A 144,179-nucleotide genomic window follows, 5' to 3' on the forward strand; every position below is an offset into this window, starting at 1 on the left:
CCCTGTCTCGCATACCGTTCCGTTTATTCAATTTATTTTATTGTAAACTATTAACAATACCCGAAAGCACGCGAAAAAGAAAACGTAAACACCACAACGCCCTTAAAAGATGTTACCATGAAAAATAAAAATAATCGAAAGTAGATATACAAGTTGTTTGCTCTTACGTCTAAGGCAGAGCTTTAAATATTATTGTAGTCTAAGCACGAGCGAATGGCACGAAGTTCCTCTAGCGACTCTAGTAAGAGAAAGTGACGTATATGCGACAACAAAAAATGAAGGTCAAGTTTTAAACGCCCATTCTTCTATCGACTTTATATGGGAATCGATAATTAGAGGTCGGGGATGGTTAACTTTTATTCAATAGATAAAGCTCTCAAAATTATTCGTAAAACTTTTTGATCAAGTAATTTATATTTCTGTATTATCCGATTAATGTTTTGATAAATTTGTAAAAATAATCGGAAAAAGACGTTTTTTTCGATAAAAAGCTCAAATTTTACGAATAATACATGTTTTTTAATCATTTTCCGAAATATTATCCGGTAAATTTCTTTGTTTACATTTTTCCCCGAAAAAAAATCAGTTTAAACATTGATAATGATTAACCGTTCCCGACCTCTATCGATAATAGAAAACCAATTATATAATTTGATTATTTTTCCCTGGAACTGTACTAGAAATCTATAAATAATATGTCAAACGTATAGTTAAGGGAAGATGCCCCAAACGTGCAAAGAAGTCTTAGGTAGATACGTTATCGCGACATAGTTTTGGTAAATATGTGCTTGAAGAAATACAGAGAGTGTCATACATATGGATAATAAAGTATAGGCTTACGTTAATGTCAAGAATCTTATTAAAATAATATAAATTTAGGTTCATTTTATAGCTTGAAAGTCAAAGCAACATTTGGGATTTTAGAATTCATGTTTCTTAACCCTCGGCAACTCCTCCTGGTAACTGTAGACGACCTCGACGCACAAAATGATCGAGATGTCTTTGAACCAAATGATATTAATGATTTAAATCTAGTAGGATTAACCGAATTGGAGACTGAATATGCAAAGTACGTTAGCGATTGCGAACTACAGAAAATTTTAATTGGCATTTCAGAAACCAATAGAAAACGTATTTTATATTATTGTCTCTAGTCGGTTAAAGACGTAGCGTATGTCTCCAAAAAGTTGAACGACTGGTTAAAACAATTCAATATTGCTTAACTATTGAAACGAATTAGTCTATTCAGAGAAAATTACACCAGTTTTAGAAATAAATAGATATTCTTCCAAATGGAATCCCAGTACTCGTTCCTAAACCCAAATTAAAAAGCCGAACGGCAGTCCTATACACTCTTTTTAGAAGCGTTTACTGGGCGCCGCCATTATCGTACCATGGAGGAAGAGAGAGAGTAGGCTTTATGATTAACCCTTTTAAGTCGGGAGCTTGATGCCAACTCCCACAGGGTACGAGAGTGGGGGCTGACAAAAAAGGGGATCAGCACCCGTCAGTTTTCGTGTCGTCTCACGCGTTCCCTATTTGGCGCCCTCTTTTAGTGTTTAGGCGTACTCGGTGTAATTTCACAATGGCCAACAATTTCAACAAAAATAGAGGGAGCCAACTAGAGAACACGCATCCAGGTCGTGAGAGTTGACGGGTGCTGATCCCCTTTTTTGTCAGCCCCTACTCTCCTACCCTGTGGGAGTTGGCATCAAGCTCCTGGGGTAAAAAGGTTATTCATAAAGCCGCCTCTCTCTTCCTCCATTATCGCATTATCGTACAGACAAGTTGAGACAACCAACGAGCAAGCCCTCTACCGCAGTAATTTCATCCCCCCAATACCGTTTTTTTCCATCACCCTCTCCGTAGACTGTAAGGTAATGGCGGTCGATTGGGAAGGCGCGTTTAAGAGACTATAAACATTTTAGCTTTTCTTTAGTATCATACAATCACATTTTCTTCTTCGTTTTTCGAAACCCTACATTAGTGCTCACACGTTGTTGGAATAATTGTTTGGAATAATTTTAATATAAAATAAAAAAAATATATTCGAGGTTGTAACTTTTTTATTGATATTGTTTGTGACATAACAATAAAGTTTATGAATGCTATCAAAAGTAAATTTTATAGACCGTGTGGCTTTAGCGAGAAGCGTGCAAACTTAAAGAATCATTTTATGACTAGTGCAGATTTGCTCTGTATGGCGTTCAAACTTCTGAGACTATTTTATAATCGGTGTATAGCTTCGGTCAAAAGCCTCGCCAATTTCGTACGATTTCTTATTTTTTTTTTCAGATGTGTGGGCCCAACTTTGGTCAGTAACGCACAAGCTTCGCGTTGCCAATGATCTGTTATTATATGATCAGTATAGCGTGAAAACTAAGTATACTAGGCGAATTTATAATCGAGTTAGCTTCTATCAAAAGCTTACAAAAACTTGGTAGGACCTTTTTCAACAGAAGTGGGAAAACTAAGCAGGTCAATTCATTATTTGCACCATTTTTCAAGGGCGCGAATGCGATGTTGGACTGCTCTACATTCTTTTCCACGCCAGGAAGTTCTCATTGAAAACGGGGTCCTGTTTAACAATTTCGAAGAAGTTGTATTTGTTTTTGACAAATTAAATTAAATATCTTTTAGAGGATAAATAAGTGGGGGAGGAGCTGTGAGCTGTCAAGTCTCAAATATTGAAAATGTTTTAGATCAAAAGATATACTTTCAGGGTAATTTTAAGAATTAAAGTTTATTTTTACTATATTTATTTCCAGTTAATAAAACTATTTCCTTAAATTTGTCCCTTGAAATAATAAACTGAGAAAATATTAAATTGCAAAGGAGAAAGCCTATAGGTTCAGGTTTTACATTCTTGGAAAACTATTTTGAACTGATACTATTTTCAAGAATTTGTATTTCTTATTTGTAAGAGAGGGTTGTAGCACGGCCAACTTTGCTCACGCGCTGTTCGAGGTACAGCGGTCAACACATCAACACATTCGTCGAAATTCTTCGAGCAAGGATTTTCCCCCTAAAAACTGTACTCGGTTTTTATATTGTCTTCAATGTAAAAACTATTCTAAAAATAATAATCCGCTAGGGGCGCTGACATCATACATATCTTTTGCTCATAGGTTAACGCAGAAACGTCAACGAATAGGATGGCCGCTGTAGCGCGAGAGATCAAAGTTATCCGTGGTTGTAGCTACGCCATAGGAAAGGCTCCTTTAAACGAAATATCTCACTATTCAAATTTAAACTTATTATTTCTAAATCAACCGTTCCTACGATTGAACTAGCTCCAAATCGACTGAATAAATTTAAATTCCAATCAGTATCAATGAAATATGCCTCGCAACTGGTATTATCTCTTCTTTTTAATAAAATATTGTTGAAGATATTGTAGTGGTTTTATTTAAAACATTGCCAAACTATAATAATCAGCCAAGCTAATACCCCAAGTACCACCCTAAGCGTACGTCATCTATCGATTTTCATGCCTTTAATTCAGGTGGTTAAATTGCGTAGGACGGTGGTTGCAAGCCCACAGCTCCCTACACTTACCATAAACCTCTGCAAGTTTTAACGAGAAGGGGAATTGGAAGAACTTGGGAAAAAACCTTTTAACCAGTAGAGAGAGAACTTTCAAACTCAACGCAGAAGGCGTTATTCAAAGTTTCTACCCAGTGCCACAAGCTGAGATCGAACCCGGCTCCTGTTGCTGCGAGATGAAAGTGATAAATACTTCACCACCCCAGAGCCGTACCTAGCCCAAATGGCACCCTGGGCAAAAAAAACAAAACGGCGCCCCCAGAACCTTAGGTAGAAATTTTTAATTTTTCAATATCCAATTTAAATGAAAATCTTTGATTTTGCGCCCCTAAAACTTTGGCGCCCTGGGCCACTGCGCCCTACTCAAGGGACGGTTCTGCGCCACCCCACCTAGTAGGCTGAATGTTGCGTCAAGAAACCAGAGGATTGACATTTTAGGGTGAGGTATGTGTGGACTCGAAAACTGGTGATCTGTGTCTTTCTTAGGTGCCAGCGTTTAACTAGTTACAGCTATCTTAAGGCCCTTCCTTAGCAAAAACCTGATTTCACGCTTTTCCAAAATCGTTATAACGTTTTGTTCATATAGTTTAGCAGTGGCGTCGCTAGGGTGTTTTAGGCGGCGCTTGAGCCACCTGTCAAATTTCTGAAGCGCCACCTAAAATTCCCAATTTCTCCAATTCACTTGTCGAAAAGTTTCCGGCCCAGGCTAATGGAGAGGGGCCGGGCGAACTGGCCGCCTCGGCGGATTGAGTAGCCTGCTGTGGGGCTGCGGGCCTCCGTATGAGGGCACGGCGGACCCATCTCCCGGCCTTTTGGGCTCCCACCGGGATCTCCGGTGCCAGCTGTGCCGGGTTATGCGGGCTGCTGTGTGCCCGCCGTTCCCCTTTAGGAGCTCTCTCCAAAGGGCTTGGCTCCCTGCCTTTGTAGGTGGGGTGTCGGCCGGAGTTGCTAGAGCATCCGTTCTCTATCCCACTGCTGTGTGCGAAGTGGCGGGCTGGTCGTCCCATTGTTGCACCTTCTGCTGGGTTGAGCGGCTTGCGTCGAGGGTGCGACCATCAGTAGTGGGGTTCTGCTACCCATGCTGGTTTTGTCACCTGTCCGGGCTTGTGGACGCTGGCGTAGGGCATTCTGATGATAGGCCTCCGGTGGTGTGGTTCTCTTTACCGGTACACCGGGCTATAAATTCTGACAACATGTCGAAAAGTTTCTTCGAACTTAAAAATGGGCATCAAAAATTTAATTTTTCATAGTCGGCCTCAATATTTCAACTTTAAAAACCTTTTTGGGAGCTCCCCCCTCCCCCATATCACTCACTATAGGACGCCCCTGACCAGTGCTAATGGCTTAAGCGCCACCAGTTTTGAAATCCTGGTGACGCCACTGTAGTTTAGCGAAATAGTTTTCAAATATATTAGAAACAAATGTTCGCTCTATAGGAATATGCTATGTGGTTAATCTAAAACAAGGCCTTACAGATAGAATTACCGCAAAGGAGGGCCGTTAGAATGAAGAGGCCGGGAGTTTGGTAAAATTTCTGTGATCTGTGACTCATTACTTCGGTGGTGGTAGTTTGTGAGTTTCCCTTAAGGCTTTGCACCTAGCATTTACCACAGGATGTTTGTAGCCGGGTTTTCGTCGTGTTTGCAAATCGATGGACTTTCTCTGAACAATCTTAAATATTATAATAAAGAAGCAAACAATGAAATGACTACTCCTTGAAGCTCTGCTACTGTTTCACAACTGTTAAAATGTTGAATACGAATTTACAGGAAAAGGTTGCGACTTAAATGAATGTACATAGAATGTTCTATTCGCAGTCAAAGTCAATAAATAAATTTCGATAATGCTGACCGAAAAATTTACGTTTCTACTCGTCCAATATTTCATTGGTCTTATTTTTTTATCGCATTTATTATGAAAATTAACCCTTACTTAGTTTTTAAGTGAATTTTCATGTTTTCCATCATCACTATTTCTTCAATAACTTTACAACCACTTATCCGATTTGAAAAATGAAACCAGATGTGGTATCCGAATATTCTGACGCTTGGAACAAGTGTAGACACGACAAATTATATTTATATTTTCATGACGTCATTTTAGAGGGGTTTGGCTATTTCCGGCTTTGCTCGTGTCCTAATTGTGGTAGGGCATTTATTTTCACTGTATAATATTTTCGTAGGAGTATTCTTTCATAGAAGCCCTCATTCGGCTCTCTACCTAAAATAGAAATAAAATGGCTGCCAAGAGAATACGACCAGAAACGTTTGATCGGAACTGTACCTTAAATCGAAACATTTAAATTTATATTTAAAATCTTTTTTTAAAAGTGGTTTTATTTAAAAATTATTTAAAATTCTCGAGGGCTTTCGGACCGTGATCCTTTAAACATTTTAAATATTTATTAACCATGGTAACAAAAGAAAACATTTAAGATTTAAATTTATTTTTATGAATCATCACGGGTTTCAAACGACTTACACGAAAACAATAAACTCACAATTTTTATACCTGTAAATAACAATAAAAAAGTGACTATTAGACCGACTAAAACTCGACAATAGCTAATAATGCTCTACCAAAATTGCTTTACTGAATTTGGGCATTGAGCGAAGGTGAAACCTGATAAAGAACAACGGTCAAACTAAAAGTGAGGGTCAAGATGGAAATGGCCGAACGAATGTCCACCACCGTTAAGTCCCACGAGTTCATTTTAGTCCTCGCTTTGCTGAAAAACGTGTCGTATTTGTGTAATAACTTCAAGCACGGGAAATTGGTTCCCTTCTTACTAATCATTGCAGAGAGACAATCACGAATGTCGTGTTGAATGTTGGCCGCCCTTTGAGAGGCACTAGCGAACAACCAGAACAGAATGGAACAGAAAATCATGTGGACCACGTATGGCGCACCGTAGAACGACAACTGCTTCTGCGACGCGAAGAAAAGCGCGGGAATGGTAATGCCGCTGCTGAAGGTCACTTGGAACAGAAAGACGTGCAGCGAGAAGCGCCTGTTAAAATCGTTGAAGTTACGCGCGCAACGTAAGAGGGGCAGTTTCAACGAAGATGATATTGCCCTTAATTTCAGCGTTTGACGCAAAGACAGTCGGACGATGACGGACTTCAGTTCGCTAATAAACATCGTGGTTCTATTGTACTTGTGCAAAAACCAAATAAAATTTACGAAGAAAGCCAATACCGATGATGGTAAGCAGGATATCAACGTGAGATGACACACTTTCATGAAGTTGACGACTTTCCGTTGCTCGCTGGACATATATGTCATATTCTGTCCATACACCGTAGAATCTGTCTTCATTATCCGCTGATAGACAACTAACGCCGTCGCGATGAAGAAGAAGATCAAACTAAATACACACATCCAGATATTCAGTCCAAGATTTTCCCGTTTTGGCCTTACTCGTGGTAGAAGTGGTTGATTTCGGGACTTTGTTTTTCTCACCCTAAACGACAAACAGCAGGTGAGCAACAAAAGAACAGAGAAAAACGCGAAGAAACAACGGTTCAGAAAGTAATGAAAAGTAGACTTGTAATTAATGGCTGTTATTAACAAAATTATCTGAATTGCTAAATTCAAGATAGTACAAACGATTGAGTAATATTCCAGCACTCTAATGACGATGCGATACCGAAAGGCCATTACGGGCAGTTCAAATAACGATCTTCCATTGCCAGGTAGTTAAAGGGCGAGTTATCGACCAATTCGAGTTTGCCCGATCAATGTGTGTATCCGCTCTTCAATCAAAAAGGTGTTTCCGCAATACAGATATAAACAAAGACCTTATGCCGCTTGTACATAACCGATATTTTAATAAAGCGAAAAGCCATGTCATGTATATGTAGTGGAACAATATAGTTTAATGGAGATCGGGAAACAGAAACATCCGGTTGCCGTCTGTCGCTTTGGTTAAAAGTATTTTTTTCTTTTTATAAAAAGGGGAAAGCGATTGATATAGATTCTAAATTTTTTAATTTTAATACAAAAGTAAGTAATATAATTTAAATTGAAATATTAATTATTTTTTCAGTAGTAGGTATTATAATAAAATACAAAAGAGGCTGAGTTAAGCTCTCCTATAAAATGTGCATACTACTCGTAAAAACTACTCATTTACGATTTAGAATGAAATATCTTTTAAGTTATGATTAATTTAAAACTATGTGTAATACAGATATCACTGTAGTAGTACAGCGATGCGGCTGCCCAACTCTCCAAATGAAAATTCCGTCATTTTGAAGGTCAAGATCACCATTCTCAAATAGTCCAAGTAACTTTAGTCAACATTTTGGCCAAACTTCGAAAAAATGATTACCGGGCTGAATTTTTGCAGGCATCTCCAATTCCTTTTAATATATAAAATGTCAAAAGTCCCCACCATTTGTTTGTTAACACAATTATTTATGGCGGAAATTAGGCGCACAGAAATGGGTTTTAACTAATATCTCCGCTTTTCCGTTTTTATTGTATTTACTGCTATAAACCCAATTCCAAAAAGTAGGGACATACGTTTTTTCTACAAACTATAGTTTCATGGAATATTTCCGTACGAGTGAATTTTTTGGCGCAATCGCAGTTTGAACGTTGTACCCGAACCGCGTTTTACAATTGGGCGCCATCCTTGACTTAACACATGGCCACGAATTTACCTAGCGTTTTTAAAAATGTAGCCGCGTTTAAAATGGATATTTCCGCTAGCTATTGTTGTTTCTGTAATAAAACGCTTGCAAATGAAGCAACTGTAACGGTTTAGCGTTGATTAAATACTCTGATAGAAGCTAGTATTGAGAATAGCGATGTGAAATTCGAATTAATGCGCAGTGTGTAACTTCAATTAAAGTCCATATATAGTGCCGTAATGATTACATCCGCAAAACCAGTATTAATGCTTTCAAAACCAAACTCCATATTGCCCAAAACCGGGGCCAACCGACTCCAGTGCTTGGTAAAACACGTGAGCAGACAATAACCACGTGATAATTTTTCACGTCCAAAATCGGGCTCTCCCATTGGTCCGCGACTTTGGTATAAAAATTCGAAAAAATAACAGCGTCGCCGATGAACAGAAATCGCTAAGACGTCTCTGCACCACAATAGCGATTGCGAGAAGGGCAAAATAAACAGCTCGCTAAATCTGAATCGCAAAATAGCGATCCTGTTAAAAGTAACAGGAGTCGCAAAACGTCTCTGCACCGGGTCCTTAGATGTTAAACCGCAGGTAAAACAGCTATATGGGCACCAACAGAAAGAATGGCAGCCTGGACAGATGCATCTTTGTGCTCTGTCATGGCGTCAAAAATTAGCAATACTTTTTGTCAAAAAAATACACTTTTTCGGGCCGGGTAACACTTTATTACGGCCACCCTTTTTTGTTGCACATAACAATAATACTAGTTGGAAGACTTTCTCGCAGCATCGTAACCCTTTTAAAAATCACCATAGGTTTTAACTTATCTCCGCTAGCAGTACACGACAACACTACCGTAAGAAATGTTCTTTCATGACCCGTGGTCGTGACTGCATGTGTTTTTTCACCTTTTTTCGTATTTGATCTCGTAGCCGGTACGTAAGTATAAGTGGTTGTGCACTCTCTTCACTAGAGTACAATTATTCTCGTCTCGATGGGAAGTACAGCCTCTTGGTGTTTGACACACGATAGTTAATAGTAGGGGACAACCAAAGTCTTCGACGTTAGTAGCGTCGGTATCCAAAAACTTTAATAAAATCGCAGATTTTTCTAAACCTTTGGTGAGTAAAATGGTAGCTTTTTGTCGGATGACGAAAGCAATTTCAGGTGCAGTTTCAAATGGATGATCCTCTTCGTCCCAGCGAAAGTCGCAACTGGTTCTCGTTAACCATCGACACTGATTTTTATCATCGTACGATATCCGAAAATGGGCAGGATGCTTTCAAATCCCGACATTATACTCGCCCTTCTCCTTCAAGAATATTTCTTTCAGAATCAATTCCCTCGATGATCACCAGGGCCACCAAGAGTGGGCCCGGGCCCTCGGGAAAAAATAAATTCCAGGCCCCAAGAAAGTCGTTACTGCTGGAGAAAACTATACTTTTTCGAAGAGAAACCCGGGATAAGTATACACCTCGTTTGTTCAAACACGGGCCCTTAGACTGCACGGACCCCAGTAATTTGTCGGGCCTGAAGATCGCGCTCACTTTTATATAAACACGGCAGCTTGTTCTCTTGGTAATATACCGGTCCGTCTTATATCTTCCGGGGCTGAGGCTTTGAGGTCGACGAAAAAGTACACCAAGATGATAGCTGTAGCTTGTCTGAAAGCGTCGACAACGTATTAACTGGTGATATCCGCTTCGCCAAATTAAGAATCACAGACTGGTCTCTTGGCGTTTTAAAGATAATCAAATAGTGAGCGTTGAGGTTCAATGTTCGAATTTCCTTTCTTGGATAATAGAGGTTTTGCATCAACACCGACGTATTAAATCCGGTGATGAGATCCTCTAATGAACAGGTTCGTAACGTCTTTATTATTAGCGATTCTGCACAACAAGTCGTCTAATATTACCAAGTTCCTCCAAGATAAGTTCGTTAAAATTTATAAAGATAAAACATTTTATATGATATTTTGCAATATAAACAAAACACGAAATCACGAAAACTAAATAATAATGAATAACACATCCTTAGAAGAAGTTTCTATATGTATAAAAATATTTCGGCTTAAATTATGATCCGCGCCTTAAATGGTCTACACATATAGAAAAAATTGCTAAAACAATTGCATACGGAGACGTTGAGGATAGTCAAAACTGCGGCTAAAATATTAAGAGAGGATATTAGACTAATGGCATGTGACATCATTGTTACCCTTCGACTGAGAATATTCTAAGGGGAGGTGAAAAAGATTTACCTGTAACATTAAAATCATTTCTAAATCATTTGCTGGGGACTGATAAGATCGATTTAAATGGAGAATTTAAAGCCCTTTCCTTAGCGAATTCCATAATGTCATTGGTACGACCAAGGTCATTTATTTCACCAATATTTTGCGCACTAGCCTTACACTTGCGTCGAAAATACGGGTCTAAACATTTGTTGGACATTCTCTCTAAACTGGGATTGTGTTGTTCTTACAACGAATCCGTTAGATTCGAGTCGGCCGCGGTTTTGAATTCTGAGATTAATTATGAAAGTGAAGCATTTGCTCATTTCGTGTTCGACAACGCTGATTATAACATACGAACTCTAGATGGTCACAATACCTTCCATTCCATGGGGGGTATTTGTTGCGTGAGCCCAGAAAGTTCGGTAAAGATAGCTTCCAATACCCCAAGACCTAAAACCAACATTAAATCGAGTGATATCGGAGAAATTGGAAGTATTCCTGCGCTTCAATACACTACACCTACCACTTATGGTTTATCTAAACTGAAGGTCAAAAGGTTCACCGCCGAAACTTACGAAATGTCTTTAACGCTAAAGAAAATAAACCACCTTAACACACTTTGGCTTGTTAGAGATTTCATAGAGAACAATTCGAGAGTAGGGAGCTGTTGGCTCGATCTCGTGGCATGCAGGGCTTGCCACCACCCTCCTACGCATTGTAACCCGGCCACCTGAATTAATGGCTTCAAAAGTCGCTTGATGACTTAGGCCTAAGGTGGTGCCTTGGGTATTAGCCTAGCTGATTATTATTATTATTAATCCTTCGTGGAGTGGGTATTTGGCAGAAGCAAATATATGGTAACAATATAAAACGTCAGTTATACCTGTACCCTTCATAAATATAGACCCAAGAATTTTTTAGTACAATTTTTACCGCTCTCATGTACGCCAAAAAGAGTTGCGAAAAACTTAATCAAGATCATTGTCTCTTGACTTTCGACCAGCGACAATGGTAGAATCCGCGAGTTCCGAAAGCCCATTATCTAAGATTATAGTTCGACTTGGAGGTTTTCACACATTAATGTCGTTCTTGGGTTCTATTGGATACGTAATGGCCTCGAGTGGATTTGAAGAGGCTCTACAAACCGTTTACGCCAAAAATACGGTTTCGCATTTATTGGATGGGCACGCGTATTCAAAATCTTTGAGGGTAAATTTCCTAATTCAAGAAGGAATTTCGAACTTAATTTTCAGAAAAGTGTTAGAAAACTATGACCTAGGGACATTGAAAATAATATACAATAATCCAGCAAAAGATCAAGTTCTTAACAATGAAACGCTAATCAAAATCGATTATGATTTTAGAAATGAAATGCTTAGATTTGAGAATGCCTGGAAAAATATGGATAATGTACTGGGAAATGGTCGAAATTGTAAAGTTCTTTATTTATGCAGAAAGAACTGGAAATTGGGACCTTCATGACTTCGCTACTAAACAGATACTACCATATTTTAAAAGAGTTGCGAAAAACTTAATCAAGATCATTGTCTCTTGACTTTCGACCAGCGACAATGGTAGAATCCGCGAGTTCCGAAAGCCCATTATCTAAGATTATAGTTCGACTTGGAGGTTTTCACACATTAATGTCGTTCTTGGGTTCTATTGGATACGTAATGGCCTCGAGTGGATTTGAAGAGGCTCTACAAACCGTTTACGCCAAAAATACGGTTTCGCATTTATTGGATGGGCACGCGTATTCAAAATCTTTGAGGGTAAATTTCCTAATTCAAGAAGGAATTTCGAACTTAATTTTCAGAAAAGTGTTAGAAAACTATGACCTAGGGACATTGAAAATAATATACAATAATCCAGCAAAAGATCAAGTTCTTAACAATGAAACGCTAATCAAAATCGATTATGATTTTAGAAATGAAATGCTTAGATTTGAGAATGCCTGGAAAAATATGGATAATGTACTGGGAAATGGTCGAAATTGTAAAGTTCTTTATTTATGCAGAAAGAACTGGAAATTGGGACCTTCATGACTTCGCTACTAAACAGATACTACCATATTTTTTTGCTACTGGACATCTTCATTATGCAAAATCAACACTTTTATATTTACATCAGATAGAAAAGATAAAATCAACATTCACTGCAGAATACTACGAGCACTTTTCAAACAAAGGAATGTTTACGATTCGGCGCGCAGTTAAAAGTTTGGAATGGAACGTGGACCGCCGATATGGTCAATGAACAAAATTTGATGCGACCAATGAAAATTATGGGAGGTTTAATCCATCGAAGAGGCTTTGGCGATGGGGCTGTAACGAAATGGATCGCAGCTATGCCACAGTGCCAGGGGCGTACCGAAGAGAGTACGTTTGGAGAGGGAGGTGAGTGAAATTTGCCAAGTAAAAAACAAAGTTTGTCAAGTCGTCTAACGAGGAGACGACCCGAGGTGGTTCTCACCGATTGGTTCAAAGCTGGGGGATTGTTAGACCTAGATGTAACATGAAACCCGTTAAAGGGAAAAGTTACGCTGGGCTTCCGTTTTGCCATGGCAACCAAAAATGTTTTTGATAACATAATATAAGAAAACGTCTATGTAAAATAACATGCGAAAATGACAAATTCTAAGGGTCCCCCCTGTGGAAAACTTCAATAAATCAAAAATAAAATTATTTAAAAAAAAAATATGTTTTTTTTGTAAATTTAACATTTTTGGATTACTTTGGACAAATAGGGGGGAATAAAAACCATTTGGGGTGAACTCGAGCTAATTTGAATAAATAGGTCGAAATTTTAGGTACAATTCAAAATATTTGTAAAACTTATGCCGTGAAAAACGACGCCATTTTATAAAATGGCGGATACAAATATAAATCATGGTGCAATAAGTTAGGTAATTTGTATCCGATTAAACTAATATTTTCTACGTTACCTTATCTGCGCGAATGAATTCGTACTATAGATTTTTATAGAAATTCGACACCATTTTGGAAAATGGCGGATATCAATAAAACTCATCGTGCCATAAGTTCCGTAAATTTTCGTCGATTAATCAGAAATTTTCTACGTTTCATTATCTGCCCGAGTTAATTAGACTTATGGGTTTTCCAATAATAATCCGACGCCATTTTGAAAAATGGTGGATATAAATATAACTTATGATGCGATAACTGCCGAAATTATTTGTCGATTTACGTGAAATTTTCTACATTACATTATCTGACCGAATAAATAAGCCCCTTACACTGTGATAGAAATATGACGCCATTTTACAAAATGGCAGATATCAATATCTCATAATGCGATAACTGCCGAAATTATTTGTCCAATTACTTGAAATTTTCTACTTTACATTACCTATTAAAGATAATAAATCCTATTAATTTTAATAAGATTCAAGGCCATTTTGGAAAATGGCGCATGTCTGAGAAGTTCCGTAATTATTCGTCAACTATTCTGAAATTGGCTATTTCTGACCGAGTAAATTAGTCCTATTTCTTTTGAGAGAAATACGCCGTTTTTTAAAATAACGCACATCAATGTATCCCTTGGTGCGATAAATTCTGTATTGTTATTATTAAAAAAAATTATAGGAAACTTCATATAAAATGGGTAAATTTTAATACATTTCGGCAAAATCCAATAATATTGGGTAAATTCTTATATCATTGGATTAATAGAAAATAATTATGGTTAAATTTATCATTTAGGCATAATTTGGGAAATTGAAATATTATTAAATTAGTTCAATTGGCATTGCAGAATTATTGGTAATTTGGGAAATTATTGGTAATTCAGAAAATGGTTGTAATTCAGGAAATTTTGAGTAATTTGGAAAATTATTAGTAATTTGGGAAATAATTGGTAATTTGGGAAATAATTTGTTATTCTTGAAACTAATGGTAATTCTTGAAACTAATGGTAATTCTTGATACTAATGGTAATTATTGCAATTATTGGTTACTCGGGAAATTATTGGTAACTCGGTAAATTATTGGTAACTCGGGAAATAATTGATAACTCGGGAAATTATTGATAACTCGGGAAATTATTGATAACTCGGGAAGTTATTGATAATCGTAAATTATTCTAATAACAATCAAGAGATATATTGTTATGCGCTATTTCGCATACGGTAGATTTCAAATTAATGGACAAATAATTTCGGCAGTTATCGCATTATGAGATATTGATATCTGCCATTTTGTAAAATGGCGTCATATTTCTATCACAGTGTAAGGGGCTTATTTATTCGGTCAAATAATGTAATGTAGAAAATTTCACGAAAATCGACAAATAATTTCAGCAGTTATCGCATCATAAGGTATATTTATATCCACCATATTTCAAAATGGCGTCGGATTATTATTGGAAAACCCATAGGTCTAATTAACTCGGGCAGATAATGAAACGTAGAAAATTTCTGATTAATCGACGAATATTTACGGAACTTATCGCACGATGAGTTTTATTGATATCCGCCATTTTCCAAATTTCTATAAAAATCTATAGTACGAATTCATTCGCGCAGATAATGTAACGTAGAAAATATTAGGTTAATCGGATACAAATTACCTAACTTATTGCACCATGATTTATATTTGTATCCGCCATTTTATAAAATGGCGTCGTTTGTCTATCGAAATCTAAAAATCTGTTTACATCGTTCAGATAATGTAATGTAGAAATTTTAAGATTTATTGGCAAAAATATATGACAGTTATCACGGCATAAGTTTTACAAATATTTTGTATTATACCTAAAATTTCGACCTATTTATTCAAATTAGCTCGAGTTCAACCCAAATGGTTTTTATTCCCCCCTATTTGTCCAAAGTAATCCAAAAATGTTAAATTTACAAAAAAAACATATTTTTTTTTAAATAATTTTATTTTTGATTTATTGAAGTTTTCCACAGAATTTGTCATTTTCGCATGTTATTTTACATAGACTTTTTCTTTCATTATGTTGTCAAAAACATTTTTGGTTGCCATGGCAAAACGGAGCCCAGCGTAACTTTTCCCTTTAACGGGTTTCATGTTACATCTAGGTCTAACAATCCCCCAACTTTGAACAAAATCGGTGAGAACCACCTCGGGTCGTCTCCTCGTAAGTTTGGATTGTTACGGCAGATTTAAATTTAAATGTTTCATTAAAATTATAATCGGTGGCTGTTAGCGGCGGGAACTATATACTATACAATTGATTTAATAGTACTAATGTACCTTGAAAGTTTTAGATGGCGCCACCCGTATAGTGATAGAGTTGACGGCTGAGTGCGCCGACTGGAAATTTCAGAATTTGTTTCGCGAAACCACGACTACCGAACGCGCCTATGTCATTCTAGCGGTACTATTCCCAATTCAATGGCGAAAACGGCTCGGCGTCTAGTTATAGTTAGTGAAGCATTTGCGTACTCTCTTTATACATAAAGCGAGATACACGAAGAAGAAAAAAGAGATTGAACGATGCTACAGCAATTTAAAAATCCCATCAAACCCGCTTTCTATTTTCTCGTCGTGTATCCTGCTGTAGTAAAAAATAGATACATTTCATCCTGACGAATACTAGTTGTTGTTTAACAGGAATTATTCATACCCAAATATAACATAAACAATTCAAACACTTATTACTGAAATATTAACGTAAGAGCAACCGACACTGTATCACACCATATGATCACACGTTATCTTTAGACAACGCAACTTTAGGAATATTGGCTAGTGAAATTTTCAATTTCCTGAAGAATATCAATATAATATTCACGACTTACCTAATTTACCCTAAGTAAAAAAAACTGTAACATATCCTATAGAAATTAAAACTATTTTTATACATTTTATACAGATTGCCAAATTTAACGTAGAAAATGAACACTGAAATAATAACGAACAACCGATAGTCTCTATCACGCGTCTGTCTGCCTTTCAATTTTTTAAGGTGCTGTAGGAAAAATGACTATTTAAAAAGCTTTTACCACAAGGCTGAACTAAAGTTCCGATACACTAGCTGCCTAGCATAGAAATCAGGTCTTGTAAGTTATACATAAGGAGAAGCAACTACATAGAAATCTCAAACATAATTAATGATTTTAGGGAAGTAAATTGCTGGGAAATTCTAAATGATTTGTTGCAATATCGTTTACCATCAATTTAGGAGTTTTTTAAAATTAACTAACATGTTTCATAATTTATATTTTGCCAAGTCCACCTCGATTTGCCAACTCTACAAAGCTTTGGGGGGGCGCGTCCCCCTGTCCCCCCCAAAGGTACGTCCCTGCACAGTGCACTTCTATAAGTAACGCGATCGAAGAGTTCGCTGCATGTATTTCCGTAACCAGTGAGCACCACGTGGAACTTAGAGATTCCCGAAAAGTACGAGATAAACAAGATCTTTCAAAAATCATTGCTTGGCTTGAAGATCACTCTCCATTTTCACCAACAATTGGCTCTGATCTTGTATATTTAGCAAACGGATTGGTAGAGGACGCCACTATCAATTGTAAAAAAGCTAAGGAAATAGGCGACTCCTTGTTGAAAAATTGTGAAGAAAAAACATTCGAAGCACTGACTCTTAAACGTAATGACCGGGTAAGAACACTAGCTCTAACCAATTGCAAAACGGTGAAGATTAAGGACAATATTGTAACGATAAATCCCGTTCAACTTTTCAACCGGATCGTTTGCGTGAATACAACTCCTCAAGAATTAGAAGATTGTTTCGCTTTCAAATTAGCGTGATACCCACAATCAATATTTGAAAATGGTTGGCCAAGAAAAACCATTAAATCAACTCTCTTAAAAGAGTTTGATAAAATAGAGATGCCTATCAGCGTGGTACCTACGAACTTGGGTAACCACTTTGTTATTGATGGCGGTCATTTGTTGCATAAAGTTGTATGGCAACGCCCATCGACATATTCAAATATTTGTCAGCAATACATTAAATACTTAAATTACCACTACGGTAATAATACCACGATAGTTTTCGATGGTTAAGAGTTGTGTCATTTGAGCACTAAAGCTACTGAGCAAAGGAGAAGAGCCAAAACTTCACCTACTGTTTTGATTAAACCGAGATTAATTTGTTCCTTGCCCAAAACCAACTTTTAAAATAAAATGTACGTTTAATACAGGAACTTTCAAAGCATCTGTTGGAATATGGTTTTAAGGTGGTAAACGCAGCAAGCGACACTGACACTGCCTTAAATATTAGCCAAGATAATCACATTTTTGTTGTGACCGATGATACTGACATAATGGTCATATTGTTATATCACTGTAATTTTGATAACGTTTTTATGATTCGTCCCGGAAAGGCTTCAAAAAGTGATAAAATAACAAACATCTATAGTTTGAAAGAAAAACTTGGCCAACTCTCAACATTAATGCCTTTCATTCACGCGTTATCGGGATGTGACACTACTTCGGCTTTCTGTAAGAAAGGCAAATCGACAACCCTGAAGTTCTTTAAAAACAACGACGAGCTAATTACGGAAGCGTTAATGTTCAACGGCGCAGATTCCGATGCTGAAAAACTACACGAAGTTGGTGAGAAAATCATTTTCCGATTGTACGGAACCACCATATAAATCGTGTTTATTACCAAACACAAGAATGGATTGGAAATAAACTCAATCAAGAGAATTGGGGTTGGAAAAAAGTTAGTCAGATTTTAAAATCAATTCGTTGATATTTTGTGGATGTAAATCCAGTAATTCCGGAAAAGCGTGCTCCTGTAGTAAATATGGAATGAACTGCTCCGCTATGTGCGGGAAATGTCATGGAATCTCTTGTCAAAACGCTTTTCAGGAAGATATTAATCCCTTAAATAGTGCCTTAGAATTGGATGACCCCTAAACCACCCATGTAACATTTTTTTTAAATATACATTGGTAACTCAAATATTAAAAACTTAACATAGCTTACATATAAGCATAAACTGTCGTCGAATATATTGCATGAATATTATATAGGTATTGCCAACTACCGGATACCTGTTGCATACTATTACACAGCCAAATTAACCGGGGAACAATTACATAAGCTAGTCTTAGACGTCATTAAAGCAGTAGAAGAAAGTGGGTTTATAGTGGTCAGGCTGGTCTGCAACAATGCGAAGACCAATACAGCCACATATAGAAAATTAGGACATGGCATTCTTAAACATTAAAAATCGCACCCAATAGACTGTAATCGAAAACTGTTCTTGGCTTTTGACCAGAGTCATCTTATTAAAAACATTAGAAATCAATTTTTAGCAAGGTTTTTTGTTTTGATAAGTGCTGATTTGGTGAAGAAATTGTACTAGATCCAAAAAGGCAATTTAGTCAAAGCTGTCAGATTTCTGACACGCAAACATTTATACCCCACAAGTTTTGAAAAAATGAATGTTCTTCGTGCAATTCAGTTATTTTCTCATCCTGTGACTGCCGCTTTGAAAACCATTCTACAATTAAAAATTTGTGACAAAAATCCATCAAGATTATTAAAATGCTTACTAAGCATTGTAATCGACTTTGTTCAATCATCGTTAAACTTATTCCCAAGGTTTAATGTTTTACAAAACTACGTTCAAATAATTTTCCCTTATTTTTCGAAACCTTTAAAATGCCATTGTGATTGCCAAATGATTTTTTTATTAAAATTTTGCTTGAGAAGTATTTAAGACCACTTCTTAACAACCATGCAAAGGATGCTACTGACAGAGAAAAAAATTTTGAAAATTAAACTCAAAACCTCTCTCTCGAAAAGTTCAAAAAGTTTAAAATTTAAACTTTACATAATTTTTAAAGCCATGATTAAATTTTTTACATTAAACTTCTTCAAAAATATGTATGGAAACAGCTGGTGATTAAAATGATAAATTGAATAGCTTAGAACTTGAAATAAGTTTAGTACTTATTTTTTTGTACTAAAAATTACTTAATTTAAATTTTGTAGAACAGGCTTTGAATTTTAAATTATCTGAAAACGACTGCCACCTCTCGGAGAAAAAGTGCAAACCTATATATCTATTGTGCCCCTCTTACGGGGTAGCATGCACGGGCCTTGATAAATATAGGATGCAGTGGTATGAGGAAAAGTCGATTTACGCGGGAAAATTCCGCTTGGCGCGCTGAAAGCCGGAACAACCCTTCTAATGTGATCCTACGGGGAATTTGTTTCGAAAGAGTCCCATTTTTAGGAACCTTTTTCGTTATCTTTGCGATTTTTGTCAACGCTGAGATTTTAATATGATTTGAAGTATAAGGATTAAGCTTTTTTTAAGCCCATGTCTGTAATTTTCCGATATTTGGTTCGATTATAATCTTCTTTTAAAATCGACAAAAATGTTAGGAAGAGGAATTGACTACGTATCGAAAATAAGCCTCGGCATCATCTTGCGCGCCTAATTGAAAACTTGCAACCTTTTTAGGAATTTCGTCGTATGATGATTGACGGAAATATTCCTAGCCCTTTCTCAAATATATTAATTCACCGAGGCGGGGGAAATTGGTGATCAAATTCGAGTTGTTGCCTTTCGTAGCGTGAATTAAGTCTAAGAGAGGGGGGTTACATACAGGGGAAAGAAAAAATAAAAAAGGGGGGGGGGGAGATTCGAATTCAGAATGGAAACCCTTTGTCGTTAATCAATCACAAAATCTTTATTTAACACTCAATTTTATAAAACCACTAAAATACAAAAATTGAGGGAATAGTTCTGACTTGACTATGGTTCTTTTAGCTTTTTCAACATATAAGGGGGAACTTAAACCTAAAAATACACTCTTTGACCTTAAATTTAGTAATGAAACTATCTCTTACGGTTTTCCATGGGATCGGTTCCTATATCCCTACTCTCAGGCATCTTGGGCTCAAAGGATGGAGGGGACTGAAATTAATATACACTTACATTAAATAATCATAAACATTACAATTAAAATACTACAATTAAAGATTCTACAATTAAATAATGACAAAAAATAACTCAAAAAAATAATGAAAACGGCGAGGTTACAACGCGAACGGAAAAGTTCATCTGAACTGTATAAATACAAGAAGCAGAATGAACTCCCAATCTCGAGGGGACCTGCTTTTAACCCCTTCCTCAAACAATAGCGAGGTATTAAGCTTTCTTTCGAAGACCTTTCTCTACTTTCACTGGCTACTTCGTATTTCGACCCTGGGTACTCTACAAGGGGGGGGGGGGTTATGATGGAAATTCTACTCATCACTTGGTTTCGGTGTCCTCGCCCTCCGCTACGTTGTCGTCTCTCCGTTTACGGGTTTTCTCTTTCCTCGGTTTACGTAAGATGCCCGACACACGCACTTCACAGAACGCGACGTCTTTGGGGCTGCTTGTTTACTTGTTTATTTATTCACACTTTCTCTTTATTTCTCTTTATTTACTCGTCTTCGGTTTGGCGGCCGGATTGCGGGTTTCTTCCTATATTCTCTTACTTCACAAGCTGACGGGGGCGTAGGTACTTCGGGTTTCGGTCTGAAATGACTGGCTAGGTCATCTGGTTTTCTTCCCTCGGAATGGCTAGATATTGGGTGATCAACAGGTGATTCGAGGGTATTGAGGGCATTACGCTTCCCAGACTTATTACTGCTTGGATTATGCTCTTCTGGTCGGAATGTCCTGGCTGTGGGTCATCAAGGCAATCAGTGAGGGTTGTTCCGATCATGAGGGTTGCATTGAGGGTTAATTAATATCTAAGCGTGACTTCATCGCACATTATTTTCTATTTATTTCGACATGGTTCTTCTCTTGTCCGAGAAGCAGAGTTCTGTCTCCGGGTGGTGAAAGCGGACTTCTCTCCTGATTGCAGAAGCAGAGTTCTGTCCAGTTCTTACAAAAGCAGACTTCTCTCCAGTTCTTTTTCTTTGGGGCCCTGTCTCTTGGTTTGTTCCGGGGATTTTAGGGCGGAGTTGAAAACAAAAAGTAATTGGTGACTTCCCATTACGGGGGTCATTGGTGTACCTAAGACTCGTGTCCTGTCATGGGACGTATGACGCTAGAGGCCCGCGAATATGATAATGATTCTATAGGATCGTTGTGAGCTGAGGGGTCTAGTTTGGAAAGTTTTTGGGAAAACCTGGGTTGGGACGGCTCGGAATGTCTGGCACCATGGTCTTGTGACCGAAAAAAAAAAACACTTTCATTAGCGATTGATTAATTTTAGCCTTGCTGAAGGCAGGGATTTAGTTTATAATTTATATTGAGAGAATGGTTTAATTAATTATCTTAATTTTATATTTTATCGTGGGGTGACAAACTGTAAACATAAATTCCACGAGTAAGTATTTCAAACTCTTTATTATATTTTAATAACTTGTCTTATATTAAATTTCATAGTTTTACATATTGAATCTAATTTCTTGTAACAAATTTAACATGAAATATATAAGTGTTTAACATAATATTTAAAGTTTCAAAACTTTTAGACTAACTGGTTTGTATTGTAGGTGTTTAACTAATTTCTACATTATTTTTAGCAATATTGTGCATCAAATTGTGCAGAAGAGGAAGAACTAAGCGATGGTTTCTACCAATTTCTCAATGTGTTGTTGATTGTTACAATCACAAATTAATACAGGACACTATTAGCTTAGGTATTGCAACCAATTGTCTGCTTGGAGTACTGATTCGATAGAAACTGCACATCTTTTTCACAGTAACGGAGATTCGGAGAATCACACGGTATGACTTTTGAAGATTCGTACTCTTCTTCGGGGAAGATATCTTCGTCTGTGAATACTTTCTCTATTTAAGGTAATCCTAAGATTGGTGTGAGGCTATCTGGATGAACGTTCGGTTCTGACAATGGCTTTAAGCCATTCATTGCATAAAATAGGATCACTTGGAAACTCGTGGACCGGCCAGCAACGTTTTTCCCATTCGTCGACTTCCAAATCGTTACACAGCAAACTTTAACCATTTTAAATAATGTTTTGAACAGTTTAATAATACTTAAACGTAATAATTAAAGTAATAACATAATAACTAAAGTAAAAAATAGAGGCAAAGATGTATTTACAGATATTTTATTTTGTGTTCTTAGTTTTACATTTTTAAATCTCGCACCGCGCAAGATGACATTATACATGATACATTTTCGTTTCATTGTGTTCTTCTAAGTGGATCAGTGTCACCCAATAACAATAGCTTTTTTCTACATTAAATTAATTCTATTTAATATTTTGCTAAAATATATTTATAAAGGTAATAGTTACCAAAGGTCTTCTTTTAGGTGGCATACTAATGAACTATAACCTGAACTTTTAGCAGACTACGGAAAGCATTTCCGTCGGAAACGCTTAACACGTGACGAAAACAGCCAATAATGAAGCTGCCCCGTTTTTCCTGCGCACCGCCAATCGAGCGAAAGAGTAACCAAGTGGTCGTATCGAAGTTCGTAGCGTAGAATCGTAGACGTGAGCCGTCCCGAATTTATTCGTCTAAGATGGGAGGAACATTAAGCTGGGGGGCCTTCTAGTGCGAGTAGCGGTGGATCTAAGTTGGCCGCGGTCAGGGCCAATATACTGACAACACAGTTTGTATATTGTCCCATTGAAAATAACATGGGAATCTGAGCATTTCTAAAAAATAATAATAATAATTCTCAAATTGAAACAATTAAATTCTATTTTATTAATTTTGAAAAAATTCATTTATTACCGTCGATTTTGCGATTAGTTTTTAAATACAACCAAGAATGTATTTATTTATATTTAGGAAGAATGAATATGTTGCGACAATCGCCGGGCACTTTGAACGCCATTCCCCCGTCTCGCGCGGGGGAAAGACAAAACGTCACCGGCGTTTGATTTCCATCGCGTTAGGTGACGTAAATTTTAAGCAGCCAATGAAATACCGGGACTATTCGTTTTTAGTGGGACTATTGCTATGGACGTGTTGTGTGTTTGTTTGTTTGGTGTGGAAAGCAACGACACGGCAGATGGCGCTGCGAAAATAATTTGAAGTTTTGGCGAAACCGGGATTCGAACTCACAGTCAAAAACTCCGAACAATGACGCCTTTACGCTCTCGGCCACTGGAAGCTTCCCAAATTTTGTTCGGAACTTCTACTGTATTCTCGTTAGTTTTAGCGGCGCGGGGGGGAGTTGTCTAGTTAAGTTGTCGAAATTCTCGTCCGTTTTTACGCCTTATTTTACGTATATTTTCCGAAATTTAAGGTCAAGTGAACCTCAAACTTCGCGTCGGGTGGTGGGTGGTGGTTGGTGGGCGGTGGGTGGTGGGCACACTCGCTTAAGATGCCTCGCTCGAAAGTGAGTACTCGAATAAACGAGCTCGAAAATTTTAAATGTTCGGGTGGTGAGCAGTGGTAGGTGGGCACACTCGCTTAAGATGCCTCGCTCGAAAGTGAGTACTCGAATAAACGAGCTCGAAAATTTTAAATGTTCGGGTGGTGAGCAGTGGTAGGTGGGCATACTCGCTTAAGATGCCTCGCTCGAAAGTGAGTACTCGAATAAACGAGCTCGAAAATTTTAAATGCCCTCTTCCCCATATGTACTTATAAATGCTCTAAAAGCCCCACAATGATATACTTATTTTCTTATTTAAATAAATCAACAAGAGACATTAAAAAACTTCATCACTCGTTACACCAAACAAAAGGTTCAAGACAAACTACGAGTTCAATCCACACTGACGAACTTCCTTTTGGGTAATAAAAGCAATAGAACCATAGAGAAACAATTATAAATTGAAGTCACTATCGGGAGAAGGTATTATATTATTAAGAACACGCGTACGCTTAAAAAGTTAAAGCATTGAAGACTCTATTTCCCTTCACACACTTACGTACCGCCATTATTAATTATTGGACTCCCATACTCATCCAAAAACTAGGGGCATTCGGGCATATGTAGTTTTATATCTATTAAGGTAAATTTTTATTACGATAATCTTTGCCGTATACCATTCGCAAAACTTAGGTATATTAACTTACAAGTTCACGTAAAGACTACCCGTTTATAGCTCTACCACAAATAGATCGAAATTTAAAATATAGCTTTTTGTCAAATTACCTTGCAAGTTAAGTCAATAAATGACCTCAACAGCTTATGAATTGGTTTGCCCACCCGTGTATCCTGAGGGTGGGCGGTGGCCTCTCTTTAACATAGGATGGTAAATAGTATATCCATGAATATATCTAGCTATGAATATACAATAGCAATAGCCTCTCTAACCTCCCGCTAAAATTTGGGTTGGGCTTATCTAGTCACGTGATCAATCACATCTGCTCCGACCGAGTGAGGAGCATGCCGTCATTTCCTTCAGTCTCCTGATTGGCTGAAAACGCGTCACTGGTCTCGAAAGTTGCCACCCAAATCAAATCGACATGATAGAAGGGCTATATCGTAGGGTTGGATATTCATAGCTAGATATATTCATGGTATATCTAACTATAGGAAATCACATGGGCTCAGCAGTTTTTATATTAGTTTGCCCACCCGGGTCTCCTGATGGTGGGCGGCATCCACCCTTTCACTTAGGGTGGAAATTTATATATCCAACGATAAGAAATCACAAAGCCTCAAAAGCTTTGTATTAGTTTGCCTACCTGTGTCTACTAAGGGTGTATAGCTTTGCCCATTCGAATACACTGATGTGGAACTAATATTACGGCCTGGGCCGACTTGTATTTTAAGTGGAGGAGCTTACTGGGGGGACCAACGGGTGGATTGAGAGAAAGGCTAAAAACCGTCTCGACATAGACATTCTCCCTAGGTATAAATAAATACATTCTTGATACAACTTTTTATTTTTATATTTAGCTTTTCTCCATTTTTACCGATTCTGATCAATTTTTACATATTTTGATCAAATTGACCAAAATTCATCAAAATATCATAAAATTAATTTCATTTGTCAATTTTGATCTATTTTTTTTGGTTTTCAAAATATTCACATTCGTTATTTCTATTTTCATACCCCCGTACCGTAAGTTATATACATTCACATACACTAAAGATTTTTATACCCCCGTACCGTAAATAAATACATACCGGGGGTTTGGAAGAGGATAAGGCGGAGAAGAAGACCCAGCCGAGCCCGACCCAGCCAGCCCCACGAAGAGACAGGAGAGGCTTCACACGAGCGGAAAGAGACCCGAGGCAGCCGGTGAAGTTTATTAATGAAATTAATATCACACAATGACAAAATACATAGCTAATCAGTTTTTTTGTGTTTTTTTTGTTGTAGTAATAGATAATTGAAACAGAGAGTTATATGTTATTTTTAAATGGCGAAATGCTCAATATGGTGACGATGAAGTAGAAGACTCGAAGACGAATATGTTGTTTTCATGTTTGATGATGTGGATGACAGAATATGTGCGACTTGAAGAAGCGATGATAATTTAGACGATATGGATTAAAAATATTCACAGGGGGGACCCTTAGAAGCGCTCAGATTCCCATGTTATTTTCAAAGGGATAATATACATACTGTGTTGTCAAAAACATTTTCGGTTGCCATGGCAAAACTAATGCCCATTGCAACTTTTCCCAAGGTGAAATATCATGTTACCATAAGGTCTACATATCCACCTAATTTCAACAAAATCGGTGATTATCACCTCGGGTAGTCTAATCGTGAGTGAAATACATCTCTGCCCTGAGAAAAAGTAGCCACGGGGCTGGCACGCCCCTGCACCCGGACGCACCCACCCGGTTGCGATTTCATGAAATTTTCTACCTGGAACGTAATTATTTTCAGATCTTTCATTGGCAAGGCTCAGAAAAAATTTTAAACTCTTTCAAGATGAAAACAAACGCTTACTTCGAGAAAATAATGAAGAGCTTTAAAATACAAACACTCTTCGCCATTAGAGGTAATATTTTATGAATTTCGGAAGTAAAATCAATTTGTGTACATCAAATTGGTTGATTTGAAATTTGGGCGAAATATAGGAAATAAAAGCGGGATAAGAAGACTAACTTTCCGAATGATGGAATTAACGATTTATCTGTACTAATTTGCCTGTGACAAACAAAGGAAGAAGTAAGGAAAAATAGATATATGTAGATTACATATTTATTTTTGTTTAACTTATCCTATTTACTATGTAACTATGTAAAATCATAAGCCTATCACCCCTAAGTTTGAAACGCGCATAGCGCCCTTTGTACCACCACTGGACGGGCGAAAAAGAAGAAATCAGGCGATGGTATCGGCACCTGGTAGAGATAAATTGAAGCTTCTTCCTTCCCTCTTTCTCTCTCTACGCACCTCTCTCTTACTAAAACAGCTGGCATCATGCATTGCGAGACGCGTTACGTTTCTCTTTTCCGCCACCGGGTGGATTTCGACAGTCGTTAGCTTGAACCAACACTGCCTTTCGATTCAAACTTAGGGGTGATAGGCTTATGGTAAATATACTTTCACAATAATAGACAAAACTTTTCTATCGATATTTCTATTGAATATTGGAAATTTTAAAAAGGCGTTTTGGGAAAGAGGAAGGAGCGTCAAATGTTGATCATTCATTCTCAAGCGATAAAAGAATGGCGTTTCTCTCTATGCTGTGCTTTTGTATATTTCAAGCTTTTGACGTCTTATCCGCCTCTATTATTCAAGCTACGAAAGATCCAACTGAATTTAATTCCACGGTGAGGGGTTCAAACTAGCCCTTTCTTATTTCGGTAACCAGAGGTTTAACAAGTTATCCTGTTTTTAGCAAAATGAAAACATTTTTCATAAAGACTCTCCAAGCACATTTGGTATTATCAGTTATTTTTATCGTTTATTATTTACTAGCCTTTTTTTCCGTGTTAGTTGTGTCCGTTGGAACATTTCGCAAATACTACGCACAATTCGCCGTTTGTTTCGTATGCCACTTAACCATTTTCTGCTTTTCGGTTTGCAAGAAGCAACAAATACGCGTGCTTTTTCAAGATCTTGTTCGAAGGGTTCATGTCACCAAACCAGGTGCCATAGACAAATTGAAAAGAAAGTTTAAATACTGCTTAATCGGGATGGTGTTTCATTACTTTCTGCTTAGTGTATTAGGACTAAGTGTAATTAGAGACTACTTTGACTTTAAGAGTCCAGGAGTTATGTTGGATCATTCTTCCGCGAAAAGAATGTGTTTCCAATTGTGCAACACTTCCTACATTCCAGCCTCAGGAAGATTGGCGTTGCTCGTGATTGAAAGTTGCTTTTCGACTCCGTCGTATTTCACTCTGTGCATGTGGACGTCGACCACTTATGTTATTTTCGCTGTCCTGTTGGCGGAATTGGTTTGCGACCTCAAGATCCAAATTGAAACGATACGACACCGACATTATGACGCACAATCTTTCGCCCTGGTGCGCTCTGGAGTGAGAGCGGTTTACGACGTTGTCGAATCAACGAATAGCGTTTTCCAAAATTTAATTTTCATGTGGTTCGCTTGTACACTCGTGAGTGTGTGCGAAACCGTTGTGTCTTTTATAGATGGCTATGGCACCCATACTTATAACTGGGCGACCTGGTTGTTGCTGGTTTCGAGCAGCCTGCAAGATATGTTTGCCTTAACTGTGGTGATATTCCTGGCTTCTCGAGTGCACCATCACTACGACGCGTGTCTTGCGTTGTTACCGAAATTGTCGGACGGCGCCATTTTTCACGGACGTGAATGCGAAATCGAGCTGCTGTACATTAATTTCCACGTCAGGAAGTTATCACTGAAAGCGGGGCCCTGTTTTCCGATTTCCAAGAAGTTGTATTTGTCATTTGTCGGAGTGGGTTGCACCTATGCCATAGTGTACTTGCAAATGGGCTCTTTGAAGCAATAATGGATAGGGAAATATTATTTCAATGAGATCTAATAATAATAATAATAATAATAATAATTATTATAAAGGCACCACACTAGGTCCAATTCCTCAAGCGATTTTTATTTCCTTTTATTTAGGTGGCCTGGTTTAATTGCGTAGGAGGCAAGTGGTAAGCCCTTCATGCTACTCACTTTTATCTCAACAAGTTTTTATGTAATTAATGGTACTAAATCTAATTAATTCTAAATTAACTATGAAATAACGCCAATTATAACATACGCATGCCGCTGTAAAAATTTCAGTGAGGTCTTGTACAAGGAACAGAAAATTAGTGGACCCGCAAAGGTAAAAAGTCTTATTTCGTTGTGCTTTTGAAAGTGATTCCATGGAATTTATGAAAGTTCTGTCAAAGCCAGAAAGGTGTGACGAATTCTGCGCGTTTTCGAAATCCACATCCTATATTCCGTTTTGCATCTATAAAGCTGAGGTCCTGAGGACGCTGTTTTCAGAGCTGGAAGTGACGTAATTGCCGTTATATCCCACAAACAAAGTTTCACTAAAGAAAATACCTAAATGACTTACTTCTGTAGAGGTCGGCGGAACAAATAAATTAACCGCAAAAATTTCAATTAATCATTTAAAATAGTATTATTTGTTTTATACGAATAAATTATACGATTAAACAACGATTTAACATGCAAAATTAATCATTTTTTCGAATAATTCTCGGTTATGGATAAATATAAACAATTTAATAATTTCTTATTCAAACGCCGACCTCTACTTCTGAGTGATTCAATTACATATGCCAAATATGGTAATAAAAATTTAAAATAAATATCAGTATCAACAGAATATCAATGTTTCTCGGTATCCCTCGCAACTGCATGCGGTATGTCCAATTTTTTTTAAAATATGATTGTAGATTTTAATTTATTTTGCAACAAAACACGAAAGTACTAGCTTTGTGGCTCGCGGGTAAAACGTTTGACTGTTTGGGCGGATGTAAGTGTTTCATTACTGGAGGCGTTAAGTATATAGTGACTGCCTTCTTAACACGGTAAATCTAAAACGAACTAATTGCACTTATGAAGACCGTTAGACCATAGATACTTTTGTCAAATCCTCTCATCTGTGACTCATTTCTTCGGAGGCAGTGGTCTGTGAGACTCCTTTGGTATCTTGTGCACCTAGAATTTACTATTTCGTAGCAAGCTTTTCGCGGTGTCCATAAAACAACTCTAATTTCCATAAAAATAAGATGAGCAAAACTGGTTAAGTGATGAGTTGGAAATCACAGAAAAATTGCAATTTTAATGAATTTACATAGTTTGTACTATTCTCACCCAAATCCAATTACATGATTTGGTGACTGAAATTTAAAAGTATTTTATATTTACTGGCCTAATGTAAATTGTTTTGGACGAATTTTATTTTGACGCACAAGCTAATTCATTTGTTTGGTTTCATTAAAACTAACTAATTTGAAGCGGGTTTCTTACTATTCAAGATCTCCACGTAATGTACATATTCAGTGTATTACGGATAAGAATGTCAAAAATCCAGGTGCGTGTTCTATGGGTCCCAATGAGTAAAACATTTCTGACGATCATAAGTCCTAAAGTGCTTCGTTTAAAAGTTATCGGCTTCCAAAATCAACGGGTACACGGTCTTAAAACTAACAAACTTTATTCTTCCCTGAAGCAAATTATTTTCATAAAAGAATCAGTTGTTTTTTTTAAAGTGAAGCCCCTGTATTTTTGACGTACTTATCCGTGGCACCCTGTTTAAAGGCCGACTACATAAATCTTCGGTTTACTCGGTCTTTCACTGGAAGTAGGCTGACTGCATGGAACACGTGTATTGCAGTAAGCCTACTTCCAGTGAAAGACAGAGTAAACCGAAGATTTATGTAGTCGGCCTTTAATGCATTTTTACCTTATATTACGTATAATTTGGCATTTAAATCTAAAACCATTTACACCTGGACTACAATGCCAACGTTATAACTCCGATTTCAGAGTGTCCGCTACAAAACACCACCAAGTGGAGAAAATCCGCGAAAGTAATCCACAAACGTGTAGCAACCCCCCCTTTTTTTATCCCCCTTCTTTAGGAGGCGAACGCTTCGCGCTCACTTCCGCTGTTTTCTCGGACTCGGGGCTCCTCTTCATTTCTTGTGGGTGGACGAGTATCTAACACCATGATAACAATGATTAAAAACATTTCCTTAAAAAATTAGAAAATTCATAATTAAACATACCTTCAACAAGTTCCCAAAACGTTTTAGGGGGAATTTCAATAAACTTTGACATGTGGTTCCACTTAAGCCTTGAAGCCGTAAATAACGGGCGACCGAGTAAAATGTCGGGAGAGGAGGACGACGCTATGAACGAAAGGAGCGCGAAGTGAACGTGTTTTCTCAACCCGAATTCCCTTGTGGACGAGAGTTGCCTCTAAATAACGATGGTGGCGTTGGGGTAGCGGCAAAACTAGCCTAACAACAACGCCTACCTTCATTGCAGTCCAGGTGTAAATGGTCTTAGTTTAAATCTACAGTAGAAGAATATCTTGCTAGAAATTATTGATGGCTAATTTTGTTAATTTACAATTTCTGATCTTTTATGAAATTAAATTAAATAGTATTATTAATATTACTATTGTTAATATTCTATTATATTCTATAATTGTTGTAGTAACATTTCAATTTGCTAAATTGTTTTCGTTAAATGTTATTTATATATTTACTAAAATTGGAAAGTATTAAGTATTTTACAAAGAAAATTTAACTAATTTACTGCAAAATAATTCAGTAAATTAAAAAATAGTAGTAATTTAGGAGCTTGCAATAAAAGCTATTCAATAATTTACGGAAAAATGTGCAATTTGAACAATTATTAAGTTAATAATTAATGCAATTTAAGATATTAGTTCCTAATAATTTGTGTAATTTGCCAAATTAGTAGGCTTGTAGTTTGCAAAACTGATTTACAAACATAATCATTTAGATTTTGCAAAATAATTTGCTAATTTGTCTAATTTAAAATGTAGTTAGTATTTTATGTGATTCGAAAGTTAGTTATTTTTCAGAAAGAGTATTTTAATAATTTACAAATTAAGTAGCTTACAAAACATTTTAATTTGCCAAAACCAGATTAATTATTATTAATCAATCTGTCTTTATAAGCCTTTTTTAAGCAACTAGCGCCGTCGTGATGAAGAAGGTCAAACTAAATACAGACTCCCAGATATTCAGTTCCAGGTTTTCCTTTTTTTTGCGTTCCTTTTTGCCGAAATATTTAATTAAGTTTCTTCTGTCCCAAATGACCAACAACAGGCCAACAACACGCGAACCAAGTAAAACGTGAAGAAAGTAAACGAGATGTGGACTTGCAATTAATGTCCGCAATGAGTAATGTGATCTAAATTGCTAAATTCGATATTGTACAAACGATGGAGTGATATTTCAGCACTAATGAGGATGCGATAGCAAAGGGACATTCTGAGAAGTTCAATGTCAAATTTCAAACAACGCTCTTTCAATGCCAAGTAGTTAAAGGTTGCGTTATCGACCAATTCGAGGTTGGCCGATCAATGTGTGTATACGCTATTCAATCAATAAGGTGTTTTTTCAATACAGATATAAACAAAGACTTTCTGTCACTGACACGTACTTTACCGTTAACTTAGAAGATAAACCATGTCATAAATACCAATTAAAATATCTCTTTTAATAAGTGAACTGTAAATGGCGGTCAGGAACAGAAGCGCATTGGATTTTAGTGCTTAAAGTGCCACTTTGGTCAAAGTTCATTTTTGTGTTATTTTTGTATGAAAGCTGTTATTCCGAAAAACTATAGCATTCTACAACTTGACTCAGACACTAGCAACATTTTCAAAGAGCAGTGGCGGTTTAAGAAAGGTTGGTCCCCGGGGGGGCAATGTTTTGTGACAAACCCCAGGCCCGTGCACGGGTCCTTCGTTTTTGCACCCCCCCTCGAGCCCAAAAACATTCTTCAAGTATAATAGTTCTGATTTGCACACCCCCCCTTGAGCTTCTCCGATGGCACCCCTGGCTACCCTGGTCCCCGGGGCGGACCACCCCCCTCGCCCCCCCCCTTACGCCGCCACTGTCAAAGAGCCTCCCAGATTTTGCTTGTCACGGTAATAACATACATTGGCGAGACTCAGCAATCTCTCCAACAAAAAAACACGTAACCCATCATTTCACTCATGTTCACCACATCAATGATGTCTCCGTCCACGTCATGAAGACCACCAACTTTGCAACGAAATTCCACCGAACAGAAGAAAACAGATTGATCTACAATCTCGGCCCTGAGTTTCCGGCGGCCTTAAATAAAAATTAGTTTTTAGCTAGTGCAGTCATCCTGACTTGGTGTTTTTCCCGCCCCAGGCCCGTAGCCAGGATTTTTCAGTTGAGGGGGCCTGAAAAATTCCTAAGTGGGGCCCGCTCAGTGGCGTACCGAGGGTTTGTGGCGCCCGGTTCAAAATGTGTATATGGCGCCCCCAATTAAAGTAAATTGTGTATTCTTTACACACTACTTTAAAGCAAGTGTCGGCTCTAGTTAAGTTTCGTTCTGGCTCAACAGTTGTCGCTACCGTGCAAATTTAAACAAGTTGATTAGGCACATTACCCAACATGATTTACCTATATGGCGTGGCCCAAAAGTATGCTTTTAGGTCATTGGGTATTCTTACTCACGTATCAGAAAATACTATTTGTAATCACGTGCTCAGTCGACCTCGCTTGGATCGGCTTTTCGGCAAACACGTAATTGTCGACTATAAAATAAACGATAAATCGTTTTTGAAAGTCGTTACTAGGTGGAAGCACCTTCCCGGCGATCTGAGCAACCATAGCCATCTTCGATACATCATGGATTAAAAAAACTAAGGATATTCAGCAGAGCTAGATATCTCTACTAAAAGAAGTGTAGCTATGTGTCACGAACTGGTATATGCCATCCCCTTCCCACCCCCCTTTTACTGCGGCAAACGGAAAAAGAATTCTAAATGCGGCGCCACCTTTCGTTTATTCACAGCACCATAAGTGGATCATTCTCTCTAAGTAGACAAAACGCTATGCTACCTATGACTAGAGTCTTTGTCGGGGTCGGTCTCAACTGCCCTATACTGTGTATCACCTCAACTTAACTCTGAATTTATACTGCCGAATCTAAAATTTCTTATGGGGGTTGACTCTTCGAATTTTTCCCCCCAAAAAACCTATACCATATTTGTTCAAGGTCAGTTTTAGATCCAAGGGTAGAGTTTTGTTCAATAAACGCCCCTTTAGTTGCTGTCTTGACCACTCGGTGGCGCCTCCGCCGAAATATTTTCAAAAAATTTATCTCTGGCGTTTGCTCTCTATACAAGCTCTGACGTCACGAAACCCAGACTAAGATACCCAACCGAGACCCGGAATTTGTATACTTAGAGGGAATGATCCACTTATGACAGCACCAAATATACGCAGTCACGTCGTGCTCTCGTAGCGTGTTCAAAATATAACGGTATAAATTTTATAACTACAGGTGAGCCAACTCAGCCAATGCTTAATTTAATTTCTAAATTAAATGCAAATTTCGTAATTGAGAGGCTTACGCGATGATAAATCTGAATAGGAAATTTCTTTGGCATCATTTGATATAGACAAACCTAATGTTTCATAAGTATAATTCGAAAAAAACATAATAAATTTGAATCATCTCCGTGGTAACTGTTGTTCAACATTCGTCTGCTCCTCCGCTCTAGCCTAGGTCACGTGTGACGCGTAAAAAAATATTACATCCGTATTGACAATATCGCCGCAAGATAGCGTTCGGGACAGGTATTTTTAAGGTTTCTGAACATCCTTAGTTTTTTTAATCCATGGATACATGTACATAGACCCAATCCAAAATAACGTAGGTAATGATAGAGCCGACACTTGCTTTAATTATATTGAAATATAAATGATTTAAACACGATGAATTTACTGGATTTAGAAGCCTATACATCGGCATCTCTTTTCTTTTTCCGATAATAATCGCCATTCGCTTTACGTTAAGACATTTTCTACTAAAACACTTTTATTTAAAGTTAGGAACTGTGTCAATAATAGTCCTGTTTTTAAAAATTGTAACTTTTTTTATAAATAGGACTATTACTGACACTTCGTTTCTGGAAGTAATATTTTTTCAAGTAAGCTGCTCATGTTATTAGATTTTTTTACCCAAGTAGTTCCAGGGAGGATAAGGGAGTCGTAATTTACGCGCTAAATGTGTCCAAGCAGGGGAACCGAGACTCCAGGGGGCTGACAAGGGGGGTAAAATCAAGGAGGACCCAATACGGAACAAGTACGATTTTAGCGCCATCTACACAAATAAAGATTTTAAATAGCTGAATGCAGAGAGTAGGCTGAGAGCAGCACGGATAGATTGCGCTTAAATCGTACTAGTTCCGTATTGGGTCCTCCCTGATTTTACCCCCTTTGTCAGCCCAATTGAACATATTGGGCGCGTAATTTGCAACTCCCTTATCCTCCCTGGTAGTTCACCTTACTAATTTGGATTCCACTAAGGTCACCTTAGTGGAATCCAAATTTGGGAGACCAATAAGTTTCGAGCTTAGCAAATGTAGCGCCATCTGCCTTAATAACCGACAACTAAATATGTGAAGAAAAAAGAGGCCGACATTTGAATTTCTAGGTTTTTCGGTTGAACTTTTAGTCGTCGCACAGAAAGAATTTTGAACGAGCAGACAGCTTTCATATATTCAATTTAAAACTCGGTCGGTAGGTGGCGATACTTAGACCAAAGTTTAAACTACGCACGAAGCCTATAGGAGAGAGAAGCACGCACAGATGATGGATATTCATTTCCTTCTACTGATTGGCAGTGAAAACATAAACAAATATATACATACATGATATTTTTCTATCGATTTTTCTAAAGAATATTGGAAATTTTTAAAAGGGTGTTTCTGGGCATGTGTAAAACGAGCGTCTTTTGGTTTTTCTCATTTTCAAACTAAGGTGGATCCGACTGAAATATCTTCAGCAGCTAGGGTTTCCAACTAGTTATTTCATATACAAGTAACAAAAGGTTTAACAAGTTCCAAGTATTTGGGCAAAATGAATAACTTTTTCATAAAGGCTCTCAAAGCTCATTGGGTATTATCTGCTATTTATGTCGCTTACTATTTATTAGGCCTTTACTCCTTGTTAGTCGTGTCCGTCGGAACATTTCGCAAATACTACGCCCAATTCGCCGTATGTTTCACGTGCCACTTAACAATTTTCTGCGTTTCGGTTTGCAAGAGGCAACAAATACGCGTGCTTTTCGAAGAACTTGTTCGAAGAGTGAGTGACGCCAAACCAGGGACCATAGGCAGGCTGCGAAGGAGGCTTAAATATTGCTTAACTGGAATGCTGTTTCATTACATTCTGCTTAGTGTATTAGGTATAATTGTACTTACCGTATACCCCGACTTTTTGAATCCAGGAGTTCTGTTGGATCGTACTTCCGCGAGAAGAATGTGTTTCCAATTGTGCAACACTTCCTACATTCCAGCCTCAGGAAGATTTGCGTTGCTCGTCATTGAAATTTGCTTTTCGACTTCATCGTATTTCACTCTGTGCATGTGGACGTCGACTATTTACACTATATTCGCGGTCCTGTTGACGGAATTGGTTCGCGACCTCAAGATCCAAACCGAAAAGATACGACACCGGTTTTATGACCCACAATCTTTCACCCTAGTGCGATCTGGGCTGAAATCGGTTTACGACGTTGTAGAATCTACGAACAGCTTTTTCCAAAATTTAATTTTCTTTTGGTTCGCTTGTACACTCGTGAGTTTGTGCGAAACAGTTGTGTCTTGGATAGATGGTTATGATGGCTTTGCGTATAATTGGGCGACCTTGGCTTTGCTGGTTATATGCAGCCTGCAAGATATCTTTGCGTTTTCTGTTGTTATATTCCTGGCATCTCGAGTGCGTCATCAGTATGACGCGTGTCTTGCGTTGTTACCGAAATTGACGGACGGCGCCATTTATTACGGACGAGAATTCGATATCGAGCTGCTGTACATTCATTTCCACGTCAGGAAGTTATCACTGAAAGCGGGGCCCTGTTTTCCGATTTCCAAGAAGTTGTATTTGTCATTTCTCGGAGTGGGCTGCACCTACGCCATAGTGTACTTGCAAATGGGTGCGCTCAAGTAATGCCATTTACAGCAGACATTTCTCTATTGGTACCAAAACGTAACAATTTTAAATTTAATTTATCATTAGAAAAATTGGGCAATTAGACGAAATCTAACTAAAAACCCACTTATTCGAAGCTACATTTAAGAGTGATACTAGTGTAACAGTCCATTAATTATTATTATCTTACTTACAGTATTAAAAATGTAATAAATAATCATTAAAGTTAAAAAAAACATTAGAATAATATCTAGTGAAATGCTTCTTATTACAACATAAAAGGGATTTGGAACTACACTCTAACTTTATCGTAATTCTGTGTTACGCTGTAACTTTATCGTAATTCTGTGGTACTTTGTAACTTCATCGTAATTCTGTGCGACGCTGTAACTTTATCGTAATTCTGTGATTCCTTTACTAAAGTAAAACTCGTATACTAAAGTCGATGATCACCGTCACCCTAGGTAGTGAAAACTCGCCGTTATTCTAAAACTTCTCTAACTTCCCACTTTTGTAATTTCCTTAAAGTGATAAAAAGTTACATGTTCTTGAAAAATTAAATGCCTACAGTCTAGAGATGAGTCGGGCCCCCGATTGAATCGGGCTCGGGTCGGGCCGGGTCGGAATAATTTTCAATTCGGTTTTTTATTTTAAAATTAACCGACCCGACCCTTACCCGCGACTGCGTACTGCGTAGGGCGTGTGAAATGTTTCGGGCCTTCGGGTGTTGTACGAAGAGAGATAGAGGAAGAGAGAGGGTGTTGGTGACGTAATGAGTACTGAGAGGAGCGCGACTAGCGTCTATTGTCTATCATTTCAAGGTCGTCTCAGTCGACAGATTCGCCTAAGCTTCTATTACCTTTAGTTTTGGTTTTACATCCGATTGCCCGGCGTTAAATTGCGAATTTTCAAGTCGCGTGTCTCGGCGTACTTTGAAAAGATATAGCTAGAAGAATTCTAGGTATTCCCGCGTATCTACATCTACACTGTATAATAAAATAAAAAAAGTATCATGCTATGGGTTGCGGCGACGGGTCAGACATTTACAAAAATCCCGTACACTTGGTCTAAAATCGCAAAATATTTTATCTCTCTCTAAGGTAAATTAACATTGAAATCCCAAAATCACTTCAAAATGTAATGATAAAATCGCCAAAATCTCTACGAAATCCCGAAATCCCGTACAAAATAATAGCAAGTGTCCGACCCCTCGGGTTGCGGTTGTTCTTCGGGTCTTTTCGGATTTCCGGGTCGGGTCGGGTTTTCGGGAATAATATGATTTTCGGGTCGGGTCGGGTTTCGGGAATAATCTGATTTTCGGGTCTTGTCGGGTTTCCGGGCCGGGCAGAATCGATTTTTTAATTTATCGGGTCGGGTCGGGCAAAAATTATTTTCATTTTTTACGGGTCGGGTCGGGTCGGGTCGGGCAAATTTTTTTTTACGTTTTTCGGGTCGGGTCAGGCCGAAAAAAAGTGGACCCGACTCGGCTCTAGGCCCTACACCAACGTTTGAAAACACTGGGTCAAAATCGAATACCATCTCCTATTCCGGACATGATGATAGCGGATCTAACCAATCATATTAAATTAATTTTTGATTTTACATTTGATCGATCGAATCTGTTGAACATTCAGGGTCATTCAAAAGCGACAACGATAATGATATCCATCATCTTATACTGGGTAGGAGCATAAGTAAGATTATAACAATAAGTATGGCACTTCCTAATTTCCTATTGTTTTAATTCTAATTTCCTGACTGAATCTCACTGACATTCTCGCCAAGCTCCGACTTGGACTAACACTCGAACTGAGTAGCGTGTTATCGTCATTGGTATTAGTATGTTTCCCCAATACACAAGGGGGCTCTATGCTGAAAACTAAACCTAGATTGCGCAATAGCTCTGAAAATCAGTTCGTTGATAATTTTTCCTGATTGCAATACTTATTGATATTAGGTTACTTATGGTTGTAGGAATCCTGACTTAAATTTATCCCAATTGTATGGAATTACTAGTACGCTAACTACAGAACCTATGCCAACTAATTTGCATTGGATGCTGTGCTAGGGAACATATCCAATATCTAATCAGTAGGCAATATTGACAAATATCTAGGGTCCTCAATCCTCGAAGACCAATAGTAATAATAATAATAATCAGCTAGGCTAATACCCTTGGCACGACCTTAAGCCTAAGTCATCATGCGACTTTTTTAAGGCCATTAATTCAGGTGGCCGGGTTACACTGCGTAGGAGGGTGGTGGCAAGCCCTGCATGCCACGAGATCGAGCCAACAGCTCCCTACACTAACTATTACCGTTAACCTAGACAAGTTTTTATGGAAGGGGAAACCGAAGAACTTGTGGGAAAACCCCTTAAACTAGTGGGGAGAGAACTTGCAAACTCAACGCAGAAGGAGTTGAGTCTTAGTCGATAATTCCAAATAACGGTCAAAAATGCCGCCGATCAGTTTAGTAAAATATTTTCGGCGGCGTAATCGTCGGCCATTTTCGGTATGGAGATACAGGCCGGAAGGCAGGCAAGGCTGCCCGATTTCGATAGACCGAAAACGGCCAACTCTCTCAAATGTTTTCGTTTTCAAAACGAAGATTTTGCGGCGTAGCTATCGACTAAGACTATTGAAGTTTTATCAAGAACCGATCGACGCGACTGAGAACGACCAAACGGGTATTTTACGTTTCCAAGACGTACTCTTTCTCAAATTTTGTAGGCGGAGCTAATTTTACAGAGAAGCCTTAGTCGCCATCTGTGGGTCATTATCGTAACGATTTTTAAAAAAAGTCATAGGTCGTTTCGTCTGTTGCCTTTCTATAAGCCGAGAAATTGTCACCTGGGGATAAAACTACTAAATCACGAGATAAAATAAAGTTAAATGTGAAATATTTGAACGGAATTAGTAAAGATGTCGTAATTAGTCGTGTGACTGAAATTTTAGACGATAAAATATATTTAATGAACGGATTTAATAGTGTTTTACTGAAATCCTGGAAAGAAACGACAAGGCTTAATGACCCATCTGCTAAAACCGGTAGTTGTTCCTATTTTAAAAACCTTACATTATTCCTATTAATATTTGAGAAATCTTTCAATATTAAAAAAGAATCTGAAGTAAATAACTTTAACCTTCGCCGTTCAGATCGAGAATTTGTTATGGGCGCAATAGAATAACGCGTATTTTAGAATTATTTACCCGCAGAATCAGTTGACAACTTCTTGGGTGATTAGACAATTGGAAAATAATATTCCTCTGCCCTTGTAATTATTAATGAATAACTACCAGTTTTTCTCGCGTTATACACTAACTTTACACTCAGACCTGTTAATCCTGCATTAATAATTGCGCTCCTAATAATCATTTCTACTAAATTTGGAGCCAAGCTGAAGTTACCAAAATCTGTAATTCCTTCTACACCCGCCATTTTGATGTAAAACCACGTGATAAATAGTCCCGATATCAGCCAATAGAGGTCGACACAAAAGTTGAAGTAAGCGAGGTTTTCAAAATAAGTAGTCGATCTCGATACTAAGGCCCAAAGCTATGTTTGGTCGTTCTCGAGTCAATCGGTTCTTGGTTTTATTGTTTTTAAACTTAATCGGAAATATGTTTTCTAACACACGTTAATCATGACTTATTTTAACGTAACTAGCGCCAATCACCCGTAGCTTCTGTTAAATGTCAATACACCCTTTAAGAAGTGTTCTATATAAGTAGCACTATAATGATTAACAGTTGTTCAAAGTTTCGTGCGAAGGTAAATCTTAATCTTTCAAAATCTATGTTAACTTAGTAAAAGCAATTTATATTCAATTTCGATTTAGTTGTAAATTAACGTATTTAAAAAATTGTACGCGTATACGGCAAAAATTTCAACGCATCCAATAAAATTCGCCATAAAAAGAAATGTAAATTAAAATGGGAAAAAATTATCTTGAATTTTGAGTAAGAAGGATACTACAGTACTACTACATTTTTGAGGAAGCTTTTGGGAAAGTGTATAGCGACCTAGCAACGACTCCGGAAAATCAACTAATAGTTTTTAAATTTTTCATTGAAAGAATGTAATTTTTTTCTAATTGGCAACCATAAATTGCTAGCAGTCACTTTAACTCTTACATCTTATTTATGCAAAGAAGAACATTTTTCATAATCATTTAATAGCCTTATCGTACGTTAGACAATAGCCGAAGAAACTTGAGAGTACAAAGCACTTCTAACGAAACACTATCCGAGTGTAGTGGGTGGGCCTCTCTCAAGTGCTTGGGTTCATTGTCTGTAGCTTTCACTTGGGATTTTATCAAGAATAAACTTGTAGTACGCCTATACATGTAAGATGAGTCTTTAGCCGCGTTCACACTAGGCACTTTGGAACCATTTTGAAACGGTTTCGAAACATCAAATTGTTACATTTTGCAGTCGAATGTATTTATCGTATGACTATTAATACAGTTGACACCGTAAATGTTAAATATTATCTTTTAAAACCGTTTAAAAACGGTTCCAAAGTGTCTTGTGTTAACGCGGCTTAAGAATGTTTCAAGTTTTCAACTCGTATTGGTTAGAGAATTGCGACCAACGTGAGCTTAGCCCGTCAGCTTGGTACTTATTACAAACGATACAAACGCAACCTCATTTTTTTTGGTCGCTGAAAACGAAAACTTTCTCTCTTGTGACGTCTATCTCTTCGAATATGATAATTATACAATATAATATCTTCGCGAAGTACGGGAGGGTACGTTTTAAGGAAAATCGGAATGTTTTTAAAGCCATGGAACCTGTTTAGGTCTTTTTAGAATAAATACGCGCAACTTTCGGCATTTTCAAGGTAGAGTAATAACACGTAAACCTACATTCGGCGCCGTTCGCTGTGGTTATCGCGTCCACGCTTGAATTCTTCCAACGGGAAATCTGTACTTATTGGAACTTTTGTTCGGTTCGCTTGCGCAAAGAACTTCCGAATAGCGTTTACGACATCGAAAATTATTCATATTTACGGATAAATAAGTAAACCGGTCTTCGCGAGCGACTTTTATTTCGAAATTAATTAATTAATTAAGTGTTAAAATACATACATACAAATACATCGGTATGTGTGTTTGAAAATTTTTCAAAGTGTAGTTTGAGATTTTATTTCGAAGTTTCTGTAACTCCGTGTACCGCCATAAGTGATGTCTCTACCGTTTCCAAGACTGTTTGGCGGCTCATCAGGAGGTCAAAGAGATGGACTTGTTTGCGACACGGTTTTTAATTGTCTCACAAAGGTAATGATTTGTCCAGTCTGTAGTAGGAGTTGTAGGCACCGCTATGGATCTAATTCTGACAACTCCGTAGAAAGATTTTGTTGACGGTTGAAATTTACATTTTGATTCATTTCATTTGGAATTACAGTTTCTTTAATTTTCTATGTTTAATTTTCCAATAATTAAGTTTCATATTGCAATTTGAATGGTTATGAATTTATGAAAGTTCGATAGTTTTCAGTGCAGGGTAGTATTTTTTAGGATAATTCTGTAATATTTTAACTTAAAAATCTGCCATAAACAATGAGCTATGCAGGTTTCGCCACACAAGGCACCACAGATCAATTATTAAAAACAATCTTTTGTATTCTAATTTTTAATTTCCAAAATTTATATTTATATAATTTATATCATCTGAATAGCATAAATAATCCAATTTTATAACCTACATCAAGTATTTCGCTGCGTTAAAGTTCTCAAAGTAAATTTTTAATTATCTGATTGAAGAAATATTATTCAAATTCAATTCAAATTCAAATATTTTTTTATTGCCTGCAAAATAACACGCCTATAGGCGCTTTTTACAAAATTACATGGTCTTATATTATTTGTATCTTGTTTGTTACTAACTTTCTATCCATCTTTTTCCAGTTTGGTTAGTTTGCCTAGGCTTTAAAACACTCAAGAGTTTTATAAGAATCTACATCACTTTTTCTTTCTTTTTTTTTAACAATAGTTAGGTCCAACATGGTAAAATATGATAAAATTAATGAAGATCTTAAAGATTAAAAGGACCTTTCTTACATGTTTACATACAATTTTTTTTAAACTCTTTACATAATATCTCTACATATATTTATTTACTACAATTTTTATTTCTATCTCTTCTATCTTTAAGCGCTCCCTAAATCTATCCATATCAATCTCCATAAATTAAAGAAAATTTCACAGTTTAACAGGTGCATTGCATATAATTAATGCCGGTAATAAGGTTCGTTTAAATAACCGTAATTAATTTCATACCTATTCTTGAACCAATAAAAATAATATAATACAATATATTATAATATAATATTACTGCACAGGAATGTATTTTGTAATCTGATTAATATCAAATTATTTAAAATAATAAATTACTTAATTTTTATTTAATAATAATAATAATCAGCTAGGCTTATACCCTTGGCACCACCTTAGGCCTAAGTCATCAAGTGACAGATAAAGCCATTAATTCAGGTGGCCGGGTTACAATGCGTAGGAGGGTGGTGGCAAGCCCTTCAAGCCAAAAGCTCCCTACACTAACTATTAACGTTGTATAGTCCAAATATATCAAAGATATTATCTACCAAAGTTATAGACACTGCCGCCATTTTTTATTGTCTCTCTCCTAGCAGTGATACCTATATCCTCCTGAACTGCTTGTTTCTTTTTTAGTATGAATGTTGAGGGGATGGTTTGGCCAGATTTTAAGTTTGAGGGACATTCTTTATACAAACTTTTGTATTCAATGAAATACCGACAATCCCTTTATAATACTGGTATATTTGGAAAATTATCTATTAACGTAGATAACCTTACCTATATCCAAAACCCAAAGATATTCTAGCTGGTCATTTAGAAAATGTTAAATTAATTGGTACTTTCTTGCTGTACTTACAAGGAGACTACCCGAGGTGGTTATCACAGATTTTGTTGAAACTCGAGGGTTAGGTAGACCTTATGGTAGTATGAAAATTGCCAAAGGGAAAAGTTGCAATGGGCTTTAGTTTTCCTATGGCAACCGAAAATATTTTTGATCTCTCCATTTAAAAAAGCATGGGATTTTCTTGGTTACACAAATTTTGTAAAATTTTAACCAAAATTGATCAATTATACCCAAAATCCTTGATCAATTATACCCAAAATAGGTCAAATTTATCTTTTTGGGTAAGTTTTGAAAATATAATTTTTTCAAGTAAGTAAGTACCCTGTAAAACCGAGAAAATCCCATGCTTTTTTAAACAACCAGAACAGTCATGGTTCTTACAAAATGGTGTCTCAAACATTATTCCACGAATCATACGTGTAAGAAAAGTAAAATGACTTTGAAAAGGTCCTATATTATTAAAGTTTAAAGAAGTGTTCCTTAAAACTTATTCAAGGTCAAGGCTAATATGTAAAAGTTTTCTAAGAAAGTTTAAAAAAACGAAAAAAGAAAATTATAATTTTTATAGCAATGGTCGAACTGGTTGTCCTATCTCTGATATGAAAGTTGATAGCTCTAAATTTTAAACCTCCTCCCGAATTCACTAAAATCTTTGACAGTTAACTTTTAAATTCCTTAAAAGTCAACTGAAATATTTTAGAGCTAGCATAAAAATTTTACTTTTTCAGTGTGGATCACCATACTTTGATAGCTTTACGAAAATAATAATGGACTCCAAATTCTTCTAAGGGGCCCAAAATAAAATATATGGAGCTCCACGATTTTGTCCTATTTTCCCCATTATTTCTGACCTTGGGTACACTTTTTTCTCTCATAAATTAAGTCTATTAGATCTTAGTAAATATGAAAATATTGAATTTTCGTTGAAATTTGTCTTCCCTTCTACGTAATATTTTCGAATTGAAAATATTTTCGGCCCGGAACAGAAATATGTTTTACTGTGTGAAACTTTTTCGAAAAAAAAGTTATAAATTTCCCGCTCTTGTGGTAATGACAGTTTCTCGTGATTAGACCGGTTCAAATCAAAGGCTGAGAGTTATTTATTCGTGCAAATATTGTTCCGAAAGCGTTTTTATATAAGCCGTTAAATCAGCCAAGCGGAAAAAATAAACCAAACTTTAATAGGCAGCATCTTAAAACCTAGAAATACTCAATTCGTTTTTTAAGCAATGCTTCCTCATAACTAGATTTAAAAAACTTGCGTTCCTAATTTTAATCTTATTATGTTAGTCTGTTATCAGCTTTTAGTATTTCAGACAGATAAACAAAAACATTCTGTTAAAAGAACTAATAAATATTTAATAATTAACTTTATTTCTATTAGTTGGCGCTTAGCTATAGCTTTGCTATACGCTACCTGAGAGCAAAAGTCAAGTAAGTCGAGATACGTGACTTTTGAAAGAAATTCAAAATAAGAATCCTTAAGGGTTTTTAAATTAAGGAGACTCAGTACAAAATTTTCCATGTATATTTTCACTCTATTTTTATAAATTTTCATTATTAGATTATCATTGTTATTATGCTAGATTTCGAACTTAAAACTGGTTTTTCTCAAATAGGGGTTTTCAGACTTGCTTGACTCTTGCTATAAGGAATGTATTTATTTAAAATATATGTTGATACGATCTAATTAACCCATGATTTAATTTAATTTCTATACCGGTTAACGTTATTTGTCTGTGTAAACAGTTAATCTGTTGCGCGTAGCAGATAACAAGTTTGTGAAGATGATTTATAGTCATATGGAAATATTATAATTAGTATTTTCTGTCTTTGAATTTCATTAGGCGTTAAAGTTGTGTCGATTGGAAAATTCAAGGTCAAGGTTTTACTCTATGATTCGTGAATGATGAATAAAAATGTATGTATGGTAGCGGAAATCTCCTTCGGCTACCGAAATAACAGAATGATAGTATAAGCTAGGAGCAACAAACATAAGAAGAACGCAGCTAGCCTTTAAACACGCTAAGGCAGTGTTGTTAACAAATTTCATTGGACCAACCTTTATGCTGAACGTTTTACGGGGGGGGGGAGATAATTTCCGGATTTGTCGTTTTCCGACGACAGCAGGCGCTAAAGCAAGAAAATGCACGACTTTTGACGGGTTGCGTTCACCGTGTGTGGTGTGCTGTGTTTGTTGCTCCTAGGTATAAGTGACGAAAGTACTGCTCATAGGCACTTCAATAAATGCTGCTACCTTTTTCTTTCTTCCCTACGCTCATGCGCGAGACACTGAATAAAATATTCGTGGTGTTTATGTTAATTTTATATATAAGGAGTCGCGTACGAAATTGAACGAGCTCTTCTATTTTGAAATATTAAGAAGCGCGCGCTTAAAAATAAAGCGCTTTTACACGTATGTCTTGGCTCTCTGTATTACTACTTAATAATCAACTATAGGCCTAAGTTATCAAGTGACTTTTATTGCCTTTAAACAGTTGGCCGGGTAACAATGCGAAGGAGGGTGGTGGCAAGCCCTTCATGCCACGAGAGCCAACAGCTCCCTACACTTACTCTTACCGTTTACCTCTTTTTCTCCTCACCATGACATCCATCTCAAAATTTATCATGAAAAGAGCAGATATCAACTATTTTCTTCGGCTTTACTTTGCTTTCAAACATTGTTGTCAATCTGAAACCTATACTCATATAGAAACACTATTTATGTCAAGTTTTTTTTAAATTTCGATTTGTTATAAATAATAGAAATTAATAAAAAGAAAAAAGTGGTCATAATGCGCGACGGAGTAAGGTGACAATCGAATTCCGTTCTGCCACAGGTATTTTCCAGTTTGACGCTGACCTCAATGGACTTTATCGAAAGTACCTTTTTAAATAGCCGGCTAACCAAGTGTTACAATTAGCGAAAAAAATCAAAAAAGCTTTTCGCGTTTAATGATTCATAACGGGCAGGTTCAGAATTCTAGAAAAAACTGTTCATAATGTACGATCCAAATAACGTTTCATTAAATGCGTATCATTTTCAACGGATAAGTTAGTATCGTTCTCATTAAATTTAAACTCTCCTCGGTACAATACGAAATCGAAGTTTCCCGCCGGACGACAATAAGTAGGATGACAACGGCTCGTTATGTCGTGACTTACAGACACTCGTCTGCCCCCGAATCAATGGAAATTTACGGAAATTCGGTAAGTTAAATGTATAGAAATCTTACGTATTTGACATTTGCAAACGGGAATTTGATTTTACTCAATTCTTATGGCCTTATTTCCGTATCAAAGATTAAGAAGACGTTCAATATACTAACACGTACCTTATTTTGTCTTGAAAAAATAGCTTTTGGCCTAAAAGGTTGAAACGAAAAATAACCCCAGGTGTTTGGGTTTGAATTTTCGCCGCCATCTTAGGGGCTGCCGCAAGCGCCCCTAACCCCGGATGAGCGATTTGCGAACTATCCTAACTTTTAAAATCGTGCAATTTAGGCTTAGGTCTCTTATAACTGGAACGCGTCGCGCGTCCAAAACATTTTTTTGCGTCTTCAGCAGTGCGCGCTTTTACGTTGTTTTTCTGTCTCGCGCGCTTTCCGATTTCCCGAAATGTCTTAATTTTATTAAAAAATAACCACTCAATATTTTTTGATGCGGTTTTCGCCATAAATTTTAGTTTTTAATGGGCTATAGGGCTATCTAACTGGTTACAGTTTGACCGTTCCCCTTTAACGGGTTTCGCGAAGGTAATAATTCGCTATATCAAACTGTCGTTTGCTAACGAATAACCGAATTTGATTCTGCGCAATTTAAACACGATCTCGTACTGAGTCATCCTTACTAACGTCACATAATTATGACCAATTTTGTAGAATACAGCGGGAAAAGAAGCATTTGGATGAATAATTGCGTTACGTAATAGATCAATTTTCCTTATCTCGTTAAAATTCGCTTTCCCTACGTCATATAACGTCCTGTTTCCTAAAGGATCATTTTCACTATGGCCAAAACGTCACGATGGTTAGCGTCGACGCAAAAATCCTAGTAACTGAATATTTTTGTGTCGACGCTCGCTGTTGTGGCATTTTCGTCTCAGTAAAACCTTGGATTAATTAAACACCGGGGTCGGGAGTAGTGACGTACTCCTGTAGTCCCAAGCGTCTGGGAGGCAGAGTTTGTGGATGGCCGTGTGAGGACGACTACCAATCTCCCAACGGGTGGTCGTAATACTTCCGCCATGGGTGTCCCCACCCCTGTCCCCACGTATCACGCCGTTGGCGTGGCCGTTACACTTATCTCACCCTGATTAATCAGATATTGTGTGCTGGTGTCTAAGGCCTTGGGTCGACAAAAAATTGTGTCTGTCAAAAAAAAACCACCGGAATATACCACTCCCTCTTAAAACTCCTGAATTAATGGCTTTAAAAGTCGTTGGAGGACTTGGGCGTAAGGTGGTGCCTTGGGTATTAGCCTAGCTGATTATTATTAATATTATTTCCATTATGTAGCGGAAAAGATTGTTAAAAACCCTCTATCAGAAGAAATCGGCGAATAAATGGATGAATTCTTCCCGTAATAGTGAGAATTCTCACTTCTCAATTTTTTCTCTTCTCGGCAGTTCTCTTGAGAAGCTTGAGAATACCTCCGAGCATTCTCACTTGGTCCAAAAGGGGATATTATTAATAAAAATGGCAGCTAATATTCTAATCAGTTTACTTGATGCTGAAGAAAATAAAAATTATGATATTTTTGTGGACGAAAATGAATTTCAGAGAAAACCGAATGTTAAGTTAATTTATAATGAAATACTTCCTTTTAAACTATAAAAAAAATTCTTCCTTTATATGTTTTCCTGAAATCGTGTAAAAATAATATTTATTGACAATGGCTTAGGTTACTGCGTTCGTATCATCATGGACACTGTATCTCTAACCGGACGGGGAAAGCGGCCTAAAAGAGGTACCCCCTCACTGTCCGTTTGCGTCCTACTTCGTATTAGCTGAAATAGTCGGCCGTACTCGATTCGCTGGGCCGTCAAGGTCATTCGAAAGAATGTAAACCCCCATTTCAAACGGAACGTTTTGTCGACCACGTGACTAATTATATGGCCTTGACAGCCCGAAACTTTTAAAATTCTTGAACCTCCCCCTTTACAGAGTGACGGTGGCGGCGGCAGCTGATTTTGTATGTTGGAAGCTACAGCTTTTCCCGTCCGGTTAGAGATACAGTGTCCATGGTATCATTCTCGTACGCCGTCAGCTTTAGAATAATTGGACGCTTTTTTAGAGAGTTACATGTATCACGGGATGAAAATTCTCACAACTAAGAACTTTGAAGCGCCCAAGCCTACGTTTACCTCTCTCTCCCTTGATCCACTTATCGCGCATGCGCTTTAGTCATTTCCGTTTGGGGCCAGTTTTACCAATAGAGGTTTCGTAACAATCGTTTTCACGTTTAGCTTCTGGGGGATATGCCTGTGTTTAATTAATCCATGGTTAAACTAGCCTTGAAGCTGGAGAGACTGGTTGAGAAGTCAACAGAATAAACGACGTTATGACGTAGGGCAGCGGTTCCCAAAAGGTGTTCCACGGAACCCTGGGTATCCGTGGAAGGTTGACGAGGATTCCGAGAATTCGCAGCGCGGGTATCTTTGTTTGTGTCAAGAGTCTTTTAAGATAAGTAAAAAAATGAGTTGGGGTTCCGCCAGAAGTAGGTGGATAATTTAGGATTCCATATAAAAAATAAAATTGGGAACCGCTGACGTAGGGGTTATAGGGAAGTGAGTCTTCACAAATAGGGGGAAGGAAATCTCCCTGACTTTCGGAGTAGACTTCTAGGACCGTTCTGAAAGCCGAGTGGCCACAAGGGATAACATTTCCTCAATGAAAACATTTTTGACGAGTGATAACTTTCGGATTTATTATTCGGTCGTCTAAACTTGTCTTCAGGCAATAACGACATTAAGAAGACATTTCCAATTTCTCTATTTAAATTGCTGCGTGAATAATCCACCCCATCTTCAACGTCGACCTATAGCTATATAGTACTTTATATTTAAAAAAATTTCGTTTTAAACCGAACCGCCGTTTAATGTCGTATCACAATCTTTGTTGCACTAACACGACGGGATACCACGAACGTTTTTTCATAGCTATAGTCATCTAATTTGTTACTCGTACTCGAAAACCGGTTAGTTTAAATTATGTTTTTAAAGCTTATAGGGAATATTCATCTTAGCAAAATTGAAATTTTTCTGGGATTTAAAACTTGATGTACAGTAATTATGGAAATTTTTTATGGAATTTCTAACTTCTAGTTAGAGTAATATTGGTAAATTTTATGGGATTTAAATCTTGTAGTACAGTAATATTCGAAATTTTTTATGGGAATTAATTCTTATAGTAATATTGGAATTTTTTATGGGATTTAAAACTTGTAGTAATATTGTAATTTTATGGTATTGATACTAATAGTAATATTGGAATTTTTATAGAATTTAAAATATTTAGTAATAGTAATATTGGAGCTTTTATGGGATTTAAAATTGGTATTAATAGTAATAGTATAATTTTTTATTAGATTAAAAATTTGTATTAATAGTAATATTGGAATTTTTTATGGGATTTAAAATTTGTATTAATAGTGATATTGGAATTTTTTATGGGATTTAAAATTTGTATTAATAGTAATAGTGGAATTTTATGGGATTTAAAATTTGTATTAATAGTAATAGTGGAATTTTATGGGATTTAAAATTTGTATTAATAGTAATAATGGATTTTTTATGGGATTTAAAACTTGTATTAATAGTAATATTGGAATTTTTATGGGATTTAAAATTTGTATTAATAGTAATAATGGATTTTTTATGGGATTTAAAATTTTTATTAATAGTAATATTGTAACTTTTATAGGATTTTAAATTTGTATTATTAGTAATATTGGAATTTTTATGGGATTTAAAACTTGTATTAATAGTATTATTGGAATTTTTTATGGGATTTAAAATTTGTATTAATAGTAATATTGGAATTCTTTATGGGATTTTAAATTTGTATTAATAGTAATAATGGATTTTTTTATGGGATTTAAAATTTTTATTAATAGTAATATTGGAACTTTTATGGGATTTAAAATTTGTATTAATAGTAATAATGGATTTCTTTATGGGATTTAAATTTTTTATTAATATTTAATAAAATTGGAACTTTTATAGGATTTTAAATTTGTATTATTAGTAATATTGGAAAATTTTAAGGATTTAAAATTTTTATTAATAGTATTATTGGAATTTTTTATGGGATTTAAAATTTGTATTAATAGTAATATTGGAATTGTTTATGGGATTTTAAATTTGTATTAAATGTAATATTGGAATTGTTAATGGGATTTAAAACTTGTAGTAATAGTAATATGGGATTTTTACGGGATTAATACTAACAGTAATATTGGAATTTTTATAGGACTTAAAATTTGTATTAATAGTAATATTGGAATTTTTATGGGATTTAAAACTTGTAGTAATAGTAATATTGTAAGTTTTTATAGTATTTAAAATTTTTATTAATTAGTAATATTGGAATTCTTTATTCAATCATGTGCTGCTGTAATTTTTAAAATAAAACTTACATATGTTAATGGTCATAAATACTTCTCAACAGTGAGCCTTTTCGGTTGCCCCAAAACCACCTAAACGGAGGCTTACAGAAGGACTTTGGACTCACGACGAATTGATTTCGTTAAATTCAATTTGCCAGTTGAATATATTTATTTGGTTGGAGTCTTTCCTCATCCCCATAAAAACAGACGATGCTTCGAAATATTTATATTAAATTAGACAGATAAGTCGTTTACTGACTTTACAAACGATATTTCGTGTGTGTTCATTATCTATTGGTGCTTCTTATCAACACTTTTAATTTATGTTTCTTATTTATCGGATAGATTTAAATGTACTACGTTTTCCAATTTCCAAAAATCAGAAATCTGATAATATCAGACAAAGAAACTCTTTCAGTATTTTCAATGTAGCCTAACACGTAATAAAGGAAAACTGGATTACAGAATAGAAAAGATATGCAGATTAGTAGCCCTTAACAGCGCTCTCATTAAATTACTAAATTGTAAATTTAACTACCTTTACTTACTCGTTGAAACCTGATGCGTGCTCGACACAGAATTTCTTCTATCCAAGTGATGGAATGTTATTTGGTTAGATAATGCAAGGAAAAAATTAACTATAATTTTGAAATAATGTCTTCGGTGATCTTTGCCCTTTAACTGAGTGAAAATATCTTTGTCAATACACAATAGAAAGAAATTATTGGTCATTATTATATTATTTCCTTGCCTTAAAAATGTGCTCAGTTTGTGCTGGTGTGGTTGAATGAAAGCTAAGTACAAATACCCTCAAACAGCGAGGTTGGCCGATTCGACTTTTTAGAGTCGAAATGGATATAGAGTTCGGCGTTCGGATAAAAATTAACCACTCATTTTATTTTTATCCATAACCTACAATTATCCGAAAGTATAAATTATTTTTTGCATGTTAAATCGTTGTTTATCCATGGATAATATCCATAAATAAACGGTTAACCAAAATATTTACGATTAATCTAAATTTTGTCAGTTAATTTATCTGTTACGCAGAGCTCTAAATGGATAGGGGAAACTGGTCGATCGACCTTGAATGTTTTACCCTGATCCGACTACCAAATGGCGCTAAACCGACTGCCTATCGGCGTCGGGCCGACTTCCTTTTCGATATTTTGCTGACTGAAAAATGACCACATAAAGTCGTAAATATAGCTATATATAATTGGTGTAGCTCCATAAACGGGAGTGAAACAATGAAATCGGAAAGTTCTATATTTTCTTGGCGTTTAGAAAAAGTAACCCACAAATCTTCATTAATAATATCTCACCCTAACATTTTTAATTACCTCTCCGAGGGGACTTTCTACCCTAGGAGGGGTTATACAACCACCGTGTCTGTCTGTCTGAGCTGCGAACGCGTTCACATTTTCGGAGCAAAGTGTAATCGCTGCGTACGCAGTTTCTTAGAATCAGGGAAAAGGTTTTTCCAAAAACGCCCTCTTTTTGCCATTGGGTGTAGTATAATATTTTTATTAGGCTGAGATTCGAACCCGAGCCCTCCTGTACGACAGGTGAGCGTTCTACCGCAGAACCACGGATACAGTTACGCTTCATTGAAAATTAAAAACTCCTCCGAGGAGAGGTATATTTTGGCTTGCCAACTTGTTATACGAATGTAACCTACTCGAGTTGATAGATATTTAAAAAAACAAACATTTTCAGATTGAATATATGATCTTTTTCGAAAAGTAGAGTACAGAAAAGATGTTATAAAAAGATATTTATATTTGTTTTATTAAATCGCAAAGTTTTACAGTTTTGCGCGATTAATTGGCAAATAAAAGGTCGGATATTAGTCGGCCGTTGGTCGGACTATAAATGTCTTTTTCAAGTCACGACATCTATTACAATTTGAGGTCGGCGTTCGGACTCTAGATAATTCCAAAGATAAGACTTATTGAGTCGACTTTCAAAGCTAACAAAAACGTACTTACGCGAAATGATCTCAAAAACATTTAGGACTTTTAGAATCGGTATTTGGACCAGGACCCAACAGAGACTTTTCGATCAAAGCTCGACCCTAAATCGACTCTTTGTGCTACAGGGGTAATATCCAAATGATTTACTCTTGGGGGCTGAAACAGGCAATGACGTTTTAAACGCTTGTTGCTAGGTAGTCTAAAAGTGCAAATCATAGATTTCTTTCTGTGACATGTGATATTTGAGTCAAAGTCACTGTGTTAAGTCTATATGTGAAACTAGTTTACTGAAATTACTCGTGTCATGTAGATCTACCCTTGATATATTTTGGGAGAGGAATACATACTTAAAGATTCAGGTATTTTTTTAAGTACAGATTTTAAAACAAATAGAGAAAATTAACATATTAATTTTTAACCTAATAATTGACAAGGAACGTTACACAAGAAACGTTCATCTCACATCGCCTCTGTGTCCAAACGTGATCTCGCATCCAACTGACTGTCTGGCTGGCAGTCGAACAAACTGGATTTGTCAGGTTCTTTAATGAAATTATCTTTTTATCTCATGAGACTGTAACCTCGGAGTTTTAAGCTATTCTCAGGAAAAATTTGTTTGGAACCAGCTACAAAATGGGTTGCTTTTTACTGCCTAGTAATAGTTTAACACCTTTCGTGTCCCATTTGTACGCTCATGCTCCTTAATTTGTAAAGAAGTTATACATGGTCTACTGATAAAAATCATGTAAAAAAAATATAATAATTCATAAGTTAAAATGCAAAATAAATCCCTGTTTTTGTGTGCAGGTAAAATCTCCAGCTCAGATTAACACACGTCTCGTTCTGCTAGATTCACGAAAAAGCTAAGCCAATTTTGAAAGGTGAAAGAGTAATCAAATATTAATCAGAATCAACATTACAAACATCTTATCTGGTTAAAATTATTTTCTTTCTGTCGTTATAATTATAATATGGCCAGCAGCTTCAGACCATCAGTGTTGGTACATGTACAGTGTCTCACACGCAAACAAATATAAGCAAAAACCTTTACCCTAAATGTTTCATGTCATCTGATCCTGCTCATGCCCTCGGTCTGCTTTCCTATGAGTAACTCATTTCGTCATTTTAATTTTGTTATTGCCTATCAAATTTCTACTCCTTTTCCAAGAAATTCAAGGTTAAATCAATCTCGTATAATTTGAGACCTTTGTGAACAGAACGTCTTTCGAACTCAGTCAAGAATAAAAAACATATTATTTTTCTATTTCCTTTTCTCGGTATTTTACCATTACGCTCTTTTGTGTAGACGCCTTCAGGAGTTTTAAAATGTCTTAGAGTTTTCACTCGAGTTAACTTCACTTAACATTGGCCGCATTTGAAAATTTTAATTTAACAAAATTTTAATAGTTTAAAATGATAAAAAGCGTGTTTTGAGAATATAATAGTTTGATATAAATAGGCACGATGTCTCTCATTAATCTTCCGTTTGTCAGATTTTTGAATGGAGTGAGTAAGGTTGTAAGGACGGATTTGTGTGACTCTGTCGTCGGTTGTTTGGTTAAGGTAAGCTCCCGATTATTACGAAAATTTTGTTTTACCACAAATATATGTGAGGGTGGGTTGTAAGCAGTTAGAGGTGTTTTGAAAATGGCGAGTAGTTATTTATTTTCAAATTCCCATTTCATATTCAAGCAAATTTGCATTCATATGTAGCCAGATAGTTCTTTCCCGAAAGTGTAGGCCGTGCAATGTTCTTCTTGGAACGAAATGCGCTCGCGTCTGACGTTTGAATATAACAGGGTTATAAAAGAAGCTCCTACAGACTTTGCACCCTAAAAGTTCATCAAAGGCGCTCCTACCATCAAAAATATGCAATGCATTGCTCAACTATCGAACCTGTTACGGTAATAGTAAGTGTTGGGAGCTGTTGGTTCCTCTGGCTTGAAGGGCTGTCCACCGAGCCCACCCTCCAATGCAGAATAACTCAGCCACCTAAGTTAATGCCATTAAAAATCGCTCGATGACCTGCGCCTAAGGTGGTGCCTTGGAGTTAGAGCCTAGCTGATTATTATTTTATTGTTAAATATATAAAACGACATATGGTTAATAAATTAAAAACATGTTGAAGTAGATTTACTGACCTAATTGTTGGATTTTTTCAGAGTCTAGACGGTCTAACAACTCAAATTGAGGGAATTGAACTTGGTCTAACGAAGCTGTTTTACATTTTCTGCGTCATCGGAATATTGAACGTAGTGTTCATAGTCATCTTCTTTTGCATAGTGTGTCTCGCTCTGCGAACGTGGAGAAGAGAACAAGACATAGTGTCGAGGCAGCAGCGACACCAGCTGAAGATAATGGATCAGAAGGGCATGGCCAGTAATGGCTGAACTTAATTAACGGACTAAAACGATAACGAGTAAAACCCATATACGCGACACAACGACCTATAATGGATTTATCTTGTAACTATAATACTACCCTATTCACATATAGCCCTTACAGATAGTAAACCTTTTTTACAAATTGTGTTTTAACCATGAATTACTTATAAAGTGAATTATAGCCATATGGTTTTAGTTTATTTTACATTTATACAAAATTATTATGTATTCTTTAAAATTTAATGACCTTAAAATCGATGGCTGTAGTTAAAAAAATCGAAGATTGTAACTAACAGTTGGTTTTCGTCTGGTGTTAAAAAACAATACTCTTCCTATACTTTCTTTCTCACGTGTACAACCGACGAAAATTTACCGAGAAGAGAAGCTTGCAATGAGTGTATCGAATCGAATATTAGATAATGGTTTTCTAGCCACGTCAAATACCAAGGCGAATATTTGAAACGCCGAATAGTTTGGTCGAATGAATTTAATGAAAAACAAGGCCAGTTAACTGATCAAATACCAAATAGTATTTCGAATACCAAATAAATTGACGAATTGATTTTAACAGTTTTACTTTGATAATTTTTAAAATTTAAAAACAGGCCACGGCTCAATAATCTAGACAATTAAAGACCTGACAAACTTCATGTGATTAGACCGGTTTTTAAAATTATTTGAAATTGGACTATCGGATAAGGAAAAACTAATATTCGCGAACATTTTCAATGTCTATTCGACTTGGTGTTTGATTTGGTGTAAAAAAATATCTTGGATACCGCGTAAAAACATCCATTTTCGAGTTAAGGATTTCATTTATATATTTAAAAAATTTGAACCGTATATCCTCGTGTTATCTTAATCCAAGGACCAAGAATGTATTAGACTCGGGTACCATCTTCTCATACTTCGTAGCGTAAGCTCGAATGCTTTATAATTACAAAACGTAAAGATATATAGGCTTAGAATCTGTACCTTTCCTTATTCTTGGTAGATCAATGAATTGTAAACTACGAAACATTATTTAATTGGTGAGACTGTGTTTACTAGTGAAGTCACTGTCCGACGTATTTGAATTGTATCCGATTAATGATTCGTTATAAAGACGGTAGCGCCATATCAAGATAGTTTCAAGAAACGTTATTTAAAATTACCTAAATACTGCAACGGTATGACAGCTGACAGCATGCCCTAATGCTGTATGACAACACTTTTGTCCAGATAATCCTTATTGAAAATGTGTATTTCGATTTGAATAATAAAAGCTCAAATATCACAAAATGTTTAACAACTGAACGATTTTTTCCAGGATCACCTACAGGACCAACTTTTAAGTGAAGCTTTTGATTTACGCTCACGATAGGTATTTCTCATCACCTGCTCATACTACTGAATACTAAAGCATACATTTAATGTTGTGCATTGTTTTTAAGTTAGAGATAATCAGGTTTTTTGTTTTATTCTACTTCTTATGGTAATGCCAGTTGTACTTAAGTTACTGGTATATCTCATCGCATTTATATTTGGCGTTGACTAGGTTTTGTCTTTAGACAGCCGAGCCATCTCGTAGGATAAATTCGCCAATTAGACCCTTTAACAAAGCCTCTACATGTTAATTTCCTGAATCAATTCAATCTTTTTTTGGATTTTAATCCTGTATCCAATCGTGGTTAATGCAACGATTGAGGGGAAATAATGTTTAAGTCTCGATTTATGTCATTTTCGATTCGGTGTCCCGGCCTTTTAGTCACCTCTTGTTACAATTTAATTGAGCGTTACACTAACAATACATCGCGACGCTGAAACCTTGGAGCAACAAACACAACACCCCACAAAAGAGAACGCAACCCGTCAAAAGTCGTGCATTTTCTTGCGTAAATTTTTCATTAGTTAGACGCTTTAGTGCCTGCTGCCGACGGAAGAGGAAAATTCCGAAATTGTCTTTTCCCTTTCCGTAAAACGTTCAGCGTAAAGGTTCGTCCAATGAAATTTGTACACAACACTGCCTTAGCGTGTATAAAGGCTAGCGGCGTTCTCCGAGTCTTTGTTGCTCCTAGCTGAAACAGACCTTACCTCATCTGGTGGCAGAAAACGTTACTGAACATTCACAGGGTTTCTCCTTAAAGAATTCCACCAGCGCCATTTCCAGTTGGTGGGTAATACCGAAACTAGCATCCAGATTGTCAGAGCGGGGACGCGTGTTGCTCCCAGTGTTTCCACAAACATGTAAGAAATTTATCCCTTTGTAGGAAATTTTCTTTTCAATTGTTTTCGAAAAAGGTGAAAGGGGAAAAAAAGGGAATTTTAGTATGTTAGTGATCTGCATTGAATGAAATCAACATATTTTTCATAGTTGTTCATCGACAAATAAATAGTTTTTTTTTGTTATAGATACGGTACAGTTGCATTATAAGATAAGTTGTAATTGCAACGTCACAGAATTATAGTAGACTTCTAAGCACATTATGTTAAGATTCAATTTTGGGCAATTTTTAACATTTAAGAGAGGAAAAAAGGGAATTTTTGGGGTTAGCTGTTACAGAAACAAATAATTTAAAATTTTCCGAATTGCTGATCGCAAACTAAATAAAGTTATTTGAGATAACATTCCAAATATTGTGAAATTAAGTTTTAAAAATTAAAAGCTTAATATCTCTAATGTCAATTTATGGAAATTTTGGGGAATTTTTATCATTTAAAATTGGAAAAGGGAATTTTTGAGGGAATTTTTAACATTTTATTTTCATAACAACCATAAAGTGGGCACATTTTTGCGCAGTTTTTCGCGCCAAAAGGTCATTTCTCATAGCCATTCAAGCTATTCTCCTTCACCTAACAGTGATTGAAAGTGGTGATTCTGGAACTTTCCTACCAGGTTCTACTTTAAAAGTTTAATGACGCGACTAAATCTTAACCAGGAGGGTAAATATGTAAAATTAAGGAAAACGTTTCTTGGTTAAATAATGTATAAGCTCCTATAGCATTCTAAAGGCTAACGCTGAAATGTTTTCCACTTTTTGACTATGAAGGGTCGAATTTACCCCTAGATTTAAAATAAGTAGTGAGAAACCCTACTCATCAAAAAGATATTTAATTAAGAAAATATTTCATTTAAAATTAAACTGTTTTGAAAGACACTCTCTTCAAGTAGAGCAAGACAACCTTTTGGCTGGTTGCTTAGAAAATAACTTATAAGGAAGAAAATTTAATTTTTCGTGTAGTAACTAGGCGCAAAGACGATTTACTGGCTACTTCAAACCATGATGGTAATGTTTTTCGGTCATAATTGTTTCGAAATAGCGGCGCTCACATTTTGACGCGAAGTTATCTGAGATTACTTAAATCAGACTTCCTTTCCCTAAATTCCCACTCTTTGGTCATTACTACACGTGACCGCCTTGTAGGTAACCTATTTATTAACTTTGTTAAGTTAATTGAGTAAAGAAAGCCATAATTTTAAATAAATCTGCATTGAAAATACGAGCTTCTATTTATCTGCAATAGAGGACGCTACTGGAAAACCAATATAAAATCCCCTTCCATCACCCAGGCTGGAGGAAGAAATTTTGACCTTGTGATACACGCTTTTCTATTACTGGTATAGCCTCGTAGTTCAACCTTCTAAAAGTTGAATAACCCAGATAAGACGCAGGACCGTGCAAAGACAAAATCAAGAGTTTTTAGTCCAATCGATAATCATTTAAATATTCTTTGAATAGCTGGTTGCCACGTAGAAGCGGATTTTTAAAGTTTGCAGTAAATTTTTTATCAGACAATATATTTAATACATGCATTTGTCAACATTATATTACAGAATCCCATATTATAATTTCAAATTTTGGACCCGAAATTCACGCGACCCTTCTTCGTGATAACAGATCCGTCCAATCAAATAGTTCTTTTTATAAAATAACCTTGGCCACCTTGTTGAAATGTTGCCTACCCGCTTCAGCTGTGGATCCGTTTTCTCTCCCACTGAAGAATTTATGAACTCATTCTTAGGCATTGGCTTAACTATTCCAGGGCAACATTTCAACAAGTTGGGCAAGCGTAAAGACATTTTATAAAATCAACTATTCTGGAGATAGCAGGTGAAAACATGAATGTATTAATTTCGACTGTGAATATCGAACTGCAAAAGGAAGACCTATGAATTGTGAGACCCTAAATTGGACCTAACAAGATTTTTCAACACGATTTGAAATTAATAAAATTCGTTTGGTGCCACGTTAGACGCGCGTGTTTTGAAATTCATGTTACCAAACGCGACATAAGACCCAATATTGTGTGAATTCTACCTTCGCGCCTGCTAAAATATCTAGCGAGAGCTAGTCTCACTATAGACTATAGAGTATTCTTTAGGGTAATGGATTAGAAATTGCTTATTGGTAAATGGGATTGGCGCGAGTATGTTTTCTCATTGGTTGACTTAAATTATTATGTACCCAATCGAAGTTTTCAGAATAAATTAAATCAGTTTTCCAAACTTCGAGAGCTCATGTTTTGATATTCGTGTTTATGGCTTATAATCACAAATCTACCCAGTGTAATTTGTAATGAAACAGTGTCAAGAAAAGAAACATCAGTACTCAAACGTTCGAAAAGGGAAAAAATGTTTGTACACAAACAACCAAGCAGAGAACTTTAATAATAATAATAATAATCAGCTAGGCTAATACCCAAGGCACCACCACTCAAAATATGATGTGGTGATATTAAGCCTTGAACCTAGGCTTCGCGATTTACTTGTGCAAAAAACTAATGTAGAGAATAGACAAGTGTGTGTGCAAACGAATATACAAAATAGACTTAATAATAGAGTAAATGCATTAGTTTTATTCTCAAATATTTTTAAATACCATTTGAAATGTTTCCCAAATATTTATAAAAAGGTTTTTGCTAAATTGCTACAAAGAACATCATGCAGCCTTGGTAATTTACTGTTATCTCCAACAAGCTTGGCTGCCTTCATTGATTCGTCTGTTTGAACTACAGTTATCTTCCATAGCTCTATTTAGAATAAATTATTACTTAAGATATTATTGTATAAATAAACGGAAGTGATTGTAATGTACCTTAAAATTTAAGACCAATTCCAATTTTCAGGCTATTTGGAAAACAACCCACGACCACGATTTTACCACGACAAATGTAACTCTCCCTAAAGCCGTCTGCTACCTCAATATCGGTTAAAAGAGTCGTTTATGCTTTTATTAACTGAAAAAATTTAGTAGCCAAGCTAAACTTTATCGAAATTAAAAATTTTATCCTACCGAATTTCAATCAAACTTAACGACTTCGACCTTTATATTATCAGGAAACTATACAGGATGTCCACTAAAAAATGAACCAGGGCGAATATCTCAAAATATGTTTTAGGTACGATGTGGAAATTTTCAAGTCGTATACAAGATATAGGGGGAAACCTACTGCGAAAATGTCGATGACTTTGAACCATGTCTTCAAGGTCATCCAAAAACTAACTCGAGAACCGTAATGGTTAGAAATTTGGTTCCAATTAGACAAGTGTTCCACGTGACGTTTTAAGTACAAATAGCTTTGACATGATCGGATTTGACCAATAGGAAGCCGAGAAATGCTAGATGAAAAACAAGAAGGTCGTTAAGTTGATAACGTGTCGAAAGCGAGGTTCGGGAGCAGATAACTCTAAAGATACTCGTGTTAGAGTATTGAAATTTGCTACACATCCTCATCAGGATTGAGGGTCGTTAGTTTAGAAATTTCAATGACCTTGAACCATGTCTTCAAGGTCATCCAAAAACTAATGCGAGAACCGTAAGTGTTAGAAAAATTGCCGCTGCTAAGCGCGCATTTCTCCCATTTTCATAAAATAACCGCCCTTTTCTCGAATAGTATACATAACTTTATTATTTCTAAAGAAACAACTAACTTTGTACTTACAAAAATTAACTTCGAATGAATATTAGGCTTAGCGTAAAATAAAATGACATATGAAAATATTTTTAAATGTTGTTGTCATGACGACCACCATAATGAGTTTGTCTAGCAAATTTCGATGTAACACGAATTGGTTTCGAGTTATGTGCGTTTTCTTTCAATTTTCATTTTAACGACCTTTGTGATTTTGAAAAACAGTTCCTCAACTTGCTATTGGTCAAATTCAATCGAATCAAAACTAATTAGACCCACAATGTGACGTGGAACACTTTTCTAATTGGAATAAGCTTTCTAACACTTACGGTTCTCCCGTTAGTTTTTGGATTACCTTGAAGACATGGTTCAAGGTCATTGAAATTTCTAAACTAATGACCCTCCATCCTGATGAGGATGTGTAGCAAATTTCAGTACTCTAACACGAGTATCTTTAGAGTTATCAGCTCCCGAACCTCGCTTTCGACACGTTATCAACTTAACGACCTTCTTGTTTTTCATCTAGCATTTCTCAGCTTCCTATTGGTCAAATCCGATCAGGTCATCGACATTTTCGCAGTAGATTTCCCTCTACATCTTGTATAAGACTTGAAAATTTCAAAATCGTACACAAAACAGATTTTTAAATATTCGCCCTTGTTCATTTTTTAGTGGACACCCTGTATAGGTATACACTTGGAATGCCTAACTAAGATTTTTACGGCCGTGATGAAGCTCGTAGAAACGGGCGTGTCTTAAAGCGGGAAAACTCACGAAAAAAACTCTCGCGCCTCGGTACCCTAATTCGACAAAAACTCGTCATTAAGCCTAGTTATGGTTATTATATTATTAGCTTACCTGATTATCTCTTTAATAACCATACAAATACCTGAAATTAGGTATCACTAGACTTCTTTCGCGAAGAACATTGTAATTACTTTAAAATATTAAGTACGATAACAAATTGAGGTTTTCAAATCCATTGTTTTATAAGCCTTTTTAGCGCGGGAAGATCGCCTATTTGTTACCATGACGACGCATTCTTTTCGCGTCAAACGTCGAGCCAATGAATTTGAAATGTTGTGTTACGTCTTACACTTGACGTAGTTAAGCCCCGCCTTTTTCTCGACGCGCTTTCGTATCACCGTCCCAATGGAACCTTAGACATTCCAAGTGTATACCTCTATAGTTTCCTGATAATATGGTGTTTTGATACTGTTCAGATGAAGCTAAAATTGGTGTCATTTTTCTCGCGGATTATATTTCCGATTAGTTCTTAAGCGTCACACACGGTAGCGCTGCGGTCGCGAAATTTTACCGAATTTGGTGACGTAGCTCGTACGTCACTCTTACCCCCCGATCCCAGTTCATTCCCCTCAGTGCAACAAGCTCCCACTTATTCCTTTCTGACACACTTTCGGGTTTTTCACTTTTGATGTTACTGTGTTGGCACCACAGTCGCTAGCCGCTTCCGGCAGCCTTATTTGAAGGGTGGTATAGCCCTATTGCGCCCTCTTAAAAGCGTTTGTTTCATCTCCGAATAAATGAAAACTGAATTACGGAACATCATATACTTTTCACTATCTATGACCAAAGCTACAATTGTTTTTTTGCGTCATTACCATTAAAATTATTAAGATCCACCCAATTTTTGTGAAATTTCTTACCAAAAGATAACAATAATTCGAAAACTATTTGGATACAATCCTATTTTTAGTAGCGTAAAGGCTCTCAGACAAAGTCCTTCAGGTTTTTTGTTCAAAACTCACAAGGTGGTGTCGGTCCCAGACCTTAGACACCAACACAACAATAAAACAAAATAAATACAAACTAAAAAGAGCCAATATTATATTAAAACAATAAAACAAGGGAGAAACCTTAAAAGCGCTTGAGTGTACGCAAAAACGCAGACAACAGCTTCCGATACCCCGTACGGAAGTGCGGAAAATTCCAACATTGAGGGCAAGGTTGGACCAAAAGACGAAGGTAAACCCACCCCCCGGAGAGTCCGGTGAAACTCAGACCGGTATACCGCAAAACCCGGACAGGATAGGGGAAAATGAGCCAGATCACACAACGCGCAGAGGGATGCAGACCAAACTGGTACAACACCGCCTGCAAATGGAAGCGATCTCCCCGAGCCAACGAACGAGGCGCTCTTGGGACCGGGAAAAATGACCCTCCCACACCGATGAAAGGGCAGGAGAATCCTGCAGAGAAAAGATAAACCGACCCGTCGGTGCATCTGCCCAATCAAGCTGCCACAAGCGAAGCAATGCCAAGAAACAACAGCGAAGTACAAACAAAAGGCGGAATATACAGAGGAGCCACTGCATCAGTTAAAGCAGCTCTAGCGTGGGCATCCACATGCCCATTGTGAGTGACACCGACATGGGAAGGGGTCCACAAAAGAGTATAACGGGCAGTAGGATAAATTAGTAACAGCCCTAATAAATTCTGAACGAACGGATCCGCAGAGGAGCTGTCCGCCAAAATAGACAAAGCGGAGAGAGAGTCAGAGCATAGAATCGCCGTGAAAATCACATTGTAAACAAGCCAAAACAACGCCATGTTCACACACAGTTCGGCACGAGAGATGGCCAAATGGCAGCGTTCCGATAACGGCGGCTAACACCCAAACTCAGAATAACAAAAGCGAACCCGCCAAAAGCAGAAGACGGAACGAGGGAGCCATCTTTGTACACATTGAACCACTCCAAAGGAAGATAATCAAGATAACAATAAAATTCCGAAGCCAAAGAATGGGCTGAATAGTTGGATTTTGACCCAGTCATCCACCGAACATCCAAAACGAAAGGGGACAGTATGTCCGTGGGTCAAGAGGGACAAAGAGCTTGGGGAATATAGGTCTAGAGAAAAAGGGCGGCCTAAGCCTTAAGATAACACTAGCTATTCTACAGGGGAACAAGGCAAACAAGAACGCAACGAACTGAACACGAAGACAGTCAAAGCGCGAATTATCCTTCAGTTGGTGGTTTTGTGGTTCCCAAACTCACCAACGATTCTACGCCATCCAGTACATTTCATAATTTGAGAATCAAAATAGCATGGCTGAATGAGAGGTGGTGAGAAATAGTAATAGCAAAATGTAATAAACTAATTTCACCGTTGCATTGAAAACTATAGTGCCCATTTTAGCTTAGACACGGAGGTTAAATCTTAAATTTTGAAAATAAATATAAAATGTATCCACCTCTAAGACGCTTGCATACTCGCCATTTTATAATTTATTTATTCAAGAAAAATGGCGACGTTGCAAATTTGTTAGAAATTATAGTTTGATAACGGAAGTCGCTAAAAATTAATTGCAATGTAACTATAATTGAAATCACCGAAATAAAATGAAGAACGCTGGCAGCGTCATTTTAAAAAAGTGGCCGCCTTTTACATAGTAATCGTCATTAAATTAGAATTTTGAAGAACTGCGTACTTAAATGGATTTCAATTTTATGGTATAATATTTTAAGTATCAGTGCGTAAACTAAATATAAATTTATAATCCAAAATAAAAATAGATATTGATTAAAATAGTTTTTATTTCTTGGCACAGTAAAACATTTCGTAAATTTATAAGAAATGGTCTTTTTTTTAAATTTAGATTTTAAAAAATATGAGTTTTAAAACTAATTTTTTTTAGTTTTAGGTAAGTACTAAAATTCAAATAAAATTATGTACAATCGTACAGCTCCTTAGATTAATTTTTGTGACCTCATTTTCTCTTACATTTTCACTCAATGTGAGTGAACATTTTCAATCCATCAGGATAAAACATGACGTCGTTGTATATTGGTGGTTATTACAAAACCAAAGCCGAATGTTTGAACGCGATATAAAAATATATTTTTCATTAGCTTTTGTACATCGTTGAAGGTTTAAGTAACAAATATCAAGTAGTCGTATGCCTCTTAACTGAATACACAATTGAGATTTCAATTGGAAAATTTGTTACTTCAGAAATTAAATTAATTTCCAGTTATTCGTACTCTACTTCGACGTAATTTGACAATTACATCCCAGATTCCGCAATACCTTCGTCATCTGTCAAAATCAGAAAAAAATTACGTTATAAATATTCATTGCTTAACGAGCAACAAATCATGCATTATAAAATCACATAACTCAAACACCCGAGCAGTGAAAACAAAAACAAAGTGCGCATTTTTGAAATGGTAAGTGAATCCTAATGAACTGCTTTAAAAACCTTAAGTTTCGAAAAACGTCTTAATCAAACACTTTGAAAAATTGGTCAATAACTAAGATTTTTAAAGCAAGAAGTTTTTAAGAAATCAATTCCTGCTTTCATTGATACAATGAGTCACTAGGATGTTTTCACGAGCGACCAAAATAATTAAAAAAAAAGATGAGGTATTGAGAATGGCTAATATCTGATACAAACCAACAAGTTGAGGAGTTAATACATAGCAAACAACTAGTGATATACATTAATTGTGACAGTTATTTTTAAAATTTTGTGCGAAAACTTCACAATGTCATGCCCACACACTCAGTAATATTTAAATATATTGTTTACCATATCCTAAATGATGATAACAGGAATTAAATAAAAATATGTGTTACGGAAAACCGAGAAACCATCTCCAGGTGATATAGCTGGAGAACACTCTTTAATGAACCCAAATCTGCAGTTTAATATATCAAAGATATTTCAAGATCTTTTTTCTGAAATTCAACCACGCATATCAATTATTTGTTTAGTAAAAATCGGGAAGTTGAAACTTGCAAAAAAATTACACCTGCCAACATTCCAAGTTTGAGAAAAAAATTATACTATTATATGTTTCAATAATTCAACTTCGTGAACGAATGCAAAGTTAAGAATGAAGCTAAATTCGATTATTCGAATTGCTTTCTACATGTTTCTTATTCAAAGTACCAAAATAATAAAAATTTTGGTGCTATGGACTACATATACCACCATTATGACGTTAGATCATATTAATAACTTCACCCAGTTGGGAATTGGTTTCATATCACTTGATTTTAGTGCTAATTATGCACCCCCTCGATACCTAACGCAAAGAGTTGCAATGTTACATTTCGCACTCCCCCTCGTGAGTTAGCAAAATGTGCCCGATAAAAATTGGGGCCTTAGGCACGGGCTTAGTGCGCACCTAGGCGTAACATGGTTCCTGACTAGAACATACCAAAGTCCTCAACCATTAATACCAACCTTCAAATCCTTGGTTATCATGAGCCTCTGGTCTTGACATATCGATAACGTCTTCTTTTCCTTCAAGTACTACAAGCAAACACTGATGAATAGATATGTATTGTTGCTATAAAATATAAAAAGACAATGTCGCTTATTTGTCAGTACATAAGTAAAACGATAAAGGGTTTATACCTCATTTTGAACCATCCAAACTCTTTCTTTCCTCATTTCGTAAACATGTCCAAAGATGTCTACAAAATCGTACTTCTGTATACTCTGAAGAATTCGATCCAGCGCAATAAAAGTGCCGGATCTACCTACTCCCGCACTACGAAAGAATACACAAGTTGAATAAATGAGAACACAGAACCATTTTCTCTTAAAGGTTTTCATTATCGCAGATTAAAAGCACTAAATAATTTTTCAAAATTTCTGAAATTTTGGAAAATAGTAGCAAACAAACTGCAGACCCGTAGCCAGAAAAATTTCGTTAAGGTGGCATTAGCTTTTGGTGAGGGGGCACATTTTTTTCGTTACCTAATTTCTAAAATTAACATAAGTGGCGCCATGAAATGTTTTTGGTGTTCAACAAAAAACCCTGGCTTTCTGAAATAGACCATTCTACAAATTTTATTTTATTAAGAAAAAATTACCTATAAATAACGATCTAAACCTAAGACAAAGACAAGTGGTCCAAAAGGAAAATTTCAACGAATAGAAGTTTAAAAAACTAATAAAGATGGAGGAGCAGATAATGTTCTTTGAGGGGAATGGATTAAATTGAGGGGTCAGGGGGGAAGTGGCAAATAAAAATTTCATTTGAGGGGGCTACTAGCCTGAACAAACTATTTCATCTGGTGAAATTAAATATTTCATTTTCAATACCTGCAATGCACTATTACAGGCTGATGATCTGGTCTTATGCGTTCTCTGTATGCTCTTACAAATTTCACAAGGGTTTGAGGAGGATCTGGCACTCCAAAATCTGGCCACGTTGTAAAATGAAAATGACGAACGATTCTTGATTGATCCCCCTAAAAATATTATTAAGAATTAACACCTATTTTGATGAAACTGAACTTTATAATTAAACGTTTACAAGAAAATTAATCGTGTCAACTACTAAAAGCTACAGAGTGTTGAGTTATACCTATCCTCAGAAAAATAATATTTCCAGAATTCCATAAAAGTTTAACTTTAAAAAACTAAATCTAAGTGTAATTATAGGTTTGAATATTTACAAACCCTGCAAACTTTAAATTCCGCAATGGTCCAGTCTGGATACTGCGATTCATTAAGAATTGTGACCTGTATATCTCCATAAAACACGGGTTGAGTATCGAAAGGCCAGTAATGGTCACACTTCTCACGACCCTTTTCAACACATCTCGTCAACATTACTATTGCGCGACAATTTTGCTCCCAACACATCCGCCAAAAGTCATCTCTAGTGCTATGTAAAGGTCCTTGTGTTACAATGAATTCCCGGGGAGAAGTGAAGCCCTTAAAATCCACAAAAAATCACATTGAAATAAGGGAAACAAGATTGTAAATTAACAGCAAGGTTTTTGTAACTTACAGGAATGTAATTTGAATTGATATAATCTGAGCCTTCTTCGTCATCTGTAGGCAGAAGCTTAACTCTAGAATGGTCATAAGGTAGAATGTTGGTGAATCTATTCTTTGGTCTGTTGGCAGGAAGATCAGCGGCCGTGCACGGTTTGTCCCTTCCGACGTGTTTGAGAAGTTCAAATTCCTCCGAGAATCGGAAATCCGAATCGGCTGACATGATTCGGTAGTGCTCACCGAAATCTTTTAGTTTAATTGGACGACTAGAAACAGGGTAATAAAAAACACTAAACACGGTATAGCAGCTCGTCATATACAGTGATAATTTGCTAAAAGATATATGTTAGTGTTTTAGTTTGCTAGAATATTAGCGTCATACCGACTTAATAGGTAACTGGGGATCTGGTAAAAACAACCGTAACTCTATTATCAAATAAAGGATTAAGCGTTCACTATTGTTTATGAACTATAAAATTCTAAATACAATCTGAGTAAGCGTTAATCAGGAACGCAACCCTGGTTAAGTTGGTTTAAACATGCACCAATACGGTAAGCTCATTGGGTAACGCAATTTCTAAATGTTCACCTCGAGTGATATTCCCATTAAATACTTACGTGGTGATCATTTCACTTTCAGGAATAGATAAAGCGTCATCTTTGTTGTGAGAAGCGCCTCCTTTTTTGGTGAAAGGACCGACCCGACGACGCCTCAAAACAATCAAAATTATGGCTACCAATAAGAGTAGCGAGATCGGAACGATAATTCCGGCAATCAAGGCGGTATTATCTGGTTCTAAGACAACCAAATCAATTAGAATTGATAAGCATCAGCGGAAAATATAGAAATCACACTAACCAGTTTGAATGGGATAGGAATATACAGTGTCCGTGAATTGGTCTGTGGTTGTGAATGCTCTGACCTTAATTTTGTAAACTGATCCAGCTTTCAATGGCCCATTACAGTAGCCCTTAGCGCCTTTGCAATCTGCAGTACCAACAGTAAAATCTTCAACCAGAGTTCTATTGAAAGGATAGTAGGGTTCGGTTGCCTGCGAAAACAAAATTGAATTCAAGATATTTGGAATTTAAAAATATATATATATATATTTATAAATATTACTTGATACGGTGGCCACAAAGAGAAGTCTTGCACATTACTCCAGGTTGGCAATATTCTCGAACTCGAATCCTTGGTATCATCTTCGGCCACCACAATAGCGTAAGCGATAATTGGACCATAACTATTCGAAAAATAGTTCTTATGGAAGCGAACTTTAATAGTGCGTGCGGTTCTTGACAGTTCAGTTGGAAACAAGCTATCTGCCGGTGGTGGTGGAGCTACGGAAAAGAATTGGGTGTATAAAACCTTGATTCATTGAGCCTAACAACGCTAACATTTGAAGGCAGTTATAGGGATTTATCATTTTTCCCTATCAGCCTTAAAAAAGTCGGGGATGGGGATGGGAAACTATTTGTATGAATTATGAAAATTCCTCAGTTATAGATAACTGACTTAAATGAAAGCTATAGGTTTTTATTCAAGATTCCAAGTAAGTAATTACTGCACTCTGCAGTCCAGACAACAATTCTAAAACTAAACAAGAATCACGGACATTTGATTACACATAAGAACAATATCCCATTCAACGTGTTACTCACCTCGTGAAAAATCCGTTACAATGATTTCCCAATAAACATGACCACTGATTAAAGCAAAAAAATTAACACTACGCTACTAAAACTAGCACCTGATTTAAGCTATCCGATTTCAGATTTTGTCCGCAAAAATCATAACGGGCTGGGGCTAGCGAGGGCATGATATTTCCTTTCGATTGAGATATCCCTGACCCTTCTAAACCTAAGTTATATGGAAAACGGCGGCATCGGCATCGGCTACACTGTACGTGGGCCAGGTACACACAAATCTCTTGGGGATTGTGTGTAGAAAGCGAAAACCACGTCGGCAAACGTGGGCCCACGAAAAACGGGAAGAAAGGAACCAATCTTCTGATTTTAAAAATGGTCAACCAGACTTATTTTTAATCGTCGGGGTCGGGGGCCCAATACGAACACTAATCAGCCTACATTTTTAAATATGTTATTTTAATTTCTTACACATTGGAAAAATTTACCACTTAATAACTGGAATTACTAACTTGATGACCTCAATTTTATTATTCAAATGGTTAAAAACATTCACCACCCAAAACGTAAATCAAATGTATTATTTTTAATATAGCATGTTACTATCTTACCCCAAATTGGAGTAGTTTCTTCCCATTGCGCCTTCCCTCCCGGTCCAACCTTCGTGTGCGCTTGGATCTGAATAAAATATCAATATTATTATATTATATTATATTATATAATAATAATATTATTTAGAATACATCCTAAACTTTACCTCGAAAACGTATGTTTTTCCAGGAGTTAAATTTTTAATTGTTCCTTCTTTTTCTGAAGGTTGGAAGTTTTGAGAGTTTTGAGTTTGAAAACCCTGAAACGAAGTAAAATTAAAACACATGAATTTTTTCCATTCAACGAAATTAAAGAACTCAGTAATCGTTTAAATTTGAGTAATTTATCGGTATAGAATCCTGAATTTGAATGTCGGTCCACTTAAAATTCGGGTTGGATTTTCCAAACGATTATGTGGCAAGAAGACTTCAAATAGGAAAACAATTACCTTCTTATAGTAAGTAATTTTGTAGCCAGTCAGAACTCCATTCTGTTCATTGTGTGGTAAAGACCATTTAAGAGTAATTTCATTCGGCTTAACGTCAACGGATGTGAAGTAGTTAACCTTCCCTGGCACTGAAGTAAAAATACAATCTAACTTAATAAAGTTAACAAATAGAAACGTTTCGTTAATCAGAAACCCTTTACCTGACTCTAGGGTTTGGAATGTTTGGGACAAGGGCAAACTGCGCCTAATAGTGTCAGTGTCATAGCCACTTAATACTGTCACAACGAAAGTGTAGTTATGGTGAGGCCTGAGGTTTTTATAAGAGATTCTCTCCACGAATGTGACATTTTGAACTAATCCTCCAAAATGGTCTTGATACTGAACTTCATATCCGTCCTTGTCACCGAAAGGAATATCCCACGATAACGTTATTTCGGTATCACTAACCACCATCGAAGTGATTTCTTTAATAGGCTCCGGAACTGCAAAATAAATGTAGTTTTAATTTTCTTAAATGGTAAAATTAAGTTAAAAAATAATATTAAAGGAGACTTCTCTTTTCTAACAAAGTAAAGTAAAATTTACAATTTCAGAATTTCTAAACTAAGCGCTATGGATAGCTAAGTAAGTTGAAATGGTGAACCGTAAGAGTGGTTAGTTTTCATAAGTTCTACCAGGAAACTATTTATTTCTATATAAACACTCTGAATGTTTAAGTAAGACACCCTGATGATTCTCATAAAAACGAGCTTAGTTTTTGCGCCGGGGTCAGCCAATGATTTTTAAAATAGTTTTAGATTTGACACAGCTTTAAGTCCGCCCGTTTCTCCAGACGCATTTGCATTACGGTAACAAAGGGTCCTTAGGCATTCCAATTGTATAAATATATAGTTTTCAAGTTTCACTTATTTGATACCGGTAAATTAAATAACGAATATGGTAGCTATTTTGAACCTGGTTCCAACACACAATAAAATATTTAATTAAGAACTGACATGAGTGCTAACTTCAAAAACTTACACAATCGTGCTTGTCTATGAATGGGAACGCTGTAAACTCCAACACTGATGGTCCAAATGCTAATTTTATACAACCTCCCTGGCACCAAATTGTCAAACAACACCAAGCGATTGGTGTCGTTGAAAAGTTTTTCTTGAGCCGGAATTGATTCATCGCTTAACTGAATACGATATCGATCGAACACGACGGACCTAATTGGCGTTGGAGTGTATTTGATGCCCAACGTTTTGGTTTCCCTTTCGTCCGTTACAATATTTACGACTGAGTCAATGACGGGCACTGAAAACGAAGAACATGTTAAACCCTTGAATTGTAGACAACAATTATTTGCATAAATACTAACTCGTTCTTGTCTGTATTCCAACTCCTTCACTCCTAAGATCGTGACTAACGGCGTAAAATCGGAAGGAGTACATTTCTCCTGGCTTAAGGTCATCAATTATAACGCTGATAGGGTTTCCCGCTTCCGTTCCGTTGTCGGGAATCTATAAAAGTATATTACGTTAAGAAAGTAAGAACCATTTGAAGGAGTAAGTACCATAACCCCGACTATTCTTTACCGCAACCAGATTACACCCTGTTTTACGGAGTAATGAGCAATAATGAGCCCACAGCATGAGAGCGTAGTGAACGTGTGGCGCCGCTAGGTGCTAGTACTAAGTTTATGATTATTCCCCGATCACTCTACATGTAGGAGTTTTAACTCAGACTGCCATAGATACACTGAAGAATGATTAAGTAGTTGAGGCTATGAGTAAGCCATTTTGCCCACCACTGTTGTATCGCGGAATTTAGTTGGCGTTGTGGGCTGCTCAGAACGCCAACTGCTCATTACTTTAACAGTTGGAGTAAGGAGCAGTTGGTGTTTTGGGCAGTTGCTGTAATGAATAGTTGATGTAACGAGCAGTTGGCCTATTAAAAGTTGGGGAAATTATTGCCATCCGCTTGAAAGTATCGTTTTACTAACTTGTTTGGAATGCTGGTCATTGGGATTTGTCACTGGGTTGTACACAATAATATAATAGTCAACCCTTCCAGGGGGAACAAGCCAGGCAAAAGTAATATTCTGCGCATCCAGGAAGTGTCTGACGTGTTTGATGGCGTTAGGATCTGAAAGAGTCACAATTATTAAAAACATACAAAAAGGAAAATTTTAATTGCTTACATATAATCTGCTCCACCTCTTTGACTTGCGTGCTCTCCGCTTTGCCACTGACAGATACCACTTGAACAACGTACCGCTCCCCAGCTATTAAATCCTTTATCTCGTGGGAAGTAGCATTTACAACACCTTCAATTACAAAATGAAAGAAAACGTCATCTTACTCACCGATTAGTAAGACGTAATAATGATAAATTGTTGGAAAACAGAAATCTAATTCTACTTTTACTTTTAAACATTTTCTATACGACTCGATGATATTTCTAACCAACTCATAATGAATAGGATGTATAATGGAAATGCTGCCGTCAACACAGCGTCGAAGCTTACCTCCTTCTTTCCAAACACTTGAGCCATAAGGACGGTGCCTCACGAAGTAATGATCCACCAGGGAATCGGTTGGAGCAGTCCACGTTAGTATCATGGTAGAATTACTCGCTTTAACAATTTGTAAATTTTCAGGTGGTTTCGGAGCTGAAAAATATTAAAAAAAGTCATACAGGAATGATAGAGAAATGACCAATACGAATTATTTTCTTAAAAATGAAATGGGTCAATTTACCAACTGTTTGGTAGTAGGCGTGAGGATCACTCCACAAGCCGTGGCTGATAGCATAGACTTTAATTTCGTAAGAGGCGCCAGGAAATAAGTCCTCCAGAACGAGCCAATTGTTCTTGGTGGTCTTTTCATTCTTATCTTTCGTGTCGTTTCTCGTGTAAATGACGGCGAAAGAATCCTGTCGGCTGGTGACGTCCGACTTCCACGAGATGTTCCAACCCTTTTCGGCCGGTTCGACCAGCTCTATGACGGGCGAGGCTGGCCGCGTGGCTTGATAAATCACGACAGGTTGACTCGGAATTCCTTTACTCACGGCCGACACACTTATGGAATAATTGCGACCCAACAGAAGATTCGAAAGACGGAAGCTGGTTTCACTCACAATTTCTGTATTGGCGTCTGAATTGAAGGCTTCCAAACCATTATATTTCACCTAAATATTAAATAAAATTGATAAATTTCAATGATTTGCAAAACAACAAGATTGCAGCTCGTTTACGATCATTCTAAAGCAATTTATTAACTTCTTCGTTCAGCAATTTTTACATAAAATTGTCAAAAGCGTGTGCTCTGTTACCACGATGTTTCAAAAACTAATCCATTAACGATATATTTGTTTGGAGAGGGGTAGTTTTCTGGGACTATATCGTTGAATGGAGGCAATTTAGGTCATTGCCAATTTTTTTATTAAATTGTACTGGAAGAAACTATTTTTTAATTCGAGCAGGACGTAACGCAATCATGTTAAGCATTTCGTTCCCTTAAGAGCCTAGATATGTCAATAAAATAACTCTTACACTGAAGGAATCTTGAAGACTTCTGTTATCGGCTTTCCACTCCAAAAATATTTCGCCAGCAATGGTTGACGTTGAAGTTAAATTTAAAATTGGTAAAGGCCCTACAAATATAGCAATTTCAGTTATATTTCGTTAATTTGAAAAATGACTGTCGTTTTCTTACGGGTGGTGACATTTCCAGTAACAGGCCAACTAGCTACGTTTCCACTAACTGTTTTCACCACCAGCTCGTACGTCCTTCCCGGTTCCAAATCAACGTCAAAGTTGGCAACTCGTTTCTCATCGTGACCTATCGTTTGTCTGATGGTGTGATTCAAATTGAGGGTTACTTGGTACCTGTCAAACTCCGACAGCATTTTGGGAGGCTCCCATCTCACGTCGAACGATTCAGGCGTCACCGTGTTCTTGTCGAACGTCACGTTAGTAGGTGGCAAAGGTACTGAAATTATCGAATAAGTTTGTATTCTTAGGCTTCTCGAATCGGTGTTTTCGATATAAAAAAAAATAAGATATTTTAGCTTACCAGTACGATATTGAGCTTCTGTTGGAGTACTGATTTGCTTTTGACTAACTGTCTGGACAGAAATGTTGTAAGCTCTGCCTGGCACGAGACCATAGAAGGCGGCTTGAGCGGGTCCGGGTGGTTCCCCTTCTTTGTCCACGTACAGGATGGACGTGACGGCGTCTTGAGGCGTGATGCTCACTTTGTACTGGTCAAATATTCCGGACGGATAAGGAGGTTGCCACAACACCAACAAAGTCGTCTCATTTCGGAACCAAACGATGAATCTTCCAGGAGTATTCGGCTCTGGCAATTACAAAAGTCGAGGTTTTTTAAAATTGGGTAATTCGAGTTTTTAATTTATAGACAATTATATTTTATTAAATTGATTAAAGGTTAAATCTTATTATAAATTAGGTAAAGCAATCCACCCATATGACGTCGTTGCATATCAACATAATTTATGGTATATGGGTAGGAAATAGGTTTCCATAAGAGATTCTTTACCAAGTTTAATCGAAATAAATATTTTAAAAATTCATTTTGCTGATCAATGGCCTAAAATTGGTAGAAATGAGCTCATAAAGAACTCCATTGCTAATTCCATGCAATTTATCAGCTATACTTAGTATATTTTTGACAATCGATTCATATCTACAGTAATTTTCAATATCAAGTTATTTTAGGACATCAACTAGCATAGAAATTTACACTCCGAGAATAGCAAAACAATTCGATGCTTTAACCATTAAAAAAGCGGATAATCGAAAGGAGTTCAATCGTTCAACGTCTTTGTAATTTTTGCTAAATTTTCTCTGGACAATAAATCCGAGCAATTTAAAAATTTAATCAAGCTCCCAGAGTTATCAATTTTCTGCGGTGTGTTGTGAACTAATAATATGTCATTATTTAAGGATCATATCTTACACTACGCGAATAAGAAAAAAATCCTTAAAAAAACAGGTTAAATTTATGTTTATTAAGTGATGCAACGTGGTACTTCAGCCGATATTAGAGAATCTAGTAAATAAACTTCTCGCCAAGAAAGAAATCAAAGAATCGCGCATTTCATATCTCAATTCCTGAAATCTTCACTAGTCTGAGAAACTGGTAATAGGGAACAGCGTAAGAAGTGTGCTGAAGATATTAAGACGACACCGAAGCTAGTTAAATGTAGAAAGCATAGTTTGAAATAAATCGACGGCGAACTGCAAAAATAGAACATATGCCACAATATGAAGTGATGATTTCATTATGCAAACTAGACCACGTCAGCGATGATAATTTAGCCATTTATGATAATTGAGGCAATAATTACGTCACAAATCGCCAAATTTACGACAGGTAAAAATTTAGTACGAGGGAAAGATAATATAAAGTTTTTATGTGAACAAAACGCCCTGAAATTCAGCGCAAACTCCAAAATATTAAATGTTTTAACGGGTTATTTTTATACTTTTATTTTTAAATAATTTAATAATTTATTATGTTTGTTAAAACCTTTGGGGTTATTTTGGTTGGCAGTTTAAAATATTTACCGTTAAAATATAATGCGCAGTTATCAATGTACGTATTTTCTTTTGAAATTATGGCTATTTCATTGAGATTAATGAAAGAGATATCCTCAAAATAAATCATTTTTTTACCTGGAATAGATAAAAGCGATTTCGCCATGTTTACTGAAATAGAAAAAGCGCTTCCCCTCTAAGGGGAATTTCCTACGAGCACCAACGTTGACCGACTTTCCTGGAGAAAGTTGATTAAACTCGGGCGTACGCGCTCATTTTGCTAATTAAATATGGAAGCAGTATTCATCTTTCATGGTTGCGCAACTAAGTACTGCGAACTCCACAGGCGCCATAGGAGCGTATCGATGGATGTTGAGGTAATTTCCCAAAATATGCCACAATTCGAAACAGTTCCTATTCCATCAATATTGCGAAAAGAATGGTTGTGGTCCAATTTCGCTGCAATCTCGAAAATATAATTGCACCTTGGATTCATTATGAGATAAAAATAAAAACGAAAAGAAGCTCACGAAGGCTATTTTTATTATAATTATAATATTTTGTTGGCTCTTGTAAATTTTATATTTCTTTATAAAAGTTTAATTTTTAAAACCAAAATGTCATGTACAGCAACTAAGTTATCATTCTGTTACTTATGGTAAAACAAATATGTAAGTATGGCAACTAGAAAAAATTCTCACCGAACCAGGCCTGTTGCTGAGTCACACAATAAAATCTAGCGAATTAAGTGACTATAGCCATTTTAAAAATAGCGACTGAAAAGTGACTAAAATAGAAGAAAAACTAAAGTTTAAAAGTTAATGCTTTTTCAGCTTGAAAACACAAGCAGACGAATTTAAATGCTCAGGCTCCATCCAAGCGTAGCTGCAGCGCCAAAATGAACAAGCTACAGAATTAGTCTTTGGCGGGATTTTTAAAATAAACATTTTTTTTTAGTTTAATAGTTTAGAAGGAGATTTTTAAAACACAATATTAAAAACGCAAAAATTCGAAAAAGTTATAGTGAGTAATTTTAATATAAGTTACTTTTTGTAACAGAATTTAAAAAAAAAGTGATTTTAAATGAGAAAAGTGACTTAGCAACAGGACTGCCGAACTGATTATCATAGTTATTGTGTAATCAAGGTGTAGTTCAGCACTGTGTCTATAGGGTCTAAATATATCCAAAGCGAAATATACTACTATCAATGACGATAATATATTTCTCAGTAGGGTTGCAAATTTAAATGTCAATGTCGAAAAAATTGCCAATAAATCTTTATGAATTAATTATTGGTTATATGATATTTATGGTTTTACTGATATCCGCAGATTTCTGAGACTAGCTAGATTTCCTAAACAGTACTGATGATCTCCCAAAAGACGAAACCACTACTGTTACAACTCTATCCGTATAGTTTTTGATATAACTTTACAGGGAGGATTTAGGACACCCTGTATTTTCCCTTAAAGAATACATCAATGCATCGTTATAGATCATTGCACATGCATCAACATCAAATGGGAACGAGAGCTGAGACCTGATAGCTTAGACTACAGAAGATCAAGAATGAGGAAGTGATTTGTAAACAAATTCAGCAGCGAAAGAATGACGATTCAGTGGGATATTAACTTCTCGAAACAAGGTTCGTGGGCTAAGTATCCCGCTGAGAACTATAAGACTCGCAGCTACGTTCTTTACAGATGCTATCCTTCGATCTACATTTATAAACAAGAGGCTTTTTAACTGACAAGGAGACTACCCGAAGTGGTTATCACCGATTCTGTTGAAACTCGGGGGTTAGGTAGACCTTATGGAAAAGGTGCAATGGGCTTTAGTTTTCCAATAACAACCAAAAACATTTTTGATCTCACAAACCAAAAAGCTCCATTTAAAAAAGCATGGGATTTGCTCGGTTTAACAGGGTACTTTGAAAAAAACAAATTGCCTATTTTGGGTAAAATTGATCAATGATTTTGGCTAAATTTGGGTAACCGAGAAAATCCCATGCTTTCTTAAATGGAGAGGTCAAAATCATTTTGGGTTGCCATAGGAAAACTAAAGCCCATCGCAACTTTTCCCTTTGGCAATTTTCATACTACCATAAGGTCTACCGAACCCCCGAGTTTCCACAAAATCCGTGATAACCACCTCGGGTAGTCTCCTTGTGAGCGCAAAAGTAGAAAATTATAAATATCATTGCAAATGGTTTTTTGGCTGTAAATGTGAAATCGAAGACACTGGGATCTTAAATAAGCACATGTTGTCATCCGCTATAAGAGTAAGTTGCAAATTATTCTTTGCCCCATTTGGTTATTAAACTAAGCGCTTACGTTTAAGATAAACAAATATTAAGTTTCGTTGCTTTCCGTTTCGTAGTTAATTAGAAATAATTAGTAGAACGCCAAAACAATTTGAATTTTAGAGTGGTGATTGACGTCATTGAACACACGTAATTTCTCATTGGCTGCTATCCCCAAAAAAGAGTTGAGGCTTGCATACCAAATGTAGTTGCTACTGAATCCTTGGTCAAATCCGAAAAATCTACTATAGAATTATGGGATTCTACTACTGAATTTTGTACGTTGACGCTTTCATGGTTTTAAAAACCATATTATCTAGCAAGGATATTACAAGAATCATCTTGGTAGGATAGTGGGGACTATATTATCTACCAGATGCAGTGGGAAAAATTCCGACCTTAGTCCATGACGTCACAAATTAGGGGCGATAAAATTATCGTTCAGAATAAAAGCCGAAAATTTAATTTTAAAATTAAAAAAACCTTAAGGACGGTATTTCATCAAATGAAAACCCATCATCAAATGAACGAGAAAAATATAGCTATTTCAATAGGTATATATTTTTGGTTTTATTAAAATTTCTCAACAGAGATTAATTTGAGAAATATATTTAAAAAACTTACTGGTTGTGAAATTGGACGAGATAAAGACTGAAGACTCGACGCCATTATAGACGGAATACAAGTTGACTTCGTAGGTGGCTCCGGGAAACAAATCATTGACGGTGAAGGGCGTCGAGTCCAGCTTCAAATGCATGTTGCGCACTGAGGAATCGTCCTGAGGAGAGAGTGGCACGATGGACAGCCTAAAGCCGGACACTCCTCCGGACAATGGAGGCGCCCAATAAATGTCCGCTTTCTTTCCGGAATGAATGGTGATGGACAGATTGGACGGCGGATCAGGTTCTGAAACGTCACAACGAATATAAGTCAACGTGCATTTTAAATACATCAAAAGCCGCTTCCACTAGAGTACGACCCAAAGATTGGGTGTTACAAAGTATGCCTCAAAATGGATATATTAATAAACAACATTAAAAAAGTTATATTTATGAAACTCTGCTTGTACTTGTATACTTGAACACCAGAATACTATGTACCGTTTGGCAAACTAAAAAAAAACCCACTAAAAAAGTAAAGATTATATTTACATCGCATTATATACATTTCATTCAGGCTCGAATGGGTACTGTTGATTGCAGTACGCAAATGGTATAAGTTAACGACGAGTAAATTTAAAGAACAGTATTTTAGATAGTGTGTAATGTAATATGAATAATGTTTGTAATAGCAAATATGGCTTATATTTTTAAATTTAGAAATATGTGCACCATTGGACAATAAATACGTGCCGCGAAGTAACGTGCACAAAAAACGCAATTTTATTTTGTTTAATTTCTCCAAACCAGGCCGATTCCTTCGTCTTTAATTTATCAATTTACTTAATGCCACAATAGTAAAATTTGGCAAATATAATAAAATTTAATTTAAAATGGTACCTATAGTACTAACAAAAAGCCTTTATTTACTTTTCGCGTGCATTTAGGCCTGCAGACATAAAAATATCTTCCGAATACCCAGGGTTACATTTTTCTGGCAATAAGAGCTTATTTTATTTCCTTGATGATGACGGTAAATAGAGGGTTAATGGGTTTGAAATTGTTTCCTAATACATCAGGTTCTTTCGATTTACAAAGAAAACCTCGATAAAATATGAAAATCGTAATTTCAGAGACGTTTTGACCTTGAAGCAAACGAAATAACATCGCTTCATCGACAGAGCCGAAACGAAGCGGCCGATTTGAAGAGAGATCGAGCTATTGACATCTGCCACTTGTTCGCAGTCAAGAACCATAGCAACCTCCAAACACCGTAACCATCAGCCTTTATAGATAAAGGTCTTCTAAACTATTATGACGGATGATAAAAAATTGTACGAAGTGCTAACGATCAAATAAAAGTTTTCTAAAATTAACAATGGCCTTCCGGAAATGGTTCAAGAACGCATTTCTGTAAAAGAAATAACAATTTTCTTGGGCTTTGTCACGAATAAAGTAAGTGCATCAATGGATGACCTAATGTCTAGATTAACGTGCTCTGACTAAATGTGTGCTGGATGCAAAGAACCTATCGAAGCCATTCGTGTTCTTCTGGAGAAGAACTTAAGAACATATTATATGGATCTGAGATTTTCAGTATTTTCTGAACAAGGATTGGGTCTGAAATTGGTTTTAACATTGAAGAAAGTTACGTATATAAATTTAAATTATTTTTACTTGGATTTATTTAAAGAGATAGTGTCAGCTTGGACACATCGAATTTTGTGATAAAGAGGGTACATCGTAAGATATACGTCCTGAATTTCTAAAATATGTATTTTATTTCGCATAAAGCAAATATACTATAAAAATTTACTTTTAACAATTTTACACATTGTTGACGTCATAAATTGTTGCGGAGAGAATGAAATTAAAAATTTCCTACCACTCTAGCTTTTAAATACGTGTATAAAATTATGTGTTAATTCTTTGGCACGCGCTGCAAATATATTAGAGGGGTTCGCATGATTTTACGCACTCCCTTCAAAAATTAAAAATAAAAACGCACGCGCTCAATAATTTTAACAGTGCATCGGAAAATAGCGAAAACCACCAACATTTTTCGAAAGCTATTTACATTATCCTTTGTTTTGGAAATAAGGTTATGATTGCTGTTTATAATGTAGGCTTGACAAATTTTGCTCCTGGACCCGAAACCAAATGGCGCGCTTGGTGCTTTAGCGGCCGCGTCGCTCGTAGCGTCGTAGTGTCAAGTATTGGAGATATTTCTATCAAAATACTAAACACGTGCCCAATATTAGCGGACGACGTTGAGCCTAGCGTTCTTAGCTCTTCACTGTCAGCAAAGTTTTCATTTTTATTTCCATTTTGACTAGGCATTTTTAAATTCATAATCTATTTAAACCATCACACAAACTAGATACGCAAAAACATTAAAGCGAACTTCCTATTTAAATTAATTAAATCATTACATTTACAATTATAACTGAATAATATAAAGCCTATTAAAATTCCAAAAGCCTCACTTCCATTAAAAACCGCAGAGCAGACGACGGAATGCGGGTCATCTGACATTTTTACGCACGTGATTTGTATTTGGATATAAATATTTCGCGATTCTCTCGGTAGGAGCGCTGACTGGCGATGTAAATTGTGGAACCGGGGATTTTGCTTAGGTTTCGAGACCAGTTATTATTTGTCCAAGGTCTTATTACCCGTGATGACGGGTCCTCTCCAGGCGAGCAGGTTCCTGCGAGTGTCATTGGAATAGTAAAGCTGGAAAGTGTACTCGGTGCCCGGGTAGGCGTCCGAGATGATGATGCCCTCAGCGGCCTCGAAGGCCTGGAACGTGAAGTTGGGAGCCGGGAACCCTTTGGTGGGCGTGTAGTCCAAGCGGAAGACGCCATCTTGGCTGCGCAACAGCTCCTCCGGAAGGTGAAGCTCGATGTCGGAAGCGGAAGTGGACTGCAACAGAAAATTAAAAAAGAAAATTGTAAATAATGCCACTGTTTAAATGAATAGCTTTCCTAAAACAATGGACGCGGCGACAGAAAGTGAAAGAGGGAATGGGTCAGTGAACTTCCCTACGCACTATGACGAATGAAACCACCCAGGTAATAAAGCTCACACTTCAGAATGCGGATGCCACCGATAGTAAAGGTATCCCGTATTGTACAGGTAAGTGAAAATTGCGCGATAGTCGGACAGGTATATTTTCCCATTTTGTTGCACCTGTTTTTAATCTCCAACAGTTTTTGAAACACTATAGAATGCCAGAGATACTCAAATGGATTTTTATCGATAAATATAATCGAAGTTTGGGGTCAGTTATGGAAGATTCTTTTATCTCAAAGTCCTTCCGGAGATCACAGTCGGATTTTCAAGACTTTCGAGTTAATTATTGAACTTGCATTTGTATTTGTGTTGAATTTTTACTTTCGGGACCGATTTTTGCTGCGATTTCAATATTAAAGATATATTAGTATTTTACTTTACGTGTAGTATACAGTAAATTTTTAATTATTAGGTATTTAGATTAATTTAAAAACATTATATTTAAAATGTATTAATTGAAGAAAAAATAAATTTTAATAAAATATTTTCCGGTGAAATTAGAAACTTTAAAAATTCAATATCGCTTAAGAGTTTTAAATAGATACTTTTTACATTTATTTTTCTTTACATGAAGCTTAGAAAAATGTTACGACTATACCGTAGTAACTCAACAAAAGGCAAAAGTATTACCATTAGAGTAATTTTTAACATTCATTTTATGAAATGGAAATACAAGTATAAATTCATAATAATTTCATTTATGATTGTATATTTAAATCAAAACCAGAATAAAACGAAAATTGAATCAAATGTCAAAGATTTCAAGGAATCAGAGCTGCACGGGAAAAGTCTTACCCGTCTACTAGATATAGACTATCATTATGGTCATTACATTATAAATTTCTTTATAAGAAAAACTATTTATTGATGGATTTTTTATATTTTAACCAGAACAAATTCCAGGCAAGTGATCATTAAATCAACTTTTCACGAATGATTTATGCGGGTAATAGTTTTAACAGAAATATAATTGTTTTCTTTTATTAATAGTGAAGTGGGCATTCGCAAGTGCTCATTGATTCAGCCACCTAAGAAACTCCCGGTTTAAGTTTTGTTATCATCAACTAGAATTGTTTTTGAAGAGAAAAAAGTTCAAATCGGTTCAGGACTCGGATAAAACAATCTGCTGGTCATTAAACCTTCACCCGAGTAGCTGCACCACGACGTGGGATTGCAATATTTGAGATTTCGTTCCTCCGCAGCCTGTAATGTTAAGAAGGAAGTGGGTGTTTTACACGTGGTGGGAAAGCGAGAATGCGGCCTAAACGTGGCCGATACGGTTTATTGGACCCTTAATTACGGAAAAAGTATGGATAAAGGCGTTCGCTGTTACGCATTCGGTCAACGGAAGTTAGAATCGAGTCAACGCTTTAACGGAATTGAAAGTTAACGACTATATTGAATAAATAGGGCTTGACCTTGTGCTCCCAGAATTTTTCCGCGGGCGATATTACTGTTGCCGATAATTCAACTTTAAATTTTCCACCTGTATTATGATAAGACCCTTGTTATTAGAGATGGCCGTAAATCTATCCAATTCTTCGAAAAACGCGACTTAACTGGTGCCATGTATTTACGGCAAAGGAAACTAAAATTTAAATAGCCAAATGATTAGTGGATTTTAAACTAAATTATATATCCCGTGTAAAAATATTATTTATAATGGCTGTAATTTGTGTTATTAACCAATTTACAAACGATCCAATCAACGTGAGTGGTACCTATAAGTACCGCCTTTTTTATTTCGACGCTAGCGACATCTATTGAAAAAATAGCTACATCACGTCAAGCCGACACTTGCTTTAAAAGTCAAAGTCAACGATACAACGCCGCAAAACATTTATTTATTTTTTATTTTTTAGAAGCTTGTTATGAGCGATTGTGACGGGTGGGACAATTCAGTCCGCTCGTCCATTTGATTAATCAGGTGCGAGATATGTGTTACGGCCACGCCAACGGGGGGATACTTGGGGATAGGGTTGGGACACCCGTGGCGGAAGTATGACAACCACCCGTTGGGGGATTAGTGGTCGTCCTCACACGGCCATCCACAAACTCTGCCTCCCGGACGCCTGGGATTACAGGAGTGAGCCACTACTCCCGGCCACCACAAAACATTAATTTACTTCCATCACATATTGTCGGGAAAACGAAAGTCGGCCTCCGAAATATTTTTCTAAACTGATCGGCGGCTTTTTTTTTTTAAATCTTCCTTCTTCGGTACAAATCTTCGTATGGGACATTTTAAACGGAAAGTTTCCACACAATCTTAGATTAAAGGGTTTCACCAGCTACGCAATAACGTTGGTCTCAATTTCTTCAATTGATTTTCTGTAGCTGCTTCGAATTCCTTGGTCAATTCATCTCTAAGGATCGAAGCTATCGTGCAAAGAATTAAAGCCCCAGGAATGGAAGGTGTAGCTCCGTCTAGTGGAACTTTTACGCCTCTCGTTTTTAAAGAGAGACCGGGTTGCGTTGACCGTTTCCGGTTACTCTGATTTGCTTTGCCGGAAGTTTCTAACGCAACCAAAACACGCGGCCAATAATATCAATCCTTCCATTCCTGGGGCTTTATATTCTTTGTATAGTGCATTACTTATCTTTGGCTACTTTGATAGGGTCACTACGGATTCCCCTAGCCAGGCCATCATTTGCCTAATGAACTTTTCCACACTGGTATCTATGCTTATAAAAGCAAGATTGGAAGGTTCTTAGGCCCATATATTAATATTTATTATTTTAGTGCTCCAACTTTAAACGTAATTTTTTGCATTTTTCAAACACCCAAAACTATATCTTTTAAGTAATATATTTGGTTTATGTTAAATAAACTTTAAAAATCGCAAATTTTTTTCAACCCAATTTTAAAAATTTAATTTACAAGAAAACAAAAATATTAGTATTTGAAGTCTGAAACGGAAACAGAAATAATTGTTAAAACATTTCCATTAACCCTACACGGCTCAGATTATGCCCATACACCTTCCTTGCAACAGTAACCCGAAATTCTAATCACTATTCACCTCCTTCAACTCTTGTATACCGATTACACGCATTCATACTAAAATTAGCGTTTGGTAATGATAAAGGTGTAATCAGTTACGTAAACACTAATTACTATAATTAAATCAACAGTCTGGTACACCAATTATAGGGAGTGATCAGGCACTCGCAGTACCATTTTCTCAATGATTTTTATAAACCGCTGTCCTATAAAGCGCAACTTGGAATAGACAATTCAATAAAAACCATTCAGCGACTCGCTAGGAAGTATTAATACATAATGCAAGCTACTCCTTATATGGTCCTTGTAGGCTGTTTTTCAAAGGGCAAATATGGTGAATGTCTCAATAGATAATTTACAATTTTTAACAGGCAAAGACGACTTTGTTAGTAGATGGCGCTCTGATGCAACATGACGTCATAATTTTTATTTTAAATGATTGGTTTTAAGTTTTCAGTTTTTAGTGGAGAACGGTTTTGTCGAGATTTAAAATATAAAAGTCTCTTCCCTGACTAGATAGTTTAAAATTGTATAATAGTGCCATCTATGGCGGAGAGAGTTAACTACTGTTAAAATTAATTGTTAATTTAAATTACAAAAATTATATATTTTTAATAAGAATTTTAAGTACTATAATTTAGTAATTAATTAATAACTTTATAAAAAGGTAAATTTTCATTAACTTTATAGTGTCGCCATCTATCTCAAACATTATTAAATAGGAAGGTACCTCGGGTGGATTTCGCCCCTTTTTGCATATTTCCCTGTAGGCAAAATGTGAATGCATCTATTGAACGAATAAAGTTTTAAGGCGTGACAGGGTACCTTTACGTAGTGAGGTATAGCAGACTTATTTACTTGATTTTATACGCTAACATGGCGGCGTATTTTCACGAAAAAATAATTTTAAGAATGACCAATGTTTGCGTCAACGTGAAAAACAAAAATACTTAAACAGATTTTTTGGCATCAAAGCTTACCATCAGAAATTTTCGGGTTTGAAATAAAATAAAACAATCAGCAATAAGAAAAAAATTGGTGTTTATAAAGTGAATGTCACGAACCTATTTGACTTATTTTAATTTGAGCATGGATTATAATTGGTTTCTTAGGCTAGCAAGCCGAATCAAGTAACTGGCCCACCGGAAACATATCATACAGCAATCCACGTAGCGGAAGAAGGGACTATTCGCGACCGAAAGCTATCGCTACGCCCCCTGTGGCTCACCATTGAAACCTAGATTGGTATAGCGGCTAAAGCAGACGCTTTAAATATTCCCCCATCGTTTTTCGTAAATTATGATACTTTCATTTTAATATAATGTTTGCATCGTTTGTTTATATTTTGATAAGTTTATTTAAGAAAAAACATTCATATGATTTTTTTAATTGGTCTTTTGCAGAAGATCTTAGGCGCTACCTCCGAGAAGCTAGCACCGCTTCGGTCGCGAATTGAAGTAGTGTACAGTTTTTCCAATCGTTAAAAGTAGATAGAATCGGCATTTAGCCAAGTATTTGCTCGCGCCCTACCAAATATTTCATTCGCGGAAGCGCGCGCTAAATATACGTCAAACAAACGAATATCGGGTGAAAGCCTAGTCTAGGTCAACAGCAATAAAGTATCGCGTGCGTTGGTCTACGTTTAGCTATCACCGAAAGCAGCCGGTGGGGAGGAAGTTCATTTCCTGTCCTCATAAAAATAAACAGGAATCAAAAGAGCCTACGTTAATGCTGACATAAGGACGGAAAATATTTGGCTAAAATGAAAATTTTGGAGAAAACACAAGTTTAACGGAGCTCTTAGTTTACCCAAGAACGAATTTATTTATTATTTGGGAGAATGGCCACGTTGAGACAATATTCGGGCATCGAAACAGAATTTTCCTCCGGCAACAGTGTGCTTCAATCGGATCCGTTTTTGGTAGGAGCAACAAACACAAGGGAAAGACAGCTAGTTAGTTAATAAGTTAATGTTTTATTTAGTTATTTACGTTCAAATTAGAAGAGGAAAATCGGCTAAGTGTAACCATAGAAACTACCACGGGAATAGAAGGCCCTGCCTTTGTACGTGCTTTACTAAGATGACACGGGCAAAAGGTTATCCCTTCATTTCCGGTTATCTCTGGTCCAATCAAAAACAAGCTTTGGAGATGACGGCCAATTAGATTCAAGCGGAAATGAACGGAGAACCTTTGCCCGTACCGAGCCCGTAACACTTTTCGTCGACTCTTTCTATTCCTCTTGTAGTTTCTATGGTACAACATTGATGTTAGCATTGTATTTATCACTAATGTTATCATTTTTTAGAACAAATTCCCGAGCCATTGATTCAAATTTATGCAGATTTGGGAGTTCGGACAAGCTGACGCAGTTTTGTGTACAAATTTCATTGGACGATCCTTTACGCTGAACGTTTTATGTTTGGGGGAAGACAATTTCCGAATGTTCCCCTTCCGACGAATGCCGGTGCTAAAGCACACTGTACACATGAAAATGCACAACTTTTGACGGACTGCGCTCTCCTTGTGTGGGGTGCTGTGTTTGTTGCTCCTAGATTTTAGGGGAAAAAGCTTCCGGTTAGAGCGTGAGGTGGATTGGGAGCAACACTTAAAATTGACTGAACATAGACATTCTAAGTGGAAATGAATGCATTCTTGGTTTAACGAAAACTACATTTGTCAACGCCGCTGATGGATCTTGTGTCATAAGCCGCTAGACACTAACTAAAAGGCCAAGAGGGTGCGAAACGATTTCTGTAAAGAACCGAGAGAAAAAACGGTCACAGTCATCTTGATTGATGTCCTTCAAACTAAATGTCTTAAAGAAGCTTATTAATCAATGTATTTAATTGATTTCTGTTTATGTACAAGACGGGCTATCCTTACCTTTTTGACGTACACATTGATTAAAATTTAGTAAATTTAGTTATGTCGGAAAATTTCGAAGGCCTTTTTCCGAAAAATGTTCCGTATTTTTCCGGAAAACAAAAAGGTTTTAATTGCATGATTAGCCTAATATTGCTCACATATTCAATTTCGCGGAATTTTCGCCTCATTTCATCGAATCCAAAAGTAAAACTAAACCTCTAGACTAGTATAGAATAAAAACCCTTAATAAGTAATATGTTATTGTTTATTTTCCGGAAAATTAGCCACTCTAAGTAAATTAGTCGATTAATTCTGCTACTAAATTAAGTGTATCCTGGGCGGCTTTGATTTCATACGCAAAAGCAACAGACGATGGACAAAATATTATTGTTACTAGTATTCTTATTTTGGAAATAATTCAAAATTAAACATTTTAAAATTTAAAAATAGTTTATTTTTTAAATTAACAGTGATAGTAGAATCATTTCGGTAATTTTAGGTATTTCCAATCGTCCAATAACTTACAAAAAAGGGCTCAAATTAAGCTGTTAAATTTAAGATTTTTGGGAACTAAACCCACTCCCAGGTTTCGTAAATTGCGAATTGAAAACCCCTATATTACCAAATACTAGACTAAGTTTTCACGGTGCAATAGCCTACGCTTCAAGAAATGCACTATAAATTAATATAATTGTACAACTTAGTCAGGAAATTATTGTTTAAATACCGAAAACATTACCTTAATAAATTACAAAAGGTTGAACCAATAGTTCTTATCGGATTCGAGTCACCGCTTTCGAAATTTAAAAATTAAATCGCCAAGGTGGCTAGCGTAAACAACAAATTATCGACATCGATACTCTACAATTATAGTGAAAAAGGGGAATACCTCGAACGTGCATACCAATTAATGTTAATTTCAAAACCAATCTCACGGCTCGAATTGTGTCGGTTTACAAGAGAGATGAAAGCTTTTGCAAAAGATCAACAAAATTTCCGTTTCTTAGCTATCTCTGCCAAGTTTTTCTTGAATTCTCTGCTCGAGATTCAAGCGCCGCGCGTTCACTTGCGCGTGACAATCAACGACGCGTGTCACCTTGTACTTCGGGTCTTGTCGCTCGCGTGGAAACCAAAATACCAGACGAGTGAAGTTATTATTCAACTATATCATTATTACGGAGTCGGTACCCCGCTATTCGGAACGGGTACCTATATTTAACTAAAAATTATTGCCGAGAGAATAATAAGAAAAAAGTGTGTGATGAAAATAATTAAAATATTCTCTCAAGTGAGAATAAAATATTGATAGAAGCATTATGTCCATACTGTTTCGCGGTATAACCTCATTTTATGAAAATCGTTTCTGAAATTATTATTGTTCTAAAATTGGATTCTTGCACTATTTCCGTAAGCGTTAAGGAAATTTTGCGCACCTTCAAAATTCAACTTTATGTTGAGTTTTTCTTTGAACGAAATTCGAAATTGCACATCATTAACGCCCCATTTCCATAATTTTTTTATTTTGAAACTTTATTTAAAGGGAATATAACCTGCAAAGCAATCTTTATGGAAGACCCCTTAATTTTTTAAAATTCCCCTGCACAGTGGCGCCAAACATTTCTAAAGCCAAAGGCAGAAGCGGCCAAAGCTGCAAATGTTGGTGTTCCACACCAAATAACTGAGGTTATATTCCCTTTAAAGGGAGTGTGAACTTAATGGGAAAATCGTGTGCTAAGTAACGTAACTAGCGCTAATCACTAGCTTCTGTTAAACCTGATGGAATAAATGGGATTTTTTTGATCCAAAATAACACCATCTATTTCCGTTGTATAATAATACACGTAAACTCAATTATTCTGATTTTTTTAAACAATTGTTTCTAAATTTAAATGAATTTTTAATTTATCAAGAAGTGGTTTTAAGATAAGATAAGAAGCTAGGCTAATACCCACCTTAGGCCTAAGTCATCGAGCGACTTTTGAAACCATTAATTCAGATGGCCGGGTTACAATGCGTACAAATATCTATAGAAAGCCAACTTTTCTAATTCTAAATTCATTTCATATAAAGTTGAAAACTACAATTGTAGTTGGAATAATAATGTCGATAAGTTAACGTCGTTTTGCGTTGCCACACATTGTCTTTGTAGGGGAATGAAATCAAAATAGCACAGAAATCACAAGCCAACCAACTCGTATAAAATAAAAAAATAATAATATAATACAATACAATATAATACAATATAATACAATATAATATAATACAATATAAAATTTACCCTTTATGTGTATATATTTATGAGGATGGTAAAATTAGCGAATAAGTAGATTAGTCCATTATGAAAATGGATAAGAAAGCTAAACCCTAAACAAATTTGAAGAAAAGTAAGAACTTACCAATAGCTCGTACCGATAGGTCTTTGAGCAAACAAAAAGACGCGAAACTCGTATCAAATTTGTTTCGGGTTTAGCTTTATTATCCATTTTCATAATGGACTAATCTACTTATTCGCTAAATTTATCATCCTCATAAATATATACACATTAAGGGTAAATTTTCCGTCTTGTATTAGGGACCATCGTGTAAAGTTCTTGATTATTTGGTTACCTTTCAGGGGTTATAATGATTAATAACGTAAGAGTGTTACCTCTATTAAGATTAAATCATATTTAAAATAAAAAAATTACTTTATTCATGATTAGATACAGAACACCACGCAAAGTAATTATGTGCCTTTATAAATCAATTGATCCGGTAAGTAGTATTAATGCATGGTCCAAGGAAATTGAGAATACGTACTCATGTCAATTAAACTCATTATTAATAATCAGTCTGGGTTTACAGACGAGTAAATCTCAAACATCGTTAAAAGAAGTAATTTAATCGATCAAATGTCAAAGGTAGTTAATGATGTGTAAAATATAATTACTTTCATATTGATTACATACCAACTTCCTGTGTGACCGTTTACACAAGTGCAGTTGTTCCGGTTGTGGGTGCTTAAAATGTAGACGATAATTACTGCTAATAAAACGCAACATAAAGGCAGTTTCGGGTAAACTACCATCCTGTATAATTATCGGTTGATCAAATAACTTTATCTTGCAAAAAAACGCTAAGCAAATAATCAAGAGTTTCAATAAAGAATTTTGATAAACGAAGCATTAAAATTCAAATGCCTTCATATCAAACTAATCAAATGCCTTCATATCAAACTAATCAAATGCCTTCATATCAAACTAATATAACTTCTTGGTTAACCTAATCAGGAATATACTTACGATTATTTGTTATGTCGCAAAATAAAAGTCACTAAAGAAGCCCTCGCTATAGCTATAAGTTGTTAAGAGAAATCAAAGGACCAGTTCCAGTTGAAAAAAACACACATTTCAGGTATATGGTCTAGAAACCTTTTATTACTGGAAACATGAGGTATGCCCTAAACTTATAGGTAAATCTATGAAGGGTTAATTCACAAACCCTACAAGATGTCAGCCATTACTTAAGTGCGGATTTATAGAAGAAATTGGGGATGAGTACACTACAAGTTCCCAATAGTCATGACGTCACGAGAATAATCCCTTATCTAGCGATTATCCATTATTCACGGAAGATAAAATTAGCCGCAATGAAGAATGCATTGTGTGTTCTGAAATAGTAATTCCAAGCGATTTGAAGTAAAATACTCAATTTGTGTCTGGCCACTTCCTTCCAGCAGTGCCAGGAGTTTTGGAACCCCAGTATTTTGAAGTTTAAATTGTTTAGACATTTCTGCCTCCCTCCCCCCGAGAAACATTGTGCCAATTGAACATATAAACTTGGTATTTGTCTTCGATACTTTTTTCCTAGTCGTGCCAGTTCTTCGGCAAAGCATAAGCGTAAAATAATTGGAATTTCTACATAATTGACATAAAGCTTTGGCATGTATTCCTCATTCTAATCAACAGTAAAGATAATGGTTAAGCCTTTACACAGATTACGTAATCTGGGATTAAGTGAGGTAACGCGGGTAACGCCGAAGATTACGTACTCTTTTTGGGAACCCTGTACACTGATTACGCGTAGTCATCAGCCCCTTGATTTCGATTTCAATAAAAACTTAAAATTTGTCGCTGGTTTACAAAAGATAAAAAAATCGTGTAAACTGATTACTTAATAATTTTAACGTGAATTTCGTGAAATTTCTATATTGGTGTTTTTTGTTACTACGTGTCTTAATGTATCTCTCGAATAAACAAAAATCCGCAAACCGATTTAGCCCTTTAATTGAGAATTTAAAAAAAATAAAACTAAGTGTACAAAATTGAAGTGAGTTGCAGTAAAACTTCAAGAGAAAGAGATAAATAAGTGACCAACAAAAATTATAATTACCAACAAATTGGAAACATTTTTCTTTATAGAGCCCTTTCATTTACGCAAGCCCAATCTCAATGGAAATGGTTTCTATTTTCGTCTTTATAGTTTCGTGTGGTGAAACGTCAGAGCTAAATGTAAAGCGATTTTATTTCTCTGGTTTCAAAAATATATTGGCAGAAGTAGTTCGTCTTAGCGAACCCAAAAGCAAATTTAACGCTCGGCTTCTTAGAATCATCTCCTTTTTTGTTGTTTCTTGCGCCAGAGCCAATTTTGAAGCAGCAATAAACGAAGACGGGCGCAGTAGAGAACGTGTTGGTCTATTTCACGCACGAAACGAGATAAAAGAAACAAAAGGTTTACTCGGTTACGAAGGTCATTAAAGGTAAGCGACTTCTTGGAGATCGCCAACGAACATTTTTCTTGTTCAATAAGATCTCTTCAAAATTTAAAAAAACTCTTCGTGCCTTTTTAGTATTTATTGCAGCGTTTTTCTTGAAAATGCAAAATAATTTCTTCATAACTCAAAATGCAAAATGTAAAACACCAAATACGTTCTCCATAATGCAAAATACAAAATGCATTTTGAAAATTAGTTTTTCTAAACGCAAAATGTAAAATGGTTTTTGCAGCTCAACATAAAATGCATTATGAAAATGGTTTTTGCAGCTCAAAATTAAAACATAAAATGCAATATGAAAATGGTTTTTGTAGTTCAAAATTAAAAAATAAAATGCATTATGAAAATGGTTTTTGCAGGTCAAAATTAAAACAAAATGCATTATGAAAATGGTTTTTGCAGCTCAACATAAAATGCATTATGAAAATGGTTTTTGCAGTTCAAAATTAAAACATAAAATGCATTATGAAAATGGTTTTTGCAGCTCAAAATTAAAACAAAATGCATTATAAAAATGGTTTTTGCAGCTCAAAATTAAAACAAAATGCACTATGAAAATGGTTTTTGCAGCTCAAAATTAAAACAAAATGCATTATGAAAATGGTTTTTGCAGCTCAAAATTAAAACATAAAATGCATTGTTAAAATGGTTTTTGCAGCTGAAAATTAAAACAAAATGTATTATGAAAATGGTTTTTGCAGCCCAAAATTGAAACATAAAATGCATTGTGACAATGGTTTTTGCAGCTCAAAATTAAAACATAAAATGCATTGTGAAAATGGTTTTTGCAGCTCAAAATTGAAACAAAATGCATTGCGAAAATGGTTTTTGCAGCTCAAAATTGAAACAAAATGCATTGTGAAAATGGTTTTTGCAGCTCAAAATTGAAACAAAATGCATTGCGAAAATGGTTTTTGCAGCTCAAAATTGAAACAAAATGCATTGTGAAAATGGTTTTTGCAGCTCAAAATTAAAACATAAAATGCATTATGAAAATGGTTTTTGCAGCTCAAAATTAAAACAAAATGCATTGCGAAAATGGTTTTTGCAGCTAAAATTAAAACATAAAATGCATTATGAAAATGGTTTTTGCAGCTCAAAATTAAAACAAAATGCATTGCGAAAATGGTTTTTCCAAATTCAAACATAAAATGCATTGCGAAAATGGTTTTCCAAAATTCAAACATAAAATGCATTATGAAAATGGTTTTTCAAAATTCAAAACAATTTTTAATAATTAAGTAGAGATTTCCAAACCATCCTCGCAGCCAGGGTGGGAAATAAAGCGGTGGCACGGTACGAATGTTCGTCTGCTTCTGAGTAAGTGAGTATCGCCATCTATGATTACTTTGGAGTAAATAGCAGACGAACTTTCTCTACAAGATCTGCGATGATGGTACCAGAGTAGAAGCTTTTAAATAACATTTTTGAAAATATTTTTTCAACCCACAAAATGCTTAATTAAAAAAGGAAAATAGTTTCGTAGAAACTCAAAATGCTTTTTTAGAACAACATTGGCTGCGTTCAACAACTATCAACGAAGAAAAACCGTTCATTTATCGTTGAGTTATTTTAATCAACGCTACGTCAGAAAAATCTAAAAGTTGTTGTACGATTTATAGTTCGCTGACTTAACGAACAAAATATCGTCTGCTACCCCTCCTTTAACTTTGTCGAATGACGTCACGACACCGATCGCTCAGCCGATGTTTCCGCTGAGTCTCCGATGATCAACGTGACGTCAAAACCGGAAGTCAAAAAACCCGTTCTGTGAAAAACCGCTGACCATTGAGCTCAGCGCTGAGCTTTTTAGAGTTGTTGAACGCAGCCATTGGCAGTTTTTCGAAAGCAGGTACTATTTAAGTTTGTAGAAACGGGATAACAGGAAATTACGTAAGTAACATAATAACAATAAGCATGGCACTTTCTATGTTTTAATGCTAATTTTCTTGCCGAATCTTTTTTCGACACCATCTTACAAATTTAGATAAACCCCCCTAATGTTTGTGGCGCCATCTTCAGCATAGTCGGAGTAAAAAAAGTCTTCTAGATTTTATTTTATCGAAATATCAATAGACCTTAGCTATGATTTATTTGTTTAGCAAGTAAACCAATATTTCGGAGAATAGCCATTTATGATGTAAAATAAATCAGGATTGCTAATATATAGAGGTCGGTAACGGTTAATCACTATCCATGTTTAAATTGATTTTTTCGGGGAAAAAATGTAAACAAAGAAATTTACCGGTTAATATTTTGGAAAATAATTAAAAAAACATGTATTATTCGAAAAATTTGAGCTTTTTATCGAAAGAAAAACGTCATTTTTTCGATTAATTTTACAAATTTATCAAAAAAATAATCGGATAATACAGAAATATAAATTACTTGATCAAACGTTTGACGAATAATTTTGAGAGATTTATCTATTGAATAAAGGTTAACCATCCCCAACCTCTACTAATATACTCAGAAATCGAGTTATTTTCTGTAAACTCTCGTGAATGCGAGGTGGTTGCTTATTAAAATAAATCACCCATAACGAACGCGCTATAGTACTTTATCAAAAACCCCCAAGACATTTTACCTTCTAGGTTAGAAAAAAGCAATCGCTTTTCGAAATTTTTAACCACAGACGTCAAATATGTTAACATAAATTAGTTGTTTTTCTTCAAAATCTAAGTTCAAAGTTATGGCCAGATAATACTTTGCGAGTCTGGTAGGTGTTTTGCCGAAGATTGAAACCGATTTAACCTTCCATTCCTAATAAATATCGTATTCACTAAGCAGGGTTGCCACATTTATTGTTTCAAATTTCTTAACTTTTTTCAGTTTTTCCCCGACGTATTTTAAGCCAAACATTTACTTAAATATGGGTTAAAATTGACAAAAAAATTATATTTTAAAAATTCCCCGACTTTCCCTAACTTTGAAGACCATTATCAGACTTTTCCAGGTACTATGACAACACCGCTAACGGTGAAGTGTCTACGAAACTACCCCTACCTGTGCGGTACTCTCAGTGGAAGCGTTTGAACGCATTTCTTTGGCGAACGAAGAAAGGAGGTCATTCGAATCAGGTTCCCCGCTACACCACACCACGCCCGATTACTTCAGTCGACGAAACCGCCCAATTCGACGCTGACCTTTGAAAGCGAAAGTGCAACAGAACTCGCCTTTCAAACGGGATCAAACGCACATTCCATTTCGAAAGGACTTATTCGATTTCCGAACCATTGTCTTAGTTTTTTTCAATTTCTAATTGATTGTGGTTCGTTGGTCAGTCTAGCTACAAATAAAATTTACACTACGTTTAATTTATTTCGACCTTTTAAACTAAAAAAAGTCTCATTTTCAATTGATCCCATACTTATTCCCGTGGTTTTTGTAGGGCTTCGCAATTAATGAAAAACTAATATTGGAACCAAAGATAACGAAATAAAATTTTATCGAGTAGAACTTTTTGCCACCCTCGTTTTTCGACTTATTAACTTAAGCTGACATGGAAACTAAACGGTTTCAGTGCTGATACTCAGTTAGCCTAAATTTTAGTGTAAATAGGGACTAGCCACTTTGAAAATAGTGACCAAAAAGTGACAAAAAAGTGATCAAATTTGTTAGTTACTTTCTATTTCCTAACAGTAGTGTTTTCTTGTATTTTCTTAAACATATTAGCAATTAAATTTTAGGGGTAGAAATAAGATAATCGACCTTAAAGGAAAAATATTCTATTTAAAAATAGAGTTAAATTAACAATTTTTGTTAAATTATTAGTAACGCTCCCTATAAAATTTCACTCTGAAAAATATTTTGTAGAGAAAACCTATCAAATTGAAAACCGTGACTTATAGTGACTGATTTTAAAAAAATGTGACTTTTAGTGACTGATATTAAAAAAGGTGACTTTTAGTGACTGATTTTAAAAAAGGTGACTTTTAGTTTAAAAAGTGACTAAGTATCAGTCCTGCTGTTATTATAATTTTATGAAAGTTCGATTATGGAATGAAATGAAAAATATTAATTTGTAGTTTTCGTGAAAATATTTTAAAGCATTATTATTGATATTATTAAACAGAATCTCATCAGCCCAGTATCTCATTGAAACAGGGTGACCAGGGAAAGGCTTTGAAAATTAGCTAGGAAAAATAGGAATTTTAGAGGCGAATTATATTAAATATAGGACACTAATTAGGGAAATATAGGAAAAATAATAAGATAATTATTGCATATCGGTATACTTTGACTCGAATCCCCTAGAATATTGATAATTTTTTGTACACTGCCGTCTTGCATTATTGGATCACTAAGCGGATTTACAAAGCCCGGACATTTCCAGATTTGGTTCGAAAGTGGCTGTGTTTTAACTAGATGTTCTATGACACGTACAAAAAAAATATTTCATTTTCAAAAGACCGTGAAATTATAGGAAAATCTTGGAAAATAGGTGAAAATAAAGGAATTTAAAGGAAGGCATTAAAAATTTCGGAAAATTTAGGAAAATTAAATAATAGAAAAAACTATTTTTAACCTATGAAACGTTGTTACATAGCAATGCCACTTTTAAAAAAGTCTTGAACTTAAAATCACACACTTAAGCAGAGGACTTTGCAAATTTTTACTAAATCCATGCTGCATTTGCTGAAATTTCAAGCTTGTTTACCATACAAAAAATTACCATATTAGAGAAGTACTTAATTATTATGTATGTACCAAGACAGCGGTGATGTGGTAATTTATTTCCGGTAAAAGCGACGCTTTCGCAATCAGCGATCTTATAGTTTGATTTGGAGATAAACGTTTATATCCTATTTAAAATAACTTTCACGTCACCTTAAAAAAAGTTCGAAACGTTTCTGTCAGGTTCGCCCACTCTCCAAATCCGTCTACCGCGGGCGATTGCATTTGGAAGAAAGGGTAGCCAACAACCGGATGTATGGTCAAGATAGCGCATTAAGTTGAGCAAGAAAGGGTTTTTCGCAACCCGAAGCTGTCCCGGTGAGTCACTTTTGACAGATCCACCAGCTTCAATAAATTTCAAAACGTGATTATTTCGAAAGGGAGTGCCATGACCTCGAACGTATTTTAAAAGATTTGTAAGTTCATCGAAAGTACAATAATCAAATACTTCCATTTTAAATTAAATTGTGGTCTTCGATATTTATTTATCATCACAATTTTATTAAAAGTATGAGTATAATTACCGTAAACAAACGTTTGAGTTTAAATAATAACTTAATTTTTCATATAAACAAATGAAATTTAATCAAACTAGACGTTGTTACTAGTGGTGAGGTCACAATTGTTTTTCAGTTAAGCCCTTATTTTAATTTATAGGGCTGGGCGCCTTAAAAAACGGTCCCCAAAATCCTTCTATCTACTAAATATTTCAAAATCTATGCTCTGTCACGAATTTCAATAGAATTTTAAGCAATTTAAAAATTAACTCTCTAAGGATTTCACGAATTTTAATTTTTTTGGGCCTCTTTGGTAGGTATTGCGGTCCTTTTTAACCTGGCCTACCTGTTCATTTGTAAACGGACTCACAATATTTAAAATAACTTTAACAAAAGACAGTTTTCAAGTTTTTCTTAAAAATATACTTTTTGCGCTAATTTAGAAAAGCAGATTCCTGGACTGTGAAGTGTATCATATTACTCTTTTTGAAAAGAGCAACGGGCCAATCACCGAACGGAAGTTGCGACCCGCTCGTATTTCTTAAACAAGGAAGTCCATCAACCTTTCCACCAGAAAAAGAACTTTAAAAAGTGGGAGGAAAAAATGGACGCGGAACGCCTACCCGGTACAAGCAAAAAAACTGCCCATCTTTATATTTTAATTTTTTTCTTAATCAGATTGGCATATGGATTAATTGACCTGGGAAATGAGTAATATAGAACGAAGTAGAAGAAATCTTTGGTTCATTATCCAAAAAAAAACGATTTGAGGTGTTTTTTTGGAAGAAAATATCGCAAATTGATACTGCCGTCGGTGATTTTGATGAATAAATATATTATTTCCCTGTTAATCTACTTTAAAAACGGTTTGATATTTCCAATAAGTCCAATTATATTTTTAGAAACATATTTATGAATTCGATACGGTATAATCTTTCAATAATCGCAGAAAATAAGCCAATCAAGCGTAACAAAAGCCACTAATATGGATCGTAAGCTATACTTTGTTTTAAACACATATGTTTGAATTTAACAACAGAAAAAACCTCGTTAAATTTGCATATTTAATTAAAATCTATGATATTTACAATGATTAATTCTGACTGGTTTCGAAGAGCATGACACTTCATCTATTTTATTTAAATACATCATTCAACATATTGAGCTTTCAAAAAAACCATATAAGCCATATCATATATTTATCGACGCAAATATATTTACAATAAGTTTAATAAATTAATGTTATTATTACAAAATGAACCAAGTATTTTAACAAAAGTTTTCTAAATTTGAGAAGCCATATAATTAATTTATAATATATTTATCGACTCCAATATATTTACTTTAATAAATAAATTTATATTATTATTACCAGAAAATGAACCAAATATGTTAACAACAGTTTTCTAAATTTTGGAGAGATATTATTTAAATGTTAAAGGCTTAGTAGATATAAGTAGAGTTATTTTCGCTGTTTGAGAATAAATGGTTTTGGCGCAAAAATGCTCTTATTACAAGTTGATTTTGTTCCACGAGTTCATAGTCTAAAATATCACTTTACAAAATATTATGTTCCCGCCTTCAAAACCAAAACCACAATTAGCAACAATTAGATATACAGTACATACCAGATGTAAAATTATAGATTTACCGTACCATTGTATTTCCGCCTAGTAATAGCATAAGTTCATAAATTATAATTCAAATAAATGTGTCACAGTTCTCTTTTTTGCGTGTAGAGCTCGGCGTTTGGATAAGAAATATCCAATTTATTGATTTTATCCATAGCCGAAAATTATCCGAATAAAAACCTATTTTTTGCATATTAGTTCGTTTTATAACCGCGAATAATATCCATAAATAAACAGTTAGACGAAATTTTTATAAATAATTGAAATTTTGCCGGTTAATTTATCTGTTCCGCCGAGCTCTATCCGCGTGTTGACTTTTTACTTAAGAACCATTTCTAAAATGATCACACTTTTTGTTGCACTCGGCACATAGCTATCGGTAGTTAGATCGTTTAGCTGACTAATTAAACTTCTGGTATTAGCTAGTTTCGTAAGGCATTGAAACTTTGGGACGAGCTAGACGAAATCACTCAATAAAACCCGCCTATAAATACTTACAAATCAATTGAAATGACTAGAATTCTATGTACTTTACTGGAAAAACCAAACTTGAATTAGGAATCCACTGATTACAATTTCTTTAACTTGTAAGTGCGAGTGAGTAACTAGTGATGTGAATTTACCGGTAAAAATAAAAACGGTAAATTTACTGGTAAATTTACCATTAACTTTTTTATTTGATCAAAATCATGGTTTGATGTCACAATAATTATTAAAAATATTTTTGCGTGTTTTTTGCTTTATGAAAGTAATTAGTAAATTTACCGGTAAAACCACTCGGTAAATTTACCGTAATTTTACCATTACCGGTAAATTTACCGGCTCCCATCTCTATGAGTAACGCATCTCGGATCAGATAGGCAAACCCATCATCGCAATTCACGTTAAAATAACCCCAGTTCTACTTGTCTATACATAGTCCAATAACTTTAGTCAAAATTTCGGTCAAACTTCGGAAACATTCGCCCAATTTTTGTACACACCATTTAGTCATTAAATATAAAGTGTCAAATGTCCCTATCATTTAGTTGCGCGCACAATTTGTTATGGTGGGAAATAGGTGCACGAAAATGATTTGGACTTATCTCAGTTTGTATTGTATTTACGCCTATACTAAATTACCAATATTAAACAGGGTTAGGGAAAAACCTGGTTATTAATAAAAAAAACTAAAACACAGTTTGTTTTAATAAAAACCAGATTTTTTGGTTTAATAAGGTTATTTTAAACACTGCTTTATTTTACTTTATAAATTTTTGTTGAACTGTGCATACATATTACAAATCAACTAAAAATTAATACAAGTATTATTACAAGTCTCACGTGACCAGAACAAAGTTTTAGTTTCGTTTTCGTTTTTTACACGTCTCACCAGAACAAAGTTTTAGTTTTGGTTTCGTTTTTTACACGTCTCACCAGAATAAAGTTTTAGTTTTGGTTTCGTTTTTTACACGTCTCACCAGAACAAAGTTTTAGTTTTGGTTTCGTTTTTTACACGTCTCACCAGAACAAAGTTTTAGTTTTGGTTTCGTTTTTTACACGTCTCACCAGAACAAAGTTTTAGTTTTGGTTTCGTTTTTTACACGTCTCACCAGAACGAAGTTTTAGTTTTAGTTACATTTTTGATTTTGTGACTGAAAATGCCTCGAATTTGTTTTGGAAAAAATAGGAAATTTTATAATTTTTTCCAAATAAGAAAGCAACAAGCCTGATATGTAGCTCTCTTATGCCGAATCCGTGAAAAATCCGTTGATTTCATTTGTGAGTAAAATTTTAACTGCAAAACCAGTGAAACCGTGAAGGTCCACTGATATTTCAGTTTACAATTTTCTTGCCGTTGGTGGGGGCCAATAGGCCTAATCCTAGTAGACATACTCCTTAATTCGGCACTACGTTTAAGCGTGTATTTAACACTCTGATGGAAGCTAGTATTGAGAGAAACGATGGGAAAATCGAATTAATTCGCAATTAAAACATCAATTAAAGATGGGGAAAGGAAATACGCAGGGACGTCATTTGGGTAGGGCAAGGGGGGGCATTGCCCCCCCTGGATTTCTATGATCTTAAAATGTTCATGCATATCTTGGGAAATTTTTGGTTCTCGCTATTATCCTGAAAATCAATAGCAAATATGCAATAACTATTTCGATTAAAAATCCCAAAAATATGAAATTTGATGGGTTTTTGTCCTTTTAAAAAACTGGTTTTCCGGAGCTCTATAGTTCTGCCCCCTCCTGTAAAATCCTGAAATGACGTTCCTGGAAATACGTCATCCGCGTGCGCTCCAATCGAGTCGGAAAACAGTTTCAGGGAACCAATGAGACCGGCTGATTTAGGTAGAAGGAGATCACGTTTCGAGCAGGGTTGTCACAAAAGTTTGAGATTCCCCGTTTTCCCTGACTACTTAAAGAGATTTTCCCTGACTTTTTTAAGGCAAAAATCTTAATTACTTTTATCAGCAGAAAATAAATTTAAATGGACTTACATTTCAGTAAAAAGGTTATTGAAATGTTGAAAAAATTAGCCAAACTTTCAAGGATATAAATGATAATCATGGAATTTGTCATAGATGAGTCTAGGCCGCCTTATCCACAAGGCAAACTAGGCTAAGTGCCTAGGGCCTACGAAAAGTTTAGGAGTCATTAAGGCCTACAATTCCATATAATAGGGTTTACGGAGGTCCGGAAAGTCGGTAAATGAGAGATATTTGCCAAGGGCCCACGGAAAGGTTAAAACGACCCTGTCTAGAGTCAAGATAAAATGGAATTCCCCGACTTTTCCCTGACGGTTTAGGCCCATTTTTAAATTCCCTGACTTTTCCCTAACGTTTTAGGCCCATTTTTAAATTCCCTGATTTTTCCCCGATTTCCTGTTTTCCCTGACATGTGGCAGCCCTGTCGAACATCCGAAGGATTTGCATTAACGGTTAAAATCGTCTCAACCTAAGTCATTTTCTCTCACAATTGTCAGTGTAAGTGCATTTACCCGTTGCCTTCATTCCATCTTTGTTTATACTTCGCTTCGGTAGCGTGAACCGCAGATGTTTGGCGTTAACTCTTCAATCGTACAGAAAATTAATCGTGAGCGGAGTTTGAAAATGCCCTCCTAATAAGACGCGTAGTCGCTACAGACTATGCTAATAAGGCCGCCTACACGGCAAGCAAAACCCGGAATTTTTTCTATCAGTAATCACCTTGACATTTTATTATAATCAGTGCATATTTTCCCCAACCGTTACCTTTAATAAATGCCATTAAGTTAATATGCACCCCACTTTCCAGAGCGAAAACCCTGATTATCAAAGGACCTCTCTGCCATCATCCCCAACACCATTTTTTTCATTCATCACCTCAAACACCAAAAAAAAACAAAAGTGGGGGGAAGACGAAAGCAGCCCCTCCAAAAGACGCCACGAAGGCAAAAATATTATACAAGACGCGGATAAAACGCGCAGAAAATGGGCGAAAAGAAAAGACTTGTACAAGAAACTTTAAAAACGCTTAAAGACGAGTTTACGTTTATCTAAGCGGAGGGGGAGGACTACAAAAGGGCCATTTAATTCCATCCCTCCCCATAAGCATAAGAGAAGCGAGGCTAAGAATAGCCCCCAGCCGAGCTCGGTACTTGAGAGAACAAGGTGCCTAAATGTGAAATAGACGTGCGGCGCCTGCTAAGTGTTTTAAAATCGGAAATTGAAAATAATAAAATATATTGTGTAATATGATTTCCTATTTTGTATATAAGGGCCAACTTAAGGTTTTAACTCCTGAATTTTATGGCAGCTAAGAGCAACAAACACAGCACCCCACACAAGGATAACGCAACCCGTCAAAAGTCGTGCATTTTTCATTAGTTAGACGCTTCAGCGCCTGCTGCCGTCGGAAGGGGAAAACGTTCAGCGTAAAGGTTCGTCCAATGAAATTTGTACACAACACTGCCTTATCGTGTCTAAAGGCTAGCTGTGTTCTCCTTGTGTTTGTTGCACCTAGATGGCAGGGTGGTGAAATGTGTAGCACTTTTGACTCACAGCAAGAAAAGCCCGGGTTCAATCCCAGCTTGTTCCAGAGTTTTTCACCCAGTGCCACAACTCCTTCCGCGTTGAGTTGGCAATTATTTTCCTGTCTGTTAAAAAGCTTTTCCTCAGAGTACTATTCTTCATATATATTGCTCAATACTATGGATATATTTTCTTATTTTGATTTATATTACTTCTTACGGTTATGTAAAAAGTATTTGCTTGTTTATCTCACCCTAGAAATGTTTTTGGCGAGTTAAAATATTTGTACAATTATGAAGGTGTACAATTAATTATCTTATGTAAATGCAATTCACTATTACAGGGTTCGTACGAAAATTTCGGAATGAATTTCCCAAACTTTTCCAGATTATCCCCGACCAATTTTGTACAATAGCTGAAAAGGTTTAAGGTAATATCTTGCAAAATATTCAAAACGTATTTTAAATTATCTTTGAAATTTTTTTGCCTGATTTTTTGTGGCCATTTTCCAGGTGGTGTACTAACTCGAAATTTCCAAAATTAACGTTTACTAGATTTAGCCATGGCTCATGAGACCGACGAGCACCCCAAATGGCACTGTCGGGTCTTCTGTCCCCTTCCCCTCAAATCCGATTTCCTTCGACCCTCCTCCAGATGGCACCACACGTACAAAAATATGGCAAACAGCACCGACCCACGGAGGAAACGGGCTGGATTATCTCGATGGGAAGGAAGGATGTGTTCTACGGAAGAGGAAATCACGCTGACGGAGGATTGGCAACTTCGGAACGCCACACTAACACCTAAAAAAGATGGCCAGACGTAAACAAAATAGCGCCAAACGTTAAGTACACGAGGAAGTTCCGTTTCGTCGCAACCCCGATTTATCACGTTGACGAAAGTAGAGAAGATATTATTACGAACTGACAAGTAAAACCGTGACACGCGACTGTTTTCCCTCGTAACCCGATTATATCTCGACAGCGATATTTAAGCGGGGGTCGCCTTGATTTCGGTCTATGCGGGAATGAGAGGACGAGGATGGAGCTGAGGTCTGTCAGACAGATTGCGAGGGACACGCGTTTAAGAGAGAAAGAGGCTAGCGTTTATTTCGTCGTGGTTACGGTGACTGTCTCGCGTCAGAGATCGCGAACGGATAAATAGCGTAATTGGCCCGTCCTACATCCGTTTCCGATCTATTCCGCCCAACGAAAGAAAAATGACTAAGTCAATCGAGGCAATTTACATTACAGGGACCTATCTTTACCGAGACCATTTACATTACAGGGACCTATCTTTATCGAGACAATTTACATTACAGGGAGCTTTCTTTATCGAGACAATTTACATTACAGGGAGCTTTCTTTATCGAGACAATTTACATTACAGGGAGCTTTCTTTATCGAGACAATTTACATTACAGGGAGCTTTCATTATCGAGACAATTTACATTACAGGGAGCTTTCTTTATCGAGACAATTTACATTACAGGGAGCTTTCTTTATCGAGACAATTTACATTACAGGGAGCTTTCTTTATCGAGACAATTTACATTACAGGGAGCTTTCTTTATCGAGACAATTTACATTACAGTGACCTATCTTTATCGAGACATTTTACATTACAGGGAGCTTTCTTTATCGAGACAATTTACATTACAGTGACCTATCTTTATCGAGACAATTTACATTACAGTGACCTATCTTTATCGAGACAATTTACATTACAGGGAGCTTTCTTTATTGAGACAATTTACATTACAGGGAGCTTTCTTTATTGAGACAATTTACATTACAGGGAGCTTTCTTTATCGAGACAATTTACATTACAGGGAGCTTTCTTTATCGAGACAATTTACATTACAGGGAGCTTTCTTTATCGAGACAATTTACATTACAGGGAGCTTTCTTTATCGAGACAATTTACATTACAGTGACCTATCTTTATCGAGACAATTTACATTACAGGGAGCTTTCTTTATCGAGACAATTTACATTACAGTGACCTATCTTTATCGAGACAATTTACATTACAGGGAGCTTTCTTTATTGAGACAATTTACATTACAGGGAGCTTTCTTTATTGAGACAATTTACATTACAGGGAGCTTTCTTTATCGAGACAATTTACATTACAGGGAGCTTTCTTTATCGAGACAATTTACATTACAGGGAGCTTTCTTTATCGAGACAATATTCATTACAGGGACCTTCGCTTACAACTACGAGCTGTGTTTGTTGCTCCTAGCTTACACTCTTTAGATGAGTTTGAAATTTGAGTTAATATAGTTTCGCTAAACAACTCCAATACGTGATTCCGCATTAATACACAAGATTATTTTTTGTACAGTTTATAATACGAAATGGGTGATTGACCTGGATTATAGGCGAATAAAGATCTTTGGTTGAGCTAGGGTGTAACCTCTTTCCTACACAATACAGACATCGTAAGTAGCTCACGCTAGCCTTAACAATAAAACTAATATTATCAGCCCAAACCATCATTCCATATCAAGAAGAGAAGAGAGACCCAGAGCCCCCTTGACCGACATGAAGAGTTTCTAGAATGGACAAATCAATGGAGTCTTACCACTGGCGTTAATAAGGCTCTCGCAAATCGCAATCCCCGCCATGCAGGAGGGCTAAAGGGCTTCAGGGGTCCCCTAAATTTCTATCAAATAAGTTGCTAGATACCGACTAAACCCAGACATAAGATTCGCGGGGAGGCCTAGGTTGTCTCAGCTACGCCACTGGGTCTCCACCATAAGTAACATAACACTACTACGTATGACAATTAGCAAAAAAATCTCCGAACTGATATTGCGCAACACAGTGCTGAATTATTCATAAGGCCAACCAAGAGCAGGGGCCAATGCATCACAAGTGTGTGTGTGTGGGGGGGGGGGGGGGGTTGACGAGATGAGGGGTCCAAAGAAGCTCGAAGCCTAGTGGCCCTGCCATGGGTTAATACGGCAACCATTATGAATTCAGAACAGAGCCCCCTAGTGTCTAAATATAATTAAGCCAAAATATACTACTACCAAAGTAGATTATATTCCAGTAGTCAGTTCGAGTCTGACCTGGCCGAGAGTGTCAGAGTCAACAAATTAGCTTTAAAACAATTCGAAGTGTCATACTTACAACAACTATGTTACTTATGGTCTTACACTTATTGCGCAAGAACCATCCAAAATTAGCTTGCATAGCCTTTAAGTAAATAGTAATACGTAAAGGCATTGTAGCTAAATAAGCGAAGCTGTAAAAGTGAACTATTGGGTCGACAGACAAACACTCTTGTAGGCTCTCACTGAGGATCAAATACATCATCTTTGAAAATGCCATCAATTTCTATGTTTTCATTAAATAATTCCATAAATTATTCACTCTTTAAAATGTGCAGTGAAGTTATATACATGGAATCACTTAGAACTCTTATATCTTAATATATTTTCGGTAAGAATTTATCGCGAATAATGCTCCTTTATTCTGTTCCAAGTTCTGAAATATGAAATCAAATAACCCAGGGACAAAGACTTTAGCAAAAGTAACTCAAGTAAAATCAAGAGCACCCTGGCCATAGAATAACTCACGTAAAATCAAATACTAGAAAACCAGTTATGGATTGAATACACCATATTTATTTTTGTATCTAATGTCTTTAATATAATCTTAACACAAAACATTTACTTTAAATTTTTTCAGTACTGATTTGTGAACTATACGCAGAAAAACCACAAAATGATAAAATTAATTTATGCCGTTTTATGAAAAACGTGGTATGAAAAAATCAAAGTACGTTGCTCATAAAAATCTTTTTATAGAGGTGTGAAATTACTAAATAGTATTTCAAATAAAAAATAATAATGATTACTAAATAGTAAAGTTAGTCAAATTTACAATAAAAACAAAATTTTGAAAACTTAACGTTATTCAATTTATTTTATATTTACGAATTTGGTCACTTACTAATAATAATCAGCTAGGTAAATACCCAAGGCACCACCTTAGGCCTAAGCCATCAAGCGACGTTTAAAGCCATTAATTCAGGTGGCCGCGTTACAATGCCACTGTAGACCTACTCTTTTATAATTACCGGCCTATCAGCAAAGTTCCATATTTTTAAACCTTTGCGCGAGTTAAGATCTCCTAATCGGCTTGGTTTTCTTAAGAACCAAGTCGATTCCATAAAGGTCTTGCTCCACAAATTTACTGGAAACCTCGAAATTCTGGACCAAAGCCTTGCATGTTGGGCTACTGGGTGACGTTTTTTAATAGTAATAATAAACTAAGCTAATATGCAAGGAACGTCACAGGCCTAAGTCAACTAGTGACTTTTAAAGCCATTAATTCAGGTGGCCGAGTTAAATTACATAGGAGGGCGTTTGCAAGAACTTCATGCCACGGGAGCCAACAGCTCCCTACACTTACTATTACCGTTAACCTCAGCAAGTTTACTTACTAGTATAGAAAGCATTTCATATCATGTTATTTTAATTGAATATTAAGGCTCAAGACTATTATTAATAAATATTAAATAAGAACAAAATTACTCGTAAGAAAAACAAGCTACTTTCAACTACCGGCATTTAACCGACACCTATCTACTTTTTCGCGTATTTTATCATCCTTCGCACACTCCATAGGTGGTTTCTTCTAACTTAACTTATCGTATATACTATTCTCCACCACACTCCCCCCTTTTCGGCTTTCCGTTGCTATGCAACGCGTTTTGAAATTTTTAATGTTTAGGCTTAGTTTCTCTTTTAGATATAACAGTCGCCTGCCATATTTCCCGCACAGAACTGACGAGTCCCAAATAGAACGAAACCGGTCTACCGTTGGAATTTCTGGCTATTTTATTTAGTTTTAATGTAGTTTATTACTCGAAGATCTATTTGATCTGAGATTCGCGTCTTTTTGTTTGCTCGAAGACCTACTGGTACGAGTTATTGGTAAGTTTTTTAATTTCTTCAAATTTGTTTAGGATTTTTCTATATTATCCCTTTTAATTATGTACTAATCTACTTTTTCGCGTATTTTATCACCCTTCGCACAGTCCATAGGTGGTTTCTTCTAACTTAACCTATTTTTAAAAACGCTTGTGTGAACTTTCACGCTAACACGCTTAATGATACCGGGCACAAATTGGGTCAATCAACGAATTATTAATTTTTTGGGATAACTGAAATTAGCATTTCAAGAATTCGGTTTTAGCAGGGGCATAAACGGGTGGTTGTCGAAACAACGCCAATAAAATGTAGGCGCGAGCCTCCGGGTGGAATTCTAAAAGTGTATCAAATTATGGGGCTAGCTTACCTTGAGCAGGAACAGGTAGACGAAAGCGGCGAAAAGCGAAACGGAAAAGAGTCGGGGAGGTAACATGGCTGCCAAAAGAAGCACTTCACTCAGAAAATATCCTTTGTCGAGACACGAAAAAATAACCGTATTCCCAAACTGCGATGGCTTCTAGATACATTTAAATGATCACCAGTTAGCACCGAGATATTCGTTCGCGACTGTTCTTCTTCATCTTTCAGAAGCACTAGTCACCACGAATGGAGTATCACTGATAGAGAAAACGTCTCCAATTCTCCGATTCAAACATTCGTTATCTGAAAAAAATTAAAAGATTTTAATTGAAATTTTTTATCAAAGCAAATATTAACAAAAGAATTGATAACAATATGTCTTGGTTTTAAATGGGTTATAATTATTATTTTTATTTCATTCTGGAATATTTCACGAACCCATTGTGAAGGTTAAATAAGTGGAATATTTAAATCTAAGGGCTATGAAACCGTATTTTTGTTCGTTATAAATTCGTAGGAATAGACACAATGGGTGATAAAAGATAGGCTACACCCGATTCATTTTAGTTGAATTGCAATCTTTGTATTTATAAAGCACTGGAATAAAGTTGACGTCAGTCATTGTAATTCGATAATGAAAATTTAAATTTAAAAATATTCATTTTTCAGAGATTTTTTTGAATTGTTGTAAATGATAAGAAACACATTTCGGGCTGGAAAAATTAAAATGTTGATTTTCTTTTTGATATAATACTACACTTTTTGCGGGTGACTCGGAAAGTATTGCATGGTGATAGCAATATTGTTTTTAAACAATTCTTTAATTTTTGTAGATATTTTGTACAGTGACTCGGAAAAATATTGGATGGAGTTTGCAAAATTACAATTTTTATATGTTTTTTTTTTTAAGAATCTTAGTTCTTTATAGAGTTCGCCAAGTGACTCGGAAAATATGGGATATATTTGAGTGTATAAATTACAAACCGCTGTCATTACAAGACTATTCAAACTTGATTATGTTTAAAATTAAAAGACTATGGGTTTCTCTTCTGTTGTTATAGCTGGAATAAAATCACTCTACAGGGTGTTTGAAATTAAACGATACAAGCGTTTTTCGCAAAAACTATGTATTGTAGAAGTAGGGGGTATTCGATGACTTTTAACGGCTTTAAAAGTCGCTCGGTGACTTAGGCCTAAGGTGGTGCCTCGGGTATTAGTCTAGCTGATTATTAATTTTTATTAGTAATCGTTTTAAATTTTAATTTTCACGAAAATCGGGGAATTTTTCATGGTTTTCGAAAAAATTATTTTTCACCGGTAGGTTACAGACAAAAAGCTTCAATGCCTAGTTGAAATATCACACTCTACAAGGTTAGAATAAAGTTGGTTTGCTTTAAATCGGCCAATATTTCACTGACATTTGGGAGCACGGAAATAAAATTGGTCATAGGAGGCAATAGCTTTTTACTACATTCATTTTAATCCAAAAATGGCAAAAAAAATATTTTGGAATTAACCACGTGTTACTCTGCACGAACACATCGAAACAAGCTCCATTTTTCGGCAAAAGCGCTTACATACGCCAATACTAACGTCGTAAGTGGCATCTAGGAGCAACAAACACAGGCTCCTAGGCGGAACGCTTAGTGAAGACGTTGAACCATCTTCTGATGTGATCACAGTTTTGTTCAATTATCTGCATCAATTTAGACCCCATAAAGTTTAAAGAGTAATGTAGATTAAACAAAGTCGTTATGAAAATAATTAAAAACGTGACAATTTATGTCAATAATCAGCTAGGCTAATACCCAAAGCACCTAAGTCATCAAGCGACTTTTATAGCCATTAATTCAGGTGGCCGGGTTACGATGCGTAGGAGGGTGGTGGCAAGCCCTGCATGCCACGCGAGCCAACAGCTCCCAACCATAACTTTTACCGTTAACCTCTACAAGTTTTTATGGAAGGGGAAACCGAAGAGCTGAGGGGAAAACCCCTTAACCAAGTAGGGAGAGAACTTTCAAACTCAACGCAGAAGGAGCTGTTCCGAGTTTTCACCTAGTGCCACAAGCTGGGATCGAACCCGGCGAGGCGGAAGTGCTAACCACTCTGCCACCCCACCTTTGTTATGTTAAACAGTAAGGTGTCACTGATATTATTTTCATTTGCATACCAAATGTTTGGTTTGTTTTTAATACAACTGTTGCTATTATTAGGTTTGTCTGATTTAAATAATTGATTTCAATGAATTTATTAAAATTCAGAGCCAACTAAATGAAATTTAGTTTTTAAATAATACTTAAAATTTTATTTCAAAAAAATAACTTTAGTTTACATAACCGTTTCATTCAAATTATTAATCAATTTGTACAGAGAAAGGCATAAAAAATCAATTAAAACCAATAAAAAATAAAAATATCAATGTAAAATCTAAAAAGCAATTAGAGCGAGTCAATTGAAACTTTAATCTAAAACACTATAAAACCAACAATACGATCCATTTTATTTGTTTTTTTTTATCTCGAAGCACAGCTTCTCATACAGTTTTTCCTCGTTTCTAAATAGTACACCGAAGAAATGAAACCAATAGAAACAATTGACGGTCTTCGTTACGGAAGTGAGCGTCTAAGATTATATATGAATATTAGCGATGCTACGCAATAGAACTACGCGCGCTCTTAATCTTTACGCATGGAATATTACGCATGGAAATTAACGTCGATAATGAATTTGGAATGCCAATGCTGTATAAAGACAAAAGAAAGAGCTTTCCAAAGCACCCATATTCTATCTCCAAAGTTAAGATTTAATTAATTTTCTGGCTTATATTAAATCTGTTGCTGAGTCACACATAAAAATAAGTTAATAAAGTGACTAACAATTTTAAAAATCTGAATTTTTTTAACTTTTAAAACCTTCAGATTTTTTAAAAAAGCAAAAATTTCAAAAAAGTGATTTATTTTAGAAAAGGTTACTTTTAAGCCGCGTTCACACTAGACACTTTGGAAACGTTTTGAATCGATTTCGAAAGATGGAATTGTAAAATTTTGGTGCCGAATGTTTTTATAGGATGCCTATTAATACAGTTGACACCGAAAATATTTAATTTGATCTTTCGAAACCATTTTAAAACGTTTCCAAAGTGTCTAGTGTGAACGCAGATTATGTGACAGAATTTTAAAAAAGTTACTCAGCAACAGATTGTTTTTCTTTCCCATAATAAATCTCCAAAGTTTTAAGACCTAATAAAATTGGTGTCCGTATTAAATCTCAAAATTTTAAGATTTATTTCAATTTCTTCTTTTTACGCAAAAAACCGAATATAACCAGAATTAAACCACCATTATATTAGACCCTAATATGCATTTATCCTATTGTTGATGTTTTTAGCAGACGATTCAATTAATAACATTTTAGTTTCGTACTTGTTATACATAATTCATTCGAAATAAAATATTAATTCGAGGATTTTCACAGCTTTTGCGCTTTTATTTAAACCGTAGATTTTACTAACAAGGAGACTACCCGAGGTGGTTATCACCGATTTGTATGGTAGTATGAAAATTACCAAAGGGAAAATTTGCAATGGGCTTTTAGTTTTCCTATGGCAACCGAAAATGTTTTTGACCTCTCCATTTAAAAAAGCATGGGCTTTTCTCGGTTACCCAAATTTTGTTAAAATTTAACCAAAATTGATCAATTTTACCCAAAATCCTTGATCAATTTTACCCAAAATAGGTCAATTTCTTATTTTTGAGAAAGATTTGAAAATTTAATTTTTTAATATTTTTTAAGTAAGTAAACCCTGTGAAACCGAGAAAATACCATGCTTTTTAAACAGAGATTTTTTCGTTTGGAGAGGTTAATAACATTTTCGGTTCCCATTGGAAAATTAAAGCCCATTGCAACTTTTCCCTTTGCCAAATTTCATAGATCTACCTGACCCCCGAGTTCCAACAAAATCGGTGATAACCACCTCGGGTAGTCTCCTTGTAAGTGGTTAAATCCGGTGAAGCCCAGGTGGTTGAATCCGGTCTGGGTGGTTCTTGCCAACCCCGGTTAATCGAAGTTAAGATTAAGATGCGTGAGACTTAAATTAACAAATCGTGATTATTGTCTTCAATTTTAAAATGTCTCTGAAAAAAGCACGCTTTAATATTTAAAATATTCACGAAACAATAATTTTAAATTTTAAAATCAGCTTAGTAATATTAGTTCTAGGTCCGTTTTAATTTTGTTTAAATTTAAAACTTCATATTCTATTGTCTTTGAGTAAGTGATAGCTGTTTACCCTTTATTGTAAGTATGATATTTATTTTGTAAGACTCTCCGGGGTAATGACTTACCCGATTTTTAGTTTGATTAACTCTATATTGTAAATAGCATTTTTCGTAGTTTTTGATGAAAATATACTTAACTGGAGACCACCCAGTTTTCAATTTATTGTCAAATATTAGTGGACATGTTGACAAAGTGCAGTTTAAATTAAAAAAAACCTGCCTCTCCTTATTAGTCAAATATTTTGACGTAACTTCGACTGATATTTAATAGTTCTTTTTATAAAATAACCTTGGCCATCTTGTTGAAATGTTGCCTCCCCGCTTCAGCTGTGGATCCGCTTTCACTCCCACTAAAGAGTTTATGGACTCATTCTTAGGCATTGGCTGAACTATCCCAGGGCAACATTTTCAACAAGTTGGGCAAGCGTAAAGACATTTTATAAAATCAACTATTAAACAAATTAGAGACTAGTTTTGTTAAATACATTTTAAGTTACAACGGCAAAAATTGTCATAACTTTGCTACTAATATTGACGAAATCTTTTTCATGTTTTTATATACAGTCTAAATTTAGCCTCAGTAAACCGTAAATTGTCATATAAATAACGTAGTTTGTCTAAAACAGCTAAAAAAAATGAATAATAATAATAATAATAATAATAATAATAATAATAATAATAATAATTATTATTATTATTATTATTATTATTATTATTATTATTATTAATTATTGTTATTATTATTAATTATAAAACATGAAAATATTGCCATTAAGACTGATTTACTTTATATTTAAGTTCCGGTTAATCCTTTTTAGTTTTGTAAAACAAATCATCCCGATTTCGAAGTTAAATAAAATGCTACCAATATCTCTATTAACCCCAATTGAATAATATTTTCACACATTATAATACAAAATTAGATTATTTTAATCTACTTTAGTAAAAATATTGTAACAAATTAAGCCTAATCGATATAAATTCTTGTATTATTAGTTAGCTACGAAAATCGTTTAATCCAATGAAATATCGGTTCGCTACAAAAACTTTTTAATCCCAGTTAAAAGCTACGAAATTTTTTTAATCCCAGTTAAATATCGGTTAGCTACGGAAATCTTTTAATCCCAGTTAAATATCGGTTAGCTACGAAAAGCTTTTAATCCCAGTTAAATATCGGTTAGCTACGAAAATATTTTAATCCCAGTTAAATATCGGTTAGCTACGAAAATCTTTTAATTTCATTTAAATATCGGTTAGCTACGAAAATCTTTTAATCCCAGTTAAATATCGGTTAGCTACGAAAATCTTTTAATCCCAGTTAAATATCGGTAAGCTACGAAAATCTTTTAATTTCAGTTAAATATCGGTTAGCTACGAAAATCTTTTAATTTCAGTTAAATATCGGTTAGCTACGAAAATCTTTGAATCTCAATGAAATATTAGTTAGCTACGAAAATTGTTTAATCCCAATGAAATATCGGTTAGCTACGGAAAGCTTTGAATCCCAATGAAATATTGGTTAGCGACGAAAATTGTTTAATCACAATGAAATATCAGCTAGCTACGAAAATCGTTTAATCCCATTTAAATATCAGCTAGCTACGAAAATCTTAATTCCAGTTAAATGTCAGTTTGCTACGAATTATTTTTACTCCCAGTTAAATATTGGTTAGCTACGAAGATATTTTAATCCCAGTTAATTGTCAGTTAGCTACGAATTTTTTTAATCCCAGTTAAATTTCAGTTAGCTACGAAAATCTTTCAATACCTGTTAAATATCGGTTATCTACGAAAATGGCCTTAGAAAACTTAAAAGTTAAAGCTAACGAAAGTTGTTGAACCAGTTTTTGAAACTGACATCGAAACGAGAAACAATAAAAAGAAGGACATTTGGTAGACGAAAATATAAGATCACCGATAATTTAAGAAGTATTATTTATAAGTTTATAAAAACAATGAAAAAGACAAACTTACCATAATGTATTTCGTTTTCAATTTACAACGAGTGAGATATCCCAGCTGAGGATGCTTCTGGAAAGTTTTCAGCACTTTTCCCCATTCCAGGAACTAGCCGCGGGAACCAAACTGTATTCGCGATCGCGTTTTGACTCCGCGTATTACCGTTCCAAACAGGGCCACGAGGGCTGCAGCAGCTACAGTCTCGCTCTCGACGGCGTCTCTCGAAATCAGCCTTCGCTCCGAGTCGACGGGGCGGAGGCGCTGTTGGCTCGAGGCGGAACAGGTTTGCGAAGTTCCTAGCTGTCTTTTTTTAACGATTGACTGAACTTGTTTTCAACATGCTTTACGGAATGTGGCGCGGTTTTTCTCTCGCAAATATAGTGCACCTGAGATATTTTTTCGTAACTGTGGCGACATCTACCATCGAAAAATGATACTTCTGTTTAAACTTACTTTATTTATTCCATTTAATACTATCTATTTACCTATACCATGTTTAAATTAAATGCAATATATTTAAATATACCATGTTGAAATTTAATGCAATATATTTAAAAATACCATGTTTAAATTTAATACACTATATTTAAATATACCATGTTGAAATTTAATGCAATATATTTAAAAATACCATGTTTAAATTTAATGCAATATATTTAAATATACCATGTTTAAATTTAATGCAATATATTTAAATATACCATGTTGAAATTTAATGCAGTATATTTAAATATACCATGTTTAAATTTAATGCAATATATAAAATATACCATGTTGAAATTTAATGCAATATATTTAAATTTACCATATTGAAATTTAATGCAATATATTTAAATATACCATGTTGAAATTTAATGCAATATATTTAAATATACCATGTTGAAATTTAATGCAATATATTTAAATATACCATGTTTAAATTTAATGCAATATATTTAAATATACCATGTTTAAATTTAATGCAATATATTTAAATATACCATGTTTAAATTTAATGCAATATATTTAAATATACCATGTTTATATTTAATGCAATATATTTAAATATACCATGTTTAAATTTAATGCAATATATTTAAATATACCATGTTTAAATTTAATGCAATATATTTAAATATACCATGTTTAAATTTAATGCAATATATTTAAATATACTATGTTTAAATTTAATGCAATATATTTAAATATACAATGTTTAAATTTAATGCAATATATTTAAATATACCATGTTTAAATTTAATGTAATATATTTAAATATACCATGTTTAAATTTAATGTAATATATTTAAATATACCATGTTTAAATTTAATACAATATATTTAAATATACCATGTTTAAATTTAATACAATATATTTAAATATACCATGTTTAAATTTAATGCAATGTATTTCAATATACCATGTTTAAATTTAATGCAATATATTTAAATTTAATTAACCCAATTTAATTGAAATTTAATTAATCCAATTTCATTTAAAATTAATTATTCCGATTTAATTTAAAATTAATTTATCCGATTTAAAATCAATGTAATTTATTAGATTTAATTTAAATTTAATTTATCCGATTTAAAATCAATGTAATTTATTAGATTTAATTTAAATTTAATTTATCCGAATTAATTTAAATTTAGTTTATCCGAATTAATTTAAATGCAATTTATTAGATTTAATTTAAATTTAGTTTATCCGAATTAATTTAAATGCAATTTATTAGATTTAATTTAAATTTAATTTATCCGATTTAATTTAAATTTAGTTTATCCGAATTAATTTAAATTTAGTTTATCCGAATTAATTTAAATGTAATTTGTTAGATTAAATTTAAATTTAATTTATTCTATTTAAAATTTAATATCTATCGAATTCAGCAACATCAATTTGCCTTTTCGGCGGTCAACGTGAGAAATTCATAAACTGATGTATATTCGTCTGCTAAGCAGGCGATAAAATTTTAACGCGTTAAAGACTAAGGGCCTCTAAATAAACTGAAAAAGCTAATTATCGATTACGTTAGATAAATGTTTACAGGTAAAAGTTCAATTTAATTTAAAATATTGTTATATCTGATTTTTTTCATTACTTCATGTCGAAAAACCCGAAAGATGTGTCAGAAGATTTCATCTTTGAAATACCCATAAAGTAGTTACAAGAAATAAAATCTCATTGGTTCAATGAAACTGACGTTTTCTTTCCGCCTCTCGTTCCGGGGAAGACTATAGTGACGAGTCGGGCCGACTATTTTTTAGGCCAGACCCGAAAAGAAATAAATTAAATAATGCTCGATCCGACCCGACCCGAAAAAAAATTATCGGGCCCGACCAGACCCTATAAAAAATCATAATAATTTTACCGGGCCCGACCAGGCCTGAAAAAAAAATCATAATAAATTTTGCTCGATCCGACCCAACCCGAAAAAAATCAAAATTAATTTTACCGGGCCCAACCAGACCCGAAAAAAAATCAAAATAATTTTACTGGGCCCGACCCGACCCGAAAAAAATCATAATAAATTTTACCGGGCCCGACCCGAACCGAAAAAAAGGAAAATAAATTTTACAGGGCCCGACCCAACCCGAAAAAAAAATCAAATAAATTTTACCCGGCCTAATCCGACCCGAATGAAATAGTAGTAGTACAATGTTGCCAATGCCGATGCCACCGCTAAAGTATCTAAAACTTTCCAACAGATATATATAAGGGTCAATCAACAGAAAACAATATTCCATCTGTAGCCCATTATGAATTTGAAATTAGGATTTAAACCGATCCGAGGGACCTAACAATCGACGTACGCATTGTCGTGATGTCAAAAGTGACATAATTACCAAAAGTGTGTCAACCGGATCTATGTTACGAGCGAAATACAAGTTGGGAGGGGAGAAGGGAAAGTATGCCTTGGGGAGGGAAGGAAGTTAAAACCAACAAATAACGCCTCGTAGTGAGGAACGGAGGAGCAAAGTAGCACTGGTCAAAGTTAGTGTATTTTTTGATGGGGAGACGCTATCGCCATCTACCTACGATATAATACAATAGACTAAAAAAAGTCAATACATAGTCTTTTATGTGGTCGATCTCGAGTCGAGCATTCGTTAAACCTTTGGCATACGAAAGTACCGGGATTTTCACACTTCACTTTTGGTGATTATGTAACTTTTGGTGATGTTTGAATTACTACCAATTCAATTTTACCAAAAATAAATAGACATAAACAGAAAGTCTCGCATTAGAGGTATTCTGTACCTTTCCCTTTGGTGTCCTTGAAATCTAAAGGGTAAACCCCCAATGCTTCCCACCCGTAGAGTGCCCCCCAATCAGATCGCGTCTAAAGCATTTGAAGATTTTGCTCAGAAATTTGTATAAGTAGTGTTTCGCGATGCTAAGCACCCTGGCGGGATTTCCTACCAGCTCTTGCTTTTTTAGTTCTAGATGGCTCGGAAAAAAACCCAGCTCAATTGGCATTATTGCCTAAAAACCAGGCAAGTCCATTTAAGTTTAGTTGTTAAGGACTGGAGTTCAAACTGAACTAGTTGAAAGGGAAAACAATGAAGACATTTGAAAAAAAGCAAAGCGTTAGAAGATTAAGATAAGTTAAACCTAGGCTTAATGGCTGAATCTGCTGTTATCCTAATCATATTTTTCTTCCAACAATGTAAATTGAGAAACGATAGCTTCAATAAGTTAATTGTGAAAAAATCGTCTACAGCATATTTCTTAAAGGCCGAGAACAGAGATTCCATTTTCTCGTGCGCGAATTTAGACCACCGCAAAATTGAGTGACAGCGTCGACAGCTTGACCGACGGCTCTGACTGTTTTTGAATAGAATATATACAATGAGCATCAACATAAGAAGGTAAGCTACAATACATGGAATTGTCCAGGCGGTCACTCAAGCAGCTGTCAGAGCTGTCACTTAGGTTGTCAGAGATGTCAATCAGTTGTCACTCGTAAAAAAATTAAGTACAGAATAAGAGGGGTGGAAATTCGCTCTGGTCTCGGTTTTTAACAATAAACTCTGTAACTCTCCTAGAATTTCCCATTATTATAAAACAACTAGAACATTAAGTTTTGATACACACCTGGTGGCTACAAACTTATATATGATCGCAGAATTAGATTAGGATGCGAGACTTTCTGTTTATGTCTATTTATTTTTGATATTAATAATTCATCGCTATTGAAATCCACTTTTTATCTCCTACCTTGAAATCTTCAACTTAAATATCTACAATTAATTCCACGGCACTTAAGCAGCTTGACGTCACTGTCGTTCTATCAACTTGGGCTCTATGGGTACAGCTATTGGGCACTACGGGTTGCCAAAATAGCGGTGATTGCGTGGTTAATGAGAGGTCTCTATATCCTTAGCGCAGGGGATGGTGTATACCTGATTAACCGTGACAACGTAAACAAGACGTTAGACGGTCAGAATACGAACAATCCTTCCAATGTGTTAAGTTTGTTTGAGCTATTCACAGCAACCTGCAACGCCGGTATCACAACCAATATATATCCACGGCCACACATAATTGTATTTACACTTATTTGTTACTTCAAGTCATACTTTGAAAGCATCGAAGATTCCTTCGATCAGTGTCACTCTTATTTTTTACTTCTGATCACAGTTATTTGTTGCTACTAGTCACCCGTTGAGTGTCACACTTATTTCTTCTGGTTATACGACAAAGACTAGTTCAATAAGTTTCACACTTATTTGTTACGTTGAGTGTCATCCGAAGAAAACTAGGTCGACCAGTGTCATACTTAATTGTTACTTCTAGTCATACGTTGAAAGCGCGGCGCACTCTGAACGGCCTTGAAAAACGCTAGAGGGAAACGTGCGCGTAGACCTCTATAAACAAGCGGATTTACAATGTTGGAAATTGCGGGGGTCCGTATACGCTGAACAAAAAACCTTACTTAGAATTAAAATTAAGGAACGTATTTGCAACTCTAGGTTATATGTAAAGTGCAGTTATTCAAAAATATAACTTTCATGAAAATCGGACTTATATTAAGGAACTTTATGTCGATTTTGAGGCCAAAATATAAAACCACGAAAATTGGGGTTCCGTAAATTACCCTGAAAACTATACTTAAATTTAATATTTACTGATATAACCGAAGTTGTAGGTCCGCTGAATCCTAACCTATCCAATAATATTTTTTTAACGTTATCGGACTTAATTTTAAACCACATAAAGCGAAACCACCGAAAATAGTAAATTTTGCAAATGCCCAACTTCTAGGGCTCCGATTTGAAAACTTTGTGAAAGGCTATCAATGGCGATGTATGTACATTCGAACGAGATATCATTGACTTTTCTAGCCCTAACCGTTGAAGAGTTATGCGCGACACGGCGGCATCTTCATCGGCATCGGCTACACTGTACGTGAGACTAATACACACAAATTCTTAGGATTGTGTGTAAAAAGGTTAGAACGCGAAAACATTATGGGAAGGTATTTCTTAAAGCTTGGAAATCTGTGTTACCTTGTTTAAATAAACCATTCTATATGCGATTTATAGGGTAAACTAATTTAATTCTTCAAAGTAAGAAAATTCCTGTTGTTTATAATCAACATTTTTGAGGAAAGGGCACTTGGAGCCCATTTGCGGCGGTAAGGATAGAAATGAAAATGATCAGCAATCCATAGGTGATATCGTGCCTTCGCCAAAGCTGTTTCAGTTTTGTGCATTTGGGGCTTTGGGCCCATTAATTGGTAGTAAGCTATCCCTCAAACCATTACCGATAGAATGGGAAATGGAGCTTTAGTTTCCATTTTCAAGGTGTACAAAAAATGTCCAAAAATGTAACTAAAGTAAAATTTTGTTAGATAAATAATTATCTTCAATTTTAAATTAACTTTCACGTTTAAATATTTTGAAAAAAATTATGAATTACAACAAAAGGTTTATTTTAATATGGGAATTTTAATGGGAGTTTTCGTGACTGTAATTGACTGGATGTTACTATCTCCAACCCAACTCGTTTTTAGAAGACTCGACCATGGCGCCCGCGGATCGTCATATCACGCTACCTGAGAGCAAAAGTCAAGTAAGTCGAGACTATTGACAAAATTCAAAATAAGAATCCTTGAGTGTTTTTAAATTAAGGTGACTCAGTACAAAATTTCCAATATATATTTTCACTCTTTTTTTTATCAATTTTCATTACTAGATTATCATTGTTATTATTCCAGATTTCGAACTTGAAACTGGTTTTTCCCAAATAGGGGTTTTCAGACTTTCTTGACTTTTGCTCTAAGGTAGTCTGCATAGACATTCTAAGTTTTAATTAATGCATTCTCCAGCGGATCGTCATAGCATAGACATTAGTTTTAATAAATGCATTCTTTCCAAAACTAAACTATATTCTATAATTGTTCACATTGGTATTCATTTAGGAACTACTTTTTAAAAAGGTTTTTAATTAAAACTAATCCAAGTACATTATTTCGATAATTTGCTATTATCAAAACCAGCTTCAAATTCATCTCAGGCCACGTGTTCTGGACCGCGTTTAAAAACATATCAACCACAATGGAGCCTAAAGAGTTTAAGACTTTCTCGCACTATTTTATTTTGCTGTTATTTCATGAATAATTATTTTCTTATATTATTATTATTTTAGTGTTAGAAATTCCTGACATCAATACAAAGCCACCATAAATTATGAGCAAAATGAAGGGTTTAACAAAAAAATTGTATTTTACATATCTACAATGAATGGCTACAATTGTCAGAAAAATCCGAGTTGTTTTTGGAAGAGTGACTCAATTGTATTACCCCAACAAAGGAATGATAGCAGAAAATTGACTATGTCGTGACGATCCACCGGCATTATGGTCTTATTTACGCTTAGCACGAGAAGGGGAGGGATTTAAAAACACCACCAGCGTGTGCTTAAATCGCGTCGTTAGAACGTAAATCTTAGGCAACAATGAAATTTTTTTAGGGAGCATGAGGGGAATGGTATCAACGCTAAAAATCGACCCGACATAGTCAAATAGTCATTCTGACTATGAATAAATACATTCTTGGCCAAACATGGCAGTGTGTCAGAATTTATAGCCCGGTGTACCTAGCAACATGGGCCATATCACCGGAGGCCTATCATCATAGTGCCCTACGCCAGCGTCCCCAAGCCCGGACAGGTAGTAGAAGTAGTACCCTATTACTGATGATCGCACCATTGACGCAAGCCACTCAACCCAGCAGAAGGTGCAGCAATGGGTGGACCAATTCCCACTTCACACACAGCAGTGGGATTAAGAATGGATGCTGTAGCAACTCCAGGCGACACCCTACCTACGTAGGTAAAGAGTCATACCCTTTGGAGAGAGCTCCTAAAGGGGAAAGACGGGCACACAGCGGTCCACATAACCCGTCACAGCCGGCACTGGAGATCCCGGTGTGCCCCAAAAGGCCGGGAAATAGGACAACCATGCCCTCATACGGAGCCCCCCACAACACAGCAGGCTACCCATTCCGCCGAGACGGCCAGTTTGCACGGACCCTCTCCGTTAGCCTGAGCCGAAGCTCAGTTTCCAGCCCAAACCTGACCGAAGTTGAAGGTGGAGATAGGACCATTTGATCAGAGCTAACATCTCCCAGTGCCCCACCGCCCTTATGGGTTAAAAGAGAAGGACCCCGACTCACCGGTAAAGGCACCAGTTATTGCACACTCTAACCCATTTAGGGCCGGCCAAACATGCAGTAGAGTAGCATTATACATGTATAAGTCCTATAATTTGAAAATATAATTTTATCATGGACAATAGTCCTTTAAATAAAAGATCATTAATTGCCGATTATACAGGAAGTTTCAAAAGGTTATGCAAAATTTTTAAGGCGTTGTAGGGGGTGAGTTGCGGAGTATGGAAGTATGCTGCAACAAACACAAAACCAAGCAGCAGGGAAATGGGTGATTTCAGGGGTACGGTGAATTTGCGAGAAATAGCGGTCCATCACAACTTTAAATACTGTTTTACGCTGGTTACCTCGATTTGTTTAGAAAGTCCTTTTTTACCTATCACACGAACCCAAACATTAATGTTCGCATTTCCCTGCTGCTTGGTTTTGTGATTTTTGCAGCCTATTTCCAAAGGCTAGTAGGCCACACTTTGAAGATCTCTGGCGCTCTTTTAACTTATCGTAGGAAAATGGGAAAAAATAGGCATACTTCTCAACTCACCCACTACAACTCCTTAAAATTTTTGCACAACCTTTGGCGACTGGACATAAAACTAGTTTGTCTATAGTTCCTCTTTATACTGCCAAAGCTGATAATTTTCTATGCGTAGGTCTGGCAGGATTTATCAACAGGGGGGTAAGACGCTAATTTTTATCGACTCTACTAAAAGTGTGTTTTAATTATTTTGGCTCTAGGGTTTCCCTAGGGTCAGCAAAGGCAAGAAGGATTCTCGTTTTGGCCATTCAATATAATTCCAGATATAAGAATGTCTAGGGGTATGATTATACGTTACAGAAATAAGTACACATATGTCGGGTGTTCTAGTAATATAATATAAAAACTAATAGTAACAAATCCACTTGAATACAAATAAAAGCACTTAAATGAAATATGCACGACACTAAAATGAATTGGGCATGTAAATAAAATTAGTTTCGTGGTTATCACGCTAGGGGACTAACGCTGGCTCTCTTTCTAAAATTAATTGAAAGTCTTTCTTGGCTCGTCAAAGATGAATACAGTCTGTTCACTCAATCGCTAGGTCGGTGTGAGATGACCTAGAGTTTGTTGCCGGCGACTTCGGATATGGACTGGCTCCAGCTGACTTCCATTCGTTTCGCAATGTTGGCTGATGTACTCGAGCCTCTGAAACTACTTCGCTTTTTAAAGTCTTTTATAATTTAAACTTCTACTAACTCTGCATGAGACTTGGCCAGAATTCTTGGTTCACCATCTCGACCTTTTGCCTTAACCCGGGACTACTCATCTCCGGACTCTTCCTAAAAGTTCCACTCAGTAACCCTGAGGAACTCTCTCTAAAAATTGGCCAACTCTCTGGTTTTTTTGTTCGGGGGTGTCACGTGAAATAATTTTAGACTAAGTTCAAATGGGAAGATCTGAATTCTTCGGTTGATGATTGGCGAAGGTGAAATGTCAAAAGAATCCAGTGAGAGGCGTTTCGTTGATAGGTTATTGGTTGAAGTATAGTTGTATGGATGGAAGCTAGAAGTTGATAGTCGGTAGTAGAAATTGGTCCCAAGGTCGGGAGAGCAGAGAGTAGTGTCTTAATAACATTACGTTTGACGAAAAGTCAGATGCCGAAGAATGTAGGGGGAGTGAATATCGAAGAAAAGAGGTTTACCGAGCAGAAAATACCGTATGTAGAGGAGAGCCACTGGAACACATGTTGGGGTAGTAAAACTTTGGTGAACAAGAGTATACTTTTGTAAGAATAAGACACTAATGATAAACATTTGAGCTTGTTCACCCGTACGGGGATAGCAAATATGAAAGGTCTTAAAGTAAAATTGCTGGGGGATAATGAGAATGCTTTCTGCAAGTGGGAAAACTTAAAAGTCAAGATGGTAGAAAAATATACAAAAAACTAATTTGAAGTTCCGCCAGATGTTTTAAGAAATCAATGGTGACGTTAAGAATATAGAAATATTAAAACTATTTTTAATAAATTAAGAATTTTAAAATAAAAGTGTTTCACAGGAGCAAGACAGTCAGATAGGGGTTTATATAAGAGCTTATTCTAATTGCGTGGCCAACAACGAAGACGATAATAATAAACATTTCATATTCAATCAATAATCCAGATTTTTCTATTCTATTTAATAACGGCACGCGACGCACGCTTGGTGTCAGTTAAGTGTTATTTGAACGAGCGTGCGTCGCGCGCAGTTACTACATAAAATCTGGAAATCCCCCTAATATGGCTTAGAGCCATATTCAGCGTAATCGAAAAAAACACGTCCTTATTCTCGCCTGTATAGAGTAATGGCAGTGCTACGTTACACGACGTTACCCATGCTTTTTCCTATTCATAAAAAATTTGTGCCCACAACGGCGGCTATAGCCAAAGCTACAGAGTGCTACTAGTCTATTGTAAAATATTAATTTCAGACTGCAGTCCCAGTTAAAAAAATCCTCGCGTCACTCTGTAAGTAACGTTTAGACTATGCAATTTTATTGGTAATAATTAAATGTTCTTGTCCGATGTATCAACTAATTGTTGTTCACACTTTTCGAACAAAATAAAAGTGTTTTGTTCAATTTTGGAGGGTCGCAATAGTAGATTAATTGGAATGTCCACACGAGGGCTTAAGTTTTGAGATCTCCTAAGCTATTTTTGGTGTTACTACCGTGTGCTATTATCTCTGCTGCACTGTCTCATGCGTGAAATTTAGAAATTTGGTTTAAACAAAAGCAAGCGACCTTAGCTGTTATTTCAATAGTAGCGATATAAATCCTTAACAATCAACTGGTCAAAGGTTTCAAAGCTCCCGCTTCAGTGACATCGATAAATAGCTCAATATCATTGATGGTATTTCAAATAGTTGCGTTCACCTCAGAAAATCAGTACACCCAAACTGTTTGTCGATTTGTCTGTCTTGCTATAGGCGTCCGCACCATTCTACCTAGCACACCCAAACTTCGCAATCGATTGGTCAAAGAAAGCGAATCGCACCATTTTCGCATGGGTGTTCGCCCCAGTCAATCTAGCACACCAAAACGGTTTGTCGATTTGTCTGTCTCACTATAGTCGTCCGCACTGTTCCATCAAGCGCACCAAACTTCGTACAGTTGTTCTTATTGATCAAAGGAAGCGAATTGCACCATTTGCGCATGGGTGTTCGCCTAGCTAGTCAACCTAAACTTATTCTCATTGCGCACCCTGAGAATAGAATCCCCCACTCGAACTTTGCTCTAATGAGCCGTATATGCCTTTGGCCTGTGGTCCGCCAGAGGCTATTAAAGGGAATGTTCTCCACGGGATCAAAGTTCTCTCCTGCTAAGCACCGTACCATCTAATATATATATTCCGTTCCGTTAACTGCAACCTTGAACCTCTTCGTGGTGGCAACTCCCCACGCTGGCTAATCAAGGCTCTGCTTCTTCCTTAAGCTAAGGGCTGAGGGATACCGGGGAAGCGAAAATACGGTATCGTTAACGATCCCCTCGGGGTACCATTCAACAACCCGTTGTATTTTAACCTTCCGCCTGGACAGAGGATTAAATTGCTGTGACTTTTTACTTTCCTCTTTACTCGTGGGACCTTCATGAATTTCAAGAAGAACAACAATAATCAAAAACCGTCGGGCAAGGGACTGTCTCTGACAGTACCCAGCTCTATCCTGGGGAAGGGTGCATCTTCGAATGCTACCCTCCGTTCAACAATTTCAGGTCGCGGGTCAGTATCTAAAGACACCGAGCCCAAATTGCTAGGGTCTGCCGCCGGCAGTACCCAGCATTTGGAGCAAGGGTCTACCAAAGACAAAACCCAGACTAAGGGAAGCAAGAAAAGTGCTTCCAAGGCTCGCAACCACAAGAGGCACGAGCGTCGCAAGGCTTTGAGGAAGTTGGAAGAAGATTCTGCAAAGGGTAACTCCTCTTTCAATAAAAGATCACGAGGGTCAGACCAAGACTCTCCAAGCTCTCAGCAACAGGCTGCCAAAAGGTCAAAGATCTGACATTCAGTGAAGCTGTCGGTTCGTCGAGGATGGCCATCATAAAAGATGAATATCCCTCGAACTGCATAACTGAGGAGATGATGGGCACCATTCAGCGGGGAATTCTGGAGAGGATAGACGGGAGACCCTAGATTGTGGAATTTTCAGCTGAGTGGTGGTGCCTTAATTTACCTGTGTAAGGACGACTAAGCAGGTAACTGGCTACGCTAGGAGTTCGACCTCAACGAACAGGTTCTTCGGGGAACGAGGCTTTTTGTAAAAAAAGCCAGTGACCTGCCAAAACCTTATAAGTTCTTGTAAGGCGTCTACAAGCTTTCAACGGGGCGTTGAACACAAACTGTTGGAAGGTTCTTCGTAAGGCAGAGGAACCGACTGATATCCGTTGGATTTTCCAAATGGATGGCGAGTTAGTCAACGCCATAAAGGAGGCAGGATTTGTCACCGAAACAGGTTTGGACATGGATATTTTTAAAATACTCAACAACCCAAAACAACTCAAAGCTGTAAGTATTGCAGAGGGTGTGGCAAATCCCACACCTGGAATTGTACCCGAGTCTAATGACTAGGTAGTTTCAGGACTAGAGGACCTAGAGCCTCTATTAAGCGATAACTAGGAAGAGGATACGCTGACAGAGGACATCAAAGACCTCAGCCTATCGGACGGTGAAGAGGTCCAGGATAGGGTGGCTTAACCAGACGGAGCAATAGTGGAGGAGGCTGGCGGAACTAATCGAACCCGCTGGGGAGGGCGGTAACACCGGTCAACCTCCAAACTAGGCCCGTCGTCATGAGCATTAAGGTGGTGCAGATAAAACTTCACCAATGTAAGACAGCTTCCATTGTACTTTTTCGAAGGCTTGCTAAGGAGCAAATTGATGTTGCTCTTATTCAGGAACCTTGGATTGCCAAGGGGAAAATCCTCGGTCAAAATAGCGCAGGTAATGTCTATTGTGACTATTATTCTGTTTCACCTAGAGCGTGTATATTGGTACGCAAGGACATTCATGCCCTTCCGCTTTCAATCTATCACTCTAGGGATACCGCCGGGGTTAAAATCATTTCCTCTACTACTGACGGGAATGAGGAACTCACGTTGGCATCCGCCTACTTCCCTTACGATGATGCTCTGCCCCACCATCAAGGAGGTGACCAAATTGGTTAACCACTATGAGTGGTCGGGAAAGAAACTTATAATCGGAAGTGATGTGAACGCTCATCATTTTATCTGGGGCAGCAGTGACTGCAACGATCGTGGTGATAAACTAATGGAATACGTGGTTAGTACTAGACTCGTAACAGAAGTAAGGACATTGATCTCACGCTGTGCAAAGAAAATGTCCCAGCTCTAATTTCTGACTGGCATGTGTCTAGTGAACCGTCATTGTCGGATCATAGACACATTTGCTACACAGTCATGATGAAACTGGTTCAGGTTAATACCGAACTGCGAAATCTCAGGCGAACCAATTGGCCTGGTTATAGAGATGATTAAAATTTTAATCTGAAGGATGATAAGTCTAGGCTGTCATCGGTGCAGGATTTCGATTTGGCTGTTGATCGTATGCAACAAACAATTATCGACTCCTACCACCGCAACTGTCCGGTGAAGTCTACCAACCCTCCAAGATTAGTTCTTTGGTGGAATCATGATATTGGTAGACTTCGCAAAGAAACTAGGAGGCTTTTTAACAAAGCTAAAAGGACGGGTGACTGGGTTGCTTATAAGCATACCCTGACTGCCTACCATAAGGCCATCCGTGAGGCAAAGATCTACTCGTGGAGGAATTTCTGTGAGAATAACTCTGATATTCCCAGTACGGCCAAGCTAATGAAAATCATGGCCAAACATCTTGACACTATTAGGTTGATAGGTGGCAGTCATTTTTCGTCGGGTAATGACACTCTAACTCATATGAATCTCCTCTCGGAGCTAGGCACGAACAATAAAGTTCAGCTCTCTTGGGCTCCTGGCCATCGGGATTTCTATGGTAATGAGAAGTCCGATGTCTTAGCCAAGAAGAGGCTGGGTTCTTTGGTCCTGAAACTGCCGTTCCTATCCCCTCTAGCATAGTACGCGGCCTTATCTCTAATTCTATGACTGACTGTCAACTCAAGCTTTGGCTTGAGATGGATGGCCAAAGGCTGGCTAAAGAGTTTATCTCGGGCCCTCATAGGCAGAGAGCAAAGGAATTGCTCTCGCTCTCCAAGTATTAGGTTGGTCGTTGGCCAAATATCCGTTGAAATTCCTGGAGGCTCTCAGCCCATATCAGGTGGCTATAGGATACTGCGAAGGGGATATTCTATTTCAAGTATTACCTTCGTGCATGCGGAGACCCTCGGCACTCTGCTGGTCATTTCCAGGACTATTTCCGTCCTTTAACGTTTTTCGTCAGGCGTTTCGCGACGAATTTCTAGCCACCAGTACTCCGGAGGTATTTAAATTGGGTTGGATACCCGAACTCAGTATATTCACTAAATAGCTGAATATTACCGTCGGATTGGGAAATGACAACGAGGAAGATAAGGTAGCTCGAGTATTACGGCAATGTCATTCGACATACCGTCATAACCTAAGGGGAAAAGCTTTCGCCACCCTGAAAGAGTTGTCGCAGAAGGCCAAGATTATTCAATCCGACTTTCTCGTGCTGGGCATTCATCGCCGCCGCCTACCGCTTTAGAATCCCTAGAGCCAAATTCTGCCTTTTTGTGGGACTTTAGGACAGGTTGTCCAAGCGCCCCCTATTATTGGTGGTGCGGTGAGTCTAGCAGCCAACGGAGCGCCGGCTACTTCTAGCCCGGTATCTCAGAGTGCATTGGGTGCTATTAGAGTAGGCCTAATTGCTATGGATCCTAATTGGCATAATAAGATTCAAAGGCAGTCTGCTAATTGGTTGAGTGCAGAAGTCACCCCTCAACCAATGCAGCAAACGTTCCAGCCGAATCCTGTAAGAAGTTTTAGGCTGATTAGGCAGAATTTAGGTTTTATGGTTGTCGAAACCTGGAGCAGGAAATGGGGCAAATAAACGGATGTACATCCATGAAAGGGAGTGAGCCTTGGCACAATTCTGACATTTGGAAAAAGAGAAGAACTCTTATACTCAGAATTGCACTCCCTTGGTCAATAGCTGTGCTCAAGCTTCTTTTGGCAGGAAAAACCGCTATTTTTGAGAAAAAAAGGAGGAAAATTAGCGGAAACAGCACTATTGTTAGAATTGGCTGTGGCACGTGTCATGTCGCGGACAGTATCAGGCTTTCCATAAAGTAGACCGGCGGCATTCGCAGGCAGCGCTTTCTTGTAGTTCAAGGTCTGACCCCCCCCCCCCCACCCGGGTTTCTTTAGTAGAGATTTTATTGGGGCGGAGATAATGGACCTATATACAATTAGTGAGGGAGGGTGGTCCCCTCCCCCAGCGCGTTGTCCCTTCGATTTCGAAGAAGGCGAAATGATAAATTATCGTCAGGTGGACAATGCGAGTCAAGGCGCAGTGGGAAACCCTGCAGCGCTGGAGACATTGGTTTCGAAGTCTAAAGCACGGAGGGAGAGAGGGGAGTTTGGTTAAAAACCATATCGGATTTCCAAGAATTGTTTATGAAAGGACCCGACGAAACGTGTATCATCGAACCCGCGATAGAAACCGGCGATGCGAAGCCGATTTTCGTTCACCCAGAATCAAGCTATGAAGAGAAAGCGACATGGCGTTTGATGAGTTGTTGGATCTAGATTTGTTATACCCAGCAAGCCGGTTGGTATCAAACGGCTTTGCATTATTTTCAAGGGTATAATTGGGATAACGGAGCCTTATACCAAATATTTTGGTGAAGTATTTGACCTTTCGAAAGGCTTTTATCAAGTCAACGTAAAGGAGTGTGACAGACCGAAGACCGCCTTCGTCTGTCATCGCCTCATCCGGGGCTTTTTCAATTCAAAAAGATGCCTTTTGGAATGAAAAGTGCACCGAGCACATTCACGCGTCTGGTGGATACCGTTTTACCTCCTAGTCCCGGCAACGAAACGGTATAGAGGGAAATGTTGGGAACACAATTTTTGACTTGGTAACTTTGTTTGGACTAGTTAGGAGGTGAACATATCAAAGTTCCCCACCCGTAGCCCTTGAGCCGGGGGGGAAGAGGGGGTTTGAAGGTCCCATTTTTCGGTGTTTCACTTATATCTCGAAAAATATGCGTCCTAGCGACATGGTCACTCTTTACACAATGAAAGCTGATTAAATTTGCTACAGGTTTTACTCAGTCACGGTTTTTGATATCTTGTATAGGTTTCGAAATATCCGCTCTTGAAAGTCTGTAATTTTGGGAAAAAAAACATTCTTGCCTCACATGTTATTATACTTGTATTCGCACCCGAAAACAATCACTACGTCCCCTTCGGTTCGCCATTGAATAGGTAACAGCTAAAGCAGACGCTATTAGTTTTTCCTCATCGTTTATCGTAAATTTGTCCTTTTAAAAATGATACTTGCATTTTAATATAATTTTTGCATCGTTAACGCTAGATCTTAGGCGCTACCTCGGAGAAGCTATCGCCGTTACGCCAGCCAGACTCGTTTCGGTCACGATTACGGATAGAGTCAATCTTGCTTCTTTAGGAACCTGGAAACCAATCGTAAAATGGGAATAATCACAGACACCGGGAAAGCGTGCTAATAGATCGGTTAAGCCAGCAGTGGCGTAATAGGGCCCCCCTTATGTGACTCTTTTTGCGAGACTTTTGTTTACTACTAATAAACAATGGCGTATTTAAGGAGGGTTTTGGGGATTTACCACTTTCAAAGCTTTGCTTCCACCACCTTTCCTTTTCTCTCAACCTTCCCGAATAGCGAAAAGCCCAGAAATTTGATTCGTAGATGCCCCCTAGCTATGAAAATGTAACTCAGGGCAGGACTCACTGGCTATGTATTTAAACAGAATAAAATTGTTTGCACGTGTTTGAATTTTCTGTTTAGAGAATAATTATAAAGGGTTTCAAATTATATTCTTCCAACATATTTTACATAGAAACTTAGAATAAGTAAGAATTAAAACGGCTTATATACAGGGTGTTTTCGACAGTACTCTACAACTTTCTCATCGAAACGTTTTTCCTAGCACCTACAGGTGAAAAATATATTTTTTACAAAAACCCGAAATTATTTCCGATTTTTCTGAAATTAAGGATTTAAAGCGATCCCACACTAGAAATAATACCCTGAAAATTTCGAAAACTCTATCTCTTGCAGTTTCTGAAAAAAATGCCTAGTCAGAGCAATTAAAAACACCCTGTATAACGGTATATTAGTATTACTATAAGTGTATAATATTTTTACATAAGTGTGACACTTCCTATTCTTCACATGCTAAAGTTTACTGAGAGCTATTCACAAGACAGCCTGCATTACGGGCTTCGTCACCATTTTGCGTCCGCTTGTTAACGCGTCACACGTAGTCTTTCACAGCGCCTCGCTAGAGGGATATTTTCTGCTTGTGATGACGTCACTCCGTTACTAGCTCTCAGTAAAATATTCCCCAAAGTGACACACTTATGAAACAATAATATAGACTTATGGTATTACCTAAACAAATATTATGTTGTCTTGTGTGGTCGTGCACACTACTACATCATAAAAAATATCGAACGTTTGAGGGAAACGATAGTTTTAGTTTCACTTTAGGTTATTTAAGATTTTCGATTTTAAAGGGTTAATTCAAGATTAATAAACTTGGTTAACAATTTACAATATGTATTATCAATGTATGTAAAATAATGAAGTAATATAAAATATAGAAAAGAAAAAGAACTTACAAACTTAAAAGTCAGTGTCAAATGAGTGACCACAGTAAAGAGAATCCGTATAATCCGTTTCCGTTAATCTAAAAACTGAACGCGATCGGCTAAAACTTCGACGGAATCGGACCAACTTCTATCGACGGTTATTACTACGTTAGTAGCCGCTGGACTCAGCGAAGCATAATAATACTAATACAGATGCATTTTTATTTATGATTTATTATTTCAATGTTCTTCTTTAATTAACTCTGTAATTTTTTTTTTACTTTTATCAGATGCATTTTGTAGGGTAAATTTTTATTTTTATTTTATTAAAAATAAGACTACTTCCTAACACCGCCACTGCGTCAAATAAAAAAATGCTTACCTAATAGAACTAGAAAATTTGTGCCTCCAAAAATCTTTGCACCCGTACGCAGTTGCGTACCCCATTTCGCCACCACTGCAAAAGTTTTTAAGAAACTCTGCTAATGAAGTTTCTTGACTTTCTTCATTTATAATTATCCTCGATTTATCGGAAATGATGACCGAAAATCTTTTTTTAAAGACTGAAAAGCTCGTACCGTGATAGAACCAAAGCAAGGTTATAAAACGAACTAAAAAGGGGCCCCCCTGTAACACCGCCCCCCCCCCCCATGGATGAACTGTCAATTAGAAAACATGTTGCATGGTGTGGAACTAAAAAGTCGGGTTTTGTAGACTATGGAAAAGTCTCTGACAATACCCAAGAGGAACAAACCATAGCTTCCTCAGTCCTTGTCTTAGTGTAAGTAGCTGTGAATAGAAGCTGGAAAATTCCTTTAGGTTATTTTTTTGTGCATGATACCCCTGGTGGCTCCTAAGGAATCTCGTCAAAGAATGTTTTACACGGATTCAAGACACTGGTAGGACTCGGGAGTTATTGCGTGTCATAAGTTCCCCCTACACGTTTTTGAGGGTGGCTTAACCTGTCTTTTTTTATTAAGATTTAGGACTAGAATTTATACCATTCTAAGGTTGCAACCATAGACATGGGAAATATACAAATATTCTAGATACCCTGCGCTGGAGTAGGCCCTTCGAGAAAACACGCAAGCAACAGCTAGCCGACAACAGATATTTTACTGGGGAGGTCTGAGTAGCGCTATCTATCGATGACTGTGAAGTACCGTGAATAGCGCTCAAAATGTCACCTATCGGTGACTATGAAGTACCGTGAATAGCGCTCAAAATGTCACCTATCGATGACTGTGAAGTACCGTGAATAGCGCTCAAAATGTCACCTATCGATGACTGTGAAGTACCGTGAATAGCGCTCAAAATGTCACCTATCGATGACTGTGAAGTACCGTGAATAGCGCTCAAAATGTCACCTATCGGTGACTATTAAAGTACCGTGAATAGCCGGGAAATTGGAATTACACGTATTAGTACATATTTTTGCGTCCCCAAAGTAATAAAACAGGTCTTGGTCGAAATTATTGTTTTGGTAATAGCAGAAGTAAATGAACCGAAGTTATCAAAATAGCGATTGAATCGGAGGGCGTTTTCCTTATGAAAATGATGAGAAAATCGAGTCAAATAAAAGCTAATATCCATCCCCGTCTTTTGACGAGATAAATTGCATTTGGGAATTTCTGGGTATAACTATTTATATGTTTAAATAATGGTTTCATAAAAACCAAATTTTTTCAGCCTAGAAGTGCGCAAAATTTAAAATTCGAGGTAAAAATGTAACTCCATAAGGGAAACGCTTCCCACATGGGGAGTATAGCAGTCTGATAACTTCGGTTCATTTATTTCTGGTAAAAATGGTTAAAAATTGAGCTTTTGCACATTGTAAAAATTATTCTGAAAGTAATAATAATGTTTCATTTCATAAGTATGAGAAGATTTTTGTGTTATTAGTTATATTGACCTAGAATTGTTTTTAACGTTTTCACAGTCCAGGGTGGTGTTACGACAGATTTCCTTTTTCAAAACCTTAAATATTGTGTAAATGGATAAACGCGGTAAATCGAAGGGACTAGTCCATCTAAAGACGATTTTCTGTGTAGCGAACATTTTCTTATTAATCAAATACAACTGAAAAATGGGAAACGGAAACTTGTAAACAACGCAATTCCAACTGAGGTTAAAAAAAACAACAGCAATCTTATCAAAATAATAATTGCTTTATTTCAAATAAAGAAATTTCAAGTTGGAACTGAAACAAATAGTGTTATTTTATCACTTAATTTTGATCATGGAACTTTTCGAGTAAGTCGAAGCATTGAGTCTTTGCTATTGAGGTGCGGAATCTCCTCTTGAATTTTATCAGGTTATATATGATATAGTTGTATACTATATCCTTGGAAATTTTCATAAGGAAATTACAAGTAATTCCGCTTACTATAAAAAATAATAAAACTTTTCTGCATTAATTTAAGCATACCTACAGTTAAAATATGTTAATTTCAGAAATGTTATGGTAGAAAACATAAGTCAAACGACTTAGTTCTTATTAATGAATCGGATTTGTGGGGTAAGGACCACTGCTTTCACGAAGAACCCAAAAAAACGGATTTCCCTAGTACGAGTGGCCAATCGGTAAAATTAGGTGGCCCCTTCTCAACCACTACTTTGGTTTCGGAAGGCTCGTCGACAGACAATTTTCTTGACTCGGATGTCAAACAGAATTTAATTTCGGTATATTTCATGATTTTTAAATCCAACCAAAGAACCTGAGCACAAATTGCAATTCCTTTTAGATCCCTACCAAAAATACTATAGATTTAGAGGATGCCGACTGATGCTACTTAGCACATATCTTTTCCAAAGGACCTCTCTTCAAACTCTAATCTTGAAAAGAGTTCCACTTGAAATACTACTGTTAAAATAGCAGATATCCTGGTCTGTTATCACTGTTGCAAAACATAGATATCGTACAAAGCCACAGCTGCCAAAGTAGAATTTCATTAATTTTAAAATTATTAATTTAGTTAGATCATAGTTACCACAGTGAAGATCCTGAAAACTTCATTAAACTATTAAAAAGAAAGGTCCAATACTTGGAAGCGAAAAATGATAGTCTGGCGAAGAAATTCAAAAGTTCCTCAGAAAAACTCTCTAGAAGGGAGAAAAAAACGTGAAATTTACAAGACTTGCTCAAAGAGTTGGAAGACCAAAATTTATTATTGAAAGAGCACCTTGCAGTCACCAATGAAATTTTTTCCACCACATCAACAGCCTTATTCAAAGATCTCAGTGAACTTGGTTCAAACAATTCAAAGAAAAAACCATATTCTGATAAAGTCAAAACAATTTGCATTAACACTTCACTTCTAATCACCAAAAGTCTATGCATTCTTAAGAAAATATTTCTACTTGCCACATGAAAATACCATCCGAGAGTGATCAAATAGGATCGATGGAGTGCCAGGTTTCACAGGACAAAGTTTTGATTTTGTGAGACAAGAGGTTAAGAAACATAATCATCCCATCTTAGCAGTGCTAGACATGGATGAAATGTCAATTAGAAAACATGTTGCATGGTGTGGAACTAAAAATTCGGGTTTTGTAGACTATGGAAAAGTCTCTGACAATACCCAAGAGGAACAAACCATAGCTTCCTCAGTCCTTGTCTTCATGTTAGTAGCTGTGAATAGAAGCTGGAAAATTCCTTTAGGTTATTTTTTTGTGTGCATGATACCCCTGGTGGCTCCTAATGAATCTCGTCAAAGAATGTTTTACACGGATTCAAGACACTGGAGTGAAATGAGTTGCTTTAGTATGTGTTGGCTTAAGCAGTAACTTCACAATGGCCAAAATGCTACGAGCAAACTTAAATCCTGAGTACCTGAATCCGAAGTTTATAAATCCTGGCAATCCGTGAGATTCATATGACCAAATATTTATTAATAAAAACTTTTATTTTACAACAGTGGTTTACTCATTTTAGTCAATTTTAAACATGTACAAGACTGCCCTTAAACAAACTTATATAGTACTGTAATTTCTTGAAAGCGGAAAAAATGCCAGACTGTAGAGAATATAATGCTTTTCCACTTGATCTAAAAGGCAGTTGGTCTCGTAAGACTAGAGTCCTCGCTACTCCTGTAGAAAACCCGTTTTGAGTTTTTGGGGTTCTCTCTATTTTAGGTTTTCTTTTGTTTTGGGAGAGCTAAGACTGCTTCAGTTACCGACTGAAAAAATAACTGGGCAGTTGTGTATAATTAAATTAATCACACACAGTTTAAAGAGTTTAAAAGATTTTATTTTTGGTTGAAAGTTTTAAAGTTTTGTTTTAGAGACTGGTGGAATCGTTGTCCAAATTGAATCTAAACCAAAGACTATGTAAGCTATCGCTACATAGACTGGAGACTCTATGCTCTAAAAAGGTTGACAATTTTACACCTAGTGCCACGTAGTATCCGTGGATGGAACTAAAATAACGTAACTGTTCTGCCATCTATCTTCTCTTTGGAGAACAAAAAAAGGGCTGTAAAAATATTGAATTTGAATTACATTTTTTCTAACTCCTATATGCCTAAAAATTATATTCTTATACTATTAAGTGATACTAAGTCATTGTTACATATGAATAGTAATTAAAAAATATAAAAATTATAGATATCTGCTATTTTTTTATTTTCAACTATAAGCTATAATTTGAGAACATAATTGCAATACACAATTTCTCCAAATAGTCATAGTTCCATATGATAATTAACTAAAGAAATAAAAAATTGTATAAATATTATAGATAATATATGCTATATTTTATTGAAAAAAAATGGATATACAAATGTTCTTCCAAGCAGGACCTTTATTTTTAGATCTTTAGCATTTCAGTAAAAGCCATTCGGTAACTTTAATTACTGTCTCAGTTGATACGAATGTATAGGCTATCAAACCAATTTTCATAACCAGTTTAATCTTAATAAGTTTAATCATTTTAGTCTTCCTACTTCTCAGCAACATCTACAGTTTTTATGTCCCTGTTCCACCAATTCCTCGTCTGTGAAAAACAAGTTTCAGTACTTAGAAGACAGAAATTTGTAAAAAATTATCTTACCAGAATAAGGTTTTTCACTTAAATTGTTTTTTCCATTTTCGATTGACTGAATTTATTGAATTCTATCTTTAAAAGGGTAGGACTGTATGCAAAATTGTAAATATTTTATCTGAGCCTTAATGTCCAAATCTTCCTTACTTTCTTTACTGTCTCTATCATCTATCGTAGTAGGTGGAATATTTTTTTTTGCTGTTAAAATTTAAGAATGCCAGATAAACAATTAGCTTAGCATCCAAGATGGGTAATCTTTAACAATTTTTTATCAGATCTTTTGTTTTGTTTTTTCTTTTTTGTCGCTCTTCTGCAAGATCCCAATTGATGAATATAACAGCATAAAAAATCCTCATTTTTAAATATACACAAATTATTTTGTGTTTGAACCCAGGGCACATATTATCAGCCTCGACATCTTTGGTTTCTTTTATCATTTTAGATAAAATTTTGGCTTTGTGCATTTTCCCATTAAACACCTTTAAAAAAACTTTTTCGATTTGTAACATAAATGCTGTTACAACATCAGATGAAGAAATTAATCCCCCAAATTCTCCCTTCTTCTAGTTATTGGCTTTTAAATGTGTGAAGGTCTGATTTTGGTCCTCCAGGTACTCAGATTCGGTAAAAAATCGACTTATAGTTTTATCACTGTCACATTCATGGGAATATCTAACTTTTCTTATTACACTTCCCGTGACATAAGTTAATGCATTCATGTCGATTGCGTTCCCAAACGCCTCAGCAACTGCGTGAGCATCAATTTCTTTAAGCCCCGAAACCTTTTTTTTGTAACTCTGATTATTTGAGTCTTTTTCTTCAGATTGTTCACACTCTTCATCTGTAGAATTAATTTTTCTCACTTTTTGCAAGGACTTCAAACTAAGCAAAATTTCACCGAAATCCGATTCACAATTTTGCCCATCACTATTCAGCAAAATTGACTGAGTTAACAGCTGTTTAAACGCGTCTCGGAACTGCATACAGTTAGGATTTTGCCTGTTTCCTCCTTTTTGTCGAATATTGCAGAAAAAAATTTCAAGCGGGTCCTGGTTGAAACGCCTTGTAAAAAGGAAATTAGCTCCTTCACTATGTAAGTCCTTCCAAATTGCTTTTATTGATGCTATAGTAAGCAACCAACCCTCGACGCAGTGAATTCTAATATTTTTATTTGGAAGTGTAAATTTTATAGATTTTAACATAGCTACTGATTCATCAAAAATTTGATGATGTATGGAATTTTTCGTCATCATCCTTCGAAGTTCTTTGGTTGAATCGTACTTTGAACAGTTGACGGCGTCGAACATTTTATCCACTTTATCAATGAAGTCTGTCGTGTAAGCAGCTTCTGCCTCTAATTTTCCAAATGCAATGCAGGTAGCCATTCCTGCCGATACAGTATGTGAGAGTGTTTGTGATGCGTACTTAACTCTCATTTTGGAAAGGTTAGTAGGGTTAATGTGTTCTTTTTTAAGCTTTGGTGCTAGCCGAAGTGGCCTTGAACAATCATACTTGTGAAACTGAACCACGTAATGGAACCTTACAGGTTTTCCATTAACCTCCATAAGATATGTGCGGAAATTATTCCTCAGACTTTTCAAAAGGTGAGGTGGATCATACATGCCGTATATTTTTTTATCGTTGTATATAAAAAATGGTTGTTTTTCACTAATTTTTAATTGACTAAATAAACTCCTATTTGGAGGACCTTGATCGCATATTATTGCCCTGACATTCAAACCAACTGTTTGCAACTTAGCGAGGCATTCTTTAACAAAGATTTCTAGCTGGCCAGAATTTGTGGCTCCTCTAGCAAATGAGTAGCTAATAACTTGTTTCCAGGGCTGGAATATGCCATGTAACATTCTCACAAAAGCTTCATTCGCCAACACTTTTTCTCTATCTCCATTACCATTGTTAACAAAGCCTTGCACTTGATCTTTTGATTGGTCGTATGACAGCCCAGCCATTAATGACACTTCATCCAAAAGTAGTACACAGTTTTTGTTTCTTGGTGTAAATTTTTCCACTTTCTTCCTTAACGCCTCGAAAATGTTATTATTAAAACCTAGTTCTACAGTCACATCTTCGAGCCATTTTCGCAAAGTTCTTGGATTTGGCATGGCAAATAGCTTGGAGAGAAGTCTAAATGTCCTTGGGCTTTGGTAAAATATTAACAAACTAATTAGCTTGTCCATATCCGACCACCTTCTACCTTTTTTTGAACGCTTGCTATTTAAAAGTTGAGATTCAAAAAACAGTTTTTGCTCTTCTGTGAGGAATTCTTTTGCGGCTGAAGATAAACTTGCAATTTTATCACCCGAAGTTTTTGGAAGTTTGGATTTCAAATGTATAATTATCTTTCGACTTCGGCTGAGTAATGTAGATTTAACTCTAAGTTTCTTTTTTAATTTTATTTTTCGTGGAGTATCTTTTGGTCTTTTATTTGACTTTCTAATACTGCTTAAAACTGGTGTGCCAATTTTGTCTGAAATGAAGTTTTATTAATTTATAATATTTAAAAATTCTTATAAATTCCATAATATCAGAAGTATGTAATATATACTTTATTTGAGAAGTGTTTATCTCAGACTTAAAAATGAAAAATGTACCCTTGCAGGTACAATATAGTTTTCAATTTTCTTATAAATCTGATTTAAGGCTATGAGGTATTTCACTCAACACTGCGAATGATATTATCTCATAAGATATATATTGCATACTTGTGATAATACCTACCAGTAGAAGTTAAATTTGTGGATGATAACTTAAAATTAGTTTCCAGGAAACTACCATTGATTAGACTTAGTGTACCAATATTATCTAAAAATTAAATTATACTATTAAATAGAAAATTCCATAATAACGACGAATACTTTGAATTAGTTTCAGGTAAATAATCTAATATTAATAATAAGTGGGCCACTGGTTAAAAGCTAGGCCTTATAAGTCGCAAGTGGACTTAGGCCGGTAGTGGTGACTTGGGTATTAGCTTAGCTGATTATTAATTTATTATTATTATTATTATTATTATGTTTAAAATACAATAAACTATATATACTATAAGGCCACCTACCATATACATTGACAGGAGTATTCATATTGGAAACTAAAAGTCTTCCAGTGTCTAACTGAATGCTTCGAGTATCCAAATCTAAGAAAAATAAATATCTTATTTTTTAGTAAAATATGAATAAATTTGCTTAAATATAAAGACAATACCAGTATCATAGTTTGCACTCTCAGTAACATTTAATGAAATGAAACTAGAATTTTCAATTCGAGATAAAGGTTTACAAATTTTTCTAATAGGAATTCTTGGTCTTCTTAAAACTAGATAAAAATTCAATCAGTGCTATGCCTATAATCAATTTATATATATAAAACTTATACTACAGTTCTCATCGTTTTGTTCCATATTATTACGGTTTGAAAAGTTATTATTTTTCAAATAATATCCGATTATATCCATAAGTGGAGGTGGACGAAACTCCATTTCATCAAGTTTTATCCAAAAATTGTAATCCTAACATAAACAAATTTAATTTATTTGCATATTTATGATGAAATAATTTTTACGGTTTTTACTTGATCTTCATCCATTAGCAAGTTAGCAGTTATAGTTAGGCCATTCATCAACAAATATTCTTGAACTAGACTTTTAGATAAGTGGAGTTGATATCTGGTATCACACTGACTAAATGCATTGCCATTATCTAAAGAAATTGAGAATGATATTATGATAATAACAACATATGCATAATGATACCAATAAAAATGGCAATTTCTGATGAAACTAGTAATTACCACCCAACTCTGACTTACCCTACCAGAGTAATATACTTTTGCCATTGGTGATTAATAAGAGTAACGAATTTATGCTAATTGCCATTATTATTGGTATTATGTTACTTATAATAACGATAATTAATATAGAACCTGTTGGTTGAGGTATATTTCCATGATGTGATTTATCTAGTTTTTGACGACTTGGGAAAGAATATTCTGTCAAAGAGTCCCTCTCTAAACTTCTTTTCACTTGAGAACGTAAATACGTTGTGGCACTGTCTTCTAATATTTGGTTAGCTACTCATAGAAAATATTCTGGAAATTAGTAAGATTTTCTATACATTTACTATATTTAAAAGGTCACCTGTTAAATCTGTAAGGTTTTCTAAATATAGTGACAAAATTTCGGTTTTAGTATTGGATGTCTGTAAAACTTCGGGTTCCCAAGTAGACATTGACTCAATTGGTGAGGTCGTACCAATTGGTGAGGTCGTACCAATTGCTGAGGTCGTACCAATTGCTGAGGTCGTACCAATTGCTGAGGTCGTACCAATTGCTGAGGTCGTACCAATTGCTGAGGTCGTACCAATTGCTGAGGTCGTACCAATTGCTGAGGTCGTACCAATTGCTGAGGTCGTACCAATTGCTGAGGTCGTACCAATTGCTGAGGTCGTACCAATTGCTGAGGTCGTACCAATTGCTGAGGTCGTACCAATTGCCGAGGTCGTACCAATTGCCGAGGTCGTACCAATTGCTGAGGTCGTACCAATTGCCGAGGTCGTACCAATTGCCGAGGTCGTATCAATTGCCGAGGTCGTATCAATTGCCGAGGTCGTATCAATTGCATGCTGAGGTCGTATCAATTGCTGAGGTTGAAAAAATTTGGTTGACTAAAGCTAGAATAATTTTATTAATAAAACATTCCTGTTTACTTAATATTATTACAATATCACCATACCTGTTAAATCAACAGATTTCTTTAAAGGTGTTATAGAAACTTGAAGTGGGTTCACTGTCATTTCTACTGTATTAACTGGTACAATAAAAAAAGTGTTTATATTAATCAGGTATTATTTCTAAATAAATTTGTCTTTTTCAATTTTGGAATCATGACATCAGCACCGGAAGTTCCAAAAGCTGGTTCAGTAACTTTTTAACTTCCAATGCTCAGCGATAACCTTTTTTTAAGGTTATGTAGCCCTAATTTTGAAATTACCTTTGTAACCTGATGTTCCTTTTTCATTTTGTAGTTTGCTGGTACCAGAATAAATAGAAGTGGTTTCATCCAATGACATAGGAATTTGATCGCTAACTACCTCTAATTTCCCATCTTTAAGGGTTGGGATGGCGTTAAAAACTAATTTATTTTTGTCATTGTTCATGAAACACCAATTCTCAAAATGATTTCCACAAACGGTAAACGATTTGTTTAACGATTCAGGGGTTTTATCATTTAAGTCCTCACGCCCTGTATTGTAAACCCAATCTTTACACCTAAAAATTAACACATTAAATAAAGTTATTTAGTTTGAGCTCAAATTCAACAAAGCAAATAACGCTTACCTTTGTTTGTTCGTTAGAAACCTAAAAAACGATAAATTTTTCATTTTTTCCTGTGATTACAACAGTTTAAAAAAGCACAAAAAGAACAACTTTTGCTGATTAATCTTTTCTCGTGATCCATTCTTTTACGAAATTATATTTTACTTAACAAAAGAAAAATGAAAAAATTGAAGGCACGTGACAAACATGTGGCTTCTACAAAGCCGTTTTCGGCGGTCCGACCAACACGACTAAATTTTTTTATGATTAGTACCGTCCACGACTACTTGGTGGCGCTGATTCTGGAAAAATATCCGATCAACTAACGCTCCATAAAACAGGCCAGTCTGTAAGAATTTATATAGTCTTTGATCTAAACTTTTCGGTTTACACTTTCCCCGAGGAAACCTCGGTAGGGCGGGAAAGGAGGGGAACGGGTTTTTGGCGATGAATGAGCGATGGCCACCTGCATTTACAATGGAAATACCAGGGCTCACTGGAAAATTTTGGCGGTGTCATACCAATATCGCGTTCTCCTCCTTTTTACATTGTTAGATTTTGGCCCTTTGGGTCTATATTTATTTTCCAAGAAATATGGATTACAATTTTAAATTGGCTTACAATTTATATTTTAGGTATTTAGGTTTTAGTTTATTATAGGTTAGGATTTATTTAATTTAATAATTTTAATTGAGTTGTTACTACTAATTTTAATCAGGGGGTGGTTCCGTAAAAAAATTCAACAACTCCAACTCCACCACGGCCGATAAGCGGAATTTTGCACGACTTTGTGGGTGATATGAATTAAGCATATTTCTTCCGCTCGCGGCTTGATGGTGTTTTGTCGCGGACAATTTAATTGTATGGAGACTATTTGGTGGATAGAATATTTTCGCTAATAATATTCAGTATTTTGTTCAAAATACAAGTAAAATGTACTTAAAATAAAATACAAAATACTGAAAAATTATTTAAAATACTACCCAACACTGATGATAGTATAGGCAAGGTATAGGCTATCCTGTTTTCCTTGCCCAAAGGTGTTGGCTAGATATATAAATTTAAAGGAAATATTTGTATATATAGATATTAATATTCATTAAAATAATTACCTCATTTCGTTCTTGATTTCTTTTAAGTTCATGGACTATTTTCTCTTAAAATTTCGAATAACTTGTTTTATATTGTATAAATTTTCTATCTTGACCATAGAGATAGAAAATCTCTATGATCTT

At 36.0% G+C, this 144,179-nt stretch overlaps 2 protein-coding genes across 7 annotated transcripts; one reads left to right on the top strand and one right to left on the bottom strand.

Annotated features, from left to right (window-relative positions):
* Positions 1-41,199: 41,199 nt before the first annotated feature.
* On the top strand, positions 41,200-56,577 carry LOC149955533 (uncharacterized). Of its 3 annotated transcripts, none has more exons than XM_090164545.1 (2): positions 41,200-41,704; positions 55,075-56,577. In XM_090164545.1, the coding sequence occupies exons 1-2, from the start codon at positions 41,612-41,614 to the stop codon at positions 55,300-55,302; spliced, it is 321 nt and encodes a 106-aa protein (XP_090020671.1). In that variant the 5' UTR covers positions 41,200-41,611; the 3' UTR covers positions 55,303-56,577. The 3 variants fall into 3 exon arrangements, with proteins under 3 accessions (XP_090020671.1, XP_090020672.1, XP_090020670.1); XM_090164546.1 differs by lacking the exon at positions 41,200-41,704 and adding an exon at positions 46,388-46,538; XM_090164544.1 differs by lacking the exon at positions 41,200-41,704 and adding an exon at positions 54,305-54,475.
* Positions 56,578-64,853: 8,276 nt separating this feature from the next.
* LOC149955534 (tyrosine-protein phosphatase 10D-like) lies at positions 64,854-115,435 on the bottom strand. Of its 4 annotated transcripts, none has more exons than XM_090165317.1 (26): positions 115,145-115,435; positions 108,901-109,196; positions 81,760-82,009; positions 79,110-79,391; positions 74,696-74,980; positions 74,336-74,611; positions 74,173-74,273; positions 73,379-73,808; positions 73,147-73,290; positions 72,820-72,945; positions 72,622-72,764; positions 71,998-72,139; positions 71,655-71,933; positions 70,835-71,116; positions 70,635-70,762; positions 70,353-70,445; positions 70,207-70,273; positions 69,072-69,289; positions 68,808-69,000; positions 68,567-68,744; positions 67,962-68,214; positions 67,628-67,885; positions 67,268-67,416; positions 66,575-66,710; positions 66,401-66,506; positions 64,854-65,247 (listed from the first exon to the last, which is right to left on the bottom strand). In XM_090165317.1, the coding sequence occupies exons 2-26, from the start codon at positions 108,964-108,966 to the stop codon at positions 65,216-65,218; spliced, it is 4,617 nt and encodes a 1,538-aa protein (XP_090021443.1). In that variant the 5' UTR covers positions 108,967-109,196; positions 115,145-115,435; the 3' UTR covers positions 64,854-65,215. The 4 variants fall into 4 exon arrangements, with proteins under 4 accessions (XP_090021443.1, XP_090021440.1, XP_090021442.1 ...); XM_090165314.1 differs by having other exon boundaries at positions 67,962-68,238; XM_090165316.1 differs by lacking the exon at positions 115,145-115,435 and adding an exon at positions 109,447-109,461 and having other exon boundaries at positions 67,962-68,238.
* Positions 115,436-144,179: the final 28,744 nt, after the last annotated feature.

The sequence above is a fragment of the Leiobunum rupestre genome, chromosome 2 (assembly GCF_980474605.1).
Source record: "Leiobunum rupestre chromosome 2, qqLeiRupe1.1.hap1, whole genome shotgun sequence".
NCBI lineage: Eukaryota > Metazoa > Arthropoda > Arachnida > Opiliones > Sclerosomatidae > Leiobunum > Leiobunum rupestre.

Excerpts from the sequence above, each read along its gene's own strand:
- LOC149955534 (XM_090165314.1), bottom strand. The coding sequence starts at position 108,966 with ATGTTACCTCCCCGACTCTTTTCCGTTTCGCTTTTCGCCGCTTTCGTC. Across the intron at positions 69,001-69,071 it reads CTTTGTGGCCACCGTATCAA|GCAACCGAACCCTACTATCC; the intron begins GTAATATTTATA and ends TTGTTTTCGCAG. Across the intron at positions 66,507-66,574 it reads TTTGGATGGTTCAAAATGAG|CAACAATACATATCTATTCA; the intron begins GTATAAACCCTT and ends TATATTTTATAG.
- LOC149955533 (XM_090164544.1), top strand. The coding sequence starts at position 54,377 with ATGTCTCTCATTAATCTTCCGTTTGTCAGATTTTTGAATGGAGTGAGT. Across the intron at positions 54,476-55,074 it reads TCGTCGGTTGTTTGGTTAAG|AGTCTAGACGGTCTAACAAC; the intron begins GTAAGCTCCCGA and ends GGATTTTTTCAG.